The following is a 117,881-nucleotide window of genomic DNA, read 5'->3' on the forward strand; positions in this document are numbered from 1 at the left end:
TTAACAAGCTGGCTACCATACAAGGCCAATCAGGCTACCAGTATTCCAGATTACTCACTAATGGCTTCAGCAGCTTAATGACTGCCAAACATACAGCGCCATTAATTGGGTGAGAGAGAGGAGGAAAAAATACCCAGGAAGGAGGTAAGATGCCACTGACCTCCTGAGCAGCACAGCACCGAGTTGTCCATTAGCACGGCCTTCACCGAGGATCCAAACTAGCAAAAGAAAATGAGATGGGCAGACTGAGGAGCAAGAAGGTTTCAGACCTAAGGCACAGTTCTTCACTGTAAAAAGCTGTTCTGTCTGCCCATTGAGTGCCAAGGCAGATGGAGGCTGACCCCCACTCTGCCGAACACCCCACCATACCGCCCAGCGCGCCCGGACACCGGCTGTCCCCAGCAAAGGGCGGTGGGCACCTGTCCGGTGTGTGCTGGCTCTTCTTAAACCACCACCAGCTATGGTCGTTCACTCAGCAGGGAAGAAGCTGAACAAGGCTGATTAATGATAAAAATACTTGTCTTTTTTAAAATTTATTTGTAGTTTGAAGCGAATCACAACTTCCTGCCCCTCCCTCACCCCTCCTGTGAAGACATAAGTACCTCCAGATCAACGTTGTCTTTTGTTTTTTTAAGCATCAGGAGTGTAACACATTTCAACTGCTCCTAATACAGGTTTAAGAGTGACAATTGTGTCAGAGAGAGATTGTTTATGCAATTCCTTGAAGAGCAAAAAGGAAAAATCCCACATACAAATGCAGATAAACTTTCAGAATGTAAACATGTAATATACATAATTACTGCATTATCAAAAGTATTCTGCATTTATCAAAATAGTTGAACGTAACACTTTCCAACACATATTTGATATGGCCCAATCATAATTTGGAGGGAGACTGTATACCCTATAAGGGTAACTGTATACCCCTGCAAGATAATCACTCCGGCCATAACTTACAGATGCATTTAACAGTATTGATACCAAAAGAGGAGGGTTTAGTTTAATTTTACCCATGCTCTACTGATTTTTGATACTCGGCTTAATTCACCAATACATTCTAAAAAGGTATGTAAACAGTCCTGATTTAAAGACCAGAGAAATTTAAACAAAATGAACAGATCTGGACTGGTCAATGTTAATGTCTTCATTAAATTAACTCAGATACCTTTTTTATCCCTGAGCACCTTAAAATTGTTCCCCCAAATCTGACTGAAGAACATGTAACCATTTCACAAGAATGTAAAACTGCATTTGGATAAATCTGTGTCTTACAAGTCCTGTTTCCCTTCACTGTTTTTAAAAAAAGACATAACCAAAACACCAACCAAACCAAAAACCACATCCCCTCCCCTTTGTTTTTTACATGTACTGCAATACCTTTAAAAAAAATACACCCTATCAAACAACATCACCTACAGACACACTACAGACTACAAAAATATTGCATAGGAGTGTCAGTGGGCATAGTCTCACAACATGAGAGAAAAATGCTAAGTTTTCTTTAAAACATTATGGCAACATTTTAATTTATTTTCCTTTTAAAAATCAAGTGGTCTCACTTTATTTCAAAATTGTACAAAATGGCCATGGCTGTTTATAAAAAAAGTCTCTGTCTTGAGAATATGTGAAGTCTCAGGTGCATTAACAAAGACCTGGAACCATTCACAGTGCAGCGGAAAGCTTCTTTTGAGGCAGAAACTACAATTCATCCTTCTTCTTTCCTACTCTTTCATGGTCTCTTTCTCTCAGGGTTCGCATGAAAGTGGTGAATCCAGACTCCTGGTTTTGAAGAAAGAGAAAATATGGGTCATATTTTTACAAACAAGCCAAAACAATGCGTCAAGAACACTTTTAGTTTCTGTATCTCACGGCAGAATATAAACTAAGGAGCAGTTACTGCTTCTGCATTGCCTCATCGTGCAGTGCTCTGGGCCAGTGCTGCTCCACTGCAATGCAAGGGGAAAGCATCCATGCAGATTCCACATGTCAAGCTTTGAAGCGATGGGGCACAGAGAAAAAGGCCCTAAAACTCACAGGACAAGGTAAAATCTGTCCCTAGAAGTGCCATTGATGCCTTTTGTCGAAAACACTCAAAGACACTTTCAAGCCACATTTGTATGCTCCAGGTGTTATTTTGAAAGGAGTTAGTGGACCATTTGTTGGCTATGCACACATTTGCCGCTGTTCCTCATCCCTTAACTGTTTTGCTCATGATCTTCCTCCTTTTCCACACATTCAGATGAAAAAATGTAATTCTGATCAAGTTACTCTCAAAATTATTGTCAAACTATTTCAAACCTGGATGCCTAGATGCCGACCTCTGTATTTCAACAACTTATGATTTCTGATTACCTAAGGCTGTTGGATGCCAGCAGTTTCCTTTCCCAAGGAAAGTGAACACAACTCAAAGGCATTTCAAAAGGCTCAGACAGGTGGAGGCGTGAATACCTGTGTTTGAACACCCTGTTTACTGGTACACCAACACTATAGTTGCCTGGGCCAGTAACATGGATCCCACCCAGTGCGACAATTTTTACTTCTAAGCAATCCCAAAATACACCAGTCAAAAGTGGTGATAAAGAAGGAAAATACAAAGAGGAAGAGAACAACAAAGAGAAGTCAAAGATTGACTTGGAAAAATGTTGGGGAACAACAAAACAAAACAAAGAAAACAAAACAAAACCAAACTCCAAAGTTGGGAAGCTTTTGAGAGGGCTGAACAACAAAACACTCTTCTAAAATTATTCATTATTCTTCCACTGAAAAAAAAAAAAAATCAAGTGACAAGTTTTGGCCATATGTCATCTGGAGACATCTGGCAAGCAACAGCCCCATGAAAGGATTCCAGTTTTCAAAGCTGTGTCTCTGCAAGTCATTTAATGTACACTTGGTCAGAGGGTGCCCTGTCTGACTCTTCCTTGCTTGAGTTGCTTGGGGTAAAAATGCCCTAAAATCTCTACTCTGGAACTGCAATTCCCTTGAAGGTGTGGAACCTCACAGGCTACCGCTGGGGGCCACGCTATTCCCCGTAGCCAGTGTGGGGTGGCAAGGAGCTGAGAGCACCTGCTCTACTGGCCACAGCTCCCACTGTAGCATGTCATGTTGGGTCCCACGACAGCTGACTTTGCCTCTCTTTTTCCCTGCCCATGTGAAATAGTGATACGCTGGCTGGACCACACCGCATGAAATGCTCATGGACATCTACTGATTTAGTGCCAGAATCAGGGAACAGAAAACAGGTCCCCTGGCTCCCACTGCTCTCTCCTGAGATTTCTTTTGCAAAGTAGTAGGTGGTTGCCCAAGGTAGTTCAAAAGGTGTTGTCACGCTGATGAGAAGTCCTTTAGCAGCGCAATCCCTTGTTACTGAAACAGATTTGTGAACAGACCTGGAAACTCCATGGAAGGCACTGTGCTAAGGACTGCCTCCAGTGTTACCATGATAGGAGATAAAACTAATTTGATGCTGCACAAGCAGAAAACCATAGGTCCCAGGAGAGGTGGAAGAGGAACACAGTTACCAGCAGCAGAGAGACTGCGATATTCCTGTTGGGTAATTTAATTCTACCCAAGAAAGGGTTGGCTGCACAAAGGGGATTACTCAGTCCACTTTTCAGCATAGGGATAATCATCTCCCAACTGCTGTGGCCTCAGAGTGCTCCTGTCTTGCTAAATTCTTGTTATCAGCCACCACAGATCCTTCCTTTCATATATCATTTCTATAAGTATGGGTTAGAAATACAAAAATTGCAGCTGAAATTTTACTTAATTGTTGGCTACTGCACCCATCTTTAAGAAAAAATCCACAATTGGAACTCAACACAGTATCCATAACAACGCCTGGATCAGCACCATGAAATGGTAATTACTGGGGTCCTAATGCTGGAAAAAACTGGGAGGCAAAGCTCTGTGAAGACTTCTCTAAGATCCTGACTGATGAAGAACTTGAGAATTTAGCTTCTTTCTTCATGCTCCTCTATAATTCGGTGAGCTGTAATAGCAGCAATAACTTTCAGGCAAGGCTCTTTTATCAAAAATCACCGGATGGCTTGAAGACCCCTAGATTTTCTTGCAGACTTGTGCTGTGTTTGGCTGGGACAGTTAATTTTCTTCATAGTAGCTAATATGGGGCTGTGTTTTGAATTTGTGATGAAAACAGTGGTGATAAGGTGGAGATGTTTTTGTTATCGCTGAGCAGTGCTTATGGAGAGTCAAGGTATTTCACGCTCCTCAAACCATCCCGCCGGCAAGCAGGCTGGGGGTGCACAAGCAGCTGGGAGGGGACACAGCCAGGACAGCTGACCCCAACTGACCCAAGGGATGTCCCACATCATATGATGTCATGCTCAGCATATAGAGCTGGGGGAAGAAGGAAGGGGGTATGTTTAGAGTGATGGCATTTGTCTTCCCAAGTAACCGTGATGCGTGATGGAGCCCTGCTTTCCTGGAGGTGGCTGAACACCTGCCTTATGCTGGGAAGGAGTGAATGAATTCCTTGTTTTGCTTTGCTTGAGTGTGTGGCTTTTGCTTTACCTATTAAACTGTCTTCTCACTTTTACCTCTCCAATTCTCCCCCCATCCCAGTGGGGGGGAGTGAGTGAGCAGCTGTGTGGGGTTTAGTTGCCAGCTGGGGTTAAACCATGACAGGACCCTAGCTTCTCCAGCCCATGAATCATTGCTGAGGAGTAACCCTCCCTCTAGGAGGTTATGACAAAGAACAAGCACAAATACTTGGATTGCTCCCTTATTTTCAGGCACTTTAGAACCACGGAAGGCATTGTGCCATTTCTGCCCCTTGTACTCATAGCATATAATTAGCTGGCCACACCAGGACAAAAGAATGAAACTTCAGCCCATGGGCTAGATGACACAATTTGTCTTTCCATTCTGAGCTCCAGCAGTGAATCTGATTTGGGGCGAATGAGACATTTAGTTTCCCCCAGTCTCCAAAGGACAGCTTTGTCCCTGCTATAAAACCAATGGCCTGTCACCATTTGGCAGCCTGGTGGACCCATAACACACCTGCAGTATATGTGCGATCCCAATCCAGAACTGATAGGAGTAAGTTCTGCATTTTCTGGCACTTCTGCACCTAGCAGCAGCCCATGCAATAAACCCTTCACTTTCACAAGGTCCAAATTCACTTGCAGACTTCAGCTTAAAGAATAAAATATGTAACAGAGCATTACCAAATCTACTCCTTTTTACTCTTCTCATGTTCCTAAAATAGACCAAGTATGTTCCTAATGCAGAAATGTACAGCAGTGTGGTACACAACGATTCATCCACGTCAGACAATAACAGAAGCAGTTAAACATTCTTCCAGCATGGTAAAAATTTACTCCACAGTTTTCATTTGCAAGGCAGTACAGGCAGAGGACACCGTTCTCCCTGTATCAGGTGATGACTCTTGCTTTCACTTACCCCTCTTTCTCCAGTATATTTTTCCACAAATTTCCCATAGTTGTAATAGTTGAAGGTGGGGTAGCCATCAACTCCTTCCTGCTTGCACAGGTCGTGATTCTGTCCTTTGGCACAGTCTACTGCAGCATAGGCGATCTGAAAAACGAGAGGTCAGCATGAGGCAGAAGACGACAAAGCAAGACTTCATGGTTATGCTGCTTAGACTTAACACGAGGAAAGACCCAAGTCTTCTGCCAAAAATGCAACAGCTTTTGTAATGGCTCTGCTGTGGAGGAAGATCAGAGGGTGGTCATCAGCTCAAGCCACGCGAATAGAAGAGCAGAAGCGTCCCAGAGAAACACTGCACTGCTTGCACAGTTCCTGGCCTATGCAGCTGCAGGACATGTTCAACTCACAGAGCAGAAAATCACCTTCCTAGCCTCCCTGCTGAGCACTGCGTTGGAATCCAAACAGTAAAACCAGAGGCTGTGTTAGTAAAACCAAATCCAAGCATGGCGGTCACAGCTCTGCCATGCTGCAATGTTTTTCCTGGACTTTGGTTTTAAGTGATGAACAGTGACAGGGTGACTTTGATAAGGGTAATAACACACCTAACCCAGCCTCCTTCCTGTGGCATGGCTAATGCTCGGAAAAGTTCTCTTCTGTTCCTGGACAAACATGGCTGGTTACTTATGCAGGCTATTAACAGATTAATGATTTCTACCCCAAATAGCTTTTGTAAACTCCGTTCAGTGCTCCCAACATGAAACGGGAATGGGTGAGAGGCCAGAGCATTGTCTACCAAGCAATGCACATAGAGAAGGCGGCTGCTTGCTTGTAATCTCGAATTGGGTTTATGTTTCCTCGCCTGTCTTTTTCAGTCTATCCTTTAAAGTAGGGACTGTATGTTATGTGCAGCCATTAGCAAAGTGGGCTTTAATTCCTTTTGAAACCTCTAGATGCTACTGTCACACAAACAAACCCTGAGTAGGAAACAGCCTGCCGTGCTCTCAGCCTGTTGGCAGCAGAGCAACACCCTCTGTCCCTGCCTGCTTCAGCACAGGCAGAGCGAGGAAGCGCAACCTCACAGCCCTAGAGCATCAGCTCAGGCTAACCCTAGTTTAGAGCATTTGACATTTGAAACCTGAATCTGTGAAGTATTGAGGAGGGGCTGCACTTAACATTTCTGATGTTGAAATAAAATGCAATTCATCGGCTTCTACTTAAAGCAGCTGAGCCCTCTGCTGTGATTTCACGCTGACTGTTCCTGCGAGTGGCAGTTGTGGCTCTGAACGTACACTGCAGGCTTGCCTTCGCAGCCCCGTTACATGCTCTGCTAAAGAGCAAGCAAGTTTAAGTGCAAGCTGTGTAAAAAACCAAACAAATTAGAGGAACGATTTGTGCAATTGTGGGTTACAATGTACCAAGTGCTAATTTCATAGCAGATGCATCTTGAAATTTGCATTCCACAAGCCTCCTTCAAATGATCTGACCAAAATACCTTTTGCTTGCACGACTTTAGGGTGGCAGTTGAACTGTTCTTCAATAATTAAAAGACCACTTAATATTCCACAATGCCCTTCAGTTTCATAGTGACACTGTCAAAATGAGAAAACCTGATCTCATTATCCTAGCAGCAATTAAAGAGATTGGCAAAGCCAACTTCAGTTAATTTGCTTGTTTTGTTTTGGCTTTGAAAGCCTGACATGACAAGATTCAGCAAGACCTCGCTTCGGTATATCTTCAGATGGAAGGCACTATATAAAGTGAGCAGTGCTCTTACCTTAAATATTTGGTTTCTGTTTTCCCATTTTTAAACATTAATAAGGCTATTACAGAAAGAGGACTCTTGAGAGCTGTTAAAAACACGTGTACGATGACACTTTTTTTTTCTTTTTTGTAAACAGAAAGCCTCCTACTCATTCAGGGCCAGTGAAAACGAAAGGTTAGGAGTAATACACTGCAAGAGTTTCATCTAAGTATTTATGCCTTCCTGACCTTAGCAGCCAGCCAAAATTTAGAGCCCTGATGGCTACTTCTGTGTAAAGGAAAACTTACAATGGAGATAAACATTTATTTCATGTCACAGTATTAATGTAAAAAGAATACCGGAAGTCCTGGTTCCCTGAAAACAAGAAAAGTAGACAAACCTTTTTTTTTCCCCTCACTGCTCTAAATTTCTCAGTGCTCTAAATATCACACAGGGAGAGATTACAGCCAGAAAACGGTGAAGGTGTATGTGCACTCATCCAGATTTTAGTAGCTGATCTGAGGCCTGAAACTGTTGTGACTGATGACCCATCTGTTCTTAGATAGTGTCTTGGAGATTAAGAAAATTAGGTTTTAGTACACTGGAAAGAAGAGAAGCCCTCTTTATCTATCTCTGAAAACATCTAGACTGGCTTTGGTTGGAGCAGAGAGCTCAACTTCATTTATAAAAGGCTTTTGTGAGAACAGCCCCCGGTGAGGAGAGGGAGCAGTGGAGGAATGCAATGCTGTAAGCCACTGTTAACCTTGTTCAGCACATCCTTACTTGTTGCCTCAAAACAGATGACTGATGGACTATGAGGACGTGGCTTCTGAAGGAAATGCTTAGTAGTCTGCTTGAGATACAGCTCTCCTCTACAGCACAGAGAAATCTAAGCTGGTCAGTCTGTGTGTTGGTTGTGCACTGAAGTAATACACAAGGATCCCACTCTAGGTCTGGCCACAACAGTCACATTAGCCTAATGCTATGCCTACTCGAACAGGTCTAATGGCAAGGGCACATACATCTGGGGTGGCATTTGGAGGACATGTCCATGGCCTGCCATTCTCTGAAATGCTCCTCACGCAAGCTCCCACACAGCCCCACGGACTCACCGCTGCTCCTGCAAACGTCATTTTGAGCCCAGCTCTTCAAAACATACATTTCCATTTGGTTATTTTTACAGCCAGTGAGAGAAGAGAAATGGCAATTTTCAAAAGCCTTGTAACTCATACAGACCTGAGCAAAATTTCATAGAGAGACATTGAATTCCCAAGACTGTATCCGAAGCTGCATTTCAAATGCCTGCTGCCAACAGTAGCTGAGTAAGAGTACTTAGGAGAGCTTGAGTGATTACTTTAGAGTGGAAATGTTAAGGCAGCCTAAATATAGAGGTTGCTACCATCTCTATGCACTCATTACCATAGCATCACAGTCCTAATTGTCTTGCCTGTCTCACAGCAGAAGATCAAATATAGTGCACTGCAAGAAGAGAAAAGTAATGTTGAAAATCACTTGTAGCAAAACGCACTTCTGGACAGGACCAATTCCAATCTCAATTCTATCAACTTCAGACAGCTGAACTCAGAGACACACCAGAATTTCAGCAACAGCACAGATGCCCTTTGCTTCATTCTGTTTGTGTTTTCCTGGACCATGAATATTAAACTCCATTTCTGGTAGAGGAGTCTCCTACAGCAGTTTTCAGTTTGGGTGAATTACTTCATGGCTCTGCTGAAAGGCTGAACATATAAAGATGCAGCCCACAACACTGCAGGGATGTTTTCCTCTCCTTCTCAATCTCCTTAGCAACAATCGGTTTTTCTGCATTGCTAAAGGAGGAAACTGAGTCAGGAAAAATAGCAACCCAAAAATCCTCTACCAAAATGTGGTTGAAGACTCCTGGAGAACATTACTCTCAGAAATGATCTTCATATTCAACTACCAGCAACAATTATATGGACGTTCACCAGAAAGTATAGGTTAGCAAGACCTATATGCTTTGCCATGTAAAAACACTAATTTTATTTAACCAGAATGATATGTATCCAGGTGCCAAGACACCTGGCATCACCTCTCTTGATTCCCTCTCACCAAGAGGGAAAAAGCCCTCTAAAAATCTGTGAGAGCAAGAAACTCTCCTAGCACTGGTGTGAGAGAGAGAGAGAGAGAGAGTGTGTGTCTGTGTGTGTGTCTGTATGCGTGCGCATGTGTGATGGAAAACCCCAGCATAACAGCTTTCAGAAGACAAGGCTGATTTTATGGAGATTTTGATTGTTAGGGCTAAAGTTTATTTTCTTGACCTTCCAACCTTTATTTTCTTTCCTCTAACCAGAGGGAAAAATCTACTGAAGAAAAAATGTTTCAGGAAGACAAAACCCTAAGTGCTGTATCTGCAACACGCACAAAACTCCATGGGGTTATGGATTCTCCATAAGCCAAAGCTGCGCTGCCTTAGATATCGAAAATACATCATTCTATACAAGTTCTCTCTCCAGAGGCAATGCAGTTCAGGTTTATCACCACCCTGTTCAGGAGCTGTAGCAGGAACAGAATAGTTATCAAATGAAAAGATAGTCAATCGGAGGCTGCAGATGCCAGAGGACGTTCCTTGGAGTACATCCAGCTTTCTTAACGTTATTGGTAGTTCCTCACAACTGGTGTGCCGCTTATAATTATTAATAATATCAGGTTAGTATGCATAATAATAATGCAAAATTTAATAAGAATACCAGATTAGCATGCATTTCTCCTTTATTCCACAGTCAATACAGTTTAACACAACTCTAGCAACATCTGGGACTGGAAGATACCTTTATCTGAGAAGGGAAGTTCCACAGCAACCTTGCATGGTTTTACCAAAGAACTGGGAGCTTAACTACAAAGTTGCAAACATAACTCTGCACAGCATTAGAATGTGAGCAATGTATGACCAGCTCTGAAGAGCTCTGAAAAATAGGACACAGACCATGGCATATTGTTCACATGAAGTGGTCTGATCACAAATGCCAAGCTGTTGCAAAAATCAGAACTTTTCATTTAGGTGCTTAAATAGAAGTGGAGCTATGCTGAAAATGTGACCATTGATCTCTGTGTGCCTCAACTGTAACAAAAGGATGATGCCTTATTTCTTTTACTGTGTAAGTGTTAGAAGGAAGAAGTCATACTTGCAGTATCATCTGACATCACGAATCACAGTTCCCTTCCAACAGAATTACGAAACAACTTTTTGCTCTAGAGCGATCTTGCAGGTAAGGAACATAGCTACATCCAGCAGTTCAAATAGATGTGTAGAACATTGAAAGTGGGATCCCTTGACCTTCCAGGTAACTCCTCCTTTCTATTCTTAAACCTCTTTAATTTTAACTGTTTGTCTCCCAGTCACCATATGATGATATAGTAAAAACACCCCCTGCAATCCTAGTCGCTATCCTGTTAAAGTATGTACTGCCACACACTGGTTTATTGATTCAAGGAAATAAATCTCTGCTGGAGCTAATATTGACTTTTGTTATGAAAATGGAGGGGAATAACTAACTGAATATTGATTTGAGAGAGGAATGATATATGATAAACTTTAAAAAAATTAAAAGAAAAGTAAAATTGCAGCATGGAAAAGAATGCTTCCAAGCAACATTTTAAAAGTATAGTCAATTCCAGATGACAATTACCTGATTATTAGAAAAAAAAAGTCTGTTGTTGCAAAATATCTTAAAAGAACCTATGAATAAGACAGATGCACATTCTTCTCTATGATTACTCCATAGGTTTCTATTTGTATTACCTGTTCTGGATCCTAATGGCAGTTGTGAGCTGGCCTGCTAAAGCCTGTTGCAATTCAGCTACTGTTCTCAATGTGAAAGGCCTTGCAAATGGAAGATTCATTATTAGCTGCCCTGATGTGCCAGAGCAGCATTACCATAGCTGCAATTCATCAGCTGTTCTCAAAGCAGGCCTATTTGCAAAGGGAAGATCCATTAGTAGGCACAGTGATGTACAGTGCTAACATCACCATGTTTAATGAGTCTAACTAAAAAGAAATTCCAGACATGCTTTTTAAGCAAATAGGGATCAAATTCTTGGCCAAACTAAAATACTAACTCATTTACATAACTCTATACGGTGATTTGGTTGGTACAATGATTTCAAACCATGGTTCACAATACACATTAGGGACTCACCAGTTTCACTGCTTTCTTGCAGCCTCCTGCTAGCACCCTGACTCACCCCATTAGCTAAGCCCTATCCAGCAATCTCTGCCACAGATGTTTCTCTACAAACTCACTGGAGCCCAGCTGCAGTGCTCTGATTTAGGTCAGTGAGTTTGTACAGGAACAGTCTTCTATGAAAATGGAGACTGGTCAAATAGCAGGCCCTTTGGGGGAGTTCCAGAGATTTGTTGCTGAGAAGCCTTGAGAAGTCAAGAGCTTTCCTTCAGCAAATCCAAGCTGGAGCATCACAAATCAGTTCCTTCAAGCTGAACTTTAGGATCAGCCAAAAGGCAGAATGCAGATTTTTTGAAGATTCAGCTGGTGCCCTTTCAAGAGTCTCTGGAGCAGTTAGAGAACATGCCTTCCTGCTCTTCAATCTGTTCGGCAAAGTGACAATCCTCACATTTGCATTTTCTGACGTACACTGGTCATTGCCAAAACTTGAGCTGTGAGCACAGGCCAAAGGCTTTCCCCTGGCAGCTGTACGCAAAGACCACAGCGCCCCAAGGCAAGAATGCTCCAGACGGCTTTTTTCTTTTCCTTTTCCTTCCCCGCCCCCGCTTTTTAAATAACTGAAAGCAATATGCTAACTGCTTCAGTGGACTAGCGTCTCCACTGATCTGGTGTTACTGGCCCTGAATTTCTCCAGGTGCACAGAAAGATGTGGAGGCTCTGGTTTATGGGTTACACCCAGGGCCATGTTTTGCAATAGCCACACGACTGCACTAGGCAAGCGAGTAGGCTCAAGATTTCTGCTAAAATCACCAGCAGTGATGTGGCCAACAAGAATTGACTTTTGGGGCCAATGTTCCGAGCACTGCATTTTTGTACTGCAACTCCAGCAGTGTAGATGATGAAAAAGTACACAGCATTACACACAGCCCTGGGGGAGAGGGGGCTTCTGTGCCAAAACCACCCCCTTGCAGTTAATCTGCAGAGTCAAAGGCACATATTTAACAGCTTCAAGCTCTGCTCATCTTCAGAATTCCAATTTAAAGACTCAAAGTCTCCCAAAGGATACCTTTTAAGAAACCATTTATAACTGGAATGTTTTTGATTGTTCTTTGGCTTCTGCAGAATTAAATGTTTAATTAAAGGAGCACCCCTATTGAAAAGGAGGTACAGTTTAAATGCTACCATATTCTGTTACAGTGAAAAAACCTTTCTCCAGGGGAAAAAAGACACTACTACAGACTAAAAATTTAAATTAGTAAATTTTCCCTGATTTGAAAGAAGAAATACTTCTTCCCTCTCAAGCAGTAACTTTAAAGAAGTTTGAAACCCTACAGAACTATGAATTATCCAAAGTTTGAAGGCTCAGCCCAGTTTGAAACATGGGAATATGCCCAGTGCTGTTTGTGGGGCAGCCATGTGCCCTTCTGAAGTCTTAAACAGGTTTATTTTCTTTTCCGCAAGGGCACAAACTGGCAGCAAGAAGCACCTTGGCAGGTTATGGCTGTACACAATTAAATAGGGCTCCCCAGCCCTGGCACTTTCATAAGTCACTGGGGTGGAATAACATCGTTTTCCCTAACTGCACACACCTCTTTGAAACTGTACCAGCTTTAATATCCCCTACTGGCTCTCCTGTTCCAACTCATTACATTTTATACCTCCCCACTTCAGCCTTAAACTGAAGTCAAGAGTTGCAACTGTCAATCACTGCTCTGCTCTTGGAGTCCTTTCATAACCTGTGGCATGAACCGAAAGCTTCACAAGCCTGCATTTACCACCACCATGTCCAGTAAACTGCCCCATGATTCAGATTGCTTGTTAATACATCCTGGGGCTCTAATAAGCAAGTTTCACATTGTTTGGTACATTTGCTTCATCTCCTCTGACTGAAATTTTAATGAGTTTAGGAAAGAGAAGCTTCATTGGGAACTACCAGAAAAGTGGGAAAACAGGGATACTTTCTCAGAGATCTTAGAAACAAACAAGTAACCAAAAGGCATCTGAGCACACAAATTTACAGCAATTGGAGAACTGAAAGCTGCATGCCTCTCAGTCTTCTGTGTGCCAGAGGGCATAAGTGATGGACTTCTAATTTTATGCAGTCAGTGTGACAAGAAACAAATCATTCTTGTATATCTGATTTATCTTCTGAGTTACAGAAAAGATGACAGGAAAAGAAAAAAAACACAGCAGAAATTCTTCTGTTATGGTAGCGAGCAGATTGATAGGGGTATAACTGTTATGGAATTACCTCTTCATTTAGAATACAATATAAAATAGAATAGACTATTTCAGTTGGAAGGGACCTACAACGATCACCTAGTCCCACTGCCTGAGCACTTCAGGGCTGACCAAAAGTTAAAGCACATTGTTAAGGGCATTGTCCAAATGCCTCTTAAACACTGACAGGCCTGGGGCACTGACCACCTCTCTAGGAAACCTGTTCCAGTGTTTGACCACCCTCTCAATAATGAAATGCTTCCCAATGACCAGTCCAAACGTCCCCTGGCACAGCTTTGAACGATTCCCACTGTGTCCTATCTCTGGATATCAGAGAGAAGAGATCAGCACCTCCCTCTCCACCTCCCCTCCTCAGGAAGCTGTAGAGAGCAATTTCCCTATTAAATTGAGAAATCTTTTCCATGCCACACCTAAACACAATGCAATCATGAAGTTGGAACAAATTCAGATATCAGAATGAAATACAGTTCACTCAAAGATAATAAGTTTCTAGCTAGTTATCTGGTTAAATCCAGTGGCTCAGGTTTTGGTTTTGGGTTTTTTTTTAATCCCAGATATGTATGCACTCAGTTAAAATGGTTCAGCTGATGCAAGGAAATTAACTGGCTTGCTTCAGCCATCAGATTTACTTTCAAGGCAGAAGCACGAGGGTCCTAGAGGGGCCTGACATCTTGGACTGAAGTCAGCCAACTTACAGAAATATGTTATATTTATGCTATGCAAGCAAAGGTTAGTTATGTGATTAGTTATATGATTGAGGTTGTCTGCATGCACCCCAATGGCTGACAAAAGTTGCAGGGGAATACAGATGATGTAAATTATCTTTCATTAATCTATCAATGAGAAAGAATGTGTTTTGCTTCATAGAAAAGAACTGTTACGCAAAGAATTAAACAAAAAAAAACCCCAACCCAGAAGATGCACATACATTTCTACTAGTGTAACAGCAAATTTTATCCACAAGCCTACCACCTTATAAATAAGCAAAGCCTATAAAGTACAAATGGTGGAAGACATTCTTAAATATCTCAGAAATAATTAACAGCAAGTTACCTTTCGATCTTCTTTAAAGACTTCAGCAGCGGTTGTAAAATGTGGAATGGCATTTTTACAGTGGGGACACCCTGTTTGACACAGGAAATAAAAACCAGCATAAACATTAGTTTATATAAGTTTATATAAGATACTGGGACAAACTCAAGACACAAGGTGAGTTAGTGGAAAATTAGTATTAAAATAATTCTAGACAAAGAGTTCTCCAGTTCTGGGAAGAGCGGGACAAGGCATCTGTAGACCATGTGTCAGCTACATGAATTTAAGCACATGTTTAAAATCCCACTGTCTTCAAGCAGTTTAAGTGTATACTTAGAGTTACACAACATCTCATACAGGGACCACGGTGCAGGGTGCTTTTCTCTATCGCCAGTCCCGTAAGAGCATTTTAAGATCACTAGCAACAAATGGAGAAACCATTTCCCTGCTGCTGTACCTCTTCACGGGTATTAACCACGTAGGTTATTACTGCTGTTGCTACAGATACCAGCTACATTTGGACACAGGAATAAAGACAGCGCGGTTGTGAACAGGAGGAGGTTGGAAGTTGGAAAGGAAGTTGCCAGGAGCATTTAGAAGTGTCTGGGAATTGCCTGTGTTAGAGACAAGGCATCGGGAACACAAGGAGGGGAGAAAAGCAAGTCTGACAGGATACACATCCTTCACTTATGGAGAGCAGAGGTCCAGTCTCAGGTTAGGATGACTGTTGCTGGCCTTTCCGGAGACCTTCCCTCCAGTTCACCACAAATGGGCAACCTCAGAAGAGTTTTACAGACACAGCACACAAGAACCCCACAGCTTTGTGTGGGAGATGGTGTGATATTTGTTTGCATCACAGCAGCATTGAACAGAAGGCCAGTTCATCCCTTGCTTAAACATATACTAAATTTACTTAAACATTTCAGAAGAAGCCACAGAAGGGGAAAAAGAACTGCTCTCCTGAATCAAGATTCAGACGTGAGTGCTCTTAATTCAGAAGTAACGTCTATTGTTTACTACTCTTAAAATACCAACACTAAATAAGGCTTTGAAAACGGAAGTACCTGCATATGTGTAACAAATTACTTTTTTCAAACACAGCATAAAGAGGTTGTTCCCAAGCAAAGAGTCAGGACACTATTTTTTGCTTAGACGCAGGGCAAAAAAGGAATGGACACGCTTCTGTCAAGCCTGTATAATGCTAGCAAAGGCAAAAGAGTTCATTCTGCTATTATTTCTGGATAGGAACAGAACAGGGCACAGATGAGTTGCTCACAAGCTCCAATTACAGCTTGCGCTACTGTTGTTTACCAGTATTTGACAATGATGAACAAGTGACTGTGTTACTTTTAAGTCAGTACTGAACAAATGCCCTCTTTGCAGGCTTGCAGCCACCCTCTTATAAACCGTACTCACTCTTCTGGCTGACAAGAAAAACAGTATCTATGCATAAACATTGCATACCCCTTTCCACAAGGGGTGGAAAGGAAAGGCTGCACACCCCTTTCATCTTCACCAAAATACAACTTCATTGCTTACATGTACTGCTTTGAATTTTAGAGTATATTTTTTGTTCAGAATAGGATTTTGAAAGCATTGCAATGACACACTAAAAAAATAAATACACTGAGAGTCTAGGCGGTAACTAAGAATACCAAAAAGTCAAGGGGACATTTCCTGGGAAACGGAGGCATTTCTGCAAACCACCTTAATGGCTTCAAACTCTTTATGCAACAAAATGGCAGTCTAGCCTGATGGCAGCTGTGCTTCAGTGGGAGATAGTGCAGGTCCTCTGCAGCTTGCAAACTATTAACTTTGTTGAGTCATTCAGCATTTGCCTGGGAGAAAATGGTCTAGAAAGAAAAGGAGGAAGAAGAAGAAGAGAAGAAAGAGGAGGAGGAGGTGTCTAGGGTTCCATGCTGCTCCCATGTCCATCAGCCCACTTCGGTGACCCATTTTCTCTCTCATCACTTGCCTGTCCTACCTGCCTGATACTGAAAAGCCTTCGGGTCAAGCCTGACTCTTGACACATCCTGGATAATTTCCTTTTCTGGGGGGTGACTGCCTCGGTTGACTTGTTAACACTGCTCTACACAAATAAATCAGAACTGGTGACAACATCTAAAAAGAATTCCAGAGACAAAAATAAAGAAAAATCAGGCACCCCTAAACCAAGAACACTTGTTCTAGTCTACATGCTTATGTGCTGTAGTTTACCAGAAAACACTTCCAAGAGTTACACTAAAACATAAAGGCTCCTAAAAAGTTAAACCTTTCAACGTTACCCTTTCTGCTCATGATCTTGAGTTGGAAATTTAGATTTTACCAAACAGCAACTTTCAAACCTTCAATAAAAGATACTTCAAGAGAAACACAAGACTTCATGTCTTCTTATCCCCCTACAACACCTTTATGATGCATCAGTCGATGTGTTTCCCACCTCACGGGTACTGGGTCTGTAGAGGACGGGGCATTTGTTAAAGCCTCTCTCCAAGCCCCTACTAAAGTTGCAGCAGGTAAGAGCTCCCCATGAGCCACACTCTTCAAGAAAACCAGAACATGACTGAACAAATAACAAGCCTATTCTTTCAGACACAGAAAAATCCAATGCCTATTAAAAATGCAAGCTGCCATTTTACAGGGGCCAACAGATGGCTGGTAAGAAATAGCCTGAGTGGCTGTTTAACTGGTGACTGCTCAGAGAAGCCTCAGCAGCTGCTCAGTGTCCCTTCCACCCTAGTGAGTCACCACTGCACAGGCTGCTGCACGGTGTTCAATAGGTGGCATTGAGAAGGGCATTGAGCACAGCTCTCAGCAAAGATGTGCATCTTGTAAGGCCAAAAGGAAACACCTGGTTATCTAGACCCTTACAGCATTTTGGAAAAGGCGGGCAAAACCAAACACACTTTGAGGTTGTGGTCAACACCACCACACAGAGGAGAGGAGCGCCATGCAATTCAAAACAACTGATAAAGGAACCTATGCTCACCGTGTGTATTTCCTTTTCTCTGTGATCTTCTCATCTTCCCACTCTAATACCAAATGACAAAAAGTCACCTTCATTTACCGATCTGAAGCTCCATCCCTCCCCCCCTCCCTTCTCTCTTGGCCCAGCCTCCTTTCTTTACTGCACTGTGCTTACAAAACTAAAACACGACCATATGGCTTTTGGCAGAGCTGACTCCAAGTCCAGTAGGCATTTTGTTAGCCTTGGACATCCATCCATGGAACAGATGTGAATGCTACGCTGAATTCCCAAGGAGTTTCAAGGAGTCACTGAAAAGGGGGGAAGGAGCACATCATATGGAATAGCAGAACTTCATCTGTTACAACTTAGAAGGATTGCCAAATGCAGCAAACACTTGGAAGTCACCCAACCCAGTCATTCTATTTAAAGCACACATGCCAAAGAAAAAAAAGCAGAGGTTGATGTCTTCATTTTGACAGACGGAAAACTTGTTCTTCCCATTCCCTCTTCACACTCACTATCACACATTTATTTTAAGTGTTAACACTATCTTCTAGATTTGAAAGTGCAAAGAAAGGAAATGTACTGAGCACTGTACATGAGGAGAGGAAGTGTGCAGGCTCCTTACAAAGGATTTTCCAGATGGGCTGCAATGGAAAGAGATTAAACCGGTGGCATTTGAAGGCGTGGGTAAGGTGTCAAGAATCAAAAGGTCCTGCCCCTTCTCAGTAGTATTTATAGGATAGTATAGTAAGTCACTATGCTAAAGTAGTGGGAAGATTCATTCTATTTCATTTAAGTTTAATAACCTGGGTGCTATGGTAGGCACACAGGCTTCCTACAAGGCCAAGAGGTAGACTTTCAATTGAGCAGCACTGGAAGTAGCACTTCTGGGAGTAGAGCCTTCTAATATAGACACAGGGCTTTGCTTTACCAATTTTCGTTGTTTTTACATTATTGTCAAATTTGATCTCAACAGGGTTAACAGCAGATGCGAACTGAACAGTAATTTCCTGTGCCTGACGTGAGAAATCTGAAAGAAATCTGCTCCTGGAACATCCAGCCTTTCCACAGGATCCCAGCACTGGTGCTCAAAACCTCTAATCACTTCTGCAAATCTTGAGCTAACTTCATTTCCTAATGCAGAAACACACTTGCATCACCTGGCAGGAAAGCAAGAAGAGTTTGACATCTAATGCACATGCAGTAGCATGTGTTAAGGCCATTCTCCATTCCCAATCAGCAAACGATAACAGCTTTATTACAGCTCTGGCCAGAGGTTTTTGCCTCTCTGTGCTCAAAATTTTGCACTCTGGCGGCCACCCCACACAGCCTGCGGTGGTATCTGCTCACTAAAGCCTGCTGGGGGATGAGGGCTGCCTGCTTAAACCACGGATCCGTAGAACACTTGCAATAGAGGGGTTCTAAGTTCTCTTTGCCTTTGCACTACAAATCTAAAACTTTACATTAACCCGGTATTTTCTACAGGGTTTTTTTTCCTACCATTTGTGCTGTAAAGCTGGTAATGGCTGGAAAGGCACATTGCAGTACAGCCACAGCAGGCACCATCACATTCCTCACCTTGAAAACCAAGTAGTTCTCAGCTGATCCAGTACATGAAAAATATTGTTTCTGTGGGTAAAAATTCAACAGGAATGGCTGATGAACAGCAGACAAGGGAAATCAAGTAAGCAAGCAAGCAGGCTTAATTCAGACCCATTATCACTGAGGGGGAGAGGGAGTCAGATTAAATCTCCTCCAATTAGAGAGGCATTTAAAGGAAAGCTAGTAGGTCTTTTGGGAGTTGAAGTGATATATAGGAAAATATATAGCCCAGCTTATTTTCCGTGGACTGAATTTACTATTAGCAGGAACAACTGCACGGTTCAGCATCTTCTCTGGGTGTCTTTGAGGAAAGAACCAATGATCCAGCGCTGGTTTGGGCACAGAAAGGTGTTGGAGAGGCCAGCACAGAAGCTGGCTTCATCCTCACGGAAACACTGGTTTGAGGACTCTGAAGAAATAAAGAGCTGCAGGGTTGAGCTGGACGTGATTGCCACATGATGTAAAACAAAGATATCACATGGGGAAATATAAAAACTTACTAAGTGCTCACATCACCTTGCAAACTATTTTTTTTTAAAGGCAGACTGAGGGAAAAACAATATAAACCCATTTGTTAGGTAAGAAAGACACAAAGCTGGTTAAAAACCAAGCGCACATTGCCCCAAACTTAAGACTAATCAAGCATATGTTGTGGTAGCAATTCAATAAATCCACAGAAATAATATCCTACCTTCAGAATTGTAAACATTTCCCATAATTGCAGGGTCCCATGGGGTGCAGAAGGGATGTAAAGAGGATTTCAAAGCAATGGAACAATCAAGGGAATAACCTACGTATCTTTATTACATTCAAATAAAGAGTTTTTCATTGAACGAGGTTTCTTTTGGTTTTAACCAAGTGAAATGTTTAGAGATGATAGCGAGTCAAAAGCAGAACTTAGAGATTCTTAACACTTCAATGTACAAATATTAGGACCAGATGGCAATTATAAAGATGTCTCCAGAGTAGTGCATGAAGCAGATGCACCCTGTTGGACAATAGTCACCTTATTACATTTAAAATAAAACTGTGTGAAATGTTCAGAATTGCCTAAAGGAATCAAGTTCTTTTTCCAAAAAACACGAGTTTCAACTTGCTTAAATATGAAAAACGTCCTTTAAGTTACTTCATGCTTTGTTTAATTTGAAACTACAAAGCGCAGTGATATAACATAACCTCTCTACAGCTGAACAGTACAAGGTTAATTCAGTTTCCCTAGAAGAGTCAAAGTTGGATTAGCATAGCACATAGAAGAAAGGTGAAGCTGTTTTTAATGGAAATAAATCAAAAGCTAACAATTTGTACAAAATAGATAAAGGAAGCAAATGGACATCAAAGCAGTATCTACAGTCAGCAGAGGTAATAATGATGTTTTAAGTATATAAGGGGCTTTAAATAAATTAGAAGCAAAAGAAATCCAAACAATACTAGCAATATAGCTTTGAAAGAAAATGACCAAGTTGTCAAAAGGAACTTCACTGAATATATAAATGAAAATATTAAGTAGGTGTGGAGAGGGCCTTTATGCCTGGTACTTCCAAAATGCTGTTTGCAGTTCTGGGTCCACAAATCAAGAATGAGTTCAAACTGGAGGGGGCTCAGAAGACCCATAAGAAAAATAACAGGACTGGAAGATGCGTTTCATGGCAAAGGGAGTCAGGAAGCTCAGGGTGTCAATAGCTTAAGTCCAAAGATTAAGAAGTGACAGAAATCGAGAAAAGTCAGTCTAGTTTTCATTATAACGAGCTATTCAAGCTGGGTGCCAAAGACTAAGTAACCTCCAGAGCTGGCTGCGTGCTGAAGCCAGTCAAATTCAGACAGGAAGTTCACATTCCCCAGCACTAGTGATTTTTAGTCTGAAAGGAAATGGATTTCTAAAAAAAGATGGTTTCACACAGTGGTTCTCCACCTGATCAGACTGCAGCCTGTCCTTGATTCACATCGCTGAGCTGAAACTGCTACAGAGGTGATACGGTTTTGCTGTCCTTGTACCACCATCTCCTGAGCAGCCGGGAGCTGCAGTGTGCCAGCACTGCCCCACACGTCAGGTGAAGACAACAGCCCCTGCTGACCCTAACCTGAACATCCCAACTAAAATGGCTCTACACCAGTGCAGATCAGGCATTTTCACTTCAGAAGGCACTACCTTACACTTTTTTGCCCACCATCAATACATAATGAAGTATAACCCCACCCATGCTGTTTCCATGTGCGCATAATAAAATCTGAAAAGTAAAGTAGCAAAGCGGTGTGTATATATTTTACATGAGTTTTTTTCAAAGAGGTAGTTTAAACATGCATACATTTTATTGTCGTGGACTGTTTCCACATCAAATATACTAACTTAAAATGTCAGTATTTTCATAACAAAGTCCTGGCCAAGTCCTTAGAGGAGGTCTGAAAGCCCAGTGATTTGTGCGACCATGGCATTTGTGCTGCCTGTGCTCTATCCTCAGCACGAGGATGGGCTCTGCTCCCCCTTCAGCCCCTAGCTTCTTTTAGTGCCTCTCAATGGGTGATCTCAAATGCTTTAACTAATATCAATCAATTATGCTTCAAATTGCCCCTAAGAGAGACAGATGTGATTATCTCCCTCTGTCATTACACCCAAGGTTAAATGGAGTCAGGAAGAGGTTAAGTGACACTCAGGCTGCTTCATAGGGAGCGGGGCTGCAAGGTGCTGACTCCATTCATTCAACTGCAAAACCATCGGGGCCTCAGAGGGCTCAGCACGTGTTGGGATGGAGCCCTCCGCATGCAAAGTGCAGAGCAGGGAATGACTTTCCGATTCCCCATCTCTGCTTGAAATCATCACCGTCTAAATAACAGGGGTAGATACTGCCCTCGCTACTGGTTTTTAAATGACCGCAATTCTCAGCAAGTGAAAGCAGCATACTGCACAGCTATTAAGGCAAACCCGGGAGCTTGTAGACCACAGAGTAAAGCAAAGCCTGTTTCCACTTCAAGAGTTCCAAGTGATTAACTAAAATTAAAACACGAATATTACTTGGTCAATCAAGGAAAGACAGCCCACAGACAGTAATCGCACAGATAAAAGCTGAAAATGGGTATACTGCTTAAACCAACACAATTCGTGTAGCTGCAGAAGTTACTGAATCCACAGGCAGATTTCAGAAAGGCATTTAGAGATGTTACTGAAAGGTTAATTCACTTTTGTTCTACCATTAGAGAACTAGAGATGCTTTTAATTGAATATCTGGAACCAAAGCTCATTTTATGACATGACCGTACACATAGCATAACCATATTTCCAAAACACGAGATATTAGTAATTGAAAGGAGGAGGATCCGTCTTTTGATTTGAAAAAGGTCATGAGGTTTTCAATTAAGCATCAGGTCAACCAGGGCTTGCCTCACTACTCTTAATAACTGCAAGCAACCTACTACCAATTTCACAGCCTGTTGGCAGGTTTTGTTGAGGTTTTTTTCCAAGCTATCTGAACTCTTTATTTTGTAGCACTTTTGGGGTATGCAGAGGAGACGAGGGATACAAAAATCTTTGGAAACAACAGCCTTGGACATGAGCAATTGCAATAGCAGCAACAAAGTCATCAGAACAGGACAACCTGCAAAGGTGAGAAGAGGGAACAACTCAGCACAAAACTCCTGAACTGTTTTATCGGCTACAAAAGGCAAGTATAGGACCAGCTGTAGTGAATTACAAATTACATGGCAGCACTTGGCATATAGCCCCAAGCAAGTCTTTAAGATAGAAAGCTGTACAGCAAGCCACCTCTGGGCAAAAAGGGTTAAAAAAAAAAGAGCAATAGTTACATCCAAAACAAAACTAAAGTGTCAGCTCCAGCAGATCTGGACTTTCCAGATAACTGTGTCACTGGCCCATGTGGCACAAAGCCGGTCACCGTGGTTTACCCAGTCAGCATCAGCCTTGGTTAACTGCAAACATAGTTAAAGAGCAGATGAAATTATTTTGCCATCTGACATGCCAGTGGATGCAACTGGTAAGCAGAAGATAAACTGCTCTGAGTTAGCAGCGGTCTGGCAGTGCTGGGGGAGGCACCATTGAATTACACCTGCGCTAAGTGAGGCTCAAAAGCAGCCCATTATGACAATGCTGCGTCACCAGAAGCAGCACCTGTCTTACTGGAAATGGGTTTGACAACAGTGCATAAGGGTGGTGGCATATTCATAGTTAAATATCTCCTAATGTACCACACACAGATGTTATGTGACCTTGCACCAACACAGCTGTGTGTCTGCAAGGAGACAATTTCACGGCACAGGGGCATGCACTCCTTACCCTTCTCACAGGCCTGAACTGTTTATATACAGGTAATGTTCTTCCTGCCAACGCAAGCAGCTGTAACATTTTAGGGTTATGACAGATTTAAAGCATGAATGCTGTTTTACAAAAAGAGGAGCTGGATCACCCTGACAAATTTAAGGTCAATGCCACAGCTCCATGACAGCCACCCCTGAGCACTTCCATCACGGCTACGCGCAGTCCTGTGAAGGGCCTCAACTTCTGAGTTGAGAGCAGTTAAAACTTCTCTCGGTGCTAATTAATATCCTCAACACAGACACTAGGGCTAAGAGCAGTTCTGCCAGCCTGATTGCAGAGACCACTCTATAAATTCATTCTTTATCAAAACCACCCTGTTAATGGGCTCTGTGGCATCAACACTATTTACACAACAGGAATGCACCTTGCTAATGCAAGCCTGTAGCAAGAGTACCACTAATGCAGGAGAGAAAACAGTTAGCAGCAGAGGTAATATATCAAAATTCTGCAGTGCCAGCCCACACAGGATTTAAAGCCTCATTATCAGAGGGTCCAGACCTCACTTCTGCCTCAGTCAACAACCAGAAAATCCTTCCTGCAAGGGTTTTGCCTTGAAACGGATTCTTTCTGTTCAGCATGTTTTTAATAATTTTTTTGATAGCTTAAGCTTCATTTACAAACACACACATTTTGTTCAGGCTCTTTGATACTGCCTCCTAATGAAAACTTAACAAGATGTGCTTGCAAGAGACGGGAAAAGCTCTTGGTGGGAGCCAATCCGAGGCCATCATGGGACACTGAATTAATCTGTGTTGCTGCTTTGCTCAGTGCATCTGGACCCATTAACTCAACTGTTGAGTATTTAGCCCCATTTGTGCATCCTTCATACAGAACTATGCCAGGCAGGTCTGCTCAGCAATGAGACCCAGACCAGTCATCTCAGGCCCAACAGCCACTGGCTCACTCCTCACCGTCAGTCAAAATTGCCATGTTTTGTTACAGCAGTCTAGCTTAGCCAGAACACAGCATTATCTCACCAAACCTTACTGTGCAAAGGCTGAGATATGGTGCAGCCAGCTTCGTCCCAGCTTACTTCAAAAAATGGAAGGGATGAAAAGGAAACATTACCCCTTTCTTAAGAACAGCTTTTTGATGGCAGCTTGGGTCCCACGAGTGAGCTAGCAGGGCTGGAGGAGCATACTGGCCCTCCTGGCTGTTAGCATTAATAGCCAAAATGCCATCTGCACCCACTCTGCACACAGTGCGACCCACTCTGGCAAGGATTCTCAGCTAAGTGCTTTTCTGTCGCTGTATATTCCTTGATGCATAACTTGGACAGAAGAAACTGGGCATTTTTTATTGTGAAAAGATGGAGAAGGAACATACCAGGATAAGAATAATTAATATTTTGAACAAAGCCTGTGAGTAAAATTAATGCAAGTTTGCTTTAGCTCTCAGAATTTTATGCACTGCTGATGGAACACAACAGGGATGGGCAGGACTGATTTAGCCAGAACTGAAAAAATGTGATCCCTATCTGATTTCTTACTGCTGAAGAAATCCCTATCTGATTTCTTTCTTTCTTCTCACTGATGGCCAGGAGATGACCCATCAGATAGCAATGATGTCAAGATTCCTGCCTGACTTGGAAGCCAAGAACTGTCTTTGTTTTACATCAGAACAATACCCAGCTACCATCTCCCACTAACAGCTTAGAACACACAGTCTTTTAATGGCTCAAACACCACCCCAAAGTCTTCTGTGATTTTATCAGGTGCAACACAGATTAAGCACCCTCATTCACTTCTTCCAGCCCTGAAAGAAAAAAGCTACAAAAAACTTTAAGTGAAGAGCCAAGGAGGCTGATGTCTCTTAATTGCACATCCTCTTGCCCCCGTGCAGCCACTTACTCAATACAAAAATACCTAATTAAAACCATCCTCAGTACGGTTTATTTCTGGGTGTTCTTTAGGTAACCCCTGTGGGTCAGGTTTCACCAGAAAATAACCTTTTCCAGCTGACAAAAATAATTTCCAGTGAAGTGAAAATTTCACTGCTGAACAGAGAACCAGAAATCAGCTCCCAGCAAAGTATTTATTAAAAATACCCATTCTGCAAACCCTGTTGAGTCCCACAAATTGAGGCCATTTGGCAAGTTAATAACATTGGCAACTGCCACCCTTATGAACCATTAAAAGGGAGCATTTCCCCCCTATTATTTCTCATTGCTGTTGCAAGTCTTTATTCTTTAATAACGCTTATTACCTTGTGTTTTTACAGAAGTAGGAACTGAATGAATTTGCTCAGTGCCAAGCCCTTCCACTAAAAGTGACTGATCTAAAAAGTAAGTGCCCCTCCCACTCCCCCATCATTTGGGCCTGTTAATGACTGATCTATTACATATAATTCCTGTTTCTGACACAGTTGATTAATTTGTAGTCTCTCTGGAGGCAGCAATCTCAACCAAAAAATGATACAAATGTGTTTTCGTGTGTTGGTCTCTCATTCTTATGAGCCACTAGTGGACAGCATCTGTTTCTGTGCAAGAATTAGCAGGGCGTGTTACTAAGCCTCTCCTATTCAGAGAAAATCAGAACTTGATGGGAAGGGTGAAAAAAACCCCAAAACCAACAAAACAAAAACAAACCCCAAAACAGAACAAAACGAAACACCACCGTGTATTTCAAACTCCAGTGTTAAAATTCCTAGAAACACAGCACTGCTGTGGTTGGAGGGCACTTCTGGAGATCATGTAGTCAAATTCCCCTGCTCAAAACAGGGTCAGCTAGAGCAGGTTGCCCAGCACTGCATCCAGTTCGGTTTTGAATATCTCCAAGGATGGAGACTCCACGCCCTCTCTTGTCAACCTGATCCAGTGTTCAAACACCCCCACAGTAAAAAACAAAAAACAAAACACAACAAAACCAAAACAAAAAAAACCCCAAACCCTAAACCTTCCTTTTATGTTATGTTTAAGCAAAATTTCCCACATTTCAATTCGTGCCCATTGCCTCTTGTCCTGTCCCTGAGCACTGCAGAGAGGAGTCTGGCTCTGTCTTCTTTACCCCCCACACTAGGCACTTATGCATACTGGTAAGATCCTCCTGAGCCTCCTCTTCTCCAGGCTGAACAGTCCCAGCTCTCCTCATATGTCAGACGCTCTAGACCCTTAGTCAACCATCAGGGCCCTTCAATCAATTCACTCCAGTATGTCCATGTTCTTTCTGTACTGGGGAGCCCAGAACTAGACACAGCAATCTAATTGTGTCTCACCAGTGCTAAGCAGAGGGGAAGGACCAGCTCCCTTGACCTGCTGGTGATGCTCTGCCTAATGCAATCAAGGATGCCCATCTATGAGGTCTGTGTCCCCAGCTCTGTATTGCTTTTACAAGAGCCGAAAAGCCCTAGCATAAGTTTGAGGGAGCATCAACCAAGAATTGCTAAAACTTGACAGTCACATCACCAAATTATGACATCAAAAAGGCATATTAAATGCCAGGGATGAACAAGGCAGAAGAGGGAACCATGTGAGTTTTAGTTAGAGAATGTGATGGTCATTAATTTGGTATGGGTCTTTGCATTGGCTTGACAAGAAATTCCATGTAGGACTCCAAGGGCTTCTCCAGACAGAAGTTTGGCTTAAAAACACAGTACACTCCTGAAGAACTATCTGCATCTCCCTGTTTCATTGAAAAATGCTCACCTAGCTTCAATGACATTTTTTTTCCTTAATTCCGGTTGAGTAATGCAGAAAAAACATCTCCACCTGAGAAGACGTTGTTTACCGGAACTTTGTTGCCCTTTGTGATGTGATTCTGACAACTAATCGCAACCAACTGCTGCTATTTTGCAGTTTTCAGTGCTATAGTAGGAGGAGGTTAAAATTTAATGCATTGGCAAAGTCAAATCTCAATTATCTGGGATAATGGAGTGGAGAGAGAACATAAAAGTAAAAATGCAGATAAAACACATTCCGATAAGCTATATGAACAAACAGTGAGGATGTAAGAGAAAGAAGAAAGAAAAGTCAGCGCGTTGATCTGAGAAGAGGTGCTGATGCAAACTGGTCAGTCCAGGATGCTAGGCATTTAATGCTGCAAGTCTTGAAACAAGCTCTGGTCGCAGACCACTGACATGCAGCTAGCGTACTTCTGGCCACAGCTGATGAAGCACTGCAGTCTAACTGGGCCAGGCTGGATCTATTCTTGTCCATTTGGGCTCACTTCCTGATTTGGTCCACAGCCCCCAAATCCTGATCATCCACATACCAGGCTATGTGTGTACACCAAACCATACTCAGACTAGCTGTCTCCTCTCCCCATTTCCAGACAAAGCCAAGCAGTTACACAAGGAAACCTGGAGTAGTTGATGGTATGCAGTACTCCAAGGACTGGTCTATGGAGACAATACAGACACAGATCCCATAAACCATCCCAAAACACCTCTCAAATGCTGGTGCAATAAGCCTACTGCTTTGAAATGCTCCTCAAACCCCTCATGGCAGTCCCCAGGACACAACACACACCTTGCTTTGCATCATGCTTCACTCCAGCAGACTGTTTCATTGCCCTCCTCTTATTTTAGGCATTTTTAACTCAGAGATAAGGGAGTGGGATGGCAATTACATCTTAGGACCACCAGAGCCCCACAAGGGTTCTGAGAAGAGCCAGGTGCTGTGCAGCACAGACACCAGCAGTCTACTCCAAGTGCTAGCTCTCAGAAGCTCCAATGAATGCCAGCCTACACCATGAGCCTGCGTGGCATGGTGGCCACAGAGGGTACAGACCTACCCAGTGGACACCTGGATGAAGATCAGGTCCAAGGCAGCTATTGGCACAGGCAGCATTAGCTTTTTTGCAGCTGGCATTTTTGCCCCAAGTCAGTACTGGGGACCTGCCTCCTGCACCAAAACAGCCATTACAGTGCACAAAGATGCCACCAGGGAGGAATGTGAACGTGAAATCAAGAACATCCCTCTCTGCGGGTGTCAAGTCTACAGGAGTGGATTTCTTTCCCAGTAATTTCAAGAGTTTTGATTCTGATTCTCAGTCCTTAAAATATGCCACAGGCATCAGGAATAACCTTTATGCTTCACCCGCATTCAGTGTGATGGAGTAATGAGTTCCCCACCTTTTCCATGTGGATGTAGCAGGCTTCTTCCGGAGCTAAATCACGGTGAAACACTGTTCAGTACCATTAAAGTGGTGCTCAGCTCAGTCCACAATTATCAGCATAGCAGATTGATGGTTCACCTATACATATTAAGTAATTTGGACTGGAAGCTGCCACAGAAAAGCCAGGTCTGATTTTAATTTGCATGTAAGATATATATCTTTGGCCTTTGCCTAAAGGTTTGTCACTCTAGTTGAAAGTTTTACAAAGGTCAGAACATTCAACTTTCTGCTTTAAATTCTAATGACAGATGAGAGATACATTTCTTAGCATAAATATTTATATATAAACATCCTTTATATATGCATGTATACACACCCCCCCAATCTTAAAATATCTCAGCATATGTGTAAGTGTAACAAATACTGCCATAGAGTCACAAGTGAATGGAGTAACATACTGTGAGTCTGCACTGACCTAAGATGTGGATCTGAATAGAAAAAGAAAATTATTTGAGATAATGGGGCCTGGCAATTTTAGCAGTGTTCCTTCTGCACTAAAATAAGCAAGTTAAGACTAATTGGCAATGTAAGCTCCGAGAGGTCTCAAGATTGAGAAAATGGTAAACAAAAGCTAATCTATCAAATGTAGCAGGAGGCACATTATCACTGCAGAAAAGCTGAAAAATAGAATGATTTGTACCGTTCTATTGCATTAATGATTATTTCACAGGAATCAGATTTAAAATATTCATCTGCTACTTTCCCCTGCACCCAACAAAGGGCAGGCTCGTTGCACTCCCTGTGTGAGCCTGCTTTCTGCTTTGCACACGGACACTTCCACATTTAGAGAGAACAAATCTGACAAATCAGAAACTGTGCATGACCCACATACTGACAACACAACAGCAACACTGACTGTCTTAGGAGTCACGGGCAGGCCAGAAGTGGTTTCAGTTAACACCTCTCTGTCCTGTATATAGGTGGTCTCATGCAGCACTGTATCCAAAACAGTGCAAGAAGAACGTGTCTGAAAGGCAGCCCCAAAGGGCCCAACAGTCTTACATCATGTAAGCCTTGCTTTTACAGGCCATTCGTACAGACAGGGCCAGGCTGATCTTTATTCAATCCTCCTGGTGTAAGCGTAGAAGTCAACCCGCAAACAACAGTACCATAATTAGCTCATCAGGCAAGGTGCCTCATGCTTTTAGCCCTGAGGAGCTACATACTTACTGCACGTAACGTCTTTGCTTTAAACATGGCCTTAAAAAAGATCAAGAATTTAAGTGCCTAAAAGATGCAGCTAGAAACTGAAGGGGAAATAAATCTCTCTCTTACACACAAAGTCACTCATTGGGTAAAGAGAACTCAAGAGACAATGAATTCCTAAATCTTATAATTTGATTTTAAAGTTACAGCTTGCTCTTAACCAGCTGAGGTCCATGAATCAGAAATTCCTGGCACATGGGCAATTTTTAGTCAATAGGTGGTGGGAACTGGAGTTGAGAAGGGATTAAGTCCCCTTCCCTTTTCTTTTACCACCTTCCAGACATCTCCCTTCTGAATTGCACCCCTCCCTTCTCCCACATCTAGCAGGGCTTCATGGGAGCCCAAAAGCATTCATGTTTAATTCTCTTAATAGAAAAGCAAAATAAGGGGCTGCCTGATTAAACATTAAGAACTTTTTTCTCCCTTTCTGGAAAATACCTTCAGTTTAATGGGAACAAGTAACGGCTTATCTGAAGGTTATCCATTAATTGCAGGGCTGGCCATGTGATAGGGAAGAATTTTTCTTGCATCTGGGGGTGCTGAGTCATGGTGCTATAAAAGCAAGTTAATACTACCTCACATTAAAGTGCCAGGATTGTCTTCTCCCTTTGACAGACCCTTCAAAAGTTAAGAACCTGTACCAAGTCTGCCTGTCTCTGAGACAGCACAGGAAAAGAGAAGCAGTTCCTTCCATTCACCTAATTGATAAAGGGCCTGATTCAAAACTTCTCTAGAAATATTCTCGGGAGCTTCAAAAAGAAAGCGTGTGTGAGATGCACGCAAAATAGTCTGGGAGGAGGAAGCTACGCCCATATTCCCAGTGGAGCTTTAAATGTAGATTTATTACAGACAAAATTTATTCCATCAAAATTTGTTCTCAGCCTCTGGGGACTGATTCCTCCTACACCACTATATCGATTCACTACTGCAGTGCTGTACTAATGAGTCAGGCTCTTCGTGTCCATTGTGCTACTATAAAGGATCACATTTTGTTATATGGAGCATAAAATGAAGCAGAGGAAAATAAATCTGTTTTGGTTTTGTCTGCTTTGGTGTCTGCATTAATGCAATAACTCTTTAAATAAACACTGTATACTGTTTTTTTTCCATTTATAAAGATACAAGTGATGGTGCCAATGACGGTCCCATGCAGTTATATTCAGAATCAGCTCTTTACCCTTAAAAGTCTGGGGACAGCAGGGGAATTAATTCAGCATTTCATAAACTGTAGGGTTTATAAAACCCATCCACGTAGAGAGGTATTTACTCACATGGTGCATAGAACATGACAAGGGTATGCTTCTTCTTCTTCAAGGACTCCCTGAAGTCTTCTCCAGCAAGGTGGATAACGCTAGTCTGTTTTTCTTCCCATGCAGGCTCAGGTGGAGGTGGTGCTTCAGGACTAGAAAATAAAGAAAATGAGACTGGTTTGAAAATGTTTCTGGAAGCAGGCAAAGGGGCATCACATCCTGCTCACAACTACCATGAGGGAACTGAGGTCGAACGATCCTTCAGAGTGCCTGTGCAATAGAAAAACGTGCTCGGTATTTCCAACACCAGATAACAACAACAAAAAAGATGTAAATTAATTTCTGGAACTCAATAAAAATATAATTTAAGTGACTGTATTCAGGCATAAGAGTAGGAATGCAGCATAAAGATTTCCTATGCTGCATCCAACATCTGGGTAGAAAAAACGTTGCTCTTGTATCTCTGTGTCATCCGTAGGCATGAACTGAGAACAGCAACCAGATGGAATCAAGAGGCAACCAATATAGAACAGCACCTTCCATTCAAACACCTTTTTTGTACTCTTTATTGCTATCATGCAAACTTCTATAAAGAATTTCATGACCTTCTCTTGAATTCAGATATTAAAGCCAGGATGCAATAATCAGCATCGTTCCACTTGGGAGACTGGGGGTGACTGAACTGGAATATTTTACCTTGATAAAGAGAATGTCAGGTTTCAATTATGACTGCACATACTGACTAGATCAGAGCAATCCCGCACATCTAGAGCGCCTTTAACAAAACTTCTGCTATTCGCCAGCTCACAGACTTCTCTCAGATTCATTAAATTCATTCCTGCTGTATCTTAAATAGTGATTACTTATATAAAATCATCAGAATGGTGCCACGGCATAAAGACCTTCATATGTTGCCTTGGAAATAAATTAGCTTTTCAGACTTTCCTGTCACTTTGAATGACACCATTTGAAGTTGTATCAGGAGCATAAAAACCAAGTGGAGAAAAATTCGATTTTTAAAGTCCTACTCAAGGTCACTTGGTGGACATTCATCGTATTTCCATCAATACTGATTTGCCAGCTGTTAGCAAAAGAATTAGGACAGCTGGTCTGAATTTTCACACGAACACAGACAGTGTGAGCTATCATCGATTACAGTTACAGTCAGAAGTGTGACTTTATCTCACACAGACCTTCCCATGCTGATCTGAAATGAGCTAGCCAGATACTGGTTAACAACCTAGTGCGGCAGCAGACTATAGTCACTACACAGGGACTGGAGCCAAAAGCGGCAGCTGCGACTAGGCCGCTCACCGGGATAGCTTTACACAAGCTCTACTTTTATCTCCAGCCTCCACCCCAGAGGCATCCCTATTTCCACCAACTTCAGTGCAGCTGTGACAATTTTATCCCTGGTCAGCAAACAAGGATCCTACTCTATTGTGTCTCTAGGTGGGAGAACATCCAGCAGTCAAGAGCAGGAGACAAGTTGTCTGGGTTTCCCCTCTGTTGTTGACTACCTGAGGCTGCAGACAAAAGTCTTCCAGAGGCACAGCAGGATCCAGAAGGGATTAACACCCCTTCCGTCTTCCTCTTTGCTTATTCACCTGACAAGGCAGTGTCAGCCCGACTGTTTAACTCAATATAAATTACATAGCGCTCAAAAATATTCCAGCAAACCGGTGAAACTAGGACAGTGACCTAACACCCAGTATTGACACAGCAGCCTGAAGCCTGAGTATGCAGGGAGGCCAAGGGAGTAGTGTGTCTAAATGTAAAATACAGATAAAACTTCTCAACATGCTACAAAGATGCTGCCAGATCGTATCTATTACCTGGTTTGAAGCATTCAGATGTAATTTAAAAAGAAAAAAAAGAGAAGGAAAAAACCCACCACAAACCCCCCCACCATCACCACCAAATAAGAGGGGAAAAAAATTAAGATTACATTCCTCACATCAACTGCACTTAACAGTTAAATGATTTAAAAACTTCACAAAACACTGGCAGGTTTTTTTCCCATTGAATAATGCAGAAAATACATTAGGCTTTCAATACCTAAAGGAAATGCGTATTTTATTCCAGAATACTTAAAGAGAGAATTGTACCAGCAATTTACTACTTTGAAATGAAATTCTTTTCATCATACATCAAACTTAATCCTGCATATTTTAGCACACCACCTAAGAAAAGTTGGTTAGTGCAGACAAAGGTGCTGTTTTTGTTGGTCTCGCTGGCTCTCATTCAGCCCCACGTAGCTGATATTCTAGGCATTGGCTCTGAAATGCTGGAAGGAGAAAAGTACAACTGCAGAAATTCAGTTACTAATGGTGAAATCTGCTGCTTAATATAAAGAGGGAACAACAAACGTTCTGTTTATTTTTCAGAGCCATTGCTATTCCTTCACCGGTGAGCGGCTTAGGGTATATTTGAAAAATATTTATTTTGAGAAAGAAATACTAGGACAACTATGAAAAACCCCACAGCAAATAAAGGATTTGGTGTATTAGAGACCACAATTAACATATATATTCGTATGGCTTTGAATAATGGAATTCAATTTGGTTTTGTTAGCAAGGGATTTAGGCAGTTGATGAAGCTACATTTAAGATTTACTTCCTCACCAAAGCAGTCTTCAGGAGGCAGTAACCAGGAACCCAAATACTATCTCAGACCCTCAAAACTTACTTTAGAAGCCAGTCGATGATCTTCTTCTTTGTTCTGAGGTGTGGCAGAGTGTATTTCTCCTCTCCATCCTTAAAATACTTCAAAGTAGGAAACCCTGAGATGTGATATCTTTCTGCCAGCGCCTTGTTGACGGTAGCATCGACTGCTGCAAGGACACCTGGACTCTAAAACAGAGACCACTAACTGTAAAATCCAGCAACATACACACACCCCTTTGGCAGGAAAGAGTGGACTTGAGAGCAATCACTCATGATTTAGGCGCCTTCACATTCTCAGGTAGTCAGCACAGAGGACTGATGCAAAAATCAGGAAAGGACATCTTATGGACTAAATGTAACCAGAGCATTAGCTGTTCTCCCATTTCTGACAGGATTCCCTGTATATAATTCACTTTACAATGCTTAAGAACTGTTCCCAGGAATGGCATTTCCTTCCACAAATCCCAATTTCTCCCAGAAGAAGCGAGCATTGTTAAAGACAAGTTTACTTCAAGACAAATTCATCTTTCCCTAACTTGTCGGCATCTTTACATGGACCACCTTCAGAGTCACAGGAGAACAGACACATGTAGAGCGTGATTCATCTGATTTTTTTCTCATCTCCTCCTTCTCCAACAATTACAAAGGGACTCTAGAGGTCTCCACAAAAGATGCTTAAAGTATGGTGGAGACTAATCTTACTGCTCCTCTTGCATGGCATACACAGCATGAGACTGAATCAATAACACTAATACTTATATTATTGGATCTCTCTTCTCCAGTCATGCTGATGGAGCACTTAAAAATGAAGCTAATGGAGTGACGCAACCACAAAACCAGGGTATCTGAAAGAGGGATCAACCCCCTTTATTTTTTTCCAAATCTAATTTGTAAATAAAAGGCTACGTTTCTCCACATTCAATGCCTTTAAGTAAGGGGGGAAAAATCCATTTTGGATTTGATCATATTATGTGTAAGGCCTACAGCAGAATACATAAACATTTTTCGATTTTGTTTTCGTTCAAGACAGAATGTTCTTTCTAAGACTTTGGCAGGGCTCGTGCATTAGCGATGAGACTGTACTTTGGAAGCACATTTTGAAGGGTCCTGTGGGAGGATGAGAACAGCTGAATTTGTTGTAGGGAAAAAAGTCACTTTTATTACTCCAGTTATTTATTACTGATTATTTGAAGGATATAATAAAGGAAATTAGCTTACATCACTGGCTACATGGAGAAACTCTGCAGCCTTCTCATATTCTGGTTTCATTTTCTTACAGTGCCCACACCCTGCCAAAAAAACCAAAATCCAATTAACTTGTACGCCATGGTTATTCATTGACCCATCCAGCCATTATCAAAATCCAAAACCATGTGGTAGAGATTTACTAGAATTCAGTATGCATTTTACTTAATTTATTTGTAAAGCCTTAATATGATTTAGGATCTTTTCCAAAGTGGTCACTATGGTTTAAACAAAGAATTTAATCTATTAAAAAATAATAATAAAACCCCTGAATTCACACCCACACCTCTTTCCTCCCAGAAAGTACTATAAACAGTACTTGTCAAGCCCATTACTTCTAGCATGCTCTTGGGCAAGGCACAGCCTCACCCATTTCAGTTTCCAAATCTTTATCTGCTTTAAAAAGAAACAGCACAGGCCCTCATGTGACTTCCTGACTTTAAGATGAGGCTTATACTAGCACAGCTTAACTGAGTAACGTAATTTGAATTAAACTGCACTGATAATAAGCCCGGCTTTACAGTGGTGCAGCATGTCCCTCTAGCAAGGATTTGTACTGATTTAATCACACCAGTGTAATTACACCACCACATATGTTCTCAACATAAGTAGGGCCTGTAAAACCAAGATAATGGTGCTTTCTTGCTTGTGCGAAGTTCTCCAGAGATCTGCCATTACTTCACTGCTAAGTGCTGACATTACAATAAAATAAAATGAATGCATGAGCAAGAAAAGCAGATTTAAAATATTATTTGGGTGTAAATTAAACTGCTTTCAGCTGGTGCAATTGCTTCTAGGCAAGCTGAACTTGAGGACCAGGTGAGGTTCCTGCCGCGACCGTGACGTGAAGTTACGCTCCAGCACCTATGAAGTGATGCTGGGCCTCCAGGTCAGCTCCTGCCTCGGCCCTGCGCAACCCCTGCTATTGCCCCAGGGACCAGCACAGCCATAGTCCCCGCAGGGTCAGAGCAATGGGCCAGCGCGGCAGAGATCGACACCCGGGTAGGGTGAGGGCCAGCTCCTGCGCGCAGACCGGAGATGCAGAGAGCTGTAACAAGGCACATGGCACAACCCCGATGCACTGCACTCGCCTGAGCCGGTGCAATGTAATGTCAATGCAATCCCTCACCACCCTTTTTCCTCATTTGCAACAGCAGCCAGCTTTTCTTTCTTCAGCTGTTATTGTTGGAACAGGCACTTGAAAGCCCAGACTTTGCTGAGCTTTTGAAAGTCATATCAGGAAAATACTGCTAGAAATCTGTTTCAATGCAGCTTCAGCAAAAACCATTTCTCAGGTGTACGGGCAACAGGGTTGGGGCTTTTTTTGCACCACTGTCTAAAAGAAAATAAACCAAGGGCTCTGAATCTCAGCACCGCTTTGATTCCCACTAATGGGATGACTGCCAAAGCCAGCAGACACAAACCTAAGCCTGAACTCAACCGCACAACCACGTTCTATACAGCACAAGTCAAAGAGTGTTCACAGCCAAGGAGTGATAGGACACACAGGGGTAAGTTCTCCACAGCAAACAGGGACTTCAGCAGAGCTCCAACCACCACAGCACACCATGAAACGCTTTCAGGTCATGTTTGTAGCACCAGGTACATACACTGAATAAAGACTACAAATCCCACCTGAGAATTACAGCAAATACCCAAACAGTTGATCCCAGACCAAACACCAGCTAAGGTCCATACCACTTAGTCGTCTGCACAGTGACCACAGCATTAAAAAGCCCCAGGTCCTCCTTTTGAGCAAAATCCAATGCTTTAATGTGGTAGGAGCAGCAGAACGAGGGGATCTCAGCTAGAGGAGAGAGCTTTGCTTTGGTTTTTACACTGTGGCAGGAGTATGCGCCACCAAGCTGAGAACCTGATTCAATAGATTCAGAGGTGAATTTAGGAAAAAGCTGGAAAAGGCTGAGGAAGAGTTACTGTCTCAGCACTGCTTGTCTTGGTTAAGAGCACGAAAGAGGCTGGCAAAATGATTTATTTGCCACCCACAGAAAACTTGCAGGCATATGGCTTTGTGGAAGGGGCTGACAGTTCCTTTTGACACGTGCCCAAGTTGATTTATTTCTTCTTTTAGGAGCAGAGAACTTGATTAATTTTGTACTCTTCCTCACTTCTAAACAAAGGGTGTCTCGAGTCCCAGTTCAGATACCTGGGAACCCCTCTGAATTAGCTACCTCAATTTTGTACAAAAAAATAGGTTTTTGCAAGGGTAGCTTCACCTTGGTGGGCTTTACACAGCGTGTCCTCCAGCCACAGCAAGCTTCATACTGTGCTCTAGATACGGTATCTACACAATCTACACTGTATTCCTCAATCAATAATATTAGATCTGATCAACCATAAGCATCAAACAACCTGAGTTTTCACAAACCTATGCAGAGAAAAAAAAATACCCCACACAAGCTAGGCATACTTTGCCCAGGAAATAAAAAACAATCCAAAGCATCTAAAATTCACATAAATAATATTTTGGGAAAAGATATCCAGACGATGAAATGTCACTGTTCTGGGTTCTTTCATGAACATCACAGAGACACAGCACTACTGACTGCCACAAAGCTAACTCACATGCTTAAAATAAAGGGAAAGCAGGATCATATCTTTAAAGGCACTTAAATGCACACTGAAATCCTCAAATCTTTATCATGCAATGCTTGTTCTACCCCTGACAGAGGACAGCATGATATACCAGCCTGGAAAAAAAGCCACCACATTAAACTGAATCTGAAAGAGGGACAACGCATCTCAAGATCTTCTCCCATGATAAACGATGCTTCTCTGGCCATCTTTATGAAAATTTTGCTATTGCATGCTACACCTGCTTCCACCTACCACTGCAGAAAAGGGGAGATATGAATTAGAAGTCAGACACACTGCAATCTCTCCTATGATTATTTATCCTACCTTTCAATAATCCTGTGAAGATAGCCATTAAATTCTCAAGCCCAATGAAAAAGTCATTTAAATGAATTCCAAGGTCACATGCATCTCCTTTGATTACTACATTAGGTTGTTCAGCAGCAGCTGTATCCCTCTGCACTAAGATCCTCTAATTTTAGTAGTTTTCTGTTCATGAAATGAATGGGAAAATAACAACCACCCTACAGGCCCTTTGCCCAGATACTCCAATGTGCTGCATAAGGCCTGCTGGGTCAGTAGAAGGAAGCCTGCATATCTGTAGTGGGTATCTGTGATAGACATGCTCTTAGAATGTATACTGTCATATCAAATGTATACTGACATGAAAACTAAAAAGCTAAACAAGGGAAGCAACTCATTCAATCCCAGGTGAGAAGAGAGAGGTCACAGTCAACACAAGGATGCCCCACAGCCTACTGTAAGCACTGTCATCCTCTGAGCCTCTCTGGGTCATGGCTGGCAGAAACACCCAAGGGGCTTGTAGGTGTCTACACAAGAGGACTCCCACAGCCTCAGTCTTTTCTTGCAGAAGACAAGTGGCTCCCCTGGAGGTGCAAGTCAGACTCTCCATCCAGCAGCAGAAACCAGTTGGGTTTCAGTGCCTGGCTCTGCTGAACAGTTCTGGACAACTTCTTTGACCTCTCAACACCTCATCTTGCTCCTCTTGCACAAAAGGCTGCATGGGCCAAGGTGCTCCAGTCAAAAAGAGCACACAGAGTAAGTGTAAAGGAGGAGTGTTACAAGACAGGAAAAAAGTCAAAGCTTACAAAAATCAGTGCTAGGACATCTGGTACAAGACAGGCCCTTGCTAACAGTTTTTAAAACAGATGTCTAAATGAAACAAGGATTCCATTTTCCCAGTTTATTTATAATCAATCTCCTCATTTGCACTGCGCAGCCAGGCAGATGAACAGCTGCTTCCTTCAGTGCAGTCACTGTCACACAGCTTAGCTCAGCTGCACCCCCAGAACGACCGAGACCACAGGTCCCCAAATTGCCCCAGAGCAGAGAATTCATATCCCACTGCAGGGCAGAGGACAACACTCGCTCTGAGCTTCATCCTTCCCAGTGCAACTGTACTCAAGTGTAGAGGCAAAGACCAAGTGTGGACAGAGTGATGCTAACATGCAAGGGCGAGCAGCACACGGACAAAGGGAAGGTTAACAAATGTACCAAGCAACCTTTTTTTCCCCAAGCAAATATTGATATTTGTTTACAGCAGCCTGTTTGGCAGCATGGCAACGTTTCACAATACAAAGCACAGTTGCTCCAAACATTTTCAAAAGTGAACAAATGTAAACACTTCTATTGTAAAACCAAGTTTTGCCTGCAGAAGACAGGTGGAAAACCAGTCACGCAGCTCCAGCTAAGCTCCTGCATATGCTGTCTTAGTGCTGTCCCCAGAACATAAATCTCTGTTTCTCTCTGTCATTCATTGTTTGCTTCTTTCAGGTTATTATGGCCGTATAAATAAACACCACGCTTTTGGTCACATCCTCTCATTTCAGGACAACATTGTCTAAGGATCTGAAATCTACGTGACAAGCAAGAGATAAAAGCCAACATCCAGGCAGTTATGGACAAGGAATTTCTGACATGAAGAACCCTAGAGATGAATTAAATTGCAAATAAAGATTTTAAAGAATCATTACATTTCTGCCATCGACAGACTGCCCGAGTACTGTTATCATGTAACAGTTATTTATTGTAGCATGCCAGCTCTATATCCATCTATAGCTGCGTACCAAAAATACCTCCATTAGCCTGATGAGAAAACAAATTTGAAGCACAAAGCATGTCCTGCTTTCAGCAAGTGGGTCGCTGGCAGTTCAGACTACACTCGTGGAAAATTTACAGACAACTTCAAGAATAGGAAAAAAAAAATTCCAAACATTCAGATGCTTTCTAAACATTTAACACCTGAGGATACACCTTTGGTTTCTCCATTCCTAACCCCAGAGGATCAGTGACCTCGCAATACAGCAGAGCAGCCAGCCCTTATGCATACGTGCCCTGTTGTTACCTTTGAACATACACATGTGTATATAAAAGCAAGATATGTACATTGTGGGGAGACAAAATCCTTGCAGCCAGGGCAAGGATACACAGAAGTTCCAGCCCTCTTATCACCTACATGAGAACACAAATGTATTCTCATCTGTCGCGGAAGTCCTTAACACGCAAAGAGTTCTTAGGCATCCTGTAGAAGAGTAGCTCTAAGGTTTGACACAAGGCAGCTCACAGTTCTTTCACCAGTGTAGGAGACCATAAACTACAGCAGCTGCAGATTCCCTTGCATAATTTAGCCGTCTGCATTGCAGACATCTGATAGGAAATCATCCACAAATTTGGCAGGGAGGGAGGATGACAAAAGCAGCTGTTTCTCCCCATAATCACAGGTACAAATTTGCAACTGTGTTGGTTGCATGTTCACTTAATAGTCACAATGGTCACAGCCATCAGGCCATACCCAGATCTCCAGGTTTCTGCTTTAAAAACAAAACAAAACAAAAACCAAACCCACCTTACAAAGGATCAGGAGCTCAAGAAATTTTATGCATCCTTTTCTCTCTGGGTCCGTCTTAGTCCCACCAAACCACCCATCTCCTCCTCACTGGCAGCACTGTCCACCCAGGTAAAATTCCAGATACAAAAAGACAGATGTTTGAAGGTTTGATGCTTTCTTGTAAGTTCAGCAGAAGCAGCTTCAACATCTTTAACATAATATTGAATTCAAATTTTCATAACTAGAAATATGTGCACGTATACACAAATTCAGATGCCCCCACCTCACTACTATACTTTTAAAGGTGGGTTTGTAGGGTTCAGTGACAAGCAGCTTTATGGCTTTAAAAAAGACAAAGCCTGTGAAAGGTCAGCCTAGGAAAGACTCTGAGGAACTAGAAATATAGAATTAGAAGGAAAACACTTCAGCAATTTGGATTATTGTAGTCATGCTACATTTATGTGGTTGCAGCCTAACGCCTCAGCTGCGTGGGCTGCACAGTTCATCCCAGTGACAGGAGAGCAGTACAGCATCTCGTCCCCACCATTATCACCATCTCACTGGCATGGCCACAAACTCACAGTGCAGTCAATCTGTGCATGCAATGATCTGTGCAAATCTAATCCCAGCATGTGCACAGACAAGAAAGTCCCCGCCTGCTTCCAGCAGCTCTTCAGTGTGAAGTTGGGGCACAAAATGACTACAAATCCATCTCCCCTTCTCCTATCCATACAACCTGCTGAAGCAGTAGTGACCTCATCCCAGCCTGCAGAGCACACACAGCAGGCACAGATGCCCCTAGGGTAAAGCCTCAGGGCACCGAGAAAAACAGAATAGCACAGCTACTACGTAGCTACATCTGGTAACTGTACTGTATGCGCTACCAAACGATCCAGATGGACATAAACTCACTCCTGATCAGGGCGCAGGAACAGGCCAACATCATGAGAAATACCTGACGCCTGCCTGGTACATGGGGATGCACACCGAGCAAGCCAAGCCTCACTATCCTACTTGATCACCTTGGTTGTAGAGGTGAAAGCACTTGAAATTCAATTCTCGATCCATCTTTTCTGTGTTGGCGTAACTGTTTCCCCCCCAGCATCACCGAAACTGCTCAGAAGAAGAATCATAACAGCTTTAGACAGTTACAGTATGAGTTTGGATTATTTATTTTTTTTAAAAGTCAGATCACTGCATTACGTAAGATAAATCAGATCAAACTGAGAAGAGAGCTTAACCAAACGTATCCTCCGGGAACTCTGTCTGCATCCACATCATATTCGCAGCTCCGACAGAAGGGCTACCTTCAGCCAGCGCCAGACCTCGGCACAGGAAGGTTCAGCACAGAGGGGGAGAAACACTGAGTGGGTCCTGCAGGCTGCCTCCACAGGGTTTAAAAAGATGACAGCTCTGATGACCTCCTGCATAACACATGCTTCTGCCTTCATTTCTGGTCACACTGGAGCATATCTTCTTTTGATGTAAAGGCTCAGGGGAAAGGGTGAATATTCTCCAAGGCTAACCACAGCCACAGGCTGCTACCTCCCAGGGGTTCTTGAGAGGCAGGGAGAGAGATTTCTGCTCTATCGTGCCCTCAGAGTGCATGCTCTCTGCTTTTAAACCTAGAGAGAGCCCTGGCTGAGCCGGACTCCTGAAATTAGCCTTTGAAAAACATACCCCCATCTGCAGCAGCACAGACTCCAGCACATGCCCAGGAAAGACCTTTAAGCTAATCACCATCTTTAATAAAATAAACTAACAACAAAAATCACATGGTTCCTTATTTCCATTCCAAACGTGGCTTCAGCTTCCAGCTATTAGATATTAAACTGCATGTATGTACACTCTTAATCAAAACTGTATGGTGCAATTGGTAGAAATCGTCTTGGGAGACGAGGGTGCCTCCTACCATCCGTCTTGGATGGGAAAACAAGTGAGGAAAGGTGGATCAGCTGGCATCGGGAGATATCAATTACACTTCCTACACCAGCTTGGAGGAACATGGCCCTGAGTAGGTGTTGAAAATTAATCTTCCCCTATTGAAATGTGAAAGAGAGACACAACAGCATGGCTGCCTTAAGGTGAAATTGTTGAGATTTTATGAAAAATACCACCAGAAGGTTTCCTTCTCAATTAAACCATAATTATTCTACACCCAAAAAAGACCCCCCTGCTTCTCCATTGTCAGATGATCAACAAAACTTCGCCTTGGGGAGGGAAAGGAAGCCACACTGCTTTCCCTTATGCTCTTACCCCACAATGGAAGACTTCATACTTTGGATTTAGCAACGAAAATGCCAGAGAACAGAGGTTAGATGAAATAGCTTTAGATGTCCAGCACAGGAAAACAGCACAGAAAGCAAATTATTTCATAGGATGCCATTTTGTATAAAACAACAGCAAAATGGGTGCAATGCAAAGAGACCTTCCTAAGCAAGGCACGTCCCAAAGCACTTAAGCTTATGGGGCAGCGGTGCTATAAGCAATGGTGACATTGGCTATTGCTGTGAAGATACCTATAAAAGTCAAGTATCAGGAAGTGAAGAATGCACACTTTTTGTCCAAAATCAGAGCAAAAGTGGTTACCAGCTGAGATGCATTCACCTACTTAGGAGAAGTGTACTGGGATGGTTGCTAACCACAAGCAGTTGGGACCGCAGAAGACACCTCCACCATCAGCAGAATACCTCAGTATCAAAGCAATGGATTAATTTATTAATAACTCAGAAAGACAGCATCACTTGCCGACTCACCATCTGAAAGGGCACAAGGAACAGACAGGCAGGCAAGCAATCTTTCACTGTAGATTTCTCTGTTCATTATTTGCCCTTTTAAGTAAGTTCTCTACCTTCCACAGGATAATAAAAATTGAAGCCATAAAGTATTTAGGAAGATAAACTTGATAATGAAAACTCTACTGGTAATGATTCAAGTAGCAGAGACACTGTAAGGCACTTTCCAAATGAGAGCCCTGCACCGTATATTAAGCTTATCCAGGCAAGGAAATTAATTAATTTTGGAAGAAATAAACCTGGTGCTTAATTCTTAAAGCTAACTCCTACTGTTAACCCATCATTAGAGGCAAGCAAAGTAAAATCTATAAAAATAAGTTACACTTCACTCCTATCAGAACTTCCACAAGAGTGTTAAGGGCTTATACGTACACTAGGGTCAGACTTGCAGGACAGTCACTCACTCTGCACACTCAGATGAGGACTTCCACTAGACAAAAAAGGCCAGCTAAAATTAGAAAAGTCCTTTAAAAGACCACTCTGAATACCTAAATAATCTACAACAGACACCCAGAGAAGGGGAGAATGGGGATGAGTCTCCCTTCAGCTGTCACCTCTCAGCTGCCCCTTGGTTCTCCAGCAGCCACAGCTACTCATTTGCAGTAGTCTTAGTAAGGACTTTTTAGAAGAGAAGGAAGGCAATAGTGATGAGAGAAATGAGGCAGCAAATCCCCAAAGAAACTAATGTTCCCTTCACACCACCTGCCACACATCCACAGCAAGACTTTCTGATTGGAATAGCCTTCACAAATGTAATCTTTAATAGAGAAACTAACTGCTCCCTACTGGAGACAAGCATAGAGAGATGCATTCTGAACAAATGCCCCAAGTTTCACAAAACCCACAGCTCCTTTCTTTCCTCATTTAATACTGTCCTCATACTGGTCTTGATATCCACAACTGCTAGCAAGTAAGTTGTTCAAAGTAGACACTGTGTCCCCAGAGGAGCACCATGGCACAGAGCAAGTCAAGATCCAGCCTGAAGGCAAAGTAGCCACAAATGCCCCAAAAGTCTGGCTTTGCTACTCTTTCTGAACCAGAAGCTGAATCAGAGCAAGCCAAGGCTCCTCCCTTCAAGTCCCAGCATGGGCTGTAACCAAGCTGCAAGGCATCAGCTCTAGCTATGATAATCTCATCTGAGCTGCGTGCTTACCCGGTGGCAGATGGGGTTTCCTAAACCTGGGGGCCAAAGGCCGGATTGCCCGCTACAAACCAGGGAATGCCAAAGGCATCGTCCTACTTCCTTCATGTTAGTCAAGTCTTTATAACTAAATGTTGCAATACACCTTCCCTACCCCAATTCTTGCAACACTGGAGTGTTTCACAGTCTGGATGTGGCTTGCTACATAAAACTCCCACACAAGGTGAAATGTTATCTCTGCTTCACAGACTGGAAACAGAGACAAAAAGTTAGCAACTTGGGTCATGATCATATAAATCAAAGCAAGGCAAGGAACTAAACTTTTACATCTCCAGGCCAAAGCTATCACTTTTATCACTGGACCATCCTATTTTATGACTTCACGCTGCTCAAAGAGCACAAACTGCTTCAAAAAGACAATCTTCTTATATGAACTGTCTGCTCTAGTATCAAAAGACCAACACAAAAGAGACAATGGACTCCATCATTACCGTCCTCACCCTCTTCATTAGGCATCCTATCAAGTTTTACTGCACAAGCTAGTTGTTAGGATTTTTATACTCTCCACATTCCTATTTATATTAAGTACCACTAAAAACCCATATTGATTTTTATTTTTAAACCCTCGAGAAACATAAGTGTGATGGTCATTAAAGGAAAACTTTGTGTCAGGTTCTTAATTTTCGTGGTTTGCTGCATTTTCAAGAACTCCTGTTTTAATATGTGATTAAATCTCCACTGAAAATCATTGCTGTAATCAGTTTAATGAGGCAGGTCATTCCACTGGCAGGCCATTGCACCGAACTGCTTACACTCCCAGAGATTTTTGGCAATATTCAAATATATGTAATATCAAGGAACATCTTGTTGTGGACTTACATGCTTTTAAATATTGATGAACCTAGTCTGAGTGTCCCAGTCCTCCTCTCTCCTGAACCAACAGTCAGAACTTGCTCACTTCAGTGGAAGCAGATCCAGGAGCCAAGAATTTACGTGTTTCTAACTGGTTTATATGAAGAATATGTCTGTTCCAGGAGCCTGACAGTAGTATACAGCTAAAAAGTACATGCACACAGTGAACAGAAAGTTGGCACAATTTACGCTTGTCCAGGGAAGCATTTTATTACACATTCATTAAAAATGCATTAAGGCAACATTAAAGTTAGGCACCTAAGGGATGTAAAGAGTCAGGAAACGTGATGATGAAACTGAAGGAGATCTCTTCACCTACCTATCTAGACTCTTAAACACCAACATTTATCATCGGAGTGCCCTTGCACAACAATTCAATCTTTCAGTGATCAGGGCATTACAACAGCCCATCCTGACACCTGCACTGCTTCACCAAGAAACCCAACAGAGCTAGGGGGTACTGCCTATGACCTACATAACAGTGCAGAAAGTTTGCCTTGTTCAAAGCTTTCTCTAATTACTCTAAAAGCAAGGAGAAAATGTTTGTGGGGTCTGGCAGGAACAGGATCAAGCCCACAACAAGCACCTTGCCACATGCATGTCTCCTTGCGTATTGTCCCATGGACTAGTATACACAGCTATTTTACATGGGTATGGCATCTGCCAAGCTTCCAAATACACGATACACACAAATACATGACCCGCCTTACATGCTACAAACTTCCAGTAATCCTTTCAGGCTGCAGCCAAGGCAACACAGAACTGCTTGCCTTTGTCTTCTTCTCTGACTACAGCATCACTGAATAATGGGCACAATTATTTCTAAAGTATTGCCCATACGGAAAGTCCAATTTAAAAAGCAGAGTTCATTCGTGAGGTTGGATGGTCAAAGCTTATAGACCTTTCAGGAAACTCTAAGGCAAACCCTTGACTGAGGGCTACATCCTGCCAAGCTTTCGGCTTCCAACTCCCTGCTGTTTCACACAGCTAAAGTGCACTGTGAAAACACAGCTCTCCTCTGCAACTTCTGCCGTTCAATAAGCTCCTTTCACACAGATTTATATCTGACCAAGGACTGATCAACATTATACAACTGGAAACAATGGCAGGGTGCAGACATGGAAGAATACTGGAATGGATGCTATTACTGCTGCTGCTCTTCCTGGGAAGCTACCTGATACCCCTCCGCAAGGACACCAGCTAGATGCATACCTTTTCTTCGAAACACTCAATTTGGCTGGTGCCAAGGCTGAGGCCTGAAGGCAGACCTTTGGTCATGGAAGAGTATTTTCCACCTGAACTAAACTGATACCATCAATAGAGACAAGCAGATGCTTCTGTGGAATAATGGCTGGAGGTTACTTAGAAATTAGATGTATGTTTTTAGAAAAGGTACAGCATTGAAGAAGCTTGCAGGGTGAAATGCAGCTGATACGTGAGGAATCCATTCCATGGAAGTTCCCTAGTAACTTTAGATGTCAGCAATGCCAGGAGAACTTGGCATACTGACTCTAAGAGGAGTTGTCCGGAGGGTGGAGTGGTGTGGAGGCATCGCGGCCAGGCTCTGTGATAAATGGGAACTCTAGGTACCATGGAGCTGGTATGCTGCGTATTTTCTACCCCGGGCCAACAGTCCATCATACTTTTGACAAAATGCTGTCCTTTTGTTGATCTTTGCTCATTATAATACCATTATACTACCAAAACACACCTCCATCCCAAAAGTTACCTGCCTCTAAGGTTCGACAGTCCCTCACTGGGCACTGAATTTCTTCTAGTCTATGGTTTTAAAAGTAAAGCAAGGAAATGTTACTCCAATCATAATAAAGGTACGTATGACTAGAGTCACTCAAGCTCTACCTGAAAGATGAAAAATAGTATAAAATATGTGAAGAGAAAGAGGGTCTTAGGGAAGATACCATCGCATATCATTCTGACTTCTGGGACCAGTCAATGGGCTAAGCCTCTTCCCCCCCACTGGGATGCCTTTGGGTGAGATTAAAACATTTGGTTATACCAAGTGTTTCCCTGAGAAAACTTAGAAATCTCTATATAGCTTCACTTTAAATCTCCAACACTTCGTATTTGCTTAACGCACTCGTAGCCTAGCAGCATTATTAATTTTCTTAGTATTTGTGTGTGTCTGGAAACCAGCAATCTTATCACCGGTCATCCAAAGAACCTGTGCATCTGTTGCTTAATGAATTGTACTATTCGTTACTCTAGCCGTGATCGTTCTCATTGAACATGACGGCCGGGGCATCCGGCAAATTAGTTACTAACAACAAATACTGATGAGTGGTTACTTCTACAACCCTTAGAAAATAAACGGTTGACCAAGCCTGAGACTAAGACTGGACTTAGCTGCACCTAGACTACTCTCGGAGAAGTTTAGAAAGCAAGGGGGTCCTGTCTGAACCTCGTGACGCAACGGTAGGGTCTCTCCCTAGCCACTCCTCAGAATCCTACCATTAATGCAACAGCTTCTTACAAAGAGCTACTACTAGATGATGTCAAATAAATTAAGGGGGTTCCTGGCACAGGACTAATAAGAACTGCTTCCCAGCTACCTACTGTTTGTCTTCATCTTGGAGGCCATACATCCGAAATCAGATGCCAAAAGTTCTCCATGTAGCCACTGAACACAGCCAACGCTTTATTTTAAAAATCACAAATGCCAGATATGACAGGGACAAATCAAAATTAGAGGATATTTCTACATTCCACATTCAGTGCTGCTTGTTGTTTGGATAACCCACAAGCCTTTAACCTCCAGTTAACTGGTGCAACTGCATTAGTTTGCATTTTGAAAAAATATCCTAGATTGAATCATGAATTAGCATAGAAAATCTTAAGAATTTATTTATCACAGGCTGCCAATTTGGGCTGCTGCTGACCTGTGCTGGTAAGGCTATTTTTTCAGGCTGCACAGTAAATTAATTCTTCAGCCTTTTCAACTCGTGGCCTTTCTGTTGAGGTTGCCAACAGACGTACCAATTAGCGCTTACTGCAATGGTAGCTTGCTTTCATAAGGAACCAGTGGGGGTCTGAAAGGGAGACTTATTTATTTATAGTAGTAAAACCCAGTTTGAAAAAAACAGATTTGATTTTGTGCGCACATTCTGGGTTTGCTTTACTTTAAATATAAAGTGAGCAATGGTTTCCTACATCCTAATCTCACCACATGCAGCAGTAAGAAACAAAAACAAGTCCACTGAAACCAATGATGGTGTGCTGGCAGGGAGAGATCCAAGCCCACTGGTTGCTTAGAAGCTGGAGGCCGCCTTCTTGTATTGGGCTAATTGGCCAGCATTCTTAATAGTAAGTCCACAAAGTGGCTTAAAACCTCGTGTTTTAATGCACCAGAGGGAGGAGGGAAGGGTGTGAAAAGCTGTTTTTCAAAGCTAAATTGATAAAACAGCTCCCCATGCAATTAAAAACCTGCAAAGCTGAATAGTTGGCTTTGGAAAGCACCAACTGTGTAATTTATCAGGCTGGTTTATAAAGGGAGAGAAGATATCTGAGGACAGGAAAGGAATTTCACAGACATTCCAACAACACATCAAAACTATAGTGCATTTTATAATTTTAACATTTATTTTTGCCCTCCTTTCCAGTGGGGGGAGCAAGAAAAGGGATGTCAGGGCTGCATCTTCAAAACTGTTTCCAAGAACAAATTAAGGAGGGGAAGGAAATAAAAAAAAACAAAACAACAAAGGACAAAAAAAAGCACGCTGCATTTTCCCTGCCTTCCCTCCTTATCAAGGGAAGAAAACCATGATGGCTCCAATATCCCACTAAGGGTACTGACATTTTTCCTAACCTTAAGTCGTGCAACTACAGCTTATGTAAAAGTCTCTGAAGAAGTCCTATGAAGAGGGCTGAGAAGACCACAGGTTTAACATAAAATTAAGCTCATGTACAAGCAATAAAAGTTGCAGGAAAAACATTTTAATAGTTTAATCCTTTAAAAATCAAATGCACACTAACAATACAGCCAAAGCATCTTTTCCCCCTCTGTTACCTCTGGCACCAGTAGCAGACCACGGACTGTGTTATGGCTGATGGGGTATGAGGTGGAGGAAAAGCAACCCCAAGCAGCCATCAGAGGTGACTGACAACCACCACTCATTAGCAACAGGGACTACTCAAATCCGTGCTTGCTGAACATACCCAGGTAGGCTACAGCTTGCGGCAGCACCAGGACGTTATTCTACAGGAGGCTGCAGGAACAGGTATGCTTTAAAATGTTAGCAGTGTCACTTGCGTTAACAAAATGTGCTGAAAAGTAACTCCTGTGCAAGAAAAGTAGACACTTTTAGAACCCGTTTCTGAATTGACTTTAATTTAAATCCTAGACTTTAAACACCCTTCAGCAGCATTTGAATTGACAGCAACTTGCTTAGGCTTATTTTGTTCAAGACTCCGAGATATGCTTTGGAGAAAAATGCTGCAAAAAAAACATAGAAAGGGAAATTTGTGGGGTGTTTATTCCTTTGACAAAACCAAGTCAGAAAGACTGCAACCTGCACTGATTTGGCAAATATTTTGGACAGAATTATTTTTAAAATTGCATTTGACTCAAACAGTTTGATGGGGAAATTGAAAACACATACAGGGCCTTTTTGTGCTGAAGTGACTCAGGAGCATTTTAAGTCCCAGCGAGTCCCCATGTCACTAAAGCATTTAACAACACTTGACTAGCAGCATAACCCATATTTAGAGACATTCAGAACCCAGCTGTCATCTTGGGCATCTAAATAAATTGATCAGCTGTGGGCACAGATATCAAGAAGCACATACAGACTTGGAGTCTTTATGCTCATTGCTAACAGAAGACTATCATAAGCTGCATAGATGTCTATTTATTTTATGGTACAGAAATAGCTTTGGTTGGTGCAATACACCTTCTGTTACAGACTCAGAAATAGGCCCACTAACACAACTGTGATGTCTCGTGTTAGCAAATATGATCAATGCAAGCAAAAACACCAAATCCTTTGTGGGAAAGGGCCATTTATTTGTTCTTTTGTATAGTGCAGGAGATTTCAGTTCATAACTGAAGTTTCGGGGTACAATAAAAACACATAAAAAAACCGCTTCAAGAGGTCTGCAAGACTCCAGTGTGGATATATCCAGGATAACACTATGCTCACCACCAGCAATTACAAAATTTTATCAGAATGCTTGAATAAGGAGCACAATGCTGCCCAGTCCTTCGCAGATGGCTGGTGAGGGAGAATGCCTTCAGACTCCTGGCTAATTGGGTCACTGTTTACCTATGCTGAACATTCAGATTTACTGAACTTCCTCTTAAGGGCTTTACAAAGGAGTTTGAGAAGGTTAAAAATCCTGCTTCGTGTCCCTAGGGACCTGCAAAAGGAAAGCAGGATGAACACATCCCATCCACCCACACTCACTCACGTTTCTCAGTGGTAGCAGTAACAACTCAAATCAGCGCATCTCCTGTTTAATGGTTGTGCTAAATTATTGCAGAAAAGGTATAAGGTCTCTGATAGTAAGAGGTGCAAGTTGCTGCAGACCTTCTTGATGTGTGAAATCACACGTAGCTGCTCTAGATGAACCTAGTTATGCCAGGCTGCACTTAACACAAAATGCTGTGATGCCTTTAATTGGGCTAGTAAGTGCAACTGACTGTAAATAATTACAGTGTGGTCCTCAGGGATGATCATTAGTAGCTACAGGCATGGAGACCCCGTTGGCCACATTCATCATAGCACCTAATTCTGCAGTTCACAGGTATTTACCAGGGATGTGTTTTGTCCAGCCCTATCTTCAGCACTTGAAGGTGGGAGGGGTATAAAAAACTTCCAATTCCCCACACATCTTTTTAATACTACACTCTATTAATGCATTGGCCATCTGACTATGCAATTAAAGCATCACTGAAATAATTCTCCCTCTAGTCAAAGAGCTTCTTAGGAACACCTGATTGATAGTATGCTAGAAAAACTCCAAGTCACGTGTATGCTGCATGGTGACACTGGGTTTTAAGTACTTGCTAATTCCAGACCAGTGTTGAAATCTCCTTACTTATTCTTAGTTACACAGAAGTATATTCTGAGTTCTGGACATATTTAGCACATCTCTTTCAACCTGGTTTTTTTATTAATACATAATTTTTAGAAAAACCTTTTCAATCCTAAGCTACCAAGGTTAAAACAAATAAGATGCCCTCTGTTTTTACCTCCTAATATTCATAAGGTGACTCCATTAGCACATTTAAGAAGCGCTAGGAGAAGTTCTTTTAATCATGGAGATAACTGTTTATGATAGTTGTCTGTCGTTAATTAGTTTGCAAGCCTTACACTCTCTGCTGAGGATGCCCAGAGAGGATTCTTACAAACACAGATCTTTTACACATGTACAAGCTGGATTCTGTATGCAGGCATACCGCTACCACCTGAATATAAATAAAATGCCCCAAATATTCAAGCTGCATTTAAAATTGAGTTGTTCTGGCAAGGAACGTTCTTTATCCCAATTCTGAGCAGCTGGAACTTGTTATCAGGAGATTGCAACAGCCTGATTCAGACATTTGATTTACTTTTAAACAGCATTTGCCAAAGTACTTCTGTACCTTTGCACAGATGCCCCTCCTCTCCAAACAGGTCATGCAATATTGTTAGCCCTAAAACTGTATTATTTGTGTTTTAGAAAATATTTTTTAAAACCCTAAAAACTGAACAGAGCCCTGTTCAGAATTATAACTAACTTGAATTTACTATAAAATTTGATTGTAGTTGTGTGTATTCATCTATTTTTAGTCTGACTTCCTAATGGAATAAGGCTTGCAGAGCCAACTGCCGATTTCTTTTCCCTCTTCCCCCGCCCAAATAGATGACTGGACTCCTTTGCCCATTTACAAACTCAAAAAATGGTGAAGTTTTCAAATATGACTAAATCTCTGTAAATATACAGAAAGCTCAGGCTAGACAGGACACTTATCCCTAACCATTATGCACAAAGAGCGAAAGGAAGGAAATTCAGCAGTTAGATTTCTGTTTGGCAGCCATCATTCAGCCAAACTAGCGTGCATACAGCTCCCGAGGAGCAGTAGCCCATGCTGTTGCTTGCACACCGGGGTGCATGGAAATGTGGGGGAAGGAAGGATTTGGGTAACGAAGGAAAACGCCTGAGCAAACCAGGCTTCATCAGTTCTGCTACTTGTGTTTTGGTTTTCAGACCAGCCGTTAATCTCCGGTCCCACTTTCATTAGGACAAATAATTCAGTGAACACAGTGACAAAACACCAGCCAGTCACCTGCTTCAGTGGATCAAATCCCTAGACATTTCATTGGGAAAAGGAAATTCATTATGGTATGTTTTTCAAACTAGTCTTATGAGCAAGCCTTTAAAAAAAGGCATTTTGGAGCTAACTCCTGCTGACTTGAAGGGAAGCAGGATTTCAGACACCATGCAGAGACCCTCCGCTGTTCAGCTGTGAGCACGCAGCCCGCCTCCAGAGCCCTAACCTTCAAATCTATGCCCATGAAAACGAACATCTCACCCAGCTGCAACTGCCAGCACAGCAGGAAGAGGAGACAGAAGCTGTGGATCACCCAACATAACAGATTCCACCCTGAGACACAAAGAATTGGTAGAACCAGCTACATAGCTGAAACAACTGACATCCTAAGTGAGCAAAGTGGTTAACGCACTGTTCCACTTAGCATACAGGAGGACGACGTGGCTAGAACAGCTTTCTGAAGGCAATACCTCTGGGCAAGCCACTGCATTTTATTGCTCAAGCTAAAACTTCAAGTCATGAAAAAATCATCCCAATGTATTCTCAGTCGAACAGTAAGCAGTATCACTACCAGCTCTGCATCAGTATTCAAAAGTCCTGGGGACTTTCTGAACTTAGATCAAGTTTTGGCATACTTCAGCACAACAGGTAATGACCATCACCCCTTACATTGCCAGAGAACAAACCGCGGCAGAGGAGCGAAAATGCTCAAAATGACACATCAGCAGCCATGAACAAGGGCTCAGGAGCTCAGGATTCTCAGGTTGAGTTGCTCAATCAACCAGAGCTCTGCTTTGAAAGCAAACAACACAGACAACAAGCTGAAATGGGAAATCATGTAAAATGATGAGTCCTCAGACTATTTAAGCATTATTACAAACTTCAGTTATGTTTTGACTCAGCCTACAATGTATCTCTTCCAGCAACACATCTCCATCCTAAACCTGAAGTCAGCAACTTCACAAACATTTCAAGCCTTGTGTATTTAACAAGCATCACAAATAAGAAAAGTCTGGACTTTTGAGTTCATGGCTCTCTGAAACTTCCACAGAAAATCACCATTGGTTTTGCTAGCACGCATTTGGCTAAGAGTACAGAACAGAAAAAAAACACTTACATGGTGCATGGAACATCACCAGCACAGATGAATGATCTTTTATAAACTTGTCAAAGTCCTCATCCGTCAGGTGATAAACTACATTTTCTTCATCTGCCCAGGGAGTCTCTGGAGCCTGTGGCTGAGGTGCCTGTGGGCTACAAGAAAAACAGACACAGCTAAAAAACAGCTCTTAAGCAGTCATTTTGGCAGGTCCGACAGCGAGGAACCACTTTGTGCAAACGTTCATATGACACACAAACCGTACCCAACAGCTTCCATAATTGTACACACCCAGAACTCGTAAGTGCTGAAACTCATAAAACTGGAGGAGAAGTAAAAAAAAAATCCTCAAGAAGCCCATGAAGACAGACCAGCAGCAGAAGGGGATGGAGTGAGGAGATAACCAGACTGCTTGGTTATTACATTATAGAAATCAGGTGCATTTTCTGTTACTCTTTTGTTCCTCTCCTCAGCAGGACGCTCCCTTGCTCACAGCATTCCCTCTTCAGAGTTCACAGGAGCCATTGCAAATGAAAGTAAAAAGTAGCAAGCAGAAACAGCCAATCTAACCAGTCACCTTGAATACTGACAGCATGATTAGGGCTGACAGAGAAAGAAGGAGGTGCAGTGTTGGGACCATGAGCTAGCTACACAGACCATTTCCCCAGGAATATTCAGTTTTACCCTGAACAACCCTGTGACCTGGGGAAGCATCATTATGTCCTCACCCAGCAATGCACTTGTAGGCCTAATTCAGAAAAGCTACTCAACTGCATGCTTAACCTAAAAGATAAATGACATGTTATACTGACTTCACTATGATTGCACATGAGTTTAACCATCTTTGATGGATCAGAGCCAGAGAGACTACTCGAAGACACAGTGGCAAATCTGGAAACTGAACCCAAGCTCCTCTGGACCAGTTCAGTGCTCATCATCATCCCACTAAACAATTGTTCTTGACTTTTATTAATGTACATTAAAAAGAACTTGGCAGAGGTGAATTAAACTATGCTAATTGACAGTTTGTTTATTAAAGCAGTGTTCACATAAAGGACACCCAAACATACAAACATTTGGAGCCACGCTTTGAAGCTATTTCATCCTTGCCAGTTGTAGTAATGAGTTCCAAATACCCCCAAAATTCCCCGAATTCTTTGGCAAAGTACAGGTCTGGATGTGACCCCCATCTCTGGTGAAAGCAGATTTACTATTTTTGATTAAAATGTATTATTGTGTTAGCTGCCTGGAACAAGGAATGGCAAATGGACGATAACTCATTTATCCTGCCTTGCTCATTTCTAGGCTGAAAGCCTACTTTGATAAAAAAAGCAGTAGAGATACACACAGATTCAGATAGCAAATTCTGTTGATGTAAGCAATGGGTGTGATCCAAGAATATTAAGCAATCCATGCAAAACTGTGATGCACACCTCTGCTGTTGCTTATATGATAAATGAACCAAAAAAACACCAAAGATCTGAGCTGCACTCGGCCCAGCAGCCAAGAGAAAAAGAGGCAGGTCTCCGTCCATAAGAGTTTACTCTCTAAAAGCTTAGCAGATAATCAGTTTGCTTGTTGACAAACCTGTAATCGAGCAATAATCTGCAGGTATCCTGGTGAAGTGAAGACTTTCCAGAAAACACCATGACACAATGAATTTGGGCTGAGCAGGCAGAGCATGATGAACACAGACATAGTGGCTACAAAGCACTGGGAGAACACTGCGTTTAGCAGGGCCTGGCATGACCTATTTCAGTAAGGAATTAGTAAAGCAGGGCACAGGATGGTTATTCAAATAGCCCAATTTAAAATGCTGTGCCTGCTAATAAGCCTACACAGGAGTTGGTAAGAAGCAACCTCACGGCCTGGAGGAATCAACAAGCAAAATCTAAAATGTCATTTATAACAGACAAGGCACATCCAACGCCTGAAAACCAAAAATAGGATGACAGAAGTCTGGAAGAGTTATCAAGAGCTAATTAAATTAAGAGCAGAGAACAAGTTCTTGATTTAACTGATTAGCTAGTGCTAAGGAAGGGCCTGAGAGGAGCCCATAAAAACAGCAAGACAAACTAGGCAGCTACTGAAGGCAGCAAGAAGCTGTCTGCCTTGCCTACCATCCAGGCTGATACAGCTGTGTATCAAGAATTAAAAAAAAAAATAATTGAGGTATGTACAAGATAGCATCTCTTGAGTTAATAATGCTCTGTGTTGGAATAAGGCTGTATGATGGTGTCTATCACCTCATTAGAACATCTGAAACTCTGTGAGATAGTAGCCAGTGCCTATTAGGAAGATTAGAGAGGTTAAGTATCCATAAGACTGATACATTAGCACGCTTCAGCATAAGAAAGAAGAACCCTCAGTAAGTAGTAAAAGGAAAGGTGCTAGAGCGCTCCAAACCAGCTCTTTTTCTGAGAGAAAAGAATATGGAAAACATCTTTTCAATAATTTAAATCATTCTAACTTTCATTAAGTTATATCATGCCTTCCCTCCAAAAACGACCACATTCAGCACTTCACCAGTAACATTTAGAGGGAAAAAACAGAGAATGGGGAGAAGGAAAACAGTTGCCTTTCTGCAGTGTGTGCCTAGTGTCCACAAAAAATAGGTCACTTCATATGGCTCAATGTCTGCTGGATTCTCTTTTGAGAATCTATGATGACAGCACATGCATGCACGGTAGAAAACCACATTGGATTTCCTCACTATGGGCTGCCATGCACACTCTGGCACTGCCGCGGTCCCTGCTCCGCAGAGCAATGTCTCACATCAGAGCGACTTCCTGACATGATTTTAATATTATAGTGTTCTGAAATACAGCCTATACACCCTGCAGCTATCTAATTACACTCTTCGGCTTTCCTAAAGACCTTGCCATACCATTTGACTACTTGCACTGCAGATTCCTCAGAGTAATATAGTATCATGCATGTAGCAGATTTACCCTGTATACAGTTTTAATTGCAACATCAATTACTGGCAAAAATCAAGTATGCATGATTCTCAACCTGTTTTCCTTAAAAGTTGTACTTATTATACAAAACAGGGGCAAGAAGTCTACTGCTCAGATTGTCTTTTGGGAAACCAATAAGCATGCACTAACACTAAGTGAGGACAAACAGCTGTCTTTAGCTCTGGACTGCTGAAATATCAGCCAAAGCCCACAGTGGCTTGTTAGCAGAGATTATCATTGGAAAGAGCTTGCAGCTGTTCTGCTTTGCCTCCAGTAGCTGTGTTCACTTGCTGTCACAGTACTGATATAAAGGCACTGTGTATTACAGGGATTATCTGGATATTATGTGGGCAGACAGGGGAAAAAAAAACACCTCAAACATCTAATGTTTCACATGTGGTAGCCAAGAGATAACTACATCCCTGCAAAACTGAAAAGCATAATAAAGTGCAGGTGATGAAGTCATATCCTTGCTCCAAGGGCTGATCACCTCCTCAGAATTGCTGGAGTTGCCATCTTGATCATTCATATCTGAAGGCTTAATGGACTAAATGAGGCTTAAAGACTATAGCTAAATTCCTCCTCTTTGATCCACCGTACATGCCTGCAGCGTTTGTACCTCCTGTTGCTAACAGGAATGCTGCTGTCACTCCATTTGTGGGTTCCCAATCCTGAAGCACCTCGCCTACCACTGCTGAAGGCTCTGGGCTGCCTGCAACCATACACGTCCCCAGCATAGCCACACTGGTAAGGTAATGCACATTTATTCTGAGCCAATTTTGCCAAGCCACATTATCACAATAGTTTGCAACTGTCTGTTCCTTCCCATGCATTTGTATCCTTTTAACTTCATTTCATGATTATTTCCATGGGTGTGTATAATAAACACAGGAGAGTTACAAAGATGACATAATGCCCGAGAGCCGGGGCTAACTGCTAACGGCATTTCTCCATCACCAGACTATTTCAGCTCTCTCCAGCTGCTCTATCAGCTTCAGTGACGATGTGCTGATTTGCACCAGCTGAAGAGCAACTATACACACACACACTTTTTCTATTTTTCTCTCTCAACTGCAAGTCCCATAGGCTCATTCAGCACCCAAAATATTTATGACTGCAAATAGCTCTCTTTAGGTAGAACAAGATGCTTTCAACACCACTTCATGTCATGACAGGAATCACAGACTTTGCAAAAATAACTAGCAATCCAGGGTGCCTTGATCTCCTGTTTGTCTCTGCATGACACTCTAAAGGCTCCAGCTAAAGCCTAAAGAACCAATGAGGACTGTGCACTCAGTATATACATTTTTAATAAAACAACAGTCAGACCTTTTTCAACATATTAAGTTCAGACACCCAAGATCACTGGAAATTTAAGTTGGCATTTTTAACAAAGCTAAGATCTATGTATCTGCATTTATTTTGGTTCACAGACAGTCTCCTACTACAGATTAAATGTAATTGTAAAATGCGAGGCATTTGCTAAAAAACAAACATTAGGCAATCTCTCTGTACTAGTTTAGCCAATCTCAGTGGGGAAGTTTTGTTTGCTCTTCTGAGCAGAGGGAATGAGGGAGAGATGGCTGTTCCTAAATCATTACATTCTGTAAATAATGAAGAGTACATAGAAGGTGGAGTGCATACAGTTTAATGCCTTACTTTTTCAGCCACTCTGCTATATCTGCTGCAGTAGCACCATAGTTCTCGAAGTGGAACAGGAACTTTCCTTTCCTGTTAAAGCAACAAAACAAGGTTTAGTCACTGCCCTGGAAGATAAGAACATGCAATTATAGTCGAGTGCATGATTTCTAAAGTAGTAGCAAAACATAACTGACTCAAAATAGCAGATTGTAGGATATCCCCGGACATTGTATTCTTCCTTTATCCTTTCAAATTCAGCAGAGTAAACATTCATCCCTGCAAGAACCTGAAAAAAACAGAGCATAATTGTATTGATTCTTACAATGCAGCAAGAACATTACAACTTTTTTTTAAAAGAGTTAAGTAAAACCAACTTAAGCTCTGGGCAGATTCTGATTTCATTCATATTGCTGTAAAGCAAGGGGATCTCTGAAGTTTTTCTGATTTTGTGCAAGGGGGAACAGACCAATATTTGCGTCTAGCTCACAGAAAGCACACACCAATCAGCTTGTCAACATCCTCCTTGCTCTGGAAGCATCTCTGTTTCTGTTTATTCACCCACTAATGGAAGTACCTAAAGGGAGTTCTCAATTGCGCTACTTGTGCTCTCTTTGCGTATTTGGATTTTAAGCTACAAGTCTAACTAGATTTTTTTTCTTCTTCTTCTGCAAGTATATGGCTTGGTTTGCAACCAAACATTAGCTAGGACACAAGAAGTTCCACCCTAACCTCTCTGGTTTCCACTCGAGCAATGAATTTAACAAACTCAGCTAATGCCCAGAAGCTCTAACCAACCAAGCACTGGCGTTATCCCAGTTCAGAAATGCACTTACTGAACGGCAAGGGGAAATCAGCATTAGGTTGATGTGAAAGCAAAATGTGCCCTATTTCCACGAGCCCAGGAAACGCCACATGGCATATAAATGCTTTAAATATGTTAAATTACCTGACTGATAGAGTATAACGAGAGTTAAGAATTAACCATGTCCTACAGATACCAAAAAGAGGGGCACAGATGCACAGTAACTTTTCAGACTAGGAAGTGAAACAAAAAGCCTCTCCTTCCCTTTCCTTACCTCTATCCCAGCCCATCCTCCACCTCCAGAGCCCTTTACCCCAAGCTTCCGGCTCAGGGCTCCTATGACTTATCCTGTGCCCTCTCTAATTGTCTTCCAAAAATTTCTGACCTGAGAATTTGAAGATGGGACTGATTCTGAGTTCTGTGGGTATGGGACTCACATGGAGGTTGTTCTGTCAAACCTTCAGCCAGCGAATTGCTGAGATACCATTTCATGATTAACTTAGTTTTAATGGCATTGACGGCTTAAATCATTTTAACAGCAGGGTCTTAATCCAAACCTCTCCTCCTTCCCCCTCCAAAAACAGGATTTTCTCCTTCCAGCTGAAATACCACATCAGAATTTAATACCAGGTTCCTGAGTGCAGCAAACTTCACAGACCAACCAAATGTGCTCAGAGCCAGCATGAAATAAATCTTAAAGCAGAAAATCCTTGTTTGAAGGTCAACCTTTTCTAAGAATGTGCTGGAAATTCGCAAAAAGATACTTTGTTTTCTCTCCCCTATTCTGAGAAAGGATAAAGGAAGGGTAACTGAGAAGAGTACAGAAATAGGGTTTATACTGGCTGGCCAAGTCTCTTATTTTGAATTTTCTTTGTAGTTCCAACAACCAGATTGACTTAATTCATACGATATTATCTAGACCCAATTCTCCCCTTCCCTCACCTGCTATGTCATCATTTGAGGGTAGGTAAATGCAATAGGATCAAGGCAGTCATTGATTAATGGACCTGGTTCTTGCTTTATAAAGCAACTCCCTCAAAACAACAGTCTACCAGATTTCACATTTGCCATAAACTTTCAGAGGACTTCCTAGGTTTTAAACAGGTGTTCCCAGCCATTTCAGGTACTCTGCTACAATTTCACTGTGTCTACCCAGCCTGCAGTTATTGATACAAGTCAGTGACTTGGATTCATTCTGATGTTCCTATGTTATATGAAGCATAAATAGCAAAAAGCCTATTACAATAGGATTTGGTTTTAATTACAAAAGTAACAGCTTTAGCTGGCCTATAATCACAGAATTATATAATATCAGTCTGTCAGGGACTATCAAAATATACCTACTACCCAAAGCCAGGATCCTCCCTCTATTCCTAAGCTGCTCCTGCCAGATATTTAGCTAATTTACTTTTAGCAAATGACTCAATGACCCTGACTTCAATTTAAGTCCATTACCTCTTGTAAGAGCCACAGCAGACAAAGACCAGTTTATTCCTTCACCTCTGCAGTGATATTTGACATATTTCAACACTTACCTGCTCTCTACCAAGCTACCTATAACCCAAACCGACTCTGAACCTTTCCTAGCTGGCCATGTCTTCCAGGCTTCTGACCATTCCTGATCCACTGTAACCCCTCCCTTGCTTCACAGTTTTCTTGATGGGATTGCTCCAAAATCGTTACCTCACACCACTACTTGAAGCCTTCCTAGAGCCAAGTTTAATGAAGAGATTAAACAAAGGCTTCCTTTATTTGATAACTGAAATAAGTGTAGGAACTTTATGCTTCCGAAGTTTCATGTTTTTACAAAAAAAAAAAAAAAAGAAAAAAAAAAGACTAGCACCAAAGGAGGAAAGCACTTAAGCATATGATCAAGCCAGTCTTTACCGAGTAAAGCACTCTGGCACACTCATGAAGTCCACGGACCTTAAGGAGATGTTGAAGCACTTTGCTGACCACCAGGTCCTCCCTGCACTGGGGCCATAGCGCATCAGAAACAGTCACTCACCAGAGCCCACCTTACCCACAAACCATGGGAATCTCTTGTTCCAAGGATAAAATAAGCCATCCTCTTCCGATTCAGAGCCCCTTTTTTCCTTCTGCACTGGGTGTAATGGAGTTGCAAGATCTAAACCGAATGTAACGCTGAAAATGCCACTGTGCCTTCCTCTCAGTAACAGTACTGGGACAAGAAACAGCTAGTCCCAAGAGAACACAGCAGCCAGTGACAGGTACAGTTCACCTTTTCATTTTTATGACCTATTAAATAGGCAATACTGTACTTCATTTTCCTGCTACATAATAGCAATAATAGCTTTTGAGCCTGGCACATCCTGACAGCTAATGACAGGTCAGATTAAAAGGCCAAACCTTCAGCTCATCCAAACCAATCATAAACTTTCCAGCAAAGTCTGATCTGGAGGTCAACATTGCTCTAAAGGTACCCCACGGATAATTTATGACAGGTGCAGTGCAGTTAACTTCAGAAATGGCAACCTGTGTACACATCCCACTCACGAAGCCAGTTAGGTCAAATTTAGACCAACAGACTGATTTTTGTGAAAGACACAGGTGCCAGTGGCATAACCGGACTTTCCTCTGAACAGATGCTGCACTAAAAACACTCCAGTGCAAAAAGCACCCCTGACCTGAGCTGCCCCAAGCACAGGCACTGCCAGGCTCAGAGCTGTGCCACAGCCCTGTCACTCGGCTGTGCAGGATTAGCCTGGATCTACAGAAACCATTTCCAAATGAGGAAGGAAATAATCAAACTAGAATAGATCTGGAGTTTAAATTCTATGGTCTGAATTTAATAAAACAAGCTGCACGTGGACAAGGAAGGAATTACTGCAGGAGAACACAGCATTCTGCAGCATGCCTCCTCTCTGGTACTACCTCTGTAGGTGATTCTTCACATTCCTAATTCCTGCCCACCCCACACCCCACAGTGTACCCGCCGCGCAAGATAGGAGTGCCTTCCCAAAGGCCACAGCACACACTCCACCAAGGGGAGAGGGCATTAGAGTGCTGCCTGGTCAGGCAAAAACGCTCTCGAAAACATCTTCAGGGGTTGTACGGTGTCCTAAATAAACCTGAATAACTCCCACTCGTTTCAGCCCTAAGCAAACAAGGATTTAGAGAAAAAACAGTTCTGAAAAACAACTATTTGTGAGGACATAAGGGAACCTGACAGTACTCAGTGCTTACGAGCAGCAATGGCCAGAGCTGCCCTAGCAATGAACTGCAGTGCTTCGCCTTTTCCTCATCACATGCCATCTCTCCTCAGCAAACCTGTAAACTCAACAGTGAAATGATCCAACAGGTAGTATCAGATTAAACCCAGCTAAAGCCATGAAGCAACAATCCTATTTCTTTGTCACTCATGTTTTATTGGTATCATATAAAATTATATATTAAGCACATTATAAAACCTTGACTTGAGAAGTGCCTTCAACTTGCTCAGAGAGATCAATACACCCCATTAGTGCAAACAGGTAGTTAAACTATCATGACTGCTGTTGATGGATTTTATTAACATCAAAACTTATTTTCATTTCAATCTGGTATGAATGCTAACTTTGTTGGCAGAGCTATATTAAAACAATAGGATTTTATTAATGCTTATGCTTTGTGGCTAAGAGGAGGCTCAGTAGCTAAAGTAAGGAAATCCCCCTCCCACAACACTGTGATTGTCCACTAAAAAGTGGATTAATTATTACTGTAAGAGCATCCATCCCTGATCCCTCTATGAAACATCAGGCCAAAAACCTGATCAAACCCACTATGGCAAACATTTAATTGTCTTTACCAGCATGTACACTCATCAAACTCACAAGTAAGAAGCTAAACATAAAACTACCTAGTGTCAGAGCCCATTTTTCCACGGCAAGAACTACACTGGATTTACAGGGCAAGTGAGTTAACACCTTGTTCCCCAAACCTTTAAAAAGAATAACAACCAAGAGAGAATCCTGAAGGGATCTGGAACAGAGTTATTGACTTCTGGTTTATCTGGACTTGCTTAAAAATTCCCCACTTTGATAAGTATTTGTTGTTTTAAATACTCAAAAGAAAAAGTGTTAAAAAGATTTTTAAAAACTTTATAGAAATCTTATCTTCTCACTTACATATTTACCCTTCAGTTCTGTGGCTGCCTGCTGGTAAGATGGCATCATTCTCTTACAAACACCACACCCTGATAAAAAAGAAATTGTTTAAGTAGTACACCAACAACTCTATTCACACTGTTCTACAGGATCTATGTCCCAAAGCATATGAAACTACATTTTTTAATATACAGAAAAATTTGAAACAAAATTCCTTATCTATTTCACTAAATTATTAGATTATTAGTTTCTAAGGGTGTTGCTTCTTCTTATATGAAGTTATTTTATGCATTTTTTAATGCTGTTCATTTTTCATACTCATTTCTCATCCCAATTTTGGAAACAGTAACACCATCTTATATTCCTCAGGCTCTGAGCTGAGCCCAGAGGAGAACTTAAGATGAAACTCACATTTCAAAAGTCAATGGAAGATGTCATTCTTGCTTAACAAGTCTTTGAAATTCATTTGAGACATTTCCTAAACACATTAAAACAGACATCAAAAGGTAAACAGTGCTCTGTTAATTGAAAAGACATAACTCAGAAAAAGCACCAGCCCTTGTAAGATACAATAACTTCATGTGCTGAGGAAAAGACAAAAAGCAAATGAGGAAGACTATCAATGTGCAGCTGGAGCGTGCCAAGAGCTGTTTGATGACGTTCTGTAGTACTAAGCAGATTAGCACTAAACCATCTTGCAAGCACCAGGTTTCACTCCTGCGAAGTAAAACACGTGCATGCACATGGGAAGGGGCAGGAGTGCAGACAACATGAAGGAAAGCAAGCTGTGGCCAAGGATTTCAGACATTTTATGTGGAAACTGTTGGGTCCACCATGGGACAGTACTCAACATTTTTATTCTGGTGAAGAGACAAGAGTTTTGAAAATATCTTCCAGAAAGCAGGAACACATTTTGTAGCCACTGGTTTATGATCACATCAGCATGCCTGGAAAGAACACCCTTTAATCAGAGGAAAGAGAGCTCTTGTTTCTGTGGTCTTCCCACCTTTGATGTCTTTGCTCAAATTGCCAGCGAGTTTGTTAAATTAGTGCTGGTCAAAATGACAATTTCTTGGTGGGCACGGACCACTCATCTGAGGCCCACTGAGGTCTTGCAGCTTCATCCAAACCACTGGACAGACATCAAAAGATATGAGTTGTTAAACCATCTTCTGTATCCTCTGTTTCTTCTCTCTCCAGCAGCCTCAGGCCCTGAATTCCCCCAGCGACCAATCTCTCTCCCCCACCCTCTTACCACTCCCGGGACTCCCTCCTGGAGCACAGGCACATACCAGCCACCTCCACCCAGCCATCCCCCCCCAGCCCTTCTGCTGCCTCAAACTCGCTGCTCACGAACCCACTTCAGTATAACCTCTCCTGCCCATGTGTTTCTGGGTTATACTGTTCAGGACACTGTCAAGCCACATATATCCACATATATTCCTATACAGGCATAAAAGGGTAACCTCGAAAAACTAATTTTCTTCTGTTCTTTCTTGTATTTTGACTCAAAAGGAGGGGCTTAATTAAACACATATTAGTGTTTCCACTAGCTCATTTTTAAAGCCCTGTTTTCAATGACATTATAACAGCTCCTTTTTGTTGCCAAATGCAGACTGTCTCCTGCAGGAGTCTTCTTTGACGGTTACTACAAATAAATCTGAATGCCTATAAGTATACCTAATTTTTCATATTTAGTGCTGTCTGACTTTATAATATAGGTCCAAAAGTACAGTGAATGGTCTTGAAATGACAGGTAATACCTTCTAAGGAAAGCATGCCTTTGCTCTGAGTCGTTTTACCCAGACCAAGCATTTCTGAAATACTAAAGAAACTACATTTAAGTTTGCAGTCGCTTTCATCTCCCTCTGCACTGGTACTTAATGAAAGAGCCCATTTCCTACGAATCTGTCGCAATGAATATAAAGCCCCTGCTTCTATCAAAGCACAGAAATAATGCAGCTCTCTCCCCTGAAGCTTCCCAGACAAAGCCTCTGATGTCCTCTCATGCCAAAGACCTCCCTGACTTCCCCTTACAAGTAAAGAAAAGCAAAATTTCCTTTAGTGACCAGCCTTGATTTGCTGCTCCCAGTAATGAAAGGTAACACCTGTGTGTAACCAGGATCTTCAGCTGCCCAAAGCCAGTATTTTTATGCAACTGCTGGATGTATTCTGTCTCCAGTAACAGGAGTAAGAAAAGAAAAACTGGACAAGAATCAAGTCAGAGGGTCTCGTGTGTTAAATAAAAGATGAAGGAGTTAAGAATTGCAAAATCAGAGCGGAGAAAAAAAAAAACTTACAAGTAGGCTTCCTTCACAGCAGTTTAGAAAGCAGCATAAGTATTACAGCACTGAAGACTAGCAGGTGTTTTGCCACTTCAAAAGAAGAGAGACTGGAAGGAGGAGGGTTTCTGAGGGAACGGTTCAAAGAGAACGAAGGGTTAGATAAGGCACATTTCAGGAAGAGACTCAGTTGTGGAAAACAATTATTCATGATACAGGTAAACTGTGAAAGCACTCTGCAGCTGAACTCTCCCCGAAGGGGCGATTTACAGGCAGAGCAGGCGTATCATTTCCCACTGATGCTTAGGTGGCAGCACTGACTGGGAGCAACCACTTGCCTTGCCAGGCCACACAGGACCATCCTGCTGCAGAGTCTGAAGGCACAGAGCTGCAACTCATTTAATTAAAGGAAAAAACATTCTCTTGGTGATGCATCAAATTAAGTCATGGGCAATTCTGGCCATCTTGGCAGTACTTAGATGAGACTAAAAAGGTAGAGTGGTGTTTCAGGCAGCAATTACAAGACAAAATACACTAAGAAACACCAGATAATGCTGCTGTGGGACACAGTTTTAAAAAGAGAATCAGCCAGCAAATTGCTAGTGGTGCCTAACATCAGTTTCCCTATCAGGGCAACACTGGGAGGCTTTTCTAGCTTAGGCCACACTTTCATTCCTTTCTCGTGGCTCCCCCACTTTCCAGCTGAGAAGCGACTCCAGTGCAACACGATCTTGTTTGGAAGAGCTAGGAAGCCTCTCACATAGCAGCCACCAGGAAACACAAAAAAGCAGCTGAAAAACTGCAAAATTAAGGAACAAGCAGCCAATGCAATGACAAGATAGCAGCAACATAAGGTCAAAGTCACAAAAGAAATGCAATTACTCCAATGTGCTCTTTTCTTCCTGCCCCTCCCTCGCAATGAAATCCCCCCTGTATTCAAGTTACTCCTGCCAATGTGGGTAGAAACACCCAAGGGTGCCTCCCGGATGGAGCAGGAAAGATATTCCTGCTCCTGACCACTGCACTATTGTTCCATCTGCCTGCAGTTAGGAAGAACAAATACATTGGGTTTTTTCAACTCCATGGTCTCCTCTGGAGATCTTTTGCTTGTGGGAAACCAGCTTGCCTTATGCTATGGCCCAAACTGCAAAAGTAAAAAGCGTGTGCAATACCCATTTGCACTTCGAGCTCCGCACAGGCCGGAGGGCTAGGCACTGTCAGACAGATGTATTAACACTTATGCACTCCACATACAGTGTTTCTGTCTTGTACAACACAAATCTAGAAAGGACAACAGGTAAAGAAATTACAGAAAGCAGCTGCTTAAATGAACAAGCAGCAAGTCATCATCACAAGAGGCAAGACTATGATACAAGCAGTGGACAACTAGGGGAAAACCGAGAACAGGCAGAAGTAGAATGATAAAGATGGGACAATATGGCATTAGTGAAGCACAGGTGACGTTTCTACTCAGACTTGGACATCTCTTAGTGGAGAATGGAGAAAGCTGAGATGACATGTTGGCTTACTTACATGGGGCATAGAACATCATCAGAAGGGGTTTGTCTTCCTTCTTCAGAAGTCTTCTCAATTCCTAGTGAATGAACCAAAGAAAATAAGAACAGACCTATACCCAAGGACACCTCTTATTATTTGCGTTTAACTTTAAAAATTAATATATATCTTCATAGAACATATGCTCATTTATCTGAGGGAATAGGGGTCATCTTTCCTAACAGACAAGACTTGAGTTTCTTCTCCTTGCTCAATTTCAACTTGAAAGGAGATGGCAAAAATTACTACAGATTTGAATATCTGCTAAATACCCTAGACCAGTATCTTCACTGTTGAGATGTAGAAGTTGCATGGCTTGTTTTATTCTCACTGCAGAATCTCTGACTGGAAACAACTTCTTCCCTGACCCATTAAAAGCCATACTCTAGTTCAAGAAGTCAGACTCAATAATAAACAAGTTCAGTTTCTACACTATGAAATGTGCTGGAGTTATGAGAAGCCATGAGAATAGATTTTTATGTATCAGCATGATAGAGAAACCAGATGAAGTTTTCAAACTGAATGCAACCCTTCAAAGGCTTGTAACAGAGTAGAGAGGGTGAACATTAAAAATTAATCTTCCTACAAAAGCTGAATGTCAAAATAACTGTTTCTAATATGAAAAATGAAAGCCAGAAAATTGAAAAGGCCCTTCACAAAATACCGGCTAGAGTCCAATCAATTAAAGTTTTAAAAATCTATAGACTAGAAAACTAATACAAAAGACCAAGCTGATCATATTAGAGAGAAAATAATGGGTAGCTCTGTGGCGGCAGTGGCTTTTTAAGGTAGTTTTGTTGTATTTGCTGCTTTCCCACTTAACATGGAGAGGACATTTACTGTACAAGGTTAAATCACTCAAGATCTGGATCCTATTCCTTCCTGCTCCAGACTTCCTGAGATGACCTCAACCGCATGAGGGAACCCAAGTTTTAATAACAACCTGCAGTTTTAAGAGCAGCATTTTTCCTCCTACTTGCATGCTGCAGTGACTGGATCTTGCAAGCTGCTGCACTTTCAAGACAAAACAGGTCCCTTCCACCACACTATGCACAATGTTTTGATACTTGCCGTGTAGCTGGCAGACTAATAGCATGACCACATGTAGGGGAGAGGAAGGCAGGAAGCAGGAGACTTTACTCTATAGTTATCACAATCCACAAACTTTGTCAAGTCACTTAAAAGTTGGGTGCTTTAAACTTCCATTCCAAAGAAAGGAAATAATGGTGCTTCATCACGAGTTAACACAAACATACACACTTCCCTTCATCCCCTATATTTATAAAACATCTACCCAGCTAATGTACCTTTTCACTGTCAACATGCACAACATCTTTGGCTTCCGGATCCTCCTCCCACAGCGGAGCACCTTCTGGATCCTTGAGAAAGGCCACTATAGACTGTAAAAAACAGGGGGAGAAAAAAACTGTTAAAGAAAAATTATTTGAAACCATGAGACATCCAATCTAAAATTCATGCTGTCATGCTAACCCCATCCAAGTAGTGCCTTTGCTTTTCTGCTTATATACTCATCTGCTCTAATGCAGATGAACACAAATCTGTCGCAGAACCAAGTGATACACTGGTGTGTACCTTCCTCATAACCAGTATCCCAGCTTACCAGTTCCCATTTCCACTATAAAAATGGGGAAAACGATGTGAAAGTAGACCAGCACACAGACAGTAGCTTCAAGGATCCTTCAGAGAGCTCTTTCAATGGTCTAGATCTGCAATACTTCCACAGCTACTCCCTGGCTTAGCAGGAAAGATTTCTCTTTATGTAGAGGTCAGGTTCCCATGCCCTTCACTATATCTGAGTAACTTTTTAATCCAATAGGACTAGTTGGAGGGCACACTGACACTCGCTGTGAGCAAATGCAATGACCTCCACACTTGAAGATCAAACTGCTTATTTGGTCAAAGGAATGGGATTAGGAACTATGACCCATGCACCCAGAAACTGCATTCAATAGATTTTTAAGAAGGAGAGTTAGAAGCAAACACGACAAGAGAAGTTGGAAATAAGAGACCCTACAGTTCTGCAGCTCCCATATTCAATAAGCTGAGGCTATGCATATAACATGCATACTTTATAACTGCTTTACCCAATTGACATGCAACCAACAATCCACTTCAGCAGACCACAGATATTCTCTTTATCACAAGGAAATACTCTCTGCTGATTCTGATTTCAGCCTGAGCCTGATGGAAACTCCAGCCCTCCAAAGTCAATGAGACACACTCCATGAATTCCAGCAGAGTCGCACTGCCCCTAGTTTCCAGCCGTACATGGAAGCACAGGCTTGATCACTGTTATCCTCGGATGCCTGTGCTCTAGGAAACATAATACTTGGTTTTCTGTATCCATTCACCACTCAGATTGACCCTGGTTTTTTCTCCGTGGCATTGCTTGTGGGTACACGTCCACTCTCAAAGAGGATCTCTGCCACACCAGTAACATAGTGAGGTCCCTGAGGAGGCTCCTTCATTGCAGGAATGAGTGGATGATGCCGCAACAACACCAAGTGAACTTACCTGGAATTGGAGCAAAGAAAAGCTTCATTAAAGCCTTTTTCAGCCCATGGGATGCTTTGCCAAAGCAGCTCATGACTGGAGAGCAGAGCTGAGTATATACTAACATACACCATAAGCATGCATCTTAAAGGCCAGGTTTGTACTCCACCTCTCAAGAGGAGGTTAGCAGCACTCCTCACACATGCTGCTGAAACAGTCTCACTTGTGAGACTTCTCTGCCCTTGGATAGGGCTGCTCTGGTGTAACATCCCAACACCTTATCAACAGATAGTGGAGTCCAGCTCATTTTCCTGCATCTCAGTTGGTACTGCAAGGCTTGGGAGGATTCAGAGCTTATGGCAGGATCCATTTATTGCATTTATGTTTCCGTCTGCTTGCACAGCTAATATTGAAGAGATTCGTCTTATCACAAGAGGCAGCATATATTAGTCACTAGACGGCAAACAAAGCACTTGATGTACACATTAAGAAGACCCAAGGGGTGAGGTAGTAGTGTTGGGACCACAAATATTTCAAGAATAAATTTGTTTTAAGATGGCATTAGCAGAGAAAGGAGCTAGCTAGGGAAAAAAAATAAAATCAAGTAATTTATAATGGAGTCACAGTTGTAAAAAGCTCTAAAACTAGAGGTATTAACATCGCAGATGATGCCCTAAGACAACTTAATAATATATGGGGAAAGGAGAGAAGAGGACAAAACAGGGGAGATCATCTACATTTAGGAAAGCTACATGAGGTTCTGCTCGCTCTCAGTCTGCACAGACCTCAGCTATGCACTGAGGGGGAGGAGAGAGGGGTCAACATTTTAAACTGCTAATGAGTGTGATTGACTCTGCTAGTTTCAAGAATTCCTGTGTGCCAAGTTCAGCCATGTAGAAACAGATGTGGTTAGAGTATGGGGGATTAAAGAGATTTAATTCATCCAGCCTCTCCCTCTCAGCCAAGACAGAAAAAATTAGATATGTAATGTCTTCTGGCAGGAGCAGGCAGTACGCTGCCTTGCACTCATTACTCCATGCAGTGAAGACAACGTCCTGTGTGCTTTTAAACAGGAATGAACCCCCCCAAAACAAACCACAGCACTGTCTAATCACAGAAAAGCAGCGGTCCCGTGGTTGCTGGGTTAGAGAACAGAACAAGGTCCAGGCCACAGCAACTCCCACCTTGAAGAATCAGCTACAGTCCTCTCCTGTCCTGCCACGACACTGTCAGGACCCACTTTTACCCTGTGGCACCAACAGAGCCATGCTGGGCTCTAACCCACTGCCCAAACTCCTGTGACAGCTTTGAACATCAAGTCCACAGATTACAGCGTATGGCTTCATTCATCCTCTGTTGCTATAAGCAAGCAAGTTTTATCAGCACAACAGCTGGCTATCATATATGGAGCTAGGTTTTAACCTGAAAAATACATAAACACATCCCTGTACTTTTCACTCCTTTGAAGTAGGGATGCTAATAAAGAGACTTCCCTTGATTTCACACACATACCCTTACAACAGCAAACTAGAAAAGGATTCAGAGTTTGGAACAGGACCAATTTATTGAGTTAGTCTATTCCCTTTGCTAGTACTGAGAAGATTTGTACTTTAATGAGTTTTCTCCATTTCAGAAGGAGAATAAAACTCTCCCTGTACTTCATCCTCCAGAAAAGGCTTCATCGTGTAATAAACACAGCCTGGATACCAGCCTTATGGCACTGTTGAGGATTAGGACATGGTGGGGCTAAAGCAACATATGAACAGATACCAGTTAAGATCACAGACTGATCTAAGCTTAGGTCTCTAAAAGCAGCTGACTACAGATACTTGGGGAAAAAACTACACTAGTACCATTCTTACACAGCATACACTAGTATATGCTCCCAATTTCTGGCAACAACTAATTAAGTTTATGGACTCTGCGCCAGCTATTGTATTTGGACCCCTGTGCTTGCTATCAATGGATCTATCCTTTACAACTACCTAAACCTGTTCTTAAGACTTAAATTCTTGGTTTTCATAACATGTAGCTATGAGTTCCACACCTTTTTTTTTTTTTTAAACATTGCAGTTATTTCAAATCAGCCTCCCCAAAACACCACTATTTGTAGGGGGGGAAAAAAAAAGTATTAATTTCCTTTTTCAAGCTACTCACAGTTATACAAATATCTATTGTAACCTCCTCCAGTTGTCCTTTTTTCCAAGCCCAAAAGCTCCACATAACTATTCAAGCCATCTGTGCCTCTGCTCATCCTCACTGCCCTCTGCGATACTTCTACACCCTCCACTTGATGGGGCAACCAGAGTCACATACAAGGCACAAGAGGAAGGAAACAAATGCACTCAGGTAGTGCAATAATGTTTCTTCTTCCATTCTCTGTTCCTCTGACTTTTAAATACTGTTAAGCACAGGGCCAATATTTTCAAGCCAACTGCTGTCCTGACTGGTAATTCACACCCCATTACAACAGCCTGCATTACTCCAGCATAGTTGGAGCTGTGTCCTTTCCTTTCCTCCCATGTTCACTACCTCTAAAGTTCCAGCTTTCATATTGACAAGCCACTTCATATTGTAAGAACCTAAACCCTTCTGCAAGGAGTTGGAAACATGTTTTTAGACTTACTCCTAATAATTTTGCATCACCAATCTTTGTTATTTTGCAGTTCACCTCTCTTTATCAGATACCCCAAACAGCTCAGATCCTAACACAGGTCTCAGCAGCAGGAGGTTCTGACTGCTAACTTCCCCCCACTGAGCTATCCTTTATTCCTCATTTTTCTAACAGTAGACCCACAAGGGCATCTCTGCTATTTACATATGGATTTAGCTTAAGAAATTAAAAGCTTTTCTTAAAAAATCCAAGTACACTATCAGCTGGATCAGCCACATCTATGAAATTGCTAATTACTTCAGAAGAATCTTTTTACACTCCTTCAGAGCTGTGTCCATCATTCTCCAACATGTCATACATACATTAATATATCTACTGGATGCCTGGAAAGAAGATCTGAGTTTTATTGCCACAAGCTTGCTGAATGATGTGAAACAAATCCTTTAATCTCCCTGTTCTTCAGTTGTGTCCCCCTGTCTGTAAAATGGGTATGACACTCTGTGTAATTGTGTTGCTCTGCTGTTTGCCGTTTGTAATGTACTGGGAGATTCCTGACAAACACAGCTGACTGAGACAAAGAAAGGTCACTGCCTCAATAGAAGAAAACAGGGAGGGAGAAATACAGAAAATATTCAGGCAGCTGCAAGCAGCAGAACAAGTAAACACTCAGCTGAGGTATTTGACCATTGCGCAGCTCTGATGCACTGTCCAACCTGTAAATCATTAGCAGCTGATTTCACATGGGCAGTTAAATTAAGAAAGACTAGAGCTCCTGGAGAGGAGCAGCTTCAAAACCTCTCTTCCACCTGCACTGGAATCACATATCCCTGTCCTTCTCCCCAGCAGGCAGAGCAAGAGGGAAGGGGGAAATGCTCATCACAAAGCTGCAACTGAAGGAAAAATGGTACGGTTCCTGTTGTGCTATGATTGCCTCTCAGCCCTACGCTCCCTGAAGCTCTGCAAGCACTTTCCAGTTGATCCAATCTGTAAGGAAGAGTCACAGCACTAATTCTTGGTTGCAGTACTTTATGGAGGGCAGGAAAGACATTTCATGCACTGTTCAAACCACCCAAATTCAGGCTACTACCAAGTCTCCCTCACCCTGCTACCCACCAAAAGGGAGAAAAATTCACCAGGTGCATTTCCTCACTACATACAGAAGGAGTCTTGGGCACTTGCTGACTAGGCTGGGTATCTAACATGGCCCTTCCCAGTGCCAAGCAAGATTTCTACTGCAGGAGATGGGAAGATACACGGTCCTACTCTCCCCACCTCAGGTGAATCCTGCATGACAACCCCAAGTGCAGGCTGAATGGATGATTCAAGTCAGGGCACGCTTCCAAGTCAGTCCCCGCCCCCCTCAGCTTCCCCACAACTCTTGGCTGTAAAAGGAAGATCAAGAGTGAGTGTGCTTAGAAACAGCCACTCTGACAGACTTGAGTTCATGTAGCATCTCCCACAGGCTTTCCCTCCATCCCGTGCCAAACCCCTGAGCAAGCTAAAAAGGGGAAGTGAATGTAACAATGTCAGCCTGAGGTGGTGTCATCAAGCCCTCACAAGACCAACGACAGTGCAGAGCTGGGTTTGCTGGAGGAGAAAAAGAAATGGGAACCAGGCATCAGAGCTGAACAGAAGTCATTTCTGGAAGCCAAGTCATCACAGAGCTGCTTCACATGAGGATACCCCCAGTGCTTCACCAGAGCTTCACAGAGGAAGGCTGCACAATTTCGGCCTGCACTGAGTACCATTTCCACAATCATCAAGATCTACACATTCGTTTCACATTTCATGTCTTCCTTCCATTGCCCTCACAGAACATTGCTTTCTGCTGCTTTGTGTCAAGGTTTGCAGAAGGAAAGTTGTTTTATCCCTGCTGCACTCAGGGCACATCCACAGGAACCGCGGCTCCATAATCTGATAAAAGATAAGGCCACTGATCTCTCTTTAAAGTTTATAAACACACAACCTAGAAACCTCAGAAAACTCCTTTTCAAAATGCAGTATCAACTAACAATTTTAGTTATACTGCCATTAATAGCACCTTGTAAACACAACAATAAAATCCCTATTTGTTACCAGCCTGCAAGTTAACTTACAACTTACATTGCAGTTCAACATGGGTTCAATCTTTTTAATAATACACAATTTTCCTGGATCTGTGGTTGGTAGACATGTACACATACAAACACCTTTAGGTCATTCTGACAGTTGCTTATGAAGATTAACCCCCTCCGTTTCATGCCTTCAGCATGAAAAAGTACCAACAGCTGGTTTTAATCCACAAATGTCTCCCCCATATCTAGCAAAACCAAAAGAATAATAATCAAATATTTAAATTTACCTTCAGTGTGACCGCTCTGTTATATTCAGTATGAAATGCACCGTCCCTGTTGAACAAGGAGTGGGGAATAGTGTTAACTTACAGTAACGTTGGTGGAATTCATACAGCTGCTCTCTCTCACTTCTCAATAACCAGAACTAAGTAGAATTTACAGTACAGTGATTTAAGGAAAGGGAAAAAAGAGTAAGGAAAAAGGAAAGGTGCAAAACAGTGTAAAGCAAACAGGTTTCTAGTAAATAATTTCCTCCCTGACACTAACCAGAACACTTACTAAGGCATGATCTTCGGATATGGAGATGCAGCTGCTCAGTGTCTCTTACACTTAACAGTACTCCCACTCCTATTATTTCCAGGAAGAAAATCTCTTGCTGTCTCACTACGCTTGCCTTTCTCCACTTACTCTATGAAGTACTATCTCAAATCGGAAAAGCAAGCACACCGTGGTGAAGTGCCTTGCCCACAGCACATGCCAGCGGGCGTATGACGGAGAGAGTAAGACAGCTCAAATCGCCGGCATCAGCTCTGTGCATTGGGTAGTTTTAGTCCATTGGGCACCTCTCCCAGGCCCTGCTCGTGCTTTTAATGTACTCTATTCAACAGCAGAATAAATTTATCTCAACTTCTCTCACAACACATGCTTGCAAACTGAAGAAACGGCAATCAATTTTGCATGTCAAAGGATAAAAAAAAAAAGTCTTTATGCTGCAGCAGTATGGAGCTGCAAGGAGAACAAACGGTCCTAACAGGGGCATCAACAATTAGGAACTACAAATCCCAGCCCAGCACTCACTTATAATGGAGTAATTCCACTCCTTTGTCCTTTGAATTAGGATCTACCTTCATCTTCTTGCATAATTTTCGGCTTTCAGTATCACTGCAAAAAACACATATTGGAAGAAAAATGGTTACAAGAAAGGAAATCAAATGCATTCTGTTCTGAACACTCATTGCTGTGCTCCTCATCACCAATTAGTTGCAACTAACAGGAATTTGGAGACTGTTCAGTTAAGTTTGTGGGACAAGCATTGTGGAAAGCTGCATTAGCCAATTTAATTTCTCCATTTGCTTGGTCAGAACACAGTGTCACTGTGTTACACAACACGCTATGTTAAAACCACATTCCAAAGCCAGGCCCTAACCAGTAGAAAAGCAGCCCATTCTAGCATGTCCAAGTACCTCAGCAGACCTTCTGTCCATAGGATTAACATACAATTTAGGAATTCAAGTTTTCAAGAAGACCGTGCTACTGTTAGGGTGGTGGTCAAAGAGAACTGTTTATGAAAAGATTCAAAAAGAAAGAGCAGGTCAGCTTTTATATCTGGTAGAAGATAATTCAAAATCAAAAATAAACATCTTCGTGGTATCTCCAAGCCCAGATCTCAAGTGGCTAGCCTTAAAAAGGTCCTGCAGAAAACAAAAAGCAATTAAAATTTTGGACCCCCAAGACCAGCAACCCGATTCACTCTAGGTATGAGGGATGTGGCCTAGAGCCACATGTGGCAAGTGGAGCTAAAAACTATCTGCCACAGCTCCTGAAGGAGGCGGCCTGTAATAGCAGACAGACCTGCTGGAGGTGGTTTTGCAACTGAACAAGAATTAATTGCTTCCAGCACCAGAGTAGGCCAAGTTGAAGAACAGAGAAGGGTCATGGGAGAAAACTGCATTTACATTTGCTTAGGTGGGCAGTAGAGAGTCTTCATGGCCTAAATAACGGCTGTCCTGAACAACGTAGGTGTGAAGCTATAAGGATACTTCAAGCTGAAGTGAATATGAAGTCAGTCAAAGACCTGGGGAGATGAGTGAAGCAGTGTAAATACAAAGAAAAGAGGATGATTCACATTGACAAGACTATTCTTTGCATTGACAAACAGCAAGATTAAAAAGCTTGGAAACTTGTTCCCAGCAGAGGACAACTTGTACCTTTTCAACAGATAAATCAATTTAGAAAATGAAAACACTGAAAACCCATCAAGCTTAAACTGATTAGAGACACCGAGATGCAAGGGTTGCGAGAGCCTCACCAAATTAAGTGCTGCTGCCAGCACTGGTGCTAATTCTCCCAACATTCTCCAGCTGCCTTTCTGCTAATGTGAGGAACAACAAACAGTAAGTTTGCAGTGCGCTGCAGATGAGAGCACACCTTTGTGGAAACTTCTCAAATGCTTATCATAGACAGCATCAAGGAGCGGGGTGCTAGGGACACATGAATCAAAATCAGAATATTACACTGAAGACAGAAATGAGCATTTTAAGGAACTAACAAAGCATGAAACTACCTCCACAGGAATGGGCAGTTGTAATCCCAACTGTATAGAAGCATGTTTATCTTACGAGTCTTACTGAAGTCATGTCAGTTCTGCGTTTTCAGATCATAGCCAAAGTAGTTATTGTAACCCGTAAACACTTTCTTTGATTCTCCAGGAGGCTGGAGATCTGAGCCTGAGAAAACAGTTATTTTCCTGTTGTCTGCTGCATCTTTGTTTTCCCCAGACTGCCGTGGAAGGTGGAGCTAAAACATGGCATCTGTTCATTGAATAACGTGACCGTCTCTCCTTTTAACAAAACTAGATTATGAAACAAATAGCCTGGATTTGGAGTTTTGCCAAAAGCTACTTTGCCACGTGGAGTTTGTTCAGAAAGTCAGCAGCAACGTCAAACCCAGGGCCAGAAACATCCTGTCATATCTCACCTGCAGTCCTCCAGTGGTCCCACAGGCTAAACCTAAGCGATTTGAAGGTCAGGGAATCTCAAGAAGAGGCACCAGCTTCAGATCATCCTCCCATCTTACTGCAGACAGATCTAGAGGCACAGAGAAGCCCTTGTGGCCCTGCTGGAGCTGACTGCCAGACAGTTAACTGAAGTCAGCCTGCACCACAGCCAGCATTTGCAAAAACTCTTCTAGGCACTCCCAAATGTTTCTAGGACGTACATATATTTGTGGACATCTCAGCCTTGCCAAGGCAAATGTTAGGTGCTTGACAGAACAGGTATAATGCTGAAACCTATCTCCTGCAACAGGGTCTGTCAAACCCTGAGATGTACAGACAATTGTTCTGGCACCAGCAGAGGACCAAAACAGGTATCAAGACAATTCTGTTGCTAGTTCTGCCACCAATTTGGTGCAACTCCAACCATATGGGGGGAGAAAAAGTGTAATTTTTCCTTATGTGTCATTTATAGATTGGACACTCAGATAAGTTCTGCAAGGTTCAGAGTTGAAAAAGGCTACAAAAACATCGCCACTGAGAGGTACCTGTGAGCAAGCAGCTAGCAACTCCTAACACTCCAACTCCTACCAATTCATTTTCTGTTTGCGTTTCTGTTGAAAAAAAGACAGATAAGAACAGCTTTCATTTGAAGGAAACAGGATCTAAGCCTGCCATGCTTTCAGGATTGCTCCATTCATAGAGATTCACATAGCTGCCTGAATGCACGTCCATTATCACAGGAAAGAAAGCAGCAGCTTGCTCCAATATGTCTCTTACCATTCAGTGGACAGATTCTCTGCACCACTGCATTGGGAGTTTAGTCTGTTTATGCAAGCTATTTGCACTGATGCAAGGGATGGAAAAGGAGCAAATTCCCAGAATAGGAAGTGTCTAAATATGTATCAGTAATTTTTTCATGCATCGGTGCAGATTTTCACACGCGCCAGACCCACCAACTCAGATGCTATACGATTCTTTGGGAAAAAAAAAAAAAGGAGATCTAAAGAAATGGCAGAGATGGACCCATTTGGCTTTTCCTTCTGCATTCACTTACAGCCAGACAAAAATAACCTGCAAAGAGCAACCTGCTCTGATATCACCTAATAATGACCGTTATCCTTAATAAGAGTAAATATCAACACAGATGCAGTCTCTGCTCTGAGATTTGCCTCTTGGATCTCAGCCAACACCTCTCTCTGAAGGTGAGCTCCTCAACTCACACACAGGAGAGGCTAATTAGGACTCCAGTTCTTACAATTTAATTATACTACTTGAAGAGGCAGTGTAAGAGTTTGTTATAAAGACTAAAAGAAGAAAAAAAAAAAAAGAAGGAAAAAATCCCCAACAGAAAACCAAGACCTAAAAAGCTTAAACCACCCCCAATATCAGTATTCTACCACCCAGGCCAAGACACTCTAGACAAGGACACCAGGCTCAGGAAATACTGGTCCAAGGATGAGGTCAGTAATGTGCCCCAGCAGCCATCCTTGGCTGCCTCGTGCCATTTCTGTCCAGAGCACTTTGAACCCCCTCAGGTCCCTGCTGTTCTACTACTGAAGGGACCCCCAGCTTTGCCTGCAGGCAGTCCTACAAATCATCCAGCTTTATTTCCGTGGAAAATCACCCAATACACCAACCAATCTGCAATACCACAAAGACCCTAACCAGCAGCTATGTAGTAATAAGGTCAAACCTTCAGTGGCACAATGGCACAGCTTCCTTCCACTCCCACAGGCACGTTTCCCCAGGCTCCCCCTTCCCACAAAATCAGACTGGGGCTCCAAAACACTCCTTTACTGGAGAAGTGAAGACACATGGCAGCTTGTTAAAAAGAATGATAAAAATGAAAGATCCAAGTTGACCTAACTCAGCAAGAAGTCTAAATAACAGCAAAGACAGCATGCATCACAGGAATACTTCATCCCTTTCCATCTACATCCCCATCTCCTCTACTCGTAAACACTTCTGTCATTTGGGGTTGTGATGGAGCTGGCAGGATGCCCGACCAGAGCAAGAGCACTCCCTGCAAACCCCTGGGGTCCCCTGTCAGCTTTAGCATGCACAAATTTGCACTGGCAGCCAGCTGTTACTGGGGCAGGAGGAGGACGAGGGGCTTGTGAAGGAGATCTGACCTCCTTTGGCTAACCACCAGTGAAGCCAGCACCTGAAGCAGACGTGCCACAGGCACTCACTCCTCAGGAGAGGCACAGGATGCTCTGCCTGTGTGGGGCTGTCCACAGGCCTGGCAGCTCGTGGTCATAAGGATGAAGCAGTGAGAGATACTGATGGCAGTCCCCAGTGGCAGGAGCAACCCAGAGAAAGGCTTTTGCAGCAGTGTGTCAAAGTAATTTGGAGAAGAAAGAACAGAGGACAAAGCTATACAAGAGGAACACAAAATAAGATCCAGGAGTTTAGCTGCAGTAAGTCCACACTGATTTCTGAAAAAAAACAACAAGCCCAAGCTGGATGGATCCTGAGTAAGAAACAGTGCACGGAGGTGGCAGTGCAAAACACCCTCCTTGGAGTGAATTCAAATATTGTCCTGGCAGGTCCTGAAGGCAGCAGGGTAAGACCAAACATCCTCAGCACCATTCTCCCTCACAAGCACAAAGATGATCTTCTGCAGCTCGCTAATTATTTCCCTTATCATATAATGCTGCCCATTGGCTTCTCATCAAGAATGGAAAACAGCCCTACAACCACATCAGCCTCCGGGGAGGAAGGATCTGGAATGATTGTCAAATCCCCTCTTAGGAAATTACAAAAACGCCATCCAAAAAAGTTCATGCCTCCAGTTGCCAATGTAATAGCAGCATGTACACGTGCTGTGTGGCCACACCACTTTGGTGCCACAGTGCTGGCACCTACTAACACTTTGCAACGCAGACTAGACCCAGGCACAAGAGAAGTAATTAATAAAAACACTGACCGCACCAATTTAAGTAACCAGCTCAGTAAATCTGCCTGCACAAAAACCATTTCACTCCTCTACCAGCTTATCACGTAACCACGCATGAACCACAGAGCTCACAATCTGTAAACAGGTTTTACCTCTTCTATCTGTACATCTCTCAGTCTGAAACAGGCCTCAACAATCCACATCAATTATGCTTCAGCAGTCCCTTGTATCACAGTTGCGCCTGTAGACCCCAACGCAGGGGAGGCTCTGCTGTATCAGTGGCTGTACAAACACTGTCACTATCCCAACAGCTGGAAGGCACAAGACTGAGCAGGTAAGGAGAAGGAACTGGCTCTGAAGCAGGGTGATACGGCAGAGCAGAAACAGGGCTGCCTCCCAACAGTGGAAAAATCTTTGGAAGGTACCAGTCAAAGATGTCACCTTGTTACCAGCACACTCTCTCATTATTGTCTCTGTTTAATTGCTTTCATTTCAGTGGTGGTTATGGTGAACACCACTGTACAGAGAACTCCAGTGAAAACTTTGGGGAAGTGCACGTGCAATATCAGACCAGCCCTCAGAAGCGAATTATCAAACAGCGTTTCCCAAGCCAACGTACAGCCTCTGCAATGCCCTCTGGCTACCTTCCATAGAAATCCCTCTCCAGACAACAGACTGATGAACATCCTGAGAAAGCATGGAGTTGAGATCCTGCCAAACAACTAATTGAGCTTGTGACCCAAAAAAGCAGAAAAGGGGGTGTCAGTGCCAGAAATTTCCTTAAGCCACCTAAAAATAAAAACCACATTTGCACTTGCAAACCTAATCTGAAAGAGGAAGTCATTAACAGTCAGTTGTAGTTAGATGTGCTCCTCCAAGGTTTCAAAATCAAAAAAGCAATTCATTAGCCATTGTTGGGGACAACATGGGATTTTGACTATGCTTCTTGCAGTCATCAATCCCACTCTCCAGCAAGGAGTGTGTGATTCATTTACACTGCAGCAGCTCGTGTACTTTGCTGACCACGGTGACACCTGCAAAACTCGCCTCCCTCAGACTGTGGGCATTGCCTCCCCATCACCCTTATTCCTCCCTCCCAGCCCAGGGTAGCAGCTGCCACAACTACTGCTGCCAACAGTATGTCACATTTGTAAGGCTCCTCATATTCTCTAATGATCCCAGACCTTTCTGTATCACTCTCTTGAGAGATCTGAAATCAGAGAAGGAAAAAAAAAATTTTAAAATCACTTCCCAAACCATCAGCTCAGCTTCCAAGAGCACTTCTCCAAAGGGCTATGGTAAGCAGCCACTGGATGGTAATGGCTTACATCTACTCGAACTGAAAGCCCATATGCAGCTTTCTGTGCAGACAGGCACCTTGATACTATGCTCCTGAGTGGGGTTTAAGACCCTGCAGACACCAAAATAGGAACAGGCCTCAGGAGAGGTGGACACAGAAATAATGAGCACAGGAAGCTTAAAATACAAGATTTGTCTTTGAAAACAAAGCAACATTTTGCCACCGTTCTAGGTTCCTGATAGAAATTATCTTCCAAAAGAAGTAACAATAGCAACAGGTTTCCATAGCACAGAACAAATGAGCCGCTCATACAATGCAGCAGCTGAAAAGCTTGCATTTTTTAAGGGATAGGGAGCATGAAATCCAAAACCAGAAAATGTGCTGCTGGAAAGAATTAAAGATTAGGATTAGCAGACTGACAGGACAGAGTCTCATCTGAATTTAGGGCCTGATTTCCCCCCCTAGAATGCAGCAAAAAGCCTCCCTGTGACCCACGAGGCAATCGCAGCCTTCTGCTCCAGATGCTCCCCTGGAACGTGCCAGGAATGCAAACAGAATAATCCATGCGCTGTGGAGACCCAGCACCACTCGTCACCCAATATAAACGACTCCCTGTGCCCATTAATCAATTAGAGAGGTTAGGAATCTATAGGAATGAGATTAAAAAGAAGTATTTTCCGAAAATTAAAACCCATGAGCTTAATTCTCACTGCAAGCAAGAGTGAGCCAAAAAGCAGAAAGAAACCCAAGACAAAAAGGTAACAGGTATTGTCAAGCAAAAACAATTAAGGGAAAAAATTATAAGCTCCAGCCTTGCAGAAACTCAAGACGTTATAATGAACGACACTTTCCATGGAAATATAAATTAGTAAGAGGCACTCACAGCCCACATACCTGCACAGAAATAAGCTGAACACATTCACAGGAGCTACCAAAGGCTTTGCAGGAACTTCTAGAAGCGCTGAACACTCAAACTCTCTTTGCAAAGCAGCAGCTTTCCTCATCAGACTCATTCAGACCTCCTCTAACTCACACAACCTGGTACAGGGGAACACGGTTCTAACCTGGGACACAAGACGACTGCCTCTGAGTACGTCTGAGTTCACACCAAGATCCTCACTAAGGCAGGTACTGAATGTATCACCCATGGGCACACAGGCACTGCAGCACATTATACTGTTCCCTTGGTGCCTCTTTCATGACCTTTGGCTGCACTATGGGCCTGGAGAAGATGCTAGAGGATGTTTTAAATGAAGTATTGAATGCAGGAAAATGGAGGTAACTTTACATTAAATCTTAGCTTGCTTACTTTTCATTTTAGTCTGAAAAGCAACGACGTCGAAGATCCATGCGTTTTGCCTAGAATTGCTCATTAACTGTGGAATACACACGGTTAGGATGAAACAGACATGAGCCCAGGCTCATACACCCAAGCACTACAGTGGATTTTGGTTAAACACACTGAGAATTAATGCAATACGCGAGACTAAATGGGCTGCTGTTAGGAACTGAGAGCTTCCTTAAAAAAGGAATTTTTTTCACACTGGCATAGCACTTCCTGCATGGTCACTCTCACAGGAAAATAAAAGGGCTTTAATGTGAATGAGCATTAACTGCACAGACAGGTTACGATAGAGACAGGAGGAAAGCACTGAAAATCTATGCTGCAAATGCACAGTTTGCCCATATAAACAGCATTCACACAAGGACCATGTTGTCGCTATAACTACACTTGTAAAATGTTCCTGGTGGACACCTGGCTTACCTCCCCTGGACTAGCTGCAAATGGAGCCCCTGCTTCCTCCCTGAGGCTGGCACCTAAAATAAAGTGCCATGCACTCCCATGCTGCCACTGCCCTTCGCCTTCAAGGCAACTGTAGTAAGAGGCAGAAATCCCAGACACTGCAAATCTACTTGGATGGAAGGGGTCACATTCGTGTAAGAGCAGCACTCCTTTCTTTTTTTCTCTCCATTAGAACTGGTCATTTTTATTTGCAATTTCAAAGGTTTTCATCAGCTTTAAAGTTCAACTACAAGGAAGAAAGAGGAGTTGACTTATTCTCTTAAATAAATCCTACTTCTGATCAGCTTTATAGGAGTGAAGGTAAAACCTAAACAGTAAAATGGCACTTAATGCCATCTGTACCAGCAGCCTTATTTCTGAAACTCCTCCCTGCTATTTCAAGGTATTAAAAAAAAACTCATTTATGATTGTGTGTATGGCTGAAGCCTTTCTGTGTCAAAGCATAAGGGAATTCGAAATTTGGGAAGGAAGGTTTCATCTAAAAGGCAGATAAACATGGAAATTGGGGGAGATCCCGTAAAAAGACAACTACATTAGATTTGGCTCTCTCCTGAACCAGCACGTTTAGATGCATAGCTTGGACTGGTCTGTTTTACCAGCCAAATTATGGTCTTAACCTTTATGTTAAGCATCAGAGGATTCCAACAATAACGAGTAATTACTGAGGATGGGGACTACAGGAATGACGCACAGGGCACACAAAAGGGACTACAAGAATGACACACAAAAGCAGAAATGTGGGATTAAAACCAACCAAAAATTAGTCAGACATTTTAAACCAGATGGCATTTCCTCTTCCTAGCAGTCTGATGTGCTAAAGCCAAGCACACACGCTATGACAGCAGATGGAAATCACACAGCTTTGTTTATGTTTGGGACCTACAGTAGAGGGAACCATGCAAGTTTAAGCAGGGAATAATCACCCAGAGCCAAGAGAAATAGGTGCTTTTTTCAAAATACCAGTCCATAATTGGGCAGGAGTTATAGTCAATAAAAAACTCTAGACAATTCAGTAACAGGAAAACCCAGGAGCGTTCACTAAATTGCATTCAGGTGGAAAGAGGTAGTTTGAACCTCTTTGGCCACCTCCTCAAAACTGCACCTGACCACAATGCGTTTTATAACCTGTCAAACACATTTTCTTCTCACCAACAAAGCCATTTTACTTTCTTTCCCCTTCCACTTCACCCAAACTAGTTACAGTCTTCCAACTAACATCAGTCCTTGGCCACCCTACGATCTATCACAAAACCTACTCAGGAAGGCTAGAGGATAACTTTATATTGACTACTCTTCAAAACCAGACCTCAGGGCATCACAGACTGGGACTGGAGCTTTGTCTGCTTTAAACACAAGCAACAAAAATTAAGTCTTTCACTTAAGCAGTAATTTAACCTCATTGTGTTCCCAGGCACATCCCTTTGTACCTTTTTACTTGCCACCATAAGGATTTGCCAAGAGTTGCTATGAGGGACCGTGGGACACGGAGGCTCTGGGGCACACACACAGACCACCCATCCACCTCTACAGCACACACCACCAGCTCCTCTGCATCCCAGCCTGCTGTTACAGTTAGCAGCATCCAAACTCTGAGACTGCACAAGAGGACAAGACACTTTCTTTCTGGCAGACATCTTAAGCTTTCAACTCCCTACGAAGCCCTTCCATTTTCAGAACTTCTATCAGCCTCATACTAAAAATAATTCAATAATAGTCCTCTGCTTGCTTACATGCCCATCCCAATAGCATCAGAATGCATTAAGTGAAGAGTGCTCATTTATGCTGCTGTAGCATTTTTCCTTTCAAAGTTTTCCAATCTCTTTATAAACGTTGACTAATGAGTCAGGCAGCATTTACCCAGTTGCCTGGAAAACAGATACACCTTTTTTTATTTTAACAACATGAAGAAACAAGAAGTGAATCATTCACAGAGACAGGAACAGAAGCTGGGACCCTCAGCTCCTATTAATGTGGTGTCTCCTTGAAGGCGAGTCTCAGAATACTTGCTTGCAAGATGACTGATCCATCTCTCTGGGACGCTCTGAAGATTTTCCAACCTGCAGCGCTGTGCTCTACCCCTGCTACTACTTAGCCTCAATTTCAGAAATTAAGCACCAGGTATTACAGGGAGGAAATAAATAAATAAAAGGTAGCAGAGCGCACTCCATTCAAACCAACAGCAACAAAAAATAGCCATCATGCAGAAGACTGCATTTCACCAGGCGTTATTAATTCAATATTCTGTTGTCTCTCACACCACTGTTCATTCAACGTGAATTGTCTCAACAAGGACTTCCTAATTAACACATGGAAAGGCTACTAGAATAAAATATATTTTTGTGACATCATTTGTGCGTCTGTTATCCACAATGGAAACAGCTTCACATTTAATTGTGTACAGAGCCACATATGCTATCCCAGCACACAGGAGCAAAGTGACCACTTCAATGCTGCAAGCAATTCTCGTGCTGCCCCGTCATTTCTAGCAGGATGCCATCTACGTGCCTGTGCAAACTGACTGAAAACTCCTGTGAACCTTACCTGCAATACTGCCCGCACAGGCGTCCCCAGGTGTGTTGCACTCACCATGGCCCTGCTCCAGCATGGCACTTAACGCAAGCAAGCCTAACTGCGCAGGGAAGGCAGGCACCTGGCACTTCCCAGTCTTACCTCTCCTAAGCCCAGGCACTCCGGGGACCTCTGCTATCCTGCCGCAAAGTGACAAACTAAGTGGCAACCTCTTCTGCTCCACACTAACAGTCTCGGCAAGAAACCAAGTATTTTCCCCACACTGTGCTGAAAAACTAACCTCCCTGGTCTCCCTGAGACCACTCAACCTGGAACTGAAAGCTCAAGGCTAACCTCTGCCTCATACCACAGACCTAAGAAAAGCTGAGGCCAAGAAGCCCGGTTTCCATGTAAACCAGCAATTCAGGCAGCCCTCCTCCAGCCAAGCCTGCACACTCCTCTCCACTGTATGAAATACAGAACATACTGCTGAGACTTAGCAATCCATAATGATTTCCATCAGTGGAGCAGTATGTTCTTGCTTTCTCCTGAAAATGAGGGGAAGAAGGGGAACGACAAGAAACAAAAAAAACACCGCCAATAAAGAAAAAGAAAAGAAAAAGACTGCCGTCATCGCCACAGGGAAGCAGAGACACAAACCACAACTCTGCATGTATGCCAGCCTTGCCAACGCTTGGATCTGAAGGCAAAGAAGTCCGCTACAGCAGGATGTGAAGAGCAAAGCCAAAATTCCCTGCTAAATATTGCTGCCAAACAAGCCATTTCTTGTCAATATTTGTAAAACAAATTGAGCCTGTGCTGTAAATACCCCTGCATCTGTGCGCTGTTTGTTTCAGCATGAAGTCTTGCAAATAAGCTTCATAGGATACTTGCAGTGGGAAAATAGCTTGAGCAACTCTGGTAGGACTCAGCTGTTCAGGCCCTACAACTAGCCCTTTGTAACTAGTGACAGGCAGCCTCTCACGGTATCACTGCAATGAGGTGGACAGCAGTTTGCAGCCACCTCTATACACACCCAAAAAAAAAAAAAAAAAGGAAAACAATCTTTCACGGAAAAAAAAAATATTTAAAAGTTACCTCAACACTGTGAGATTGAGTTCAAAATGCATTAAAAGTTTAACAAGCAAATCAACCACAAAACCCGGCTCAGGCTCAAACCATTTAGTTGTTTGCATACATTAAGACCTCCTTTGCCAGAAGCCAATCTTTCAGTTCACCTTGCCCCATAAGAAAAGTTCACAGATTCTGTTATGACATCCCTCTGGAGGAGGGAATGACAGAACAGTCACCTCTGACAAATTGCCAGCTACAGTTGGACAGATCATCTATTTTTTCCAGATTACCCCAAATGAGTGATCTGAAAGGAAGGACTGCTCAACCCCCAAAGACAGAGTTTCAGCTATTGCCATGTTACAACACCCCGTCTACTGCCTGTCACTAGGCAAGTGGCAATCTGATTGTGACATTACTGGCATCAAAGCAAATTTTGGGAACCTAGAAATCTATTCCCAGGTCTCCCAACCTCTTGCAGCATGACCTTCACCTGGCTGCTTCACTCTCTGGGAATAACTCACCGTTCTTTATGAATATGAATATATGAAGCTCCTTAAATACTTCCCCACCATAGTCAGAGGAAAGGCACTGCAAGTACCACGCTTCCTATGAAATGTATTAAAGCATTACCTTGAAGAGACTTTAAATACATTTCTTACAAGTAACTTCCTCAACAAAGTTTGGTTTAGATGACAACATTTGGAAAAGGAGAGCATATTAGTGTTTGAGGAACTGAAGTTTATTTTACAGCAAAACCAAACAACGCATTTCCCTCCCCATCACCATCACTTAAAATCTTGGGAGCAGAGACTGATTGAACTAACTGCCAAAACTTCCCTGGATTTCAAACTGAAGGCCTAAACACTGAATCTTTCCTTCCCCAATCAGAACTAAAATAAAACCTGGTAATGGTTATTGCTTATAGCAGCATTTTGAAGAGCCAGATGAACAGCCTCATCATTCCAGTGGTTGTACACACGTGCCACGTGCACAGACACACGATAAGCAGCAAGTCCCCAACACAGAGGCAGCCTAAACCAAAAGGGAAACAGAAGACACCGAAAGGTAGCAACCACTCCCCAGTCACAAACAGGGCCAATTAGAAACTAAAGCCAAGAACCTAGCCCAGTATCCTATTTGCTAGCCCTCACTACTGACAACCAAAAAATGTTTACCAGTGCTTTCATTAGAAAGGGAGACTGGATTTCAGAGCTATGCCAGATCTCCACACAACCTTCTCCTTGTCAGAGTCAACACAATTTATTTGTTGGCTTTTCAGGTGGGTGGCTTTTCAGCCAGGTGGGAAGTGGTACAGGCTTCACTGACCTCAGAGGAGCAGCCCTGCTTTCTGCCAGCAGATGAGTTGGAACACTGTCCCCATTGGTTGGGCAGAGACGAAAGTGTCTGTGTGTTTGGATGAGCCCAGCAGAATGCAAACAGAAAGCAGAAGCAGAGGACTCCGTGGGAGAGATACCTGCCTGGTAGCAGGGGGAGAGCAAGACAGGTTAACCAACAACAAGAGCACATTAACTTTGATTTACCAATGACTTATTCTGGGTCATTGCTTGATGGATGGAGGTTGGTTTCAAAAGTATAGTTTTAAGGGAGCCACATGATTTGCAGAGCTGACTTAGATTTGTCCACAGCATACAATTTCTTCATACCATGGCAATCCACCCAAACACATAGGTAGGCAGCAAGCTGTTCCTCTGCAGTGCAGGAAGGGGCATTTGCCACCTGCAGGCAAAGCTCTCGAAGCTGCAGAGGCAGAAAGGCACTACGATACACGAGCTAAAACCACAGGCAATATGTTATTGAGCAGAACCACACTGGAGGCTTTCACATCTGCTAACCAGAAAGTACACACCTGTTCATTCCTTCCCCCACAAGCAGCCACTTACAAAAACAAGTTTCCCTGCCTTCACATTAAAAATTGCCATGGACCTATAAAATCACAGAGGAAGTTCTTTAAAAGAAAGCACATTTTACTGAGAAAAACAAATGGGTGGCTGCTTCAAAACCAAGCAAACAGCCATACTGCTCGTGCAACATTTGCTCTCGGAGCAGAACTGCCTTGCCCTCCAGCTGAGGTGGGATTCCTCCATCCCCGGCTTGTGGGAAAGCTGGAGCAGTCAAGAGTTTCCATGCTACGTGCCCCTCATGAAAGGTGATGCTAGCTGGGGTCTCCAGCTTCAGGCTGAAACACATGCTGTCAGAAAAGTGACAACAACCATAAGGAAAAAATTATTCCCCACCGCTGGTCCAAAGGAGAAGAGGACAAGATGTAGGCTTCCTACAGCTATGAAGAAACTGCACAGAATGATGTGGGTTCAGTTACAGGCAAAAAGTTTCAGAGCCATCAAAAAAGCTAAGCCAGCAATAAAAGCCAAAAGGGGAGAGGGGAAAAAAAGGAGAAACACAGTGTGACACATACCCACAGTCTATCCAGCTTATAGTACCTCGTCCTTTCACCTCCTGGGCCACGCTGGACAGTAACCTGAGTGAGCTTTCTGCAGCAGCAGCTGGAAAACAAAATAATAATAATAAACAACAACAACATTATTACTCCACACAGAAAAACACAACGGTGCAGTCCTTCGTTCTGAAGTACTGGAAGAACATTTTGTCTAATCTGAAGGAAGCAGTATGAGAGGGATCAGTAAAATTTTCTGTAAATTTTCTGTAAATGCTGGCTTCAGCTGCAGCTGGGTGGCTCCTTCCCTCCGCCCTGTCAAACACACTGATATTCATACATCCAGGCATGCTCCCTGACCTACAGCTATGTAGCCATACTGTATCCTCTCCTGCAAACCAGCTTCCATCCCAGCACTGCCTTCTTCCTGTGGCTGGGCATTAACCAGTTTGTACCACTGCCTGCTAATTAGAGCAACTGCATTTAGGACCTTCATCAGCTGTAAGGGCAAGTCATTCAGCAGGTCTGCTTAACTAAATTCTACCCGTCATACACAGAAAATAACACACTTATCTTCACAATAACCCTGGGAGATACACAAACCCACAGTCATAAGGAGCTCAAAACTATTAGCAGAAAGCACCCAGAAAAGGTCCTTCCAAGAACTGGCTGTATTATAAATACTCAGCTGAGATTTTTACAACGCCGTGCGCCACATGTAGATTTTGAAAATCACTTCCATTCCAAAACAGTCTTATAAATTGTATTAAGCACAGAATAAAAACGGGACAAAAACTTGGGAGAGAAAAATACAGAGGTTCAAACAAGTATCAGTTCCCCCAAAAATCTAAAAGAAACCGTTTCCTGCCTCAATAAACAGAAATCAGAAACCCAGAGCCTCTTCCAGATCTATTTAAACTGCTGCTGCTCTGCAACTACTTCAACTAATTGAATATAAGAATGGCTATACTAGGTCAGACCAAATGCCTCTATACACCAATATCTTGTCTCCCAACATTTGGGAAAGTGAAGGCCTATATAATAGGTCAGAGTAGACAAGTAGAGCAAGCGAGTAGTGATAGCCCCCCACCAAATAATCTCTAAAGCCTCCACAATTTTTATCTCAACCATCTCCTGAGCCAGAAATGGCTTCTTTGTATTCGACAGCCTTTGCCTGGGCCTGATGCCATCAGAGACGCCAGCCCACACATGTTAGCTCTCAAGAAACTATCCTACCCCCACACCTGATAACATGCAACTGCCCCCTCTCTCCAACGCAGGGATGTATACACATGGGGGAATTCTTCGCATGTACTTAAGAGTGGAACAGTTCGACAAACATCCTTTAAAAAAAATAAGCATTCAGGATAAGACAGACTTGTCCCAGAAGACTCAGTAAGTTGAGCAGCCCTGGCAGGATACCCAGCTGGTAGGGTGAACTAAACGTCTCCCATAAATGAGGACATCTCCTAAAACCAATGAATTTTCTGCATGAGAGAAATTCTCATCTAGTTTTGCTCAGCTGAGTAGCAAAGCCTTTGTTCCAGCGGTACAATCAGCTGGCCAACATCTCATCACAGCTGGGGATGTACATCTGGGATTTAAATTGCACCTCCGAATTCCTATCTCTTTTTTCCCCTCCCATCTTTCTGTGTAACAGTTTGGCAAGAGATTTCTAATTGTGCAAGGATCACTGTTCTAGGAAGAAGCATTAATCCCACAGTCAGCTCTGCATGCAATGCTTTTAGGCTGCTAAAACCAACCAATTAAATAACAAAAACAGAAAAAAGAAATCTCTACAACACAGCTTTTGAACAATGCCCATAGGGCAACATTTATTTGATGAGTGTCAGAGCTGAAGTGTTCTGGTTGTGCTGCTAAAAATGAAAGCAACCACCACTTAAAATATTAAGCAAAAAAAGAAAATTTTCCCCTTAAAAAGCTGAATAATACAGATGTCTTTTTTATCTAAAGTGTTCCTTTCAAAATCAAAAAGCGTTAGAAACCCTTTTATGACTTTCACTTTGAACCTGTTACTACAAAACCATTTGGCCAAGTTCAAGCACTCAAAGTTCCCCACTATAGCAAAACACAAATATTTTAACAAAAATTAAATCACATATATTATTTTAACTGTTCCAGAATAAGCATATATTTAGGAAGCAAAGGTAATTATTCCAGCACTTGCACATTTTTGTCTGCAAAATTCTGACATGGTGGGGGCAGGGAGGAAGGGTATTGGGTTGCCACATACTGCTCTGATTTGCCACACTATGAACCCAGAGCAACTCCACCAACACCGTTTTGCTTAATTAAGACCTTTGCAACAGGTCAGAAAGGGAGGACCAAACCCTGAAACAAAGCATTATCTTGTATTGCTTGCCTGCAGGAAGGAAAAGGCAGCAGCGACAAAAACAAAACCAACGCAGCACTAAGGAAGATCATCCACAACAGCATTCGGCACTTGCATATGGAGCTTAAACATTGCTTCCTCATTTTACATGGAGTCACACAAAGCAACACAACAAAACAAACAGGCGACAAAGGAGAAGAGGTACAGCGGGAGCAGAACAGAGCAAAAGGAAGAGCAAACAGGTAAGAGCAAGAGTGAGCAGCCATAAAGGAGAGCCTGAATGAGAGAGAAGACATTAAGAGATTAAAGGGACAGGTGGGATGACGTGAAATCAGCCACTTCTCCCTCTTACACAAGCAGATATTTTTTTATTTTTATATTTTGTTAATTAGAGTTGAAAGACAACCATGGAACACCCAAAGCTGTCAGAAACAAAGACGGATTGATTTCAGAACTATAACTATTCATTAAGCCTTTCAGTGTCACCAGGAAATGGAAAGTTGCAAACTACTGTGATAAACACACCAGAAAGCTCTAGCTATCCCTATTAGGAGCAGCCAGTTTTGGAGATAAAGCCAGAATAAAGTACATTTTTGCCAATGTGGCAAAGCAATTAGAAGACCAAATTAAGAAAACTCCAATCTTGAAACATCAGTACCCTCTGTGTTAGGACAAGGACACCGGTACTGAAGAAGCACCTTGCAGTCATGTAGAAGCACCTTGCAGTCACGTAAGGCAACACTGAACAGACAACACGTAAGGGCAAAGAGCCAAGTTATCTGAGCATGTGCACAGGTAACCGAACGTGCACGCAGATCTTCAAACGCACATACCTTGCTGGGCACAAAGAGCTGTGACACCAAAAGAAAAAAAAAAGCCCTTACCAGACTTGGAATACAGCACTAGTACATTATTCCGTGTCCTGAGAAGCTTCTTAAAATCCTTGTGGTCACTTATTTTTTCTATGAGGGGAGACACCTTCAACGAGTACACCAATGCCGGCAAGAATGCCTACAGAAACACAAAGCCAGAAACGTTAGTAACAGCTCCCATGCTGAGAAACAAAATACAAAGGCAGACTGCTTTCAAAATTGCCTTGATCTTTTTCCATAATCTTGAGACACACTGCCTTAAATAAACTACTGTATTGATTTGATCAGCAAAAGGAAAAAAAAAAAGCAACCATGCACATGACTTATTGAAACTGGTCCAATACCACTCCCAGCAAGCATCCTGAAGTGGAAAGATGAGATAAACACAACATCAAGAAATATCGTTTTAGTTAAGAAGCCATCCCCTTTAAAAGTTTGTTCCCTAGTCACATAATCAGATAAAGATTCTTATGTAAATTTAATATACTGTAACAAGAGAAGCAGCAAATTACCACTCAAGAGCACTCTTGTCCCTAGATCTCAGAAGATGCTGCAAACTCAGTCGAGTACTTTGAAATTCCACAGAAGACAGCGAGAGCCACAAAGTTAAAATAACCAACCCGCGCTGACACAGAGCAGATGAAGGAAACAAAAACAGAATTTGCAAGTAATCCAGCACCCAATCCAGCACTAACCACAACCCTCTCCCACCCGCCCTTCCAAAGTGGAACAGGGCTTAAGTTTTCCACTGGCCATACCGTACCTCACACACACACCAGTGCCTTTGCCGCAAGACCAAGTTTGGCTTCCACTGGCCACGTGGAAGACACGGCATTTAATCTCTCTGCAACTCAGTTCTATACCTATGCAAAGAAATATTTTTTGTTGTTGCATCTTTTGGTCTATTTAAATCATGACCACTCCAGAACAAAGTCTGTCTTTTATCCTACGATAAAGTAAAACTCTTATCAAAATACAACCATAACCTCAGCTGGGGCCTTCACTGCTTATCCGTACTGCAATAATCTTATAATAATAATAATAAATAATAATAATCTTATCCATCACGCTATGCTGCCTCCCTTCTGCACTGTACTGAATTCATACTAATGGAATGATTATGGGAAGCTTAGCTGGAGAAATTATCTGGTTTACATTCACCTTACAGTAAAACCTTAACACTTAATTGCTTGGCTAAAAGCTTTAGCTCATTTGCCTAACACACACAAGAGGTCCAACGTTTTCTTAATTACAGAACTAATTTTGATCAAGCCTCATTCCAACTGGGCTGGAAAATGTGTCCAGGGTAGATGCGAAGAAATAAGAGGCTGTTCTTGCATCCCGGGTATTACAGACTGCAGCATTCAAAACAAGGCACTAAGCCAATCGAAGTCAGAACACGCAGCCCCAGGCGCTACACTTCATTACAAATTCAGCTATTTGCAAACACCACAGTCACTGAGGCACAGAAACAAAACCTGCACCTACAAAACATATTTTATAAGTGCCAGAAGTTTTCACATGCAGAAAGGGGAAGGGGAGTTTTGGGATGCAGAGGGTAGAGGAGAGAGGCTGAGCTGAAATGGGGGTCGTCCTCAAAACAACCTCAGGATATGTTCAGGAATTTAAAGTTACTACAAGATACACCTTTAACATAAAACATAAAAACACAATAGGCCACACAGGCTTAGAGTGAACAAGTTACCCCACTCCGCAGGCAGGATTCTCACCACCGAGCCCTGCTGACCAGATGGTCTAACTGTGAGAAGGGAAAAAACACATTTGCAAGTCATCCCCTACCTTCGGCCTAAATGTCCTTGATGCTTTATTTCAACCGAGGGACTTGCATTCTTCTAAATCCAGATGTCCGGAGCTCAGCCTTCCTACTTCAGGCTGATGCATGTGAATCATTTCTGTATTTTCTGAGATAAATACATGGTGTTGCCAATCAAAGTAGACAAATATAGTTGTGCTAAGTGGGGTGACAGAGAGATGCAAATTCCTGCTGAAAACTCATCGCAATCAAAAGCTGTACAGGAGGGATTACATTGACTTACAAGCAGATCTCTTTAATCCTAAGTATTTCTTCAAAAACTTTTTCCTTCACCTCAACTTTTTTAACTATCCAAGTGTCTTAAAGTATTACTTATGTCTTGAGTTATAGAAGGCTAAACCTAAACTTTACTGAGACTAAGGCTGAACACAACAGGGAAAAAGTGAAACTACAGGTCGCTTTCTTCCTTTAGAAAACGACTCAAGGATATTCTAGTCTATGAACTCGCTGCCAAAAAGAAAGAATTGGACTAAAAAAGCCACAAAGGCCACGTTCAACATGACACCAAATGGTATTATGAACTTTGTTTAAAGCATCTGTACAGTTTTACCGATAGCTTGGAAGCACATGTATTTCATGTCTTTGCTAGATGGAAAGGCTGTTTAGCCAATTTCAGTTAATTTTTTTTTTTCCTTATAATGGCAGAGCTATAAACCTCTTGAAAAATTGGATTCTGGAAACAGTGACAGCTTAAACTACTGCCATGTCGGTGTTGCCGCTAACAGAAAACTCGCTGTTCGCTGTGCTGGTGGAACAGCAGGCACTTGGAGGGAGAAGCATGTCGCATTGCATATATCCACTGCTACTTCGCCCAATTCCCCCCCAGGTGTCAAATCAATACACGTTACTCATTTTCCTGCACTTCTACTACAGCAGCTCTCTCTGATCCTATGGTTTAGACCAAAACACACTGGGAAAGGCATTGTGCATACAAGCGCACCAGTCAGGCCTGCCGAATAGATCATCATCTCCCTTTAAGATTAATGTTACAGCCTCTCCTGGTTATAAAACCCAAGAAGTCCAAGCCAAAGGCATCAGGTTGGACAGAAACACCCTGCCTGCACATATAAGGCAGCCGCAGCAATAGTGGGAGGTTATCAGCTGAGCTGAAAAGTTCACCCCCTCCCAGTATGTATTTGCACTACATGGTGTTTGCAAACTGATAAGAATTAAGTAGTTCCACACTCTCCAGCTTTCTCCCACTGAAATTAATGAAGACCCTACCCAGGAATAAATGAGAGGCTAGTTTATCACCAAACCTCCTGAAGAACCGCCGCCTTCGCTACCAGCTCCACTGAAGGCAAGCCATGCCGAGCAGTTGTTTTCACCCACTGCCAGTCCCAGCCACAGGGCTGCTTTGCCCTGCTCCAGAGCCAACGTTGCAATGATCGTACCAGCAGCTACAGCCTCACCAGGGCAACAGTCAGTAGTTCTGGCAACAGCATGAAATTAAGAGGATAGGAAAAGAGAAGCCTATGGAAGCAGTTATATGCTCTTCTTCACAGAAAATCAGTCCCATATTCCTGCACAGCCCACAGGCAAAGCAGCAGTAAAGACAAGGCTCATTTGCATGTACTGTGCTGTACGACTTTAATTGTGAGATATGACTCAGGTAGATCTACTCCAGACATTTTGCTGAAGTCTTTGCAGGAAAGCTCGTCAGCCAGGGACTGCCCGATCAAACACACTTCTTGTTTAAATCCAGGGCACAAGAGGACATGAGCTCATATTAAAAAAAGTAGAGGTCAGGAAAGGTGACAGTCCCTCCTGGGCAGGAAGCCTCTTTTCATATGCGTCAGGAAGTGCTACATTCACACATATGGAACTCTATAAATAAGAAACAAGCTAAACTCTGTCACTTGAGCATCCTAAAGCTTTAAAATCTATTTACAACCACTGCTGAAAAGCTAAGGAACACTCCAAACATTTTTCTCAAGAAGCTCCCTACCTTGGTACCCATTAAAGTAGAATGCATATTAAGACCAGCGCATGCAACACCTGTGCCACCCCTGCCCCGTGACACTTATGCTGACAAGAAATAGCAATAAAACTGAGGGAAAGTCTATTTTATTTCATGCTGTGTTTGCACAGTGCCTAGCATAACAGGTTCTCATCCACAGCTGGGTCGGTGAGCTGGAACCGTCACCTGATGTGAAACTTTGGTGGAGACCTTCAGAAAAAGGCAGGCTACATGCAGCAGACTAAGAAATGCAAATCTAGTAGCACTTTTGGTTTGCAGATTTTTCCCCAGCTCAAGATCTCAGTCTGAATTTATTTTCATGTAATTTTTTATGGCATAGGTCGCACTTCAGTCACGTGATGGCAGTGTCTGATCTAAGATGCACAAAGGAGTCTCAAGTAAAACATAAGTGAGCCCAAAACCTCAAGAGAGTAAATTCAAAACTGCTGACAGACACTGCTATTTGAGTACAAGGTACAAAAACACGTGTGCTCTAGCTTTGACTCTGCTCTTCAAATCAAAGTATGTATTTAAATATATAATCTTGCAAGCTAGGTGGAAGAAGTCTGATCAGTCAAAAAAGTTTTATTCCCGCCCCAACTCCAGCAATTCCTTGCAGAGCTGCCAAACATATACAAGTGTTCCAGAGCAGCGAAGCACTCCACAACCCCACTCCCTTAGAATTGGTACCCAAGAAACATCTGAGCTTTCAGAAACGCAAAGACAGTTACAGGCAAATAACTATTTGCTAATTATACTTCCAGGACTGACACTACTGAAAAATGTGGTCATCCCTCAGGCTCTGTTTTCTCAGATCCTTGATGGTTTTGAGAAAGGAGGGTTTATTTCTCAAGTTTTTACTCTTCTCTGAATATCATTTCAGAATGAAAAAAAGGAGTATCTTTCAAGCAGCCACGAGAACTGATTTTTGTATCTTACATTATTCAAATTAAATGTGATAAATGCTTAGCTGCTCTTCACACAGAACCCAGTTCAATTTATGAGCTGCTCCCCACAAAAGCTTCACAACAGCATGGTCTTTTGCCTAGGACACGCAACATGTCTGTAGAATAATTTTGTTTGTTTTAAATCAAGGGCAATTAAAACCCATGGTTTTAAAAACAAGAAAATACAAATCAAAATTAAATAAGGAGGCACTATGAGAGGAGTAGCATCGTACACTGGACAGAAAAACTATTTCCTATTTCTCCTATTTCCAGATCAAGAGCATGAAAAAATATATATTTCCCTGGACACAAACTATGCATAAAAAATATAAACGGATAGGCAGCTGAAACAGTGCTTAGGTGCCTGAATCCATAAGTCAACATACAATTTTTATGCGCCCACCAGCACTTATATGTATAATTGGGTAGACAATTTGCATGCTATTCATCAAGAATAGCTGGGGCTGACAGGAACGACACTGATTCCAGCACTACTGCTGCTTGGCAGGGACAAAGTCTTACACTCGACCACAATTTCAAAAGCCCATTTTTCAGCAAGACATTGACTTTTATTTCTGTCTTAGCTTAACCGCCCACTGATGTCGTTCTCATTTTGGGACAACAGCATTCAACCCACCATAAATATGATCAATGAGCGACCCTGTACACATGAAACAGATTGTGTCTGACAAGGCATTTTATGTGAATCTAGCTGAAGAGCAAACCTGCCTCAAAATTCCAAGCAGCAACGGAGATGACTGAATTTTTATTTTCATAATTAATTTCTTTAGGAGGGGACTAGTCACATTTTAAACAAGGGGCTCCCCTGCTACATTAAAGTCAGGGCCAGGGGGGAGTGGGACACAACACAGGACAGGTGAGAAATCCCAAGAACAAGACCGCATCTCACCTTTCCTCTCCTACTCAGTTATCCAAATGAACCCTGTGGTGGAGAGCACATTTAACTTCAGAAGGTGGATTTGAAGGAACACCTCTGTACTGCAGTGAGGGAGGTTCATAAACCTGCAGATCAGCTGGTGGGACGGCCAGGTCCTGGGGTGCAGGCAGTGTGCATATACTGAAAATACCAGGTCTGCCTTCTCCCAGCAAGCACAAGAGAGACACAGATCTGCTATTCCCTTCCCCTCAATTTGTTCTCACTTAAAAGTACAAGATGTTCAAAACCAAAGCCCCCTTGTTGACAAGAATCACACTTTGACTGCAGATGTTTTATCTTCCTTGTTCATCATACAAACCACTCTTGACCTTGTGCAATAATTGCTTGCTTTTCACTCACAAGCCCTCCCTCTGCTGCTATTTACATTCAGGGCCGTGCTGCTTTGATCACTGAGCCATTTGTAACAAATACCTTCGAAGATGGATAGTGATAAGTAGGACAGTCCCCTGTTTTCATCCATGATTAATATCCAAAATAGCTGTAGAAACATTTTAATCAAATCGGATGAGGGGAGACGGGTTCTCTCTGTTACCCAAAGGTATCTCTAGGAAGCCTGCTAAGAATTTATTATGTGAACGAGGGGGGAAGAGAAAGGGTAGCACTTGGGTGTCAGGCTTCAGGGGTCACAACTGAAGTAGCACCTACAATCCAGCTGGGACCTCAACACAATCTTCTCCCAACCACATCTGCAGGGGTTCCCAAACTGCCATCTGCTGAGGACCCCCAGCACAGAAGTTGCAGCACTTTATCTACAACTGATCCAAAAAACCATCTACAAGCTCAACCGGGAGCAGTGACTCCAGCGCCTACAGCAGCATGGAATGGCAGGTGAGGAGCACTCCAGCAGACACACCAGATGATCAACAACTTCTGCACTGGAAGACTTACGGCAATAGAAAACCATAGTTTTGCCCGACAGATTTACATTTGCAGGCACTCCCATTGGACACTGCCTGGTTTTTGTTCATTCCCCATGAGCTCCATGGAAGAACGTATTCTTACTCTGAACATAATCCAGATCAATTAACTCACGTGTAGCCATTCAAGGAATAAAAAAAACCAAGCACCGCTGACATTTTATTGTGGTGGGTCATGTCTGCAAGAGGCAAGTGTCATTTCTTCTGTTCACAAAGGAAGGCAAGTTAAAACCCTGACACAGAGCGTCTTGTTATTCTTTATCTTAGGCTGAAGAATGCTACAAATAAGGCATTCCACTTAACATGGTACTTGCTATGTTCGCTTTTCCGAATATAGAAGACAGCAAAAAAATACCATGGAGACGTCAAGATTTGACTAGACTCTACTGTTCATGTTGTTCTTAATGCTGGGCTTTAAGGAACACAAGCTACAGGCAAAATAGTCTGTACTAAGGGTTGTTCTTATGGGCTCTGTGTAGCCAATCAGTTGTATGGCTTGTCACTAGTTTTCAAATGCTTAGTGAAGGAAAACCTATACAACTATTTAACAGGTGACTGTAATAGGGTCAATTACTAATGCTGACAAAGAACTTTCTCCTTATTACATGAAGCTTGCTCTCTCTTCAAACCAGGCATTGGTGCAATATATATTAAACAAGCTGTTGATAAAATAATGTTTCAGATATTGCTTCTGAACGAGCACATCTGGATGACTTCAGAAGCTAAGGGCATGAGCAGAGCATATGCCACATAATGCCCCTCTACAAAATGGGTTTTGAAGAAGTTTAAGTATCACCTACTCAAGAAGCACGTGAGAGATGCTATAAAAAGAAGACAAAAACACTATTAATGGGAATTAAAAACAAGAGGGTGAAAAATGCCACCTGAAAATCCTTAGCACTTTATATGGCACTTGTTATCTTCAAAGCATTGCACAAATATTAACTAATTAATCCTCACATTCTTCCGCAGGGTGATAGGAGACGAAGCTTAATTTAAATAGCCTGAGTAAGAGTCACACAGAAAGGAAGCTGTCTGCAACAGGCAAAAGGGAGGCAGCATCAGGGCAAGCTGGCATGCAGCTGATCCTAGAGCAGCACACAACCACATGCTCATGGTGTGCCATCTCCTGAGAAGTGCGGGGGGGGGGAGAGAGTCTATTTGCAGTCACCCAGCAAATGTGCTGTATGACTGTAAACCCAAAAACAGCAGACAGGACATCATTAAGGCAGCCACAAATAAGATTACCTTTATCATCTATGTTCTGCAAGTGCACAAATCTCAGCACCCTCCACCAACGCTCCCAGCTACTCTCAGCTAGCAAAGTACCAAAACTTAAGACATGCTTTGCCGTCACAATTTTTTACCATTCACAAGCTTGAAATGGTGGCAGGATCAAGGTAAACCCTAACTTACTTCCAAAGTGACCCTGTCCACATCAAGAAATTCAAGGCAATGCTATTTTGTGATTCTGGTTGCAAATTGCCCTGAGTCTTTCCATTCACAGACCTCCAAACAGAACTCTGAAGAAAGGTGAGTCTCCTTACCTCCATTTTACTGAAATAAAGGAACTCAAGGGACTGAGTCACCAAAAAGCAAAAGGAATGGTCAACAGCAGAACAAGCACCTCTTCCATCACCAATTGCCCATGACACCATGAACACACTCCTAGGCAGAAACATCACTTCTGATGACCACACCACACTTGTGGCAACATCCCAGGCCCTCTGAAGCAAACAGGCGCTTTGGCACCAAAGCCAATGGATTCAAAACATCACTCCATAAGGCACAGAACTGAGTAACAAAACCAGTCCTGAAAGCGAGGGTTTGATTTGGGAAGGGCATCTGAGGAGAGAGAGTATAGCCCACATCACAAGTTTTACAAATCCGTATTTTGATGAGGGAACAGATGAAGTAGGAATGGGGTGGGGGGACAGCAAGTAAGGGATTTCCCTCTGCAATACCCTCCCTCTGACTGCAGCTAAACACCTCCCAGAGCAGCTCCTGCAGTACAAACAGTAACTGGATGGGAAGAGGCACTCCTGAATTCAAGCCCAACTGCCAACGTGGGAAACAGCACCTGAGCACTGCAGAGGAGAAGCAGTGCTCGTACCCTGCCTGCAAACTCACGGGAGGCAAAGCCGCTGCTGCCATGCTGCAGGGCTACCTGCAACACAAAGAGCAAGCCACGTCCGAGCCGTCCCCACAGGCCTGGATTCACAAGTGCACATCAGTGCTCGCCAGCGCATTCCTGTGACGTTACTGGGACTTGAGGAGCTGGGAGCCTGAAATGTTCCTTTAGAGCCTTTCCTTGAAGGCACCGGGTTTGAATGGCACCAGGTGAAGAAGCCTGCTTCCCAATGGCTCTAAGTCGGTCAGACTCTCTTGACTCAGTTTCTCTGTCACTAAGCCAACACTCAGAAGATTAACTGCCCTTTGCCAAGTTGGCCTAAGATAACATCCATCAGTGTTTGCAGAGCAAATGGTTCCCAAATGCGTAACCCTCTTGGAAGCAGTGATTGGCCTCTGCTAGGAAAAGGACAGTACCCAATACCTCAGAGGAAATGCAAATCCACCTTGGTGTGAAACTCCTTCCCAATGCCTTTAACAGCAAATTCAGTCCTTCGAGCATGAAATGTAGCCAACCACTTGACATACCAAACAGGGCAGTATCTCTGAAGTTAAACCACAACCTCCCTATGACTCTCCGACTCATTCAAGAAATAAAACTTTACAGCAGGCAGAGATCACTGCGGTATCTTCCTCACGTGTGTGTCACATATTCATAGTGATACAGAAGACAACAACTATTTTCATTAGAAGATACTGAAGTATTTTCTTCCTCCAGCTTTGTAGTTTTCTTTTTACAAATGCAGGAAGTCTTACAGAGACAAGGATTTCAATTCTCGGAAGCCACCTCCAATTCTGGGTTCTACTGTAAAAACGAGCCCTATTTTTCAGGAGCACTATGCACGCACGACAGTAGCTGCTGTCCCGGGTGCACTGCAAGCACTCAGCACTTCCAGGAGAGAAAAAAAAAAAAACAAAAAACAAACAAACAAAAAAACCCACCACCAGATTTGAACATATAAAAAAGGACGGGCTGGAAGGAAAGATGTTGTCCTCACATACTTCTGTCCTACCAAGCAGCTGGCATTACCTTTGCTTTAACTTTACACACTAAGAACATCCCGACTTAACAGCCTCACTGACTTTGCAAACATTGACTCAAGAAAAATTTAAAAGCAGGTTTTGCAATGTCACAGCTGTAGGCTAGTTTTTTAATCCTGGCATACAGCGAGTTACATATTTCAAGATGAAAAATAGCACCTTCAAGTGCAAAATAATGCAAATTGGAAGAAATAATTTAAACTACTTGTACACAGCAAAGGGGAAAGAATTAGCTGAATCAACAGCTCAGTGAAGACATCTGCTCAGCATGCACCATCACAGAGCAAATAAAATGCTGGGGCAAATTAAGAAGGGGAAGAGAGAATAATGTGGATAAATTATAATGGTTTCATATAATTTCACTGACAACAGCAGGCCCACTCTGCTTATCTCAAAGACACCAGCCCTGCAATACCAAAGGTCCAAAAAGAAGGGCAACCAGAAGAGTTAGAAACAACAGAATCACATGAAGAAAGCTTGGGGAAAAAAAATCTTTTAATCTACAAAGAAATCATAGCAAAATACTTACACTAACATAAAACAAATGTTACAGTAAGATAAGGTCTGACAGTCACAGTGGATATAGAAGGAAATACCACAAATAACTCCATGTGTTTAGTTATTTTAAATGAAAGCAAAACTCAGTCCACTAGTAACTCCACTTGGTCTACAGTATATACTTAATCTGAGGCATGCACTGCCACGAGAATCACCAAGGACTACAGTGCCACAAGTATCACTGAGAAAAGTACTCCGTATATTAAAGGTGAGCCACAGGGAGAAAAAGCCACACTAAGACCTCTCCAGCATTTTAGGAAGAGTTCAGCCTGACTTCAGTTTCACTTGAAATCAGTAAATAAATTGCAGATAGCAGAAGTTTGTACTTCTAGACCAAGTTTTGAACAAAACAAAAATCGTGCAGAATGCACAGCATTTCTTTTCCGTCCTCCTAAACGAGCTGACAGCTAGGCCCCTGTGCCAGGGGCGAATGGCTCCATCAGAGAGGGCCGACGCTCTCTGTCCCACAATGGCAATTCTAATATTAGTACAGAACAAGCATAGGGCGATTAGCAATTCCACACTTGATTTGTATCAATTAGAGAAGCGCTCCTAGGTCATGGATTTCCAAATACATCTCACATCACGAGTGCGTAAAAAAATTAACGTAATTTTAAATTAATTATTAACTCTGTCCAGGAAGAAGGAAGAACTGTAGTTCGTGCCAATGAAGAAAAGAGTGCTTTAAAGCATGCCTTCACCAATCTTTTGAGCTATCTACGCTAAAATCTGTGATTTAAAAAGAGATGAAAAATCACACTTGAAAATATTTCCCTAAGTCTAGCAGTCTCCCTGAGGTAAGGAGTGGTCTACTTAGCGTAATGTCGATGCAACATACCCAGATCCTCCGGAATGCACTAAGATGGAGAGCACCACAGCTGAGGGACGCAGAGGCAGGTGTGCCGGGGCTGCCCACGAGTGGCCGGGGCTGCCCACGGGCGGGCGGCCGTGCCCACGCACAGGTGCACCGCGCCGAGGGAGGCAGCTCTGCCGCGGCAGAGCCGCCGCCGAGGGAAACCCTCTGCAGCCGCGGCACCGGTTTCAGGCGCTTCTCGCTCCCGAAGGAAGCGCCCGCCGGTCGGAGCCCCCGGGGCCGGGGCAGCCACGGGCTGCAGCCCGCAGCCGCTCGGGGGACGCCGCCGCACGCCGGGGTGCGTTTCCTCAGGGTGCTGGTTTTTTTGAAAGAGACACAGAAAGGGCGGGAGGGACGCGGGAAGCAGCACGGGGGCTGAGGGCTGGGGAACACCCGGGAGGAGAGCTGCCGGAGCCCGGCCACGCCGCGCCAAGCCCGCCCGGGGCGGCGGCCGCCGCGCCCAGCCCGAGGGGCCCGTCCCGCTCCCAACTTTCGCCCAACTCCGCCGGCCGCGCCGCGCCGAGCGCCGCCGCCCCGGGCCGGGGAAGGGGGACACCCCGCGCCCGCCCCCCGCCGTCCCGGGCCGCCGCCGCCGCCACTCACCGCCAGGCCGAGGAGCAGCAGCGGGAACCGCCCGCGGCGCCGCGCAGCCCCCGCGCCCTGCCCCGGCACAGCCATCCCCGCCGCCGAGCCAGCCCCGCTCCCGACCCGCCGCCGCCGCCGGGGGCTGCTGCCACGTCTGGCGGCGCAGGCGCGCTCCGCCGCTCCCGCCCGCGGCCCGGCGGCATGACGGGGATTGTAGTCCGGCCGGCCGGGGGAGAGCATCCCGCCCCCCCCCCAGAGCGCCTGCGGCCCCGCGGGGATCCCGCCCGCGGCTGGAGGGGAACGGAACCAAAGCCCACCCAGCTCTCCCACCCGCCCTCCCAGCTCCCGCCAGCAATCGCCAGCAATCACAGCTGGAAAACAATCTCCGGCCAATTTGTTTCAACAGCGACTAAAAAGTTCCAGCTCTTCTTCTTCCCCGTCCCCCTGGCCTCCCTTCCAGGACTGGATTTTTGTGCCTCCCCCTCTCTCCCGGTGTGCACCTCACCCTGAAAAGCCTTCTGGTAAATAACCTTGCTCTTGTCTCTTTTTTGTGAGGGTCTTTAAAATCTTCTGCTGATCTTAGATGTGGGGTAAGAGGTGAATAATGGAACAATAAGGAAAGGGGAGAGAGAGTTAACTGGAAGAGAGGCTTAGAAACTAGGACGAGAGGCTTAGAAACAAGGACCTGTCCTCCTTGTAAGTTGTTCCCACTTGTTATCATTAAATCCTAAAGAAGCCCACTTTAACCTCACACACCAGCAACGATGCCAAAGCGCAAGCAAATAAATGCGCTCTGTCTGACCAGGACCAATTTGTGCAACCTCCATTATAATCGCACTGTTTGAATGATCGCTGCATCCGGACAAACAACTCGGTCTGTGCCCCTAGTTAGGCACGTTCAGTGAGCCAGCTTTGCCATGCAAGGACATCCCAGATGTCCTGCCAGTAATCTTAATGTCAAAGCGGGTCAGCTGTCTTATAATTGGCTTCCCACAAACAGAAGGGATCTTCACCTACCGCCCAGTGGCCATGTGAAATTCTTCCTTGGCTCAGAAACATCAAAGGAAAATCAAAGGCATCTTTTTGAGTCTGATCCTTAGAGCCGACTGTCGCCTGAGCATTAGACTAAGAGGTTGGCTGCAAGGGAGCAATTTGTAGATCCATACAGCTGACTGATCATTTCGAGCGGTGATCATGAAAACCGAATGCCATTGACATTAACAAGTCCCCTGGCGGAGATGTAATTTTGCAAAGCAGCAACACACATAGAGAAAGTTATTACTATTAACATTTCACTTTTGTGGCATCTTTCATGGCAGAACCAGAGCACACTTTTCTCAGTCACAGCTGGATAACCTTTAGCAAATCTTTTCACAGCGCTATGCCTCGCTTCCCATTTGCAGGCGGCCTCAGTTAGCCTGCCTTAAAATGGGGTTAGCAATCCTCAGCTCACTCTGAAACGCCGGTGAACGCACACATGAGGCACAGCCCAGGAGCCGTTAGGAGTCTGGGATGAGGAAGGACGCATGGCTGGAGAGAGGCTTAAGGAGGGGAAAGAAAAGGTAGGGATCTTTTCACTCTACAGTGGAAGGACCCAAACCAAAACATCCTTTGCGTCAAATATCTGCACCCCTGAGGTATATGCCATCTGCACTGCCACTTCTCACTTGTAGTCCTTACTGACTGCACTGGGATGGCTGGAGGGGTGCACTGTACTAGTCACCACCACCGCTGGTGCCAGCTTCCCAATCTTGACTCATTAGCCTGCTAGCAAAAGGCTCCAGATCCCCAATTGAAGCCCATTTCAAATAAGCTATCAAAACCTCCAGGAATAGGTCACCTCTTCCAGATGCTGTTCACCTTCAGATCCCTAGCCTAGAGCTGAAAGGCTTCTGCACACAACCACCCTGACTCATCTGGACCTTTGATCTCAGTTGGATATCCAGGTTCTCAAAGACCGTTTGAATCCTCCCATGACTCTTCTGTGTAGAAAACTGTTATATCTTCTGACGCTTCACACCACAGTAACCAGTATCAGGCGAGGCAAAAGTAACCTCAGTGTGGTGGAGTTTCTGTGCTGTGTCATCACCATACAGGATGTGCTGCCATTGTGCTAGGGAAGGATAAAATCCTGGGACACGGTTGTTTTGTCGCAGGAGTATATTTTTATCATGATGGCAAGAGGAAACATTCTCAGGAACAAAGAAAAAGGGAAGACAGAAAAAAAGAAGACAAGCTATTTCAAACTGTGCTTCTGAAAGGTTATATAAAAATCCAGTTTGGAAAGCTGCAATTCTTATATACAGAAGAATATAAAAATGATATCTACGTGGCAACTACAGCTTCTTTCTTTCAGTTCAACTCAATAATTCGTATTGACATGACAGACATTGCCAAAACTTACGAGACAAGATCATTGAGCATCTGTCTCGGGTCAAAATAATATATCAAGTATCAGCTCTAGTCAAGCCTTTACACAGTGGCAGCTACTTAATCAACCTAGTCGTGCATTACTAATGAACTCATTACAGTTGTATCTGAGTGCGCCACTATCCAGCATCCCAAGTTTTACCCTGTATCTGTTTGGCATTAATATCATATGCTGCTTGCTTCTCTGTAATTGTGATATTTGTATATGGCACCGCGAAACACTGCAAAAGCATTCATTATTTCACCACTGAGAAGCAAGAAAATTACTGCCCTTCCGATTATAGATCAGAAAACAGTAGCAGAGAGATTATAAGATTTGCCCAAGGCTATAAAACCAGACAGTTTCAGACCATGTTCATTTCCAAAGTCTGCACTGGGTCTGCTAATCCTTACCTGTCTACCTATATTCAAACACCTCTTTTACCAAGAATAAAATACAAAACTGGACTGACAGTAAGTATGTCTGTAAGGAATTACACCTTCCACATTTCCTGCGTGTTGCTGCTTTGTTTGACAAGCTTTATTCTTTGTTCTCTTTTTAACCTGAACAAGTCTCTGGAGGCCTCTTACAAAAGGTAAAATAAGTCACCTTCACCACAAAAAATGACAGCAGAGCAGACAGAAAAAGATACCAGCACTTTGCAAGCCATGCTGAATCCAGGGGCAACGTGGTCTACACTGGGACCCCAAACTACATAGCATTTGCCCAAAATGAAAGCAGGATTTGCTCACTGCCTTAGGTGCATCAAGTTCTCCTCCTTCCTTCCAGCAACACCTCTCCCTTCTTCAGTTCAGCTTCAGCCCACTGATTTTAATCTGTGGGCTTATCTCCTGTAAGTTTTGTGACATCTGTGTCATGGCACTGATTGCATCAGCTGAAAAGAGACATATGAGCTGGTTGCCATCAATGGATTGATGGTATTGTAGCCCTCGGCTCCTCATGACCTTTCCTGCAGCTCTTCAGCACATGATAGAAAGGAAGAGACAGTACCAGCCCCTGTAGGACTTTACATGGGAGTGGCCTCAGAGAAGAGGCAAAGGCATACATTACTTTTCTCCAGCTGACGCCTGTCAGAGGGGAGAGCCTGAAGGCAGCTTTCCACTCCTGCTCCCTCCTCAGCACCGGGTAGCAGGGCTGCAGATGCAGCACATCCATACGCATCAGCCAACAAGTTCCACAGAAGATTATCAGCACACCAAAATGAGGGAGATGAAGGTGCTGATGTTACATAAAAGACTGTTTCTTAGGTCAAACATTCCAGTTTCATACTTTTGCATGAACTCTTTTTAACACTATTTTGTTAATGACAGAAATACATCATGAGTCTCAACGGGCTGTGATCTACCTGTGCTTTTCACCTGGTTCACTCGCTTCACTCAATGGGAATGGCATGGAGGTGAGGCAGGATGGGGCTTAGTCTGAATGCTTTTATCCTCAATGCTCTGCAAGGATGCTGTACGCAGCCGTATTACACAGTGCCTCCATTTTCTGCATCATACCCCTTTATGTTTCTGAGGTCTAGGCCTGTGGACTTTTTGTACAGACCTTGCACAGCACAAAGAAATACACACATGCTGTGTGCTTTCATGGGAATTTTACTTTTGTACTTTATTGTTGTTGTTTCCCTCATTCTCGAATCAAAGTACTTTTGGACCACAGGTAGTCAGATGCTCTTTATATATGAAAGGAAAAAAACAGTAGGTACTGCAGGAGTCAGTTAAAAGTTGAGTACAGGTATTTTCCAAATATTTCTTCCTAGATATCTTCCATTACAGTTTTTATTGCTTTCTTTAAGTCTGAGGTCTGCTTGCCCCTTTACATTTAAGTGGCCCTACTGTTAAGAACACTGTCGTTTCTTTCACTGAATCTACAAAGCTGGACATAATGTGTTCCTGAGTAACATAAAAACTTCTACAGTATGGGCACCTTGTTGGCAGGTAGTAGATAATTTATGTCTCTCAGTTACCTACTGAGAGAATAGTTTAAACAAGATTAAAACAACCATTGGAGTCTAGCTGTTGTGCACTGACTGCAGCACTACCACATGTTTCCAAAGCACTGTGGTCAAGACAGTTTTCCAGTGATTTGCAGAAGCTTTATAAAATATTTGCAGCCTGTTTTACCTTTAGTGAATCATCAGAAAAGTGATGAGCAATGAGCTTGTGAAGAGGGCTGAAATCTAGATCTGAATTCAACGCTTAGCCCAACCACAGGTTTCTTGCATGAGGATTTATCTGTCGTATGATCTAGGGGGAGCTGATGTCTCCACCCGTAAATCAGAAATAGGTGCATTAGTGGAATTTAGCTAACACCCCTTGGATTGTGATGGCGCCTACGCACCCTAGTAACAGGGGCCCAGCTGGTTATTTTAGAACAATATAGGTCTCTATTCTGCTGGCAAAATGTTAAACTTTAATATGCAAGCTCACATCTCGAGACTGATTCTGCTGTGCTGTTCAGGGGTAGCCTCCCACTTACAGCTGGCAACAGAGAAGTAGATGGGGCTTCTTCTGTGAGTAGAGTTATTATGCCTCTGGTCTGGTTACACAAAATATTCATCCATACGAAGGACTGAATATAAAGATAGGACTATAAATACAAGATCAAAATACCATTCCATGTAAAACAGTGTTTGCACTACTGGCCTCAGTCGTCAATGAAGCTGTATCCATCCACAGTGGCTGAGCACCTGCCTCCATATTATTTCCAAATATGTATTAACATTCAATCATCAGAATATATTCGTTGCAGACTATGTTCTAGTAAATTTTTTTGTACATTTATCCTATGAGAATATATCCAATACATCTAGTATATACATATTCAGTATTTTTCCCTCTCCATATGTAGATAGATAATTTTATATCCACTTTTTTACACACGTGTATACACATATATGCACATATGTGCATATGTTAAACAGATGTTTTGTGTGGATTTATATGATTTTACATAACATTAGCAAATATCCAGTGAGTATGGTTTTTTCTCCACTTTTCAGTTTCCTTGGAATTAGTTGGTGTGATTAAGTACTGCCTGTTTGAGCTCAAGATCAGCAGCCACAATGAAGTGTATGATTATGCAGTCACTAGCTGCTACGTGCAATACGGCAAAGTTTAATGAGAGGGATTTTCTTCCTGAAAGACCTTGTCTTTGCAAAGACCACTACTCACAGTCATACAAAAAAAGAGCCGCACTGTGATGAAGCTAGCATAAAACCCCCCCAATCTTATGATCAAATCTGTCGGCTTTCTGCAGTTGTGCAGTCAGAGTAGCAACTTAGCAATTTGGTAAGGAATTTACTACGTTAGGACTTTCTCTCTCTAAATGTCCTTCTTCCCCTGCATATTGCACTATCCCATCTTTTAGTAGGGAAACACCACAGCGAATGCGGCATGGGAAAAGATATTGTAGAAGAAGCAGGGAAGCAAGTGGGAATAAGAGCTTGATCCTAACCTCTTTGAAGGTAATGGATTGACTTCAGCAGGCTTTGGCTCAATCCCCAGCTGTCAAGGAGAAAAGTCACTAAAGAAAGGCAGAAAAACAGCTGAGAAACAACATGGAAACAAAGGAGGCAGAAAGAAAAATTCTGAAGATAAAAGGAAGAAATCAGAAAGGGTAAAAGATAGAGTGTTGAGGGAAGGGAGGCAGGGGGGAGCAGTAGTGGGCATCACTGAAACATCAATAGAGAAGAGTGAGAAAAAAGCAACAGTCAATAATCCGTGAAATGAATTGTGCAGAAAGCTGATTTGCTGCTGGATTTGAAGCTGGTTGTCCACATAGCTCAACCTCAACATTGCCATGACTGAGGCTGCAATTACATTTACCTTTTGATGGGCTTTTTGGCACGCCCTGTGTCCCAGCTGCTCCTCTGGTCAGACAGGGCAGCACTTCTTTAGAGAACACCATGGCTCCCAGCTGCTGTGTATGTCTAGGTTTCCTATAGAAGGAGGAGTCTGGTGTGCACCTGGGTCTCACCTTGAGTATGGAGCTGAGCTCCTGCAGAAGTCAATGGGAATGGAAGGAGCTCAGTGTCAGAGAAATATGCAGTCTTGCCTTTTCCACCGCAGCAATGCATAGATCATTTAAGGTAGGTCTTACAAGCACAAGATTGTTTTGCAGGCCAAGAACAGGAGTTAGGAGTCCTAAATTCTATTTCAAAGTCCTGTCACAAGGCTTTGGCAACATTTAATAACTTTATAAAGTATTATTTTTCTCATTTTCTCCTCTTGAAATATGCATAAGCCTGGTGACAGGTGGTTACTCAACTGCTGCTTGTGAAACAGTGAAATATGCAAACAGATTCCACTGTGAAACCGTCTGTGTTGAGGATGGACCATCACAGTAAGATTCGGTTGTTCTCCTTTAAGAATACATTCAAATTTTTAAGATACTTAGCAATACATCTGTGTGGCTCTAGGTACCATAACACAATAATGAAATCCTTGTGGCATTATAACAATGCTGGAAGAGACCTCTTACAGCCAGGTGAATTCCTGTCTATATCTTCATTATCAAGGGTATCCTCGTGCCTGCCTTCTCAAAAAACCTTGTCACAGAGACGTTTGCTGAAGCTGAAAAATATTTGTTTCCTTCTGGGATTCATCCTAAGTTTCTGGAATTGCAGTATTGCCCCAGGACATCCAGACAACATAGTTCCCTGGGATCCAAAAGAGTGAACGGAAGCTTCAGATGGCATCTCTCCTCTCCTTGCCTCCCTGTGCCTTTGGGAAAATGCTGAGCGGAAGAGCCAGCCTGAGACCCTAGCCAGATGCAGCCAAAGCCAGGATCTCTGCACATGCAGGTAATGGTTTACATTTTGGACAGTAGCATCTTTGCTTTGACTTCATTTTTGGCCTTTTGGGAGCATGTAGGCTGAGAAGTACCACCAGGATCAGATGAGAACTAGACTGAATCTGTGGGAGAGCAGGCTGAGCAAGGAAACACATCCAGGAACCAGTATGAAGGGCATATCTAAGAAAGGCTGTGTAGAGACACAGCTAGGGATGGTGGGCAAAACTCACAGGTGGATGAGGAGTCTGTGATTGCATGAGGACATTGGGGACAGGGTCTAGGGCTGAATGATAGGTTGAATGAGGAAAACTCAAATGAAGTTTCAAAATTGGTGGGTGAGGCTTAAGGTAAGAAGAGAGAAGATAGTAGGACAGAAGAAGCTGTAGGCACACTCTCCCCCAGAGCCATTAGACTCCCAGGCTTCTGCTGTCAGTAAGTCTGTGCCTCAACACACGCTGATCTATAGATGGCAATCTGCTATTTCTATAAGTTAACACTGGTGTGACAACTGCCAGGATGGGAATGATTAATTTTAAGGATGTCAAATATATAACATAACTTGCAAAATGGAAATCTTTTTTGTCTGGATAGCCTTTTAAAAAAACCTAAGAAATCACATGCACACAAACTATTCAGAGGGAACAAAGTCACTCACTCAAAAGTTAGGAAATGCTAGATGACGTGTGCTTGATAAACTGTACTAGCCTCCTTGAACATGGTTTGTGAGATGGAGTTTTTAACTATATTTTTTTTTTCCAAAGATTGCCTAACCTGTTTGTTGCAATAGTTGGGAGATGAATAATTGAAGGCAGGAAGTAACTGGAAGGAAAATTATGGTCTTATCATTAATGCAATATGACCTCTACAACATTGGGCAAAATGCTTAAATGAAAATTTTCCTACATTATCTCTAAATGTTCATGTCTCTCTTTCTGAGTATCCAACTTGGTATCTCATCAGATTTGCAGAAATGCAGAGCACTCATAAGAGAAACTGAATTCAATAGGAGCAGTGCAGTGGGTACTTAACACTCTGTACAGCTGGCTATTGTGAAATAGGAGATCTTAGGCAGTTAGACTGTACACTCAGAATAGGAAACTCAACCTTATATTCCCTGTCTATGAAGTGGAGGGATATCCTCTTTTGTCCTAATATGTATTGGAAAGCAAACTTACCAACAGGCATGAAGCACTCAGGCTCTTTAATGATAAACAACATACAAAAGACCCCATGATAAAGACTGTAACTCACATCAAAGGAAAGTCTGAGTGGCATACAGTAAGGAGGCAAGGGGCATATATGGATCATGGAGGTTAAATAAAAATGTGAAGAGCTATGCATGTACTGAGCACCATCTACCCTGTACACTCAAAGGAGAAGGGGATTGTGGAAAAAAAACATTGTCAAATATTAACAGATGCCTATTTATTTAAGAAAGCGGTTCTGGAGGAAACAAGCAGTGACAAGACAAGAATGTGTTCACAAACATTCTGTCAAGCCTATGCAAAAATGTGTTAAAGACCTATAAAATGGAGATAATGATACTTTTCCTTGCTGGTGAAGTGCTTTGAGAACTGCTGGTGAAATCTGCTACGAGACTTATTGCATTTTTTTCTTTTCACGGGAACCATAAGATCTTACCAAGTGGCTCCAGGATAGCTCAAAGGATGGATCTGAAGACAACTGCAGTCAGTGGGAAGTTAGTTAATTTCAGGGGTTTTGAAGCAAAACCCATGAGCCATCAAACCCAGTTTCATTTTACAAAATGACTTGATGTCCTGAGCTCTAGACCCTAGAGACAAAATAATGGAGTTGAGGTTATTAGGGTGACATAAGCCAGGGTCTGGGTTTGGTTTATTTTTTAAACAAGTTGCATCTTGGCAGCAACCCAGGAAAAAGCAATATATATATATATATATTAAAAAAATAAGAGGAAGGATAGCATAGTAATAAAACAGCTACTGAAAGTAGGTCTGTGCAGACAGTGAAGTCTGTGAAATATAAAAAGGGGACTGCAGTGGGACACTAATAAGCACCGTCCGGCTGAATTAGTAAAAAGCAATAGAATGAAGTTTAGCTGAGGCTGACGGGGTCACCTCAAGCTCATTCCCCACGTGCGCTGCAGAAGGAACATTTTTTCCCTTTTGTCAGTTATACAGCAGAAAAACTGAGCACCTGCTGAAGGCGCTTGTCAATGACAAGCAGCAAATGGTAGCACTGAAAGTGCAAGCCAATGCAGCAAATGTGACCTAAGAAATCTAGGCTGACAGTGAAAAATGCTGCAGATTTGAAGCGCGCCATAGCTCTCTGAGTTTATGAAAGCAGTACATGTGGGCAGCTAGCATGGGAAATAAGCACGTCTGAGATGTTACTATGGAAAGACAGAAAGTGCAAGGTCCTAAGCATTATTTAGAAATGGAATCTTACCACTATAGTGAAAAAAAGATAACCAGATTCCTAATTTTTAACCTCTTGTTGCCAAATTCCCAGACCCTACTCTAAGTCTTCAGCTGGACACACTGTTCCCAGCACTGTCAAAATACTCCTTAACAGGCCAAGGAGCCAAAAGCTTCTGCCTCCCACAGGCACGAGATCTGCTCCGCTGTGAGTTCCCATGTGTAAGCTTTTATCTCACTTTGCACACAGTTTATGAGAGCACCATGCATGCTGTGGAAGAAGGCTACATATACATTCATGCCATAAGTAACAGGGAGTTACTTATGGCAGCTGTTACTGCAGCTGGGCTGCAGTTCCTCTGTGTAGGTGAGGATTTGATAGACCAAGTGTGCAGGCCCCAGAAGTAAAAGAACCCCAGATATTTTCTTGAGTTGCTTATGCGTGAGTAAATCCTGGATTCAGTGAATTTGTCTGAATGAAGAATTACCAAATACTTATGTTCTTCTAGTAAACTTCCCAAGAGCTCTAAGCTATAAGGTCTTTTATTCTGTTGTCATCTCTCTAGAAGAGGAATCCCCTTGTCATTAGATAGCATCTAGCACCATGGTGTTCTTATCTGATTAGAAGTCCTTCATGCCAGTGTATTGCAATATCATTACAGTAATGTGTATTTTCCATTTCTTCTTGATTCAGTCTTGAGACGGTCAGAAAAGACAGAAATGGAAATGTTCAACTGTGTGTGATCTATGGATTGTTCCTTACCACAAATCTCTTGAGTTTGTGCTTTTCCCTGTCACATTAATATCGGATTGATTTTGTGTTCATAAATGCCAAACTTTTAAGTGGGAATGAACTCATTTTCATATTGTCTACTTACAGAAAGAGTTTCAGGGCAAAGACCTTTTCTCTAATTGGCATATAGACATAGTTTCTTCATAAGGAACAGGGATATATTTGCGTTACATAAATCAAAACACTCAGCCGCCTGTACCACAAGAGGGACAATATGACTTATGCGAAGGAAAATCACAACTCTTTAATCTGCTGGAATTATAAAACCACAACTTCTCAAAATCTGTTGGTTATATGCTGTGTTAATACTTAAATACTACAATACATGCAAGATTACATAATGAGACTCAGCAAAAGAAGTTAATTTTTCTGCAATGTCAACTCACGTTCCTTGGTTAAAGTACATTGTGTGGAAAAAGCACAGCTGACTTCTGATGTGGTTTTGCTATTGTAATTGTATTTACGTACTGTAGGAAAATGTCCTTTTAAATTTCCTTCTTTTAAAAGCTGTTTATTGTTTTTCTCTTATCATGGGGACAATACAACCACAAGGCCTGTTTGATTTCTAATTGCATTTTGGCAGATAAATTTGTTAACATAAATATCAGATTTGCCCACATTACTAGTAATATATTTAAAACAATTTAAAAATCCATTTGACCTTTCACTTTTGCTATGTTGCTGCGTTTTATCTTTCCTCATATGCGTCACCAATTGTATGGGTAGAACAGCTTCCTTCCTTTGGAGTAATTTTATGTTTTGTGTAACAAGCAATGCAGAGAAAATAAAAGGTCTTTGTTTACAAACAACAGAATCCCATTCAAGTGTTAAACAACTGTTATTATTAATTATTTACATTGTGATAGCTCTGCAGAGATGCCATCACGGAGCATGGCTCTATTCTGTTAGCTGCTATACAAACATAGATGAAAAAGATGATTAGCCAATGTGCTAAGTTGCCCAAGGTAACAATGATTTGTTTATAAAAAGCAGCAAAAGGGCCTGGATTAATCCAAACAAAAAGGCCTAATTGTACTACTAAAATAATTTGTGGTAAGTAAGAAGGAATCAAAACTAGAAAAGAATGTGCTAGATTAACCTCACACCTGTTTACTGTTAAAATAATAGAGGGATCAGCTATTCAACTCTTCAGAAGGGCCATTAAAATAAGACTGAAGAGGAATCAAGATGGTTGTGAAAGGAATTATGGTAAAGGGAGTGAGGCATTTTTTAATGGCTGCTTCCTATATCACGCTACTGGAGCATCAAAGTCAGAGCAGACCAGGCTGGGAGGAGGACCTAGATGACTTGTTATTCTTGCTAGCTTTGGATAAAACCTGAACAAGGACTACGTTCCTGTTGTTGCTCTTTCTTCAGGATCTTTTTTCTTTCACATCTATTTCTTCTATAGCTTTCTCTTTTTAGCTTTTTTTTTAGTAAGGGTTTTGCTTAGATGGCCAAGATCACAGGCCTTATTACTATGGCATTAAATAGGTAGAGATCCCTGCATTCAAAATCCTGAACTCTATTTAACTTTTTAGAACTGGTCAAGAACACACTTTTGATTCACTCATCCCATCAAATTTAATGTAACATTAATGCAGGGATCTTACAATCTAGAAGCACTACACTAATCTGAAGTCATAAAAAGACTGTTACAAATTCTAATTTTGGACCAGAACTATTTGAAAGTGTTTCTGTTATTAATAAAATCAGCATCAGTAGGTGTTAGATCGCTCAGAAGTTCTAGGTTTAATAGACTGATGCAGGAAGCCTGTGGCATATTGGGACACTGAAGTTTGTAAAACTACAGATTAGCATCCTATTTACTGGATTACCTTTCTTTCTCTTACCACATTGCTGTTTCCAGCAGATTTGATTCATTAGCGTTGCTTCATTTTCAGTATTATGCCAGTTTCCTGGGCAGCCAACACAATATACCAGGTTCCTCTGAATCTCCAGAAGCAACAGCCTCCCACAAACCCCCATTCCCTTCAGAGTACCCATTTAACCATGAATTTGTATGTCAAGAAAGCAGTCAGGCATGCCTTTTTCTGTATGCTTGCTAAATGATACTTAACCTACTGTGCTAGAATCTAGAGAAGGCTGTGTTCTGCTCTAGACTCTTTCTGAGAAAAAATTGTTTCCTTTCTCTCTAAGAGGTCTTTTCCTTTAAGCTTTTGTGGAATAAATCTCTGCTAGAAAGCATGATCACAATCATAAATGCATCTCAGCACTGTAATTCATGTATGAGAATTAGAGGGAGCAGACCCTGTCGTTTAATCTGATCCACAGGGGGCTAAGAAAGAAGCAGGCAGAAGCAGTGCCTGCTCAATTTATCAACAGCAAATCTGAAAAAAAACGTACAGTTCAAGTCTGGTTTTGGTGGAGAGCTGAGCTTTTGACAGAACTATTTTAATTAAAAATATTTCTGGTTGATTGTACTTGTTTTCTGCAGAAAACAGTGATCATTCTGCTGAAGCAGTGATCATAACCCTAGCTATTTCAGTTTTGTAACGTTATTTAAGTCTTTCATATACTTACTTTGATTGTTTTATATACTTCTTTTTAGGCCCCTTGGTGGGTTGTGGCCATGTGACTGCTGCGATGCACCATTTCCCTGTACAAATACAGTGAAAGGGGAGGGCACGGTGATCTACTTATTTATTGACAGGGAACCTGACTTACAATGAATGTTTTGCAACACCTGGACTACAGTTCCAAGAAGGAAGCGCAGCTATATTTAGGAATCAAAATATTTTTATTTGTCACTGCCATTTCCGACTAAAATGACATCTAAAATGTCTCCTTAACTGCCCATTTTCCAAGCAGGTCTAACCAGGAATCGTCAATGAGACAATAGAGGAAATAACAGAAGAGAGACCTAGTTAAGGAAAAAATTGAAACCTAGACTTCCAATTTTCAGATGTCACCATCTTGTAATGAGCTTATTTTCTATTATGTGAGGTACTTAGGCTGATTCTTCAGAAAAATTAGAAGTTAATAATGACCAATCTACATTTTCTTTGCACATAACCATAGAGGTTATGATGCATGGCATAACTGCAGTATACTGAATGTTTCCCTTTTATGGCTGGCTGCAGAGACTGTAATAGCCTATTACTCATTTCTAGGTAAAGGAGTTTCCCCTTTGGTTTAGGTGGCAGGAATTTGTGCTTCTGCTGCTGAGATTTTCAAACTTGATCCTGACTGGCAGTTATAGACAGCTACATTTAATTATCATACAAACGACATTGGTTTGTCATTCTCCTTCGAAAACGACCCCAATGCACCTGGCAACAATACTGTATCAAATAA

General features: G+C 42.6%; 1 protein-coding gene across 1 annotated transcript; it reads right to left on the reverse strand.

The window, feature by feature from the left end:
- Positions 1–1,509: 1,509 nt before the first annotated feature.
- On the reverse strand, positions 1,510–104,326 carry PDIA5 (protein disulfide isomerase family A member 5). Its single transcript, XM_064451215.1, has 17 exons — positions 104,168–104,326; positions 92,379–92,505; positions 89,163–89,250; positions 75,226–75,309; positions 74,436–74,481; positions 68,274–68,366; positions 66,946–67,006; positions 63,152–63,219; positions 58,417–58,508; positions 58,241–58,312; positions 53,640–53,776; positions 34,938–35,008; positions 33,742–33,905; positions 31,075–31,205; positions 14,608–14,678; positions 5,422–5,556; positions 1,510–1,779 (listed from the first exon to the last, which is right to left on the reverse strand). The coding sequence occupies exons 1-17, from the start codon at positions 104,240–104,242 to the stop codon at positions 1,699–1,701; spliced, it is 1,596 nt and encodes a 531-aa protein (XP_064307285.1). The 5' UTR covers positions 104,243–104,326; the 3' UTR covers positions 1,510–1,698.
- Positions 104,327–117,881: the final 13,555 nt, after the last annotated feature.

Source organism: Phalacrocorax carbo, chromosome 5, assembly GCF_963921805.1.
Source record: "Phalacrocorax carbo chromosome 5, bPhaCar2.1, whole genome shotgun sequence".
NCBI classification, from domain to species: Eukaryota; Metazoa; Chordata; class Aves; order Suliformes; family Phalacrocoracidae; genus Phalacrocorax; species Phalacrocorax carbo.

Bases quoted from the DNA above. Each gene is read 5' to 3' on its own strand.
- PDIA5 (XM_064451215.1), bottom strand. From the start codon at position 104,242: ATGGCTGTGCCGGGGCAGGGCGCGGGGGCTGCGCGGCGCCGCGGGCGG. The intron at 68,367-74,435 runs GTAAATTTAAAT...TGTTTTTTACAG, and splicing joins ACAGAGCGGTCACACTGAAG to TCTATAGTGGCCTTTCTCAA. The intron at 67,007-68,273 runs GTACATTAGCTG...TTCATTCACTAG, and splicing joins TGCATGTTGACAGTGAAAAG to GAATTGAGAAGACTTCTGAA.